Here is a 121,896-nt window from a genome sequence, read left to right as displayed (position 1 = left end):
AGGAGAAGACTGAGAAATCACATAAGCCAAAACTCGACTTGGCTCGAAAATATCCAATATGACAAACTGGTTGGCCAAGGCCTGAGCATCCAAGGCTAAAGGCCTCTTTGCTACCGGTAAGTATGCTAATCTGCCCAAACTCTCCGCCTTACGACTCAAGGCATCGACCACCACATTAGCCTTTCCAGGGTGATAGAGAATGGTGATGTCATAATCCTTAAGCAACTCCAACCACCTCCGCTGCATCAAATTAAGATCATTTTGTTTAAACAGATGTTGTAGACTCCGGTGATCGGTATAAACCTCACAATGGTACAAATAATGCCACCAAATCTTCAAGGCATGAACAATAGATGCTAATTCAAGGTCGTGGACTAGATAATTCTTCTCATGTACCATTAACTGTCTGGATGCATAGGTAATCACCATATCGTCTTGCATCAGCACTACGCCGAGACCAATACGCGACACATTACAATACACAGTATAAGACCCTAAACCTGTTGGCAACACCAATACTGGGGTTGTAGTCAAAGCCATCTTGAGCTTCTAAAAGCTCTCTTCACACTCATCCGACCACCTGAACAGAGCACCTTTTTGGGTCAATTTATTCATAGGCGATACAATAAAGGAGAAACGTCCACAAAACATCGATAATAACCGGCCAAACCGAGAAAACTCTGAATCTTCGTAGATAAAGATGGCCTGGGCCAACTCTGAACTGCCTCTATCTTCTTCGGATCCACCTTAATTCCTTCACTAGACACTATGTGTCCCAAGAATGCTACCGAACTAAGCCAGAACCCACACTTAGAGAATTTGGCATATAGTCTCTCCTCTCTCAACCTCTGTAATACAATACCCAAGTGATGTACATGCTCCTTCTGGCTACGTGAGTACACCAGGATATCATCAATAAATACCACGACAAATGAATCAAGATAAGGTTGGAATACACTATTCATCAAGTGCATAAATGTTGCTGGGGCGTTGGTCAGCCTAAAAGACATCACAAGAAATTCATAGTGACCATAACGGGTCCTGAATGCCGTCTTTAGAATATTCGAATCCCGAATTTTCAACTAGTGATACCCTGATCTCAAATCAATTTTGGAGAATACCCTCGCTCCCTGAAGTTGGTCAAATAAATCATCAATACGTGGCAAAGGATATTTGTTCTTGATTGTAACTTTGTTCAGTTGTCTATAATCAATGCACATCTGTATAGTACTATCTTTCTTTTTCACAAACAAAATCGATGCACCCCAAAGTGACACTAGGCCTAATAAACCCCTTATCAAGGAGTTCCTAAAGTTGCTCTTTCAATTATTTCAATTCAGCTGGTGCCATACGATATTGAGGAATAGAAATGGGCTGAGTGCCCAGCACCAAGTCAATACCGAAATCAATATCCCTGTCGGGTGGCATACCCGGCAAGTCTGCAGTAAATACATCCGAAAAGTCTCGCACGAGCGGTACTGAATCAATAGTAGGAGTCTTCGTATCAACATCTCTCATAAAGGCCAAATATGACAAACACCCATTCCAAACCATATGTTGGGTCTTCAAATAGGAAATTACCCTGCTTGGAACATAATCTAGCGAACCTTTCCTTTTGACCTTTGTCAACCCTGGCATTGCTAATGTCATGGTTTTTGTGTGACAGTCCAAAATAGCATAACATGGAGACAACTAATCCATACTAAGGATTACAACGAAATCAACCATACTGAGCAATAAAAGATCAACTCTAGTCTCCAGCCTCCCAATAGTTACCACACAAGACCGATACACACGGTCCACAGTAATAATATCGCCCACCGACGTAGATACACGAACAAGTGAAATAAGGATTCACGATGCATATTCAGATAATAAGCAAAATATGATGATACATACGAATAAGTGGAACCAGGGTCAAATAATATAGAAGCCTCCATGTGGCACACTAAAACAGTACGTGTGATCACTACATCTGAAGCAACATCATCTGGCCTGGCAGGAAAAGCATATAATCGGGCCTAACCGCCACCTGGTCGACCTCCCCCTCTTGGGCGACTGCTAGCTGACTGAGCACCACCCCGAGCTGGCTGGGCGGGTGGCAAAGTAACTGGTGCTGAAGTTGTAGTCTGACACCTCTGCTGCACTGGACCTCCTGGGGGACGAGGACACTACCTCCACATATGCCCAAACTCCCCACACTCAAAGCAACTCCCCTGTACTGGTGGTGGTGCGGACTGAATCGGGCCCCCAGAACCAGAATAACTGCTAGAAGCACCCGGTGCAAATGGACCCTGAACTGAAGGGGCACGGGACGAACTTTAGGATGGAAGGGCACCGAGAGATGGCTGACCCTGATGAGAACTGTATGAACCATGATTGGATGATGCATCATGGTGAAATGGACGACCCGTCTGGGCGTGCCTGTAAGGACGACCCCTGCCGCGGTAAAACTAACCCCTGAAGGAACACCACTGAAATCACCTGGTCCACGAGGCCTCTTGGCCTCCCTCTCACCACACTCCTAACTATGGACTACCTCTATCTGCCAAGCAATGTCAATTACCTCATCAAAAGTAGCACCAGATACCATCTCCCTAGTCATAAGTAACCGCAGCTGATATGTGAGGCCATCAATGAACCTCCTAATCCTCTCCCTATCAGTGGGAACCAACCAACCTGCATGACGAGCCAACTCAGAAAACCTCATCTCATACTGGGTCACAGACATGCCATCTTGCCGAAGTTGCTCAAACTGTCTGTGTAGCTCCTCCCTACGAAACTGCGACACGAACTTCTCCAAAAAGAGATAGAGAACTCCTGCCATGTAAGTGGTACTGCACCGACCGGCCTGCGCCTCTCATAAGCCTACCAACATCTGAAGGCAGCCCCAGAAAACTAAAAAGTAGTGAACGAGACCCCACTGGTCTCCAAAATACCCGATGTCTGAAGCATCCGCTGGCACTGATCTAGAAAACCATGAGCATCCTCTGTCTCAGCACCGCTAAATGATGGAGGTCGAAGTCTCCCAAATCTCTAAAGTCTCTTCTGCTCATCATGTGCTATAACGGGGACTATAGGGGCCTAAGCAGCTGCAACTGGCTGGGCTGGAAGTGCCTCCGATATCTGAAGTCCCTACACTACCTGATCTGGAGTACGGGCAACATGGGTATGAGTACCTCCCCTGGCCTGAGAAAATCTCACAAATACTAGATATAATACACTCCCAAAATCCGGTGTCACTAAGTACATGAGCATCTATATATTACAAGTCTGAAAAGTACGGTCTATAATAGTCTGAGACCAAATATAATAAACAAGGAGATACGGAAGCAGAGACAAGGTCTGCGAAACACGGCAGCTACCTCTGAATCTCCGAAAAATTAACTGTACAAAAGAATCAACACCTATTGTGTCCGAGATTACCTGGATCTGCACACGAAGTACATGGTGTAGTATGAGTACAACCAACTCAGTAAGTAACAATAATAAATAAGAACTGAAAGTAGTGACGAGTTTCACGGCTAAGTCCAAATACAGTAATTTTCAACACAAAAAGGGTAGGCATGCTCTCAAGTTCAACATTTGAAATTCCACAGTAATTTCATATCAACTTTGACTGAAACAGAAGATAATGTCTTTCAGAAATTTCCAAAACAATGATATATGACAGCTGAAATGCAGCAATAATGAAATCAATGCATCCTCTCAGAGTAACAGTCACCCAGTCCTCCCATTCACTCCAACCTCACAGTCACTCTTTCCTCACAGTCACTCATTCCTCTCAGTCACTCAGCACTCGGCATTCGGCACTCGCACTCAGTAGGTACCTACGCTCAATGGGGGTGTGTACAGACTCCGAAGGGGCTCCTTCACCACAAGCGTTATATCAAGCCAATCATGGCATAATCAATGAAATATGTTGCGACGTGCAGCTCGATCCCATAAATATCCTCACAATTAGGCCCACGACCTCACTCAGTCATCAACCTCTCCAGTCTCTCGGGCTCTCAGAAATCATGATAAGCAACCCAAACATCAATGATATGATGCATCAATAATGAAAAATAGAGACTAAGAAGAAATGTGCAAATAAAATTGTGAGTGAGTGCAAAATAATAATTTAGCAAATAATTCCATAAATACACGACCTTTGTTTGGTCCCAATAGTGTAAACACATAGTTTAAATATGATTTATAGTTCGATTTCTCTAAAATGTGAAAATATACGGATATCAACAGATTATTCAACTACACGGTTCTATAAAATTGACCAAGTCACAGTTCCTACGGTACACGCTAACACGCCCATCACCTAGTATGTGGGTCACCTCAAATCCAATCACATAACACATAATCTGGGGTTTCATACCCTCAGGACCAAATTTAGAATTGTTACTTACCTCAAAGCATGTAATTCTTTATTCTGCAATGCCCTTGCCTCGCGAATCGGCCTCCAAACGCCTCGAATTCAGCCACAAATAATCTGATTCAATCAATAAAATTATAGGAATTAATTCCATATGAAAATACAAATTTTCCATCAAAAACCGAAATTTCACCCAAAATTCGCTCGTAGGTCCCACATCTCGGAACCCGACAAAAGTTACAAAATCCGAAAGTTCATTCAGCTATGAGTCCACTCATACAAATTTTATCAAATTCTGACATCAACTCGACCCTCAAATCTTCAAATTAAACCAAGAGGGTTTTCTAAATTTTTCAACTTAATTTACCGATTAAATGTTAAAAACAACAATGGATTCGGGTAATTTGACCAATACTGAGTTAAGAACATTTACCCCCCTTATTTTTCTTGAAAATCTCCCAAATATCGCCTCTTCCCGGGCTTCAATCCGTCAAAAATGAAAAATGGGACAAACTCCCATTTTCAGAACTTAAACTTTCTGTCCAGACTTTTCTTCTTCGCGAACGCGACAGGTCCCTCGCGTTCGCAAAGCACAAAATTGTGTTGTCCAATATTGCCCTTCGCGAACGCGATACTTTTCGGGAAAACCTTCGCAAACGCGAAGGCAAAAATCCTCACCAGCTATTTTCCCTTTTTCGCGAACGTGATGCCCAATCACGAACGCGATGAACAACCTCGCCTCCCCCCCCCAGCTCCTCTTCGCAAACATGAGACCCCACTCGCAAACACGAAAAGCAAATCTTGCATGCCTCAAGTTTCCTTTCGAGAACGCGAGAACCCACTCGTGAACTCGAAGAAGGAAACCAGACACAGGCATTAGAAAATTCCAGCAGTTGTTTAAGTCCAATCTTTCGATCCGTTAACCATCCGAAACTCACCTGAGGCCCCTGGGACCTCAACCAAATACACCAACAAGTCCTAAAATATCATACGAACTTAGTCGAAACCTCAAATCACATCAAACAATGCTAAAATCACCAATCACACCCCAATTCAAGCTTAACGAAAACTAACGAATTCCAACTTCTACATTCGATGTCGAAACCTATCAATTCAATTCCGATTGACCTCAAATTTTGCACACAAATCATAAATGACATAACAGAGCTATAAAAATTTTCAGAACTAGATTCCGACTCTGATATCAAGAAGTCAACTACCCGGTCAAACTTCCAAACTTAAATTTCTATTTTAGTCATTTCAAGCCTAATTTAACTACGGACTTCTAAATAGTTTTTCGGACACGCTCCTAAGTCCAAAATTACCATACGAAACTATTGAAATCATCAGAACTCTATTGCGGGGTCGTTTACACATAAGTTAACATATGATCACTATTTAACTTAAGCTTTAAACCTTGGAACTAAGTGTTCCATTCCATTCTAAAATCTCACCGGACCCGAACCAATCACCCCGGTGAGTCACATAATAACTGTAAAGCATAAATTGAGAAGTAAATGAATAGCGGGGTTGTAATACTCAAAACGACCGGTCGGATCGTTACAATAAGATTCTTACGCTTTTTTAAAACTTTTCTCTAAAAATGTCACATGCTATGTAACTTTGTTGTATTTCACCTAACAAAGGCAAATCATATGGAGACAAGTCCATTGCATTTGGCAATTGGCATCTTCGCAAATAACCTTATGATGCCTAATTTTATGGTCCCCAATGTTTGGTTAAAGTCGTGATTTAGTCTTGATCTCTTTGATAGTGTCAATTTCCAACTCGAATTATGACAGCAAAAGATGGTGAAGGCAGCAACTTTGTATTTCTCTCTCTATATATATGTATTTTATTCTTTATACATTTTTGAGAGAAAAAGATGATTTTTTCTTTTACTCTCCTAAACATATACAGTATGTGGATTCCACGTGTAGTTTCGGTTATCTAGTTTTGGAATAATACAAGGCGGCTGAACGATATTGGTGGCCGGCTCAACGATATTGGTGGCCTAAGGACAAAGCTCAATAAGAGGCCTTAAATTTATTTAATAAAATTTATTTTTTTTTATTTTTCTTTTTTTAAGATAATATACCGACCATCTTGTGCGTACATTGATCATTTATTCATTCATTTATCTGCTAGCTTTCACCATTGCAAAATATTTGATACCTCTACTTACTAAGGCTTAGATATATTTTTATAAGAAATATATATTGATGATTAAGATAATATTTTTATAAATTCTCATAATCTAATAATTTCAATTTGTACCACTAAATAGATGTCAGTATAATTTCATACATATTTAAAATAGTTCAAGTATATTTCGAAGTGACAAATGGCTTGATCCACTCTTTACAAGAAATAATCAACTCCAAAGAATATTACAAGAAACTTCATTTTTTATTTATCAAATAGTCATCAAATTATTTATTTTTATATATTGTATATTTATTATCCAGACATCACTAGTGAAATTATTTATTTTTATATATTGTAAATTTATTATAAAACTCAAGTTATTTATCTGAATAACCTCTATTACATTCCTAGAAAAAGAAGGGTGTTGTCGTGCCATTTTTGAGTGTAAAATCACGAAGGGTGATGCTGTGCCATTTTCAAAGAGTGTAAAAGCATGAAGGGTGATGTCGTGCCAAAAGAGGCTTCCCCTAGAATCAGCACTGGTATAATATATCAAAATAATATATGATTAACCTTTTAATCACCACTTTGACTTTATTCCTACTATAACTAGTATATGGAAGCCAAAATATATTTAAACTCTTGCATACAGACAAAAGATAGTCATATGACTTTTTGTCTCATGTAAAACATGTGGGACTCCCATGTTCATCGACAAAAGGAGACAAATTAAATGTCTTGGACAATTTATTAGACTCGACCTATTTCAGAATATTCTTGATACATCTTTTGTAGACAAAATCTTCGACTAGTGATAAGAAACTCATACAATATATATGTGTAAGCATAAATGGCCTTAATTCATACATTTACCGGACAGTTTGTCAATAACTTCGCTAGTGTGGGCTTGATCACATTGTCGGTCCCAAGCCCGAAAAAAGAAATAGGACTACGGTAGGCTGACAGTCAGCGTAAAACTTATCAATTCTGATGAATCCTTACGGTGATCGTATATATATATTGTCCAAGCATATTACTCCCAAATTTTTCAGCGTAGGAAAAAAATACTTATAATATAAGATAACAAATTGACCTTTGAGAAAAGTAGATGATGATCAAGGTGAGAATACTTTGTCTCCACAGCGACACCTCCAAACTTGGGGATAATATTGCTCATTCTCATCACCGTCTTCTTCTTCAATTAATACTTGAATGGGCATGCATTGGTAGCATTTTGATTGACAAGCCACTGGAATTGATCCATCAACTTTAATCACCTCTTCCTCTTTAGTCATCTTGAGCAAAACATAATTTAAGTCCATGAGTATGTGGAAAATTAATATGATAAGCATTAATTAGTAATTTATAATAGAAATAGTAACTAATCTCTTATAGCAAGTTAAAATATATTGGTAATATATGTCAAGATTACGAGCTATGAGTGAGTTTTGCTTCTCATCCAATGGAGGATTCAGAACTTTCTAGAATATGCAGCTCGAAGGAGAGAGAGAGAGAGAGAGAGAGAGAGAGAGAGAGAGAGAGAGAGAGAATAGGGAGCCTCTGATTTGAGAAATGAAACTCTACTAACTATTATTGAGCATTGTACACTTATACACATAAGCGACCAAAAAGAGAGCAAAATGTAATAGCTAAGCTAACACACCTAAGCTAACAGTTGGAACTCCACTAACTAATTAACTGTCTAGTGCTCTGTTGACTCAGCAAAGATATACAAGTATAAATATAATCTCCATCCCCCCACCCCCCCTTAAGTTAGAGGTTAGGCAATCACAACCAACTTGCCAAGAACAGAAGAATGTTTCACCCCAGTGAAAGCTTTAATGAGGACATTTGCAAGTTGCTCTCTAGTACCAATGTCATGCAAAGAAATAAGGCCCTCCTAAAGCTTGGTGCGCACAAAGTGGCAATCCACTTCAATGTGCTTTGTTCGCTCATGAAACACAGGGCTTCTAGCAATGTGTAGGACAGACTGGTTGTCACAATGCAAAGGTATGGGCAAGAAGACTGGAATAGTGAGCTCATCAAATAACCTGTATAACCAGACTAGTTCACCAACCACCTTCCTAAGTGCTTTGTACTCTGCTTCTGTTGAGGATAGGGAGATGGTTTCTTGTTTATTAGACTTCCAACTCACAGGGCTGCCACCTAGGAGAATAATGTAGCCAGACACTAACCTCCTAGAATCAGGGCAAGCTGCCCAGTCAGAGTCACAATAAGCAGTAATGGAAAGATCAACTGCATTGCTGAAATATAAACCCAAGGTAGGATCTTTCTTGAGGTACCTCAACATGTGGTAAGCTGCATGTAGATAGGGTTCCGTGGGGTCTTACATAGATTGACTCAAATGTTGAACCCCATATGCTATATCTAATCTAGTATTGGTAAGGAAAATTAACTTTCCAACTAATTTTCTATAGAATATTGGATCAGACAAGGGAGAACCTTCCTTAACCTTCAGTTTCACTGTTGGATCAAGAGGAGAGGTTAGACTGGTTGAATGTAGACAGTCATACTCCTTCAGTAGATCCAAAACGAACTTTCTCTATGAGATCATGATGCCATCTTCCTTATAGATAACCTCCAGTCCTAGGAGATAGTGTAATTGCCCCAAATCTTTAATTCTGAATCTCTCATGTAAGAAAGCTTTAAGCTGATCAATTTCCTCGGAATCAGTCCCTGTGAGTAGGACATCATCAACATAAATTGCTACAAAAACAGTGGAGGATCCCTGTTTTTTGTAGAACAGGGAATAATCATGCAAGGAATGTGTGTATCCCCTTGAGTACAGGGCCTCAGTCAACTTATCATACCATTGCCTACTAGCCTATTTCAACCTATAGAGGAACTTGTTCAGCCTACAGACTAAATCCGGTGACTGCAACTCCAATCCTGGTGAGGCCTTCATGTAGACTTCTTCATGCAAATCTCCATGAAAGAATACATTATTTACACTCAATTGGTAAACCTGCAATCCTTTCTTAGCTGCAATGGCAACCAGGGACCTCACAGTGGTCATATTGACTACATGAGAAAAGGTCTCTATGTAATCTATGCCATCTTGTTGTGTGTACCCTTTCACAACTAGCCTGGCTTTGTATCTTTCTATGCTACCATCAGCTTTATGTTTTACCTTATACACCCACTTACACCCAATAGCATGCTTTCCCTTAGGCAAAGGAACCAAATCCCAGGTATTATTGGCATACAAAGCTTCAAATTCTTGAGTCATAACACTTTGCCAAGCAGGATACATGGTTGCCTCTTCATATGAACTTGGTTCTCTATCATGACAAATGTTTCTTACAATATGCTAACTATTAGGGTGTAAATCATCAGGAACAATGTGATTATTTTGTGAAAACAAAGCATGAAGGGAAAAGATAGAATTACACTTCAAATTGGGTAGACTATATATATAGTCATTCAAGTGACAAGGGATCTTAGGCTCCCTGCTAGATCTTTTCTGGCCTAAGGACTCTATGGTAGAAGGATGAAACTGAGTAATTGGAGGTGATATGGAGTGATAGAAAAGCTCAGCAGGAGCTTGTGACTCAGAATAACAAGGTGTATTGGAGGAAGAGATGGGTGACACATCAGAATGAGAAGGTGTGGTATTAGAGGAAGAAATGGATGACATAATTGTGTCCCCTTGGTCAGTTAAAGGATATGTTGAAGGGATAACAGTGTGGTCAGATAGATGGTCTACAGTAGGAAAAATGGGGGTAAATTCTGCACATATAAAGTATGGGTGAAAGGAAAAATAGATTCATGAAACAAGACATCCCTAGAGATAAATATTCTCATAGTGGCTAGACTCAATACTTTGGAACCTCTAAAGGGATACCTCACAAATACATGTGGAGTAGCCCTTGGCTCAAATTTGTCCCTGGGTGGTTTAGGCACAGTAGGGTAGGACAAACAACCAAAACTTTTCAAGTGAGAGTAGGTAGGTTTCATGTCATACAATAGTTCAAAAGGACATTTATTCTTGGGGTGTATAAGGACATGTTTTTTTGGTGATTTATACCCATTGATTGGAAGAAAGAAGAAGCCTTATTTTTAGTAAATTCTAGGCCATTATCAGTCCTCACACACTGGATGTTGGTTTGGAACTAATTTTCTACCATGTTCACAAATGTTTTTATGACCTGAAGTGCATTGCTCTTGCAGCTCAGAAGGTGTGTCCAGGTTGACCTACTGTAGTCATCTACTAAGGTGAGGAAATACTTAAAGTTATTGTGAGTAGACACATGATAGGGACCTCGTAGATCAACATGAAGAAGTTCAAAGATTTTGGTAGTACTGCTTGTTTTCTGAGGGAAGGGAAGCCTGGACTGTCTGGCCATGGGACAAATAGAACAAATAAAAGGTTGTTTGGAAGAGAAAGATGCATGTATAGTGGATATGCCTCTCATCTTATTAAAGGGTACATGACCGAGTCTATAATGCCACAATAGATCCACACTATCTCTGAGGGAAGAAGAAGAAAGTAGAGTAGAAACAATGTCTTTATTATTGCATTTGGAATTATTTACAGTAGGATGGTGGGGATGGGATAGACAGTGCATTGTATTCATATCACCAGCATGACTAGAAAAATAAGGAAATACATATTTTGAAACTGAAGTGAGACTACCTATCTTTAGACATTAAGAACAGAGAAAATATAGTCCATCATATATCTTACCAATCTCCAGAGGCCTCTTCAATGAAGGGGTCTGCAGTAGACAGGAAATGTTAGAAAAAGATGCAATACGCTTGAGATGTACTGCTAGTGAACTGATGGAAACGAGGTTAAATTTGAAAAATAATATAAACAGAACTTTGTGTAAGGTGATTTTGGGGGCCCGAAGTACATCTCCAATTTGAGTTACTTTAACTTTGTAACAATTTGGAAGTTTAACAAGCAGGGGATATGGAAGACTTATGATATTTCATAGATAAGTGTTATTAAAAGTCATATGGTGTGAAGCTCTTGAATCTAATATCCACAAGTCAGCTTTTGCATTGAAACACTTGCACGATGGATTATCAAAATCAATGGAAGAAGTACAAGCTATCATACCTGCAAAATTCACAGAAGCTCCACCAGAAACGCTTGCATTGTTTTTCCCTGTATTCCCAACTTGAAAATGTTGCAGCAGACTGAGAATCTATTCATACTATTTCTTTGAAAGGCTCATATTCTGGTTGTCTCCCTGATGATCTGATTCTTCTCCTTTTGCTGATTGTATATCTGATGGCATTCCCTGCACATTTATAACAGTGTTAGCCACAGTTCTCTTCCCCTTATTGAACCTCATGTTATTGTTGTTGTTATACCCATGTGAATTTTGTTTGTACTATTGTGGACCCTAGCCAAAACCTTGAGGGTATCCATGAAGCTTGTAACATCTATCTTTGGTATGTCCTGGTTGTTTACAGTGGTCACAAAATGGTCTATGTCTGTTGTTTGCAGTTTGATTCCCACCAGATGAGTAGTTTGTCTTGAAGGTTCTTCATCTCAAGTTGACATTCAACGTAGTAGAGTCAAAATTCAATTGGTTTCTGGGCTTGAATTCTCTCTGCTTCTCCTCCTGTATCAGTAAAGCAAAAACTTGTGCCATGGAAGGCAATGGATTCATCATGAGTATGCTCCCTCGAACAACTATGTAGACCTCGTTAAGTCACATTAGGAACTGTATCAATCTTTTATCATACTCTTTCTTGTGCATACTTTTCTTTGATCCACAAGTGCATACATAGCTACAATGAGTTTTGGCACTCAGTGTATTCAACTCTTTTTAGAGTTTCTTCATCCGTGTGTAGTAACATGTGATGTCAACTAATTCCTCACTCAAATCATTAATCTCTTTCTGGATTTGGTACAACTTAGCTCTATTCGTCTGATCATATCGATTCTCCAATTCCTCCCACAACTCGACGAAATTATTTACATACTCAACACTATCTGCGATATCATTTGCCAAGCAGTTCAGAATCCATGAAGTAACTATGTCGTCACACCTCTCCCACTGGCAAAAACTTGGAGATGTCATATCGAGCCTTTTACACTCTCCGTTGATAAAACCTAGTTTATTTTTCACTGAGAGATCTCAACACTCCTCTTCTCCAGGAGCGATAACCAACTCCATCGAAATGAACGGGTACTAATGTAGAGCCCTGACTATCAGAATGATGAATGTAAAGAGGATTAGTCGCATCAATTACCGTTTGTGTGGTGGCCGTCGTTGTCACTTCGTTAGTGCTTTCAATTCATGCTCATTGCCCAGGAACATGGACACTTAAAAGGATTTAACGAGTGTAATGCAAGTCAACTTGCTAGAAGCTGTTAGCTTTATTATTGAGAAGAAATAGTCAAGAGCTTCATGTGTAAGCTGATATATGCTTGTTATCTGTCATGAATATATTGTGTGGATTCCATAGGGAGGAAAAGCAGAAAAACAAAAACAAAGTAGGTCTCTTAAGATGACACATTTGCTCGCTGCTTAGTTTCTAAGAAGATTAGCATCACAACTTGTGCACTACAACTAAATTAGGGGTGTCAAATGGGTGGGTTGAGTCAATTTTGGGCGGGTCAAAATGGATTGAGTCAATAATTTGACCCGTCCAAAAGTTACTTGGGCTAAGATGAGCTGATTCAAGATGGGCTCAAATTTGGGTCATAACCCAACCCGTCGCCCGTCTCTTATCAAGCTTTACTTAATACTAGGGCTGCTTATCGGGCGGATTGGGCGGTTAATTACTCTTAACGGTTTGGCTTAACGGTTATCGGCTTTTAAATGTATTAATCTGCTAGCCACCCGATAAGATATCGGTCGGATTGGTATCGATTTAACTCTTATCGGGCGGTTTATCGGCCTAATTAAATCTATATTGCGTGCATTAATTGTTTGTTGACCGCCTAGCATACAAATTCATAATAGGAAATTACGCATTGAGTCCCGACAAACATGTATGCTAACGCCTACATAAGAATGATGTAGTGTGTCATGTGTTGTAGAGTGAAAAAAGTAGAACACATTGTAGGCTAGATTACATCCCAAAGCAGACTACATATGAGTTCAGACATACATGTATGTTAACGCCTACCATTAAATCCCAAAGCAGACTACATTACATGAGTCCAGACATACATATGTCTGATAAGGCCTAGCATACAAATTCAGAATAGGAAATTCCAGTCTATATTCAAAGTGAGTCCAGGATACATATTTCAAAATGATTAATCCATAAGTGAGCAGAATACACAGAAATGTTTGGCCTGCAGCTAACGCCTAACAAAGCTTGAATTTATGCAGCTTCAAAGTTCAAACAACAACTTCAAATTCCTAACTTAAACTCTCAACCAGGCATTTCACGCTATATCATTAACCATACAAACAACACCGAGCAAAAGGCAGTTATGTATAGAAATATGGATGGATTATAAGTAGTAAATAATTTACAGGAAACGCAGATGCGCTATTTCCCCAGAACATAATTCAAGACAGTACTATCGTCAATATTGTGGAATAAAAGTTGTGGCAACAACACTATTGTTCTTCTATTAAACATAGACAGCAGGCATTAGTTTTAAAAAACAAAAGTAAAGGTGAACCATAGACAACAACTTAAACAATCTTATAGTAGGGTGGGAGAATAAGCTAAGCAAATAGCCGGAAGAAGTGGAAGAGTTTTTGATATTTAATATATATATGGATAAAAATAAATTTTATATATATATATATATATATTCTTAACGGGTTAACGGATTATCCGTTAAGAAAATTGAATAATCCGCCCCCAAATCGATAAGCCGTTAATAAAAGAAATTCAATCTGTTCCCCATCCGTTAAACCGTTAACCCGATACCAATAAGCCATTAAGCTTCGGTTTCGGTTCGGTTTTCGGTTTCGGTTCGGTTTTGAACACCCCTACTTAATACGTTATTTTCTTATGAATTATATATTTACTAAATAAGACTTTTTTTCTTTTGTTATAGTCATATATAACATATCAAAAAAAAAATTCTAAGATATTTTGACAAAGTTACTCATGGATCAATTTAGACTAAAAATCAGGTCAACTTTAAATAGGTTGAGATGAGTTGAGTTAAGATGGGTTGGGTTCAATAAATAGTCAGATCAATAACCAACCCAACCTTGGGCGGGTCATTTAGGCTTGGGCCAAATTTGACAGCCCTAAACTACGTTGTAACTTCTTACGATTTGGCGGTTTCTTGAGAAACATATATTAACATTAAGTTAAACAAATCAATTCTTGCATATTAGGTTTCCTAAAGATACAAAACGAGCTTATTCTCCTTTGTTTGAACTAAAACTTGACCATATAAAGCTTTCCATCTATACAATTTTCTCAGTAATACAGTTAAATGTGGCATTACTAAATAGCATACCACAACAGTATAAATCGCAATTTGTGTAGCTGATCAAGTTCTTTTTTTGGAGTCAGAATAACCAATTGTTGAGATAAAAGTAAATACTATTCATTGGCAAAGAAAATAAAAATGAAAATTATACAAATAATTGGAAAATACTATGCACTCGATCAGTAGAATTTATTTCGGTATTGAAAATAATAATTAAAACTATTAAAGCGCAGAGCTTGAATATCATAGTCCGGTCTTAATAGAAGAAAAAGTAGTGGGCAAATTACAAAGTATAATAACAATATAGCATGCAACGGTGAAGAATAAGTAGCTGGAATAGCTCAGTTGGTTAGAGCGTGTGGCTGTTAACCACAAGGTCGGAGGTTCAAGCCCTCCTTCTAGCGTTTTTGCTTTGTTCTCCTACCTACATCTTTGCAATTTCATTTTCATATGAATTATGTTTCAATTCCCTCCAGTGACCAGTTTTCTAAATAACTACAAGTTTTTCACATATTTGGTAATGATCAACTGTTTTCTCTTGATTGTCTTCAAATTCATTAAGAAATTTTGAATGGTAATTCACTGCTAATACCGCATTTGTGAGTTAAATTATTTTATATTCAGGTTAAGTAAAATGTGAGATAGTCTTCCTTATGTTCTTATTTTTAATAATTAAACAATTTGACATAAAATGATTAAAATCATTTTACTTGGTATGTGATTAGTAGAATTTTTTGTAGAGTTTATAAAATCATGTCCAATTTTACATTGATCATTCGATGTTTTTAACTTCTTCCTTTTCAAAAGATGTTTTTAAACTTCGCAATTCAATTTATTTGGGACTAATGTAGTAACAGTAGATTTTGGTCTAAGGATGTACAAGCAAATGGTTCATGTTCCAAGTACATGGATATGAAGGACCCAAAATAAATAAATAAGGAAAAAAATAAGACTCTTCAACTGTTTTGACTACCTCACATATCGCCTGGTCCGTAAGTATTTATTCTGCAAAGAATCCTACAAATTCGGATGAATTTTTGACAAACAAGGAACTCAATTTGACTTGAAAATTTGTCTTTTTTGAGTCATTTTAATTTTGGGTATCCAATTTTCTCTCTTTTATCCGCATGATCTTAGGAAAAACACCCTTTTCTATTAATCTCCATCCTTATAATTTCAAGAATTTATTGTAATTCCACCTGATAAAATTATGGCGAATTTGAAATCTGGGGTTCTTGTAAAATTACTTGAAGATATGAAAATTGGTAATGAAAATGCCACGTTAGAAGATCAAAATAAGCCAGCATTGTTACAAATCAGAAGCATAATCCCTGTCCTTGAAGAAGGTAATTTATTGCCCAATAGGGGATTTTGCCTCAAGATTTCAGATGCATCACACGCAATTTATGTCACATTGCCCCAAGACCAAAATGAGCTAATTTTAGGCAACAATTTAAAACTAGGACAATTCATTTATGTACATAAATTGGAGGATGCACAACCATTTCCATTGCTCAAAGATTTAACGCCTCTCCCTGGTAGGCGTCCGTGTGATGGAACCCCTGAAGATACTGGCTCGGTTCCAAATTTTGAGAAGATTCTTGATTCATCCAATTATGATTTTATTGTTGAAAAGGGTGTCATTTCTGAAGAAAAGATTATGGAAATATCATCAAATTTAAGAAGATTATCTTTAGAGTCATCTGATGATATAGAGGAAGTGAAGAAGAAAAGTGATGTTCTTGAGAATAGTACTGCTAAAGGCAAGTTTAGGTCATTGAGTGCTTCAAAAACTCGTCCAGGAAATAAAAGATTTGATGTTGAGAGAAGAAATTCTGATGTTCTGGGGTTAGTTAGTAGGAGTAGGAGAATGTCTGTTGACAATGATAGTGATACGGATAGCACGGTATCTTCAGTTTCATCATCCATCTGGAATTCTAAGAGGAAAAGTTGGAATGAGTTAAAAAAATTGGGTGCTGATGAGATTTTTGATTCTTCAGTTGTCAAACACAATATCAGACCACCACGTTGTCGTAGTGCAACTGTGAGTTCCCTCTAACTTTCTATAGTTAGTTTCCTCAATGTTTCATTTTTTCTGATGTGATAAAGAGTTTGATAAATGCATAATGAGATGTTCAGAAAGGTACTACTTAGCAGATAAATGTAAATAATAACATTTTCTTAGCTACAGAAGTAGGCCACGAGGTAGCATGGTCTGTTCTTATCTGTTTTAAAGCTTAAGTAGTTTTGAAGCTGGCGTGTCCAAGGATTGATAAATTTTCAGAAGTTATCAGCCATCAAGGAAATATCTTTCTTTTGGTTGATTGAGCCAAAATGTTACATCTGGTATAACAATTGCTTAATTTGTATTGATGTTTGACTATTGTCTGAGTAGCTGGAATAGCTAGTGATTTAGACTTTGGAAAGATATACATGTTAGTTGTAGTATAAAGCTGCCAAGTCCACTTTCAGCTGGAGTAATTGATAGGGGATATCATGTTATCGTGGCCTCTAAGATTTTGATTCTTATTTATTCAAAGTGATTAGTCTTTCTCTAAAACTTTAGTCATCATTTTGGTTAATTATCAGATTCTGAACTATTTTAGCCTGCGTTTCAGTTTTATATTAGGTCCTTTCCGAGGTAATTCTTAATATCTTATGTTGACAGGTTTCACCTGTTCGTTCTGTCAAATACGACAGCTCAGATGACAATTCAAGTTCAATATCAAGAAGAAGGCTTGTTGGTTCTGCAAAGAAAATAGTCAAGAGTTCAACTAAGAACAAGAATTCTTTGTCAAAGGTAAACTCTGAACAAGCCTTCCATCCAATTAAACGTTTAGTATATGACAGACAAGGCGCAGAAAGTGGGATTTCATGGGATTCACTGCCCTCAAGTTTGGTGAACCTTGGCAAGGTACTGAGTTCAATTGTAGTTAATCGGCATAACTTGAATGACCAATTGAGCAATTCATAGTAATAACTATGCCTGCTATTTTCTCTTGCATTTCAGGAGGTAATAAAGCAAAGAGACATTGCTCTCTTTGCAGCTGCAGATGCTTTGCAAGAAGCTTGTGCAGCTGAGAGGTTGCTCAATTCATTAAGGTAATTACTTTTTGTATTCAATCCTCCTTTCTGCTAAATGAGTCTCACAATTATAGATAGCTTTCGTCTTTAAAGTAATACATTAAATTTCCTTATTGGTCGTAAGGACAATGCAGTATGGTCTGTCTTGCATGTAACTCAGAATGTGCCAATATGAAATGAACTCAAATGAAGTTAGATAACTTTCATAGTATATATTCATTGTCCTCAAATTCGAATTTCCTAATTGCCTTATCTAAATCAGTTTGCCAGTGATATAAGGACTATCTTGGCAGCTGTCGTCTGACTATGTAAAGTTTTAAAGCATATGATAGAGATCATGGAAAGACTCTCAGCATACACCACATACATATCAATCAACTAGGGGAAAAAATGAAAGATTCAAATTGTTGCCCTTCTTATTCATGAACTGAAATGTGCATCAGCATCAGCTAGCAGTCTACACCGAGTTACCAGTTCCAATGACATGATATTGTTTTTCTATTTTGAATTTACTGTTATATGTACATTTCTTTTGTTACTCTCCTTTATTTTCTTCTCTGTTATATAGTTCTGTTGCATTATGGATCGGAAGTATAGAAGCTAACACTTCTTCTTTTCTCCAGCAAATTCTCGGAGTTTCATTTACCTGAAGAAGATGATCTACAACGTCATGTTGATATGTTTTTGGATCTTCAAGATGATATGGCTCAGACAAGACTAATAACGAAATCACTGACAAATATAAGTCCACTTGGACTAAAAGAAACAGATTCAAGTAGCACAATTTCAGATAATGAAGCATTGACTATTGCGGTGCAAAGAAAGAAAAATGCAGCTGCATGGATAAAATCTGTTGTGGCTTTAGATCTTTCACCATGCTCCACTTCCCTCAATCAAATTCCTAACACTATGACCGTCGTCAATACATTGAAGAAGTCAAGTACATCGAATCACAGTGCAAAACAAAAAGGCGCAAACATCATGAAAACTGACAATAGAAACACTGATGACATTTCTTTTGTATTGGCATCTAACAGTGACACACATTCTGAATGGACCAGTGGTAGCACTATCCCTGCAGCTACTCGCCTAGCTTCTGCATTGCAGGACGAGTGTAGAAAAATGTTTTTGTGTTTCATAGAGAAGTACATTAATGAACTTGAAAGAAAAATGTCTCTTATGGTATCAGATAACCAAGTAGCAGCAATGATGTATAAGGTCAAGAGAGTAAATGACTGGTTAGATGTGATCATCAACAAGGAAGGAAATCCTCAAAAAGATGCGAGCAAAGAAGGTTCGAACTTAGATGAAACAGAAATTGAAGCATGTAATAGGGTGAGGAACAAAATATATGGTATCTTACTGAAGAATGTGGAGAGGACTGCTATGGCTTTTGAAAGCAGCAATGCAACGTTACATCGTTGACAACTGAGTTTTCAACTGTTAGCTCGTATTAAACTTGAAGAGTACATTGAAGCCAATCAGAATTGCTCTCTAAGTAGTGTACAAGTGCATATCATTCTCCCTTGTAGAGAATAAATGTAATAACTCTTTCTTTTATAGCAATGCCCAAGCTTAAGTTATTCCCGCGCCTCAACACTCTGCACATTACGTTTATGTAAACTAATTTTAGTGTACGTGCGTTGCATGTGTGCATTGCGTTAATAAATATAAAATATATACTGCTTAAAATCGATGATGAATACGGACTACTGGAATATCTTATAGAAGTATTTGGCTCCGTCTTCTTCTGGATTGATTTTAATTTGTTCCATCATTGAGTAGTTCACATACAAAAGAAAAAGAATTTCCATTGCAATAAGGAAAGTATTAGAAATTCTCATATTTTTACTTGGAGATACGCTTAAGCAGTCATACAAGATCTTCTTCAAGTCTCCAATTTAATTGAAGATACCTTATACTCGACGGATTCTTTAGGTCTCTAAATTTGGAACGAAATCAAGGGAATAAGAACTTTCTTTAACAAATCCAAGCGTAATTAGTGTAGAATTATCATGAGAGAATTTAGCTTATTTTGCTAATACTGTAAAAAAAAATATTTATAATTATAATTTTATCCAACATGAATTACACTTACGAAGGGTAAAAAAGGCGAACGACATTTCGCTAAGGGCTTTCGTGCTTTTAATATAAGAGATTTTTACCTATATGTACTACATTAGAAACGTATTTACCCTCATTGTTTAGGTTTTAACTTAATTATAAGTTGATATACAATTTACTAATTATATACAAATTAGTATTAATGAGTATCCCATTATATTAGGAATTGAATAGGGAATTCCCCGTTCGCTCTCTCTCTCTCTCTCTCTCTCTCTCTCTCTCTCATTCTCTACCAGTATTCTTATATTAATATCTTCATGTGGATTAACTGAAGAAATGATACTAATGCTAAGTGAAAAAAAAAATAGAAGATTAGTATCTAGCAAAGTTCTTGTTTCAGATCCTATGAAAACGAGGAAGTAAATAAGAAATAAATTAGCTTTGATGAAGAGAATCATTTTAGTTATCATTCTTTTAGCTTTTTGGAATCAATAAACAAAATAGTATTAATTAGAAGCGAGTAGATTGAATTGAATACTATGTTAATTCATTAAAAACTCCATTGACAACCATTAAAAAGGTTTAAAGCTTTGAATTCGAAAATGAAATGATTTTATTTTTTGTTTGGATTGGGTGTTGTTGCAAATGATTGGGAATATCCGTTGGAGTTTATATCTCAAATTTGAGACAATTTGGTGAAGATTCGAGGTGATTTTGGTTGAAATTTCAGATTGAAACTCGAAAAAAAAGATATGAACAAATTGTATATATTTTGTATGTCGAGTGTAGAAACGGTATACAAAATATCTACAACTTACATAATTGTATATAAGTTGTATATAAGTTGTATGTAAATTGTAGTTTTTGACCAAATTCTATACAAAAAAATATGTATTTATGTTATAGATAAATTGTAGATTTTGACCAAATTTGATATATTTTGTAAAAAAATTTTTGTTACTTCCTATAAATATGAAAACTTAGACAAAATCGGGTAAATAAGTTTATAATCTTGTATATATACGAAAAAAGTCCCTTAATATAATATAGATAGATCTCCATGTAAATGTTCTTGGATAACTCTAGTTTCTCCTTTTATTGTGATGCCAAATAGTACTTCTAACTTCTTTTATTGTTAATATAGCATAAATAACCCTATCATGTCTCAAACAAATTCTTACTAGCTACTAGGCGATCTTAGGGGCGGCCCAGTTGGCAGCATAAGAAGAGATGATCTTGGCATAAAATTTCGCATGATTAATATGTTTGTGACTATATTACTAATGTAATCTTTCTAATATTTATACAATAGTCGACTACTGGTATAAAACTCGGTATAATTAAGGTAGTGTTTGATTTTTTATATTAAATAGATCTATATATTATTCTATGTATAATAGAATGCGGAATAAGAATATGTGAACTAACAAAACTAAATAAGATTTTAAAGGAGAAAAAAAAGGTTTATAAAGTAGATAATCCTTACCGAACAATGTAACAATCCTTTTGAGTATCTTTATATGTGGCAAATTATCAGAAACATGGTCCATATTTTTACATGTTTTTTTTAAAATAAAAAAAAATTGTTTCGTGTTTAAATTAGACAACCACTTTCATTCGTCCACTATCTATTCTTAAATTTTTAACCAACACTATCTATTTTTATTAGTATTAAATAGTAAACTGACATTTTGTTCACGTGGAAGATGTTGGTTGGTTGAGCTTCGTCATAGACTCCACAACCATTAATCACGTGAGAATGGGATATTGGGATACTTATTAAGTTGGTCAACTACCATTTTACTATTTGCATCAAATTTCTAATGCCAAATAGTTTCCTAAAACCATTAGAAAATGAGAAATAAAGACCATTTTTAAGACCATAACATTTAAATGAACATTTTGATATATTATGCAAATATTTAATTTAAAATCACAAGATTTAAAATTTCTTTTCATTTCTTTAATTTTGTTCTTAGTCAAACTAAGACCAAAAAATAAAATGAATGGAGTAATAAATTTTGTTGTGCATGTTAGACAAAGGTTGAAGAAAATCTAATTGACAGTTAACTTCACAAAAAAACTAAACAAATTAAAATAACTATATATCATTTTAAAACTATATTACAAAATATTAAAAATTAGACAAAAATCTTATCCTAAGACTAAAATATTCCCAAACACAAGAGGAACTGGGATTTACCATCATACTCAACACAAACAAGTCACAACTAAAAAACAAAACAAGAAAGAAAGCCTGAAATTTCCTCCATTAACACACATTTCTCTTATACCCTCTCTCGTTCTTGGATTACCAAGAAAAGAAAATGGGGGTTTCTAAAACTTGGAAAGCTACAAACTTTCTAGGGTTTCTATGGCTGAACTTATTATTCCAATCAGTAGTGGGTCGTTTCGTGGTGGAGAAAAACAGCTTAAGGGTTGTTTCACCTGATGATATTAAAGGCACTTACGATAGTGCAATTGGCAACTTTGGGATTCCACAATATGGAGGTAGTCTTCCCGGTACTGTGGTTTATCCAAAGGGAAACCAAAAGGGTTGTCGAAACTTTGATGATTCTGGGATTTCTTTTAAGTCAAAATCTGGTGCTATGCCCACCTTTGTTCTCGTCGATCGTGGAGGTATGCAGCCAACTTCCTTAGCTCTTTCTAGAAGATTCTTCTAAATTGTACTTCCTCGACACAATTTATTCTTTCCTTTGAGTATGTCCCAAAAAATAATAGTACCCCCTTTCTATATTTAGAAATAATTCAACTTTAAATTTTCTATCTTAATCTTACTAAGATGATTTATAGCAACAATAGTATCTATGGCTTGTTTTAAACCACAAGTTTCAAAAGTGTTTCGTTTCTTAACTATATCCAATCAAATATTATCACATAATATGGGACAGGAGGGAGTATCAATTTTACTTGGTCGTTGTTATAAAAAAAAGACAATTTATTGAGTATTAGAATGAACAGGTGTAAATTGAGTAGAATGGATATTGAGGATTCATATTTTCGGCCAATTAGTTTGATATTGAGGTGTGGTTGTAGTTTGTTGTTGTTATTGTTTACTTTGTCCTTGTCACTGCCTTGATGTCTCAGTTTATTTTTGTTATTTTGGGGAATTTTCTAATTGTGATTGTTTGGACTGTATTAGTGGTATTTGGTTTAGGTTAATGATACAGAGTATCTTAGTTCTTGAAGTATCCGATTGCTTTTCTTCCGACTGTTTCTAAGTGTCATATCATGTGTAGTACTTCTGTCGGTTTTCCCTAATAGTCGCTGATAAATTTGAATGCTTTATTGTTTTCAGTTGGCTTGCATTGCATAGGCTACCATCATTGTTGATTTTGAGTCCCTCAACTCTTTCTAGTCAAACTTTCTGTTCTTTTTTCTTTCTTTCTTTTCTATTATAATTTTAATTTCAAATTTTGGAAATGAAAATTTGGATCCCAGAAGGAGTCATAGTTCACTAATACTTTGAGCAGTAATTGGGGATTGAAATGTTAAGTCAACGTACTCTTTTATATCGAGAAAGAGGTCATCTGTAAAATTATCACGAGTTATGGGGAGTTACTGTTTTTCTTGTTGGCAGATTGCTTCTTCGCTCTGAAGGTCTGGAATGCCCAAAATGCGGGCGCCGCTGCAGTTCTAGTTGCAGATGATGTTGATGAAAGGCTGATAACCATGGACACACCTGAAGCGGATGGTTCTTCTGCAAAATACATTGAGAACATAACAATACCATCTGCCCTCATTGAGAAAAGCTTTGCAGAGAAGTTGAAGAAAGCTGTGAATGCAGGAGAAATGGTTAATGTGAATCTTGATTGGAGAGAAGCTGTGCCCCACCCAGATGACCGTGTGGAGTATGAGCTGTGGACAAGTAGCAATGATGAATGTGGGTTCAAATGTGACATGTTGATGAAATATGTCAAAGATTTTAAAGGTGCAGCACAAATTCTTGAGAAAGGTGGATACACTCAATTCACACCCCATTATATTACTTGGTATTGCCCTCAGGCATTCACTGTAAGCAAGCAGTGCAAGTCTCAATGTATCAACCATGGAAGATATTGTGCTCCTGATCCTGAACAAGATTTCAGCACTGGATATGAAGGGAAGGACGTTGTTATTGAGAACTTGAGGCAGCTGTGTGTTTTTAAAGTGGCCAATGAGACAAAGAAGCCATGGGTGTGGTGGGATTATGTGACTGATTTTCAGATTCGATGTCCCATGAAGGAGAAAAAATATAACAAGGAATGTGCTGATGCTGTTATTAAGTCTTTAGGTAATAAATGCTGCCTCTTAACACCGTCCAATTATCATATATGAATAGATTAATGTCAATTTTTCTCTCCGCAGGTCTTGATTTAAGAAAGATTGAGAAGTGTATGGGAGACCCTAATGCTGACGAGGACAACCCTGTTCTGAAAGAAGAGCAAGATGCTCAAGCAAGTTTCTTTGTCTTTCTTTAAAAGTTTAAAAACAATTTAAATGGGTGCAAGCGCTTACAAAAGTAGAACTCCTATGCAGGTTGGTAAAGGAACAAGAGGTGATGTCACCATATTACCTACTCTTGTTGTCAACAATCGACAATATCGAGGTTAGTCCATGCACTTACTCTCGTATTCAATTGAGAACTTTATTTTTCTTTCTTAATGCTTGTTCTTGCAGGAAAATTGGAGAAAGGGGCTGTTTTAAAGGCTATTTGTGCTGGTTTTGAGGAGACTACTGAGCCTGCAGTTTGTTTGAGCGATGGTGAGTGCACTTCATTTTTAAAGCTAAATTTCAGTAAGATGTTTAATCATAACATAGAATGACTTTCTTTTATAACAGACGTGGAGACAAATGAGTGTCGGGATAATAATGGTGGCTGCTGGCAAGACAAGGCTGCTAATATCACTGCCTGCAAGGTTCTTGCATTGACTTGTGGAATTCTACAACAGTTTTTGTATCAAAATTTTTGTAATCTTCCCTGTTTTCTGTCTCATTGATCCTCTTAGTTTGTATGAGCAGGATACATTTCGTGGTAGAGTTTGTGAATGCCCCGTGGTTGATGGTGTGCAGTTTAAGGGAGATGGTTATAGCTCTTGTACAGGTAAACTAACACATTTGGTCCATTTTAATTGAAATGACTGTTTTCACTAATTCAGTTGTCAAGCAGAAAGTTTTTTTTTTCTTTTCTTTTTTCTTGTTAGATGAGTTTTTTCTTAACTAACCCCAGATAGAAAATTCAACTGGATAACATAAGTTCAAGAAAACCTTTTAATAAAATTCTTCATGTATTTTCAATGGGTTTTACAATTATCAGCAAAACTTGTTATGCTAATCATGGAAAATCCAAGTGCTTTAAATTCAAGACTAGCGATTACTTTAAGTGTATGCCTGTATGTTATTAGATCATAAAAACAAGTAGGTACATATTAGATTTTTTTTTTTTTGGTGTATGCAAGAGTATGTTGGTTTTCTCTTTTTTCTTTCTTCTTATGTATACTTACATATTTTTTAAAAATGAAGATGCCCTTAGTTGAGTTGTATTGTTTGTCATCAAAGAGCTTTTATCATGTAAAAGGTAGTAGAACAGATCATGGCAGCTGAAAAGTGTGATCTAATAAGTCTAGCTCTCAGAAGTTGAATACAGTTCAACTCTGATTCTTATCTGTCTGATATCCTTTATCACTCTATTACTTAAAAAATGTAGCTGTTTTTTGTCTTATTGCTGCTTCTTTCCTCAGTCTTTTGTATTTCTTTTTAATTTGCACGTGCAATTTTGCTGTCTCTTGAAATTATGTTGTGACTTCAATAATCTAATTCCACTATCTGCAGCAAGTGGACCTGGGCGATGCAAACTCAACAATGGAGGCTGTTGGCATGACACTCGAGATGGTCATACTTACTCTGCTTGTGTGGTTGGTCAACCATCTCTTGAATTTCAATTTCTTATATTTATCTCCACGTTCCATTTTCAAATTGGTCCAGATTTGAATGCTGAACATGTTCTAACAGGATAACGAGGAGGGGAAATGCTCTTGTCCTCCAGGATTTAAAGGTGATGGTTTTAAAAGTTGCGAAGGTAAGCGATTTTACTTGATCATGATGAAGTCATTATATTAGGAAAATTATCTTTTATTCTTAGAAGATAAATTATACACACTACCTTCCTCAAACCCCACTTGTGGGATTATACTGGGATAGTTGTTGTTGTTGTCATAGAAGACAAATTAAACTAGTAGTGACCCTCCCCAGCAAGGAATGTGCTGGATTACTGGTAGGGGGATAGATATCAAGGGAAATTTATGGAGGATAAGCTATTCAAAATTCTCAAATGAGCAAAGTAAAACAGTGGAATTTTCAGATTACTCATCAGTGATGTTATTGCAAAATTTTTGGTAGAGGAGTTATGCGGAAAAAAAGAAGCTAATAAAACAAAAGAAACTTCTTGAGTATGTTTCGAACATTGAATGGTATGAACTTTTTTGCATATGCTCACTGAGATAGTCTTAACTTGTAGAGCTTCTTTTCTCTTTATGGAACTGCCGTTTTAACCTCTATCATTATGTCATTTGTTTTCACTTCATAGATGTTGATGAATGTAAAGATAAGAAAGCATGTCAATGCCCAGAATGCAGCTGCAAGAATACATGGGGCAGTTATGAGTGCAGTTGTAGTGGGGACCTACTGTACATTAGAGACCATGATACCTGCATAAGTAAGTTCACATAGTCCAGACTTCATTCCAAATATCCCTGATTATGCATCCACAATAACTGGTTATGGCAACTTTAATTTGCAGGCAAGAGAGCTAGAGAAGTCAAATCGGCATGGGCCGCAGTTTGGGCCATTTTGATTGGATTGGCTATGGCTGGTGGTGGTGCATATCTTGTATACAAATACAGATTAAGGGTAAGTTTAGAACTCGTTCGGACAAAGCTTCTAGGGAATCTAATTTCTTTCGAACCCCCTATATTATTTATATGCGGTCCTAACCTTGCTACTCTTACTTCCACTAGCAAGAGAACTTCTGCTCGACTGCTCGTATATACAGTTAATTGGTGATAGTAATTCTTTAGGGTATTTGACCTTTTCAGTGAACCTCAGGGTAAAGTTAATAAATGATTTTTTACATCTGAAGTTTTAGTTGTTAGTGAACTGGTAATTGATTGATTAGAGCATTCTACCGATAATTTGTTCAAATTAAATGGGTTAGCCCTTGTCCGAGAATTAGCCTTTCCTTTTTATTCCTTAACCAGCTTTAAGAAAGAGTAACAGCCATGTGATTGATTAGGTTAGCTGAAGTTTAGGCTAGTAATTCTTAGTTAGGAAAGAAATATTTACCTTATTATATCACATTCTACCTGGTTTTCTATTTGCTTGACACTCAACACCCCCCCCCCCCAACCCCCTACTTGTTATTGTATGTATCCATAATGGGTTCGTGTTGGTGAAAACAAAAGGCTAATTGAAGAAAGTTGTTTATTTGTACACGTACAGTTATGGTGATAATTGGTGAATCAATCACTTTCTTAGCTTAATTACTAATACTGGAAGAGCAAAAACATAATAGTGCATGCTTCCACTTGCGTTTTCAACTAATACACTTGTTTCTGGACATTGCTTGTTTGTAATGTATACACACTAATATCTCCTTTGCTATTACCTTCCCAGTCATACATGGATTCAGAGATCAGGGCTATTATGGCACAATATATGCCGCTAGACAGCCAAAACGAAGTCCCAAATCATGTCAGTGATGAACGTGCTTGAAATAGAGATTAACATGCCACCAGATTTCCAAAATGAAGTCCAAATGTTGCCAAGCCTGGATAGCAGACAGAAAATTATCAGTAATCATTCTTCTGAGAATTTGGTTGAAGTGGCAGATGCAATTGCCTTCACTTTCTAATAAAGAAGCTGAAGGTAAATTCTTACGTCTGTTATATACAATGGATAATAAAGACAGCGTAGGACTTTTTTCTCCTCATTTTATGTATCTTTGAGGGTGTTGTACCGTTTTAGGCATCAGTTTAGGTTCAGGGTGAACAGTTTGTGGTAGGATTTATATAGCTGTCATGTGGAATGAGTTGTATCACCATTATTTAAATTGGTGCATGCAATTATGTAAATTGCCTCCCTTTTCGTCATGAGTTGCATCCCATGTATGAAGAGGGATCAAAATTAATAGTAGTAACCGCGTGTGATCTGTGGAGCAGGGTATACACTAGAACATGACTATGCCTTGCTGCATGAGTATTACTGTAATTTTTAGCTTCTGTTCGAGTATCCTGTATCTAACTTGCTTTAAGTTGTGTTCGTCGTTTGATCTCTGATTGGAAAGCTATAGTGTCACTCAGCCGGGTTTTAGAATCTCAGCTTTATCTTCCTAATAATTTGTTTCCTTTCCATTTTAAAGCTCATAGCGACCGTTGGAACTGAAAATGAACTCTCCCTTGACGACTTGTCTCCTTTCCGTTTTAAAGCATAGGAACTGTGAAGTGTGTTCTTGGCATTGCGACTTAGATTAGGTACAGCGGATATCCTTCTTTATTGTTTTCTTTGGGGGCAAAAAGTAAATCTATTATAGTTCTGTGCAGTGAAGGGTGTGGGTTGAGTAGTTCAGCCCCCTGCCCTACCTTCTTCCCCTTTCCTTTACCGATGGAGGGCATCGGAAAATAGGATAAAATGTATTCGTCTACTTCACTATGGTAAAAATAGGGGTGGCAAACATGCAGGTCGGGTCGGATATGGATGGGTCAAAAAATGGATAAATTATATCTGACCTAGCCCATATTTGATACGGATAAAAGATGGATTAGCCGGTGAATAATATGGATATCTATATTATCCATGGCTTCTTGAATATGATCACTTTTGGGAGAATTCATAGTCTCCTATACTTGAGGAACCCCCAATTTGAGGTTTTACAAACGTAAAAGTTAAATCCATTAGTTATCTATTTTCTAAGTGAATGATATGGTTTTTATTTATATTTGATCCGTCTTTCAAAAGTTCATTATCTAATCTATTTTTTAATGAATAATATGAGTGGTTAATTTTTTTTTTAATCCATTTTGCCATCACTAGGTAAAAGATTGCAAAAATAACGAAACAGAAATCTGTTATTGGGAGGAAAATTATAAAAGCAGTCGTCGGTTTAAAAGCGGTATGTGAATGAAGCATCAGTAAATCGACAGCTAATACAATATAAGAAACCAACAGTTGATATACATAGGAAAAGGTGGCCAAAAAAAAAGGTGAGAAAGTACACATTCGAGCAACAGATAATAACTCAGGTGGAGGGTGTTAGGCAGATTAATCGCGATTCTTTGGCCTACATTTTCTTCAACCACTATTTGTTATCCATTTCCACCCGAAGAAAAAGAAAATTGAAAGAGGATAAAGCAGGTTGCAATGGTCCATTTTAGTACCGAATCTGACACAAGCCTGTGAGTGTCTAGGACAATGAAAATAATTATGATACATCAAAATAGTTTCTCTGTTCATCTATGATCTTTTAAGCTATGTATGTACATATCTACAAGGACAAATGTAGTTAAATGGAGCAAATTTAGAATTCTCTAGGTCCTGAGAATGTTAGTAGATAACCACTGGTTTGGCCAAATGAAAGTCACAAGCATGAAGAAGATTTGCTACTATGAAAGAGGCAGATTTAAGTAGTATCGCTTATGAATTATTTTAGTAACTTTTAGTCTTTTCCAATGTACCCTGAAATAAAGTGGACGTATGATACATATATATATATATATATATATATATATATATATATATATGTATATAATTAATTTTGAGCAAATTGATTTCAAAAATGGTTTCGTGGTGTAGTTGGTTATCACGTCAGTCTAACACACTGAAGGTCTCCGGTTCGAGTCCGGGCGAAGCCAATTCTTTTACTTAAATTTTTGGCCACTTGTTCGTTTTGTTTTTTGGCACATAACTTACGGTTTGGCGCTTAAACCTAACAAACTTATATTTTTCAGAAAACTTAAAATAAGTTCGAATTAAAAACCCTATATAATAGGGCAAGAAACCATCAAATACTCTGTTCAACACCTCCCAAAATAGTAATAGCATAGGAACTTAGAACAATTCTTTCAAATTATATATCGTGTAGACATTCTTTATCGTGACAATGTATATAACTTAAACTCTTTCCTGATAACCCCAACATTATGAGACAATGCTGAAGAAATAGAGAACATCTAAGCCTCCGTCATGTTGTGGTGGCAGCCAGAGAGGAAATTATTACACTTAAATCTTTGATTATTAGAATGATTAGTAGGGCATGGATAAAACAATAATAGCCAAAGTGTTTTAGTTAAATGTTAACTGGACAATTATACAAGTGGCAATAATTTGCCATCCCGTACGTGTATGATAATGCTCTCAATCCACTAATATAGAAATCCACCACAATCCATGCCTTGAGCTTTAGTTTCAATTTATGAATTTGGAGTGCCAATCTTCAGGTCAAGTCCAAGGTCCATTCCATTGTATGCAATGGGAGAATACATCCATAGATCATCAGAGCTCAAGAGCTGCAACATCCAAATAAAAAGAATCAGGATCTAAAGAAAATGAACTAAGAATAAATGTGACAACATTTATTATTATATTATATACAACATTTGAGCTGAAATAAATGAGCTCAATTGAACCTGCAACCTAAATATTTTGTGAAACATATCTTACCTTGATTTGGAGTTGCAAAAATTTGACATACTGGACTGCCTCTTCAAGCATAGTGCTAATATCAACCTATATATTATGATTACCTTGCTAATCAGATTCAAATTTTCACAGCAGAATAATTACATGACCATTAATTGATGCAGTTTCAACGAGTACTACTACTCCACATACCTTTGTTCCGTTAGGGACGAGACTCTGCAAGATCCTCAATCTCTCATTAATTCTCTCTCTTCTTTTCTGTAATAAGAGAAAGAAATAGCCTAATTTAGGTGCTTATATTGGCAGATTGATAAACACTTCCATTACAAGAAAAACACTTATTAGCGACCAACATATAACGTCTGTTGGATAACAATAAAGTAAAATGCAGTTAATGCTTACCCTTGCATACAGACTCTGGGGATCAGTTGCTGAGCCCCTACTGGCTCTGGATTTTCCATTTGAGTTGAGGGGCGCAGAAACTCCTTTTGAGTTATCGCTCGAAGCCAATCCATATAACTCATAATTAGAAACATTAGATTCATCTTCTGAGCAGCAACTAAATGAGCTCTGCCTGTGAAGCACATTACTATTGTTTTCCTTATTTCCAATCTCATCATCAGCAATACTCTTCATATTCTTCTTTGGCTTTACGCTTCTCTTGCTCTTAGGCACCTATATTAGATATCAGAAATATGTTTAGAAAACTAATTAATAACAAGATAAAACATTTCAAGTTCAGATATTGACACTCACATCATGAGCAGGCAACCGGGATCTTTTCTTAGAGCTTTCAGATGAACTGTCCATTTTATGATCTTGTTCGCGAACTTGCATTTGATCATATTCTCTTCCTAGTTGCAAGCCTTTTCCATGAAGATCAGATTCAGGCCTGTTTTCACCTGATTCCATACTTTCATTGCATACTTCTTTGTTCAAAAAGTCAATTGCATCCGCTTCGATTACATTGTTAGGAGGCGGTACCTGATGAGAAGGGTAACTCATTTTATCTTCAACACTAGTCTGTTCCATTGTCATTGAAGTATCATTTGTCAGCAACGTCGCGTGAAAATGGGGAAAATGTATGCCACTATTATCACTACTTCCTTGTGAAAAAACGTACATGCTATTATTAGTCTCGTCTGAAGAATTATACATTGGAACCTGGCTAGTTAATCCTCCTACGTTCATGGTTGATTGATCATGACTTGTCCAAAAATTGGGAAGTCGAACGTTAGAACTGCTAGGTAGCTGATCATTTGGACAGTTACCAAACAACTGTGCCATGAAATCAGCTTCCTCAGTAGAACATGTTCCACTTAAGGAGCTCCATTCCCCTTCAGACAATATGGCTCCCACAGGTTCCATAATTTTGCTGACAACTAGAGGAGTTGGAGATGCTGATTTGGTTAATGCTTTTAAATGGTTGGGATTTGAGGCATATACCATATAGTAGTTATTTATATATAAGCATATTCCCACCCATATAACAACACAAATGTAGGAATGTCTATGTTGACTTTGTTTGGTACTGTATTTCAGTTAGTATCTGGGGACTTGGTACATAGGCGGATCAAGCATTTAAACCTTATGGGTTCAGCCTTTAAGATTTTTATCATTGACTCATTATATTTTTAAAGTTATGAGTTCAAATCTACTATTTGTTGCAATTTTAGTAGATTTTACACACTAATTTATGCTCTGCATAGAAAGTTATGGGTTCAATTGAACACGTCATCTATACGCTACATACGCCCCTGCCTGGTAGCTATACTCCTTCAGTTTTCTTTTATATACAGTGTTTAACAGGGTACGAAATTTGAGGAAACAAAGAAAGGCATTTGGCACAAACCACAAGTACCCTTGGAACTTGCAGTCCTAAGCATGTTATGACATCGTTACAACTATAAGAGAGTGCTGTTAAGAGTCAAATGGAAGTTTAAAGTTATAAAGTTTCGAAATAATAAGATAGTGTCATTCTTTTCGAAATAGACTAAAAAGGAAAGAATGTCATCTGCAACGTACGGAGTAATTAATAATCAGAATAAGCCCCAGCTCATTTAACTAGCAATTATTTGTTCAGAATGGGCCAACTACAACAAAGAGAGACTTGGTTCAAGCAATTATGGACAACATAATAGAACCACTCAGAAGCTTTTAAAAAAACACTTGAACTCCATTTTAAATAATGATTTGGAATATAGTTTCAAATCATTGAGAAAAGGATAAACTGTTACTATCAACAAATTAAACACCAAGTTAGGTGAAGATGGAAATGAAATCTGGTGAAATAGATACTGCAGAATCATATCTGGCATTCTAGAGAACTACGTGCGGGTCTTTTTCATTCGTTTATTAAGCATAATAGAGTTAACTAAATGAAAATGACATCATCGGGAAAAGAAAAAAAAAAGACATAGATCGTGATGCTATCTGGTACGTGACATAAAGTCTTCCAGTTTAGCTCCTGTCTCCTCCAAAGTTCTAAAAGAGTAACCAAAAATGTTTTTAGACACATTATCACACAAAGTTCTAAAAGCGTACCAAATGTTTTTAGACACATTATCATACAAAGTTCTAAAAATTGGGCTTTTGACACTTCGATTAATTTTCTGAGATTAGACCAATAAAAACATATCTCAATCCGATAATTTAGTAAACCTAAGATACTGCAGGTCACATCTAAAAATATCCAGTATTCTGGACAAGTTAGCATATTTTGCTAACCTCATTTTTTTAGAACTTTAGACAACTTGGATCTAGTGCAGAAATTCAACAAAAGCAATTAGCTTCTATTTGGTTACAAAGAAAAAACTAAGTAAAGCAGACAAGAAGGAAACACGCTGGAAAGAGTATCATTACAAGCAGAAATTCCAGTTTACTTAGTGTCCAACCAACCGTGATGACTCTCAGTAACAAGAAATTAGTTTTACTTTATCACCCTTTTTGGGATTTTTGTCGAACGGTCAATTCCTATACAAAAGAGAACCCAAGGTGATTTACTAGAATTCCATATTAGGAGAGTGACTTACCAGTTACCTCTACGTCTTTGCAATTTGCATGTAGTTATATTTCAACCACCTCAAGGTGATTTTATTTACACATATATAATGTACTAGTAAGAAAAATCTTTCTTGCAACAGCTTATAACCTGAAGTCAATAGTTTAATGAATTTAATAAGCTGCAGCAACGTTGTTGGTGCAGATTAGGGACTGACCTAATTCTATGTCTGCTTACGTTTGCAAACACTCCCTCCATCTCATATTAATAATCATGGTTACTAAAAATAGTTGTCTCAAATTATTTATCATTTTAGAAGTTCAAGACAAAATTGATTATTTTTTTCTTTTTTACCCTTAGTAATAATTGTTCTTGAAAATAGAGATAATAACACATAAATAAAATAAATATTCAATGAAGAGAGATTATATCTTAAGACATAAATAAGGGTTGAATAATCTAATCTCTTTCCTAATTAATATTTCTTAAGGGGCGTGTAAAAGAGAAATACGACATATGGGACGGAAGGAGTAATAAACAATATAGCTTGCTAACTGGTGGACCTAGCTTTTTCCTGATTAGGAATGTGACTTTATTTATTTATTTTTGGTTGATGGATTTAAGTTATAATTGTTGGCGGAGTAAAGAATGTTTAGTAAGAAAGTAGCTAATCGGATTATGAGTTGTCATTATCTCGCTAATGATAAATAATCATAATTAAAATTATATCAACTATATCTGTTATGAATTTTAAAAAAGAAAGACGCCAGAACAGTCTTAATCGAATTCTATCCAGAGGGCATTAGATGTGTGCGTGTGTATATGTGCGTGTGTGTTTTTTTTGTTTTTTTTTTTTTGTGTGTGTGAGAGAGAGAGAGGGGGGGAGAGAGAGAGAGAGAGGTGTGTATTTGTGTGTTGAAGTTTAAATGTATGCATTACTAATATATGTTGTCTTAACTCTTGGGATGCACCAATCTGAAATTAAGATGGAAACTGAATCATGGCTCTTCAACAAAAAAAATGATTAGAACTTATACCGAGAATCAAAGGATCATTAATGTAAAGTATTTTTTGAACAGCGTCCACTAATGACTTATTTGGGACTTCAACCCCAGAGATTCCCGGCGGTGTTAACGCTTCAACACGCGTCGAACCACCAGTCCTACACGTAGACCTTTTCCACCACTAATTTTGAACTTTTTTTTCCTAACACGGTGCTCAAAGAATCTCACGTTCATGCAAGGGCCGCACCTTAAGGGTGTGATATATATAGAGGGAAGTACCGCACCTCAAGAGTGTGATATAGATAGTTTATCCTAACGCAATCATTATTGACTATTTTATGTCTCGAACCCTAGAATCATAGATCACACGGAGATAATTTTACACTTTACGTTCCTCCAAAGTTCCTATTTTGAACATTTTCGAATATTACATTTCTAAAATGACTGCCGCGTGCCGGCCGTTGCACGATCTACTTAAATATTTCTTCACACCCATCATACTAATAAAAAAACATGCATAATACATTTATGAGCCAGTAGTATTCCCTTTTTTATTGATTAAATGAAAAGTTCACCCACACGAGTTTAACTGATTAAACTATTATGAATTTCTCTGGATTGAAGGGAAGTGGAAAAACGGAAAGAATTAGAGAGTTTTGTATCTTTTAGGGACCTTATACGACCAACCAGTAACGAGCTCAAAACACAACATGAAATTGATGATCATTAGTCAAAAATAATATAGTTTAATTATCGTCTTCGTAGGAATTGAATTTAAATAATGCTCTAATAATTCTTGGTTTAACGGTTATTCAGGATGATCAAAATTTGATTAAAATGATTACGAACTATGATTAACTACTAAAGTAAAGCAATTGACAATTAACTACAAAGAACTAGAGATTAGCAAAGTCGGTTTTTATCGATTTGAGAAATAAGGGTCATGGCAGAATAGGTGCATGATAGCTAGTTGGGATCCAACTCTAGTTTAATTCACTCTAATGTTCTAATGATTCTCACGAATTCACTCGAAGATTGGTTCAAACGTGTAGTCAAGATTCCTCTCTTGATTAAATCTTAAACTCTACGAGGTGATCTAATATAAGCACTGTGAAAATATGCAAGCATGTGTTAATGGATTAGTTTTCAGGAAAACGTCTCTCGAATATTCTCCTAACTTGATTTAATCAACAATTCAATAAGCTCTTTCAATTACTTAAGAGAACCAATGAATTAAATAAAATAAAGTAATGCAAAGATAATCACGAAAATATTCCTCTTTCGGTTATATAGACCGGTGAATAAAGTTGCAACAATTCAAAGCTCCATAAACGAATTCAAGCAAAGAACTAGAGTTAAAATCCACAAATATCAGTCAAAATACCATATCTGTCAAACCTTAAGGAAAACTACTCCATAAATCATGGAGTAAGCCATCACAAATATAATTAAAGAATAAGAAAATATCAATCTAACATTTCAATCCAAACTCCCGTATTGAATTGATGGAAAGATGATGAAATCTTGTGTCTTGTAGCCTACAATGCTCTCCCAAAACTTCCAAGGTCAAAAGTCCTCTAAAGATCATATTTTTGATGTATTTATACTATGTAGGAATGGGCCCGGACGAAACTATCCTTTTTCAAGCCGAAGTGGAAAAAGTTAGGCGAGAAAATACACTACCGCGGGGCACCAGGCGGCGTATTAGTGGGAAAGTTCAGAGGCCTATTTTTTTCACTCAGTAAATTTTACACTAGCTCTCCGCGCCCCGCTATGCATGGCGCGGCGCGGTAGTGTAGTTTTCTTAGAGTAATTTTTGTTTTTTCACTTTTTAACATCCAGACTTGGTCCTCGACCCCGAGTATAAACTATGACTAAAATACGGGATTCTAACCTACCATCAACCGGTCCATATGGGACATTATTTAGACTTCTATGTGGAAGGAACTTTGAGTAATTTGCATCTCTTTTCTAAAAATAAATACGAAATAAATACATTAGATTATCGTTATCGTTATAACGTCTAAATCGCCTCTACCATTGCATTGGTTCGAAAATATGCCTAAGTAATTTTTCACACAATGAATCCATTGGTTAATTAATTATCACATCTTCACAAGTAAGTTTTACCTCTTAACTCTAAGATCTCAAAGTTTGTGTGCACGTAATTGTTTGATTAAGATACAAACTTTTGAAGTAATTAAAGCATGTTCCGGTTAGCGTGAAGTACGAAAAAAATCTATCATTATTTGAAATTCGTTTTGTTAGTCAGAATATATGCTCGAAAATAAAAACTGTTTTTCTCTATCAACAAGAAGAATTTATACAAAAAATGCAGAGAATACAACCAACAAAATCAAATTGAGTGGTGGTCTGCACGTCTGCAAATATGTCCATGGTTCGTTGTTTTGTTTCTTTAACCTAGTGCATTATTTCTTCCTTTTTTTTAAAAAGAAATTAGAGGGAAATTTTTTAAAACCCAACGAGTATGATTTTTTCGAAGTGAGCTGGAGATTTTGAGTACCCTTTTTCCGTGTTATGCACATTGAATAAACCAAAGGCTCCAAATGGTCAGAATAGAAATCAATCAACTTGCATGAATAAGCGTACAATAATTGTATTTATTAATCTTGGAATATGATTTATTTTCTTTATCTTGAGAATACATTTGAAAGCCTTAGTCGCTGGAAGAAGGTTTTGTTGGAAGATAAGAGACCAATAAGGGCAAAGATAAAATACCACTACTAAGAGACCAGTAGAATTTTAAAAATAATTTGAATAAAACCATTACTACACTCCACAATCATTATCGTTTTTTTTTTCAAAAAAGGAGTATTTTCACTTGTTTTCTCGTTGCTCTAGACCTCTGTATAGATATTCTGGGGTTTTAATTCCATGTTTATGTTTTTAACCACGAATTATAGTTGTATAATTGTATTTATTAGTCTGTTAAGATCAATTTGTCCTGAATAAATGAGATGGACGCATGGATGATTATTGATTATATTACTGAATTGTTCAAAACAAGGTTGGTAACCAGCATATAACAGTCATCATTCATCTGAATTTTAGAAAGAAAAACGAATAACCAGCAAAAGATTGGTAATATTAGAACGTAAGTATGATAGAATTGGTTCTATAAATTAATTGATATTCACCTCTGCCATTTTGGTTCTACTAAATAAAGTACATAAAAAGCCATGTCGTTGTACTCTTAGGGATTGTTTGGTGGGTAGGATAAGCAATAAATTGTAAAATTATTTTATGTCTGGTACAATCTTTTTGATTCGGGGATTAGCCATCTTGAAATTATTTATACCACAATTGTTCAAATAGAAGATATATAATTTATTAAGAATACACCAGTAATAAAAACAAGAAAACCACTGTAATCTCAAAAGTCATTGGAACTTCGAGTAGACTTTTCAAAGATGTGTTAGAACAGACCTGGTGAGGAGGATGTTGAGAAATACTGGTTTAAACTTTTGCTCATTCTTTAATAATAAGATATGGTCAATTTCCAACCTTATAATGATTGAGTTCTTCAACCACATAATTTTATTGGTCTTAACAAATATAGAACTTGGAGACATAAGATTTTGCTACATAAAAGGGTCGTTCTCGTTCATGTCTCATGCGACGAGGCTACCCTAAATTTTTTCAGAGTTTCTTTTTGGTCTCTTTTACCTTTTGAGAGGTGCAACTTTGAAAGAATGAGAGATAGATGATTCAGAAATTTTCTCTGTATATTTTATTTATTGTGTACTGCCTATTTATACATATAAAATTGATGTAAAGAGAAAATGCAGAAATAAATCTACTCTAGCCATTTGTACAATTGCAATCCCTATGTATAACTAATTTTGATTCTTTTATTTCCTACTATGTATAAACATGTGCAATTCACGTGTAGGAAGCTTCCTACTTATTTCCTGTATATTCAAATCATCGACTCTTGATCAACTTTTCTGATGGTTGTGATGCTCAAACGTGTCAATACCAAATAGTAAGATTAAAACATACAAGTGAGGACATTGACATCTTATAATCCGAAAAACCTAGGGCTTTTATCTGAAACCTTTCTTCCCCTTCTTCAATTCGTCAACAACAAATAAATCTTCTTCTGCTGAATTATCACGGGGCTTCTTCTTCTCATCATTCAAATTTAATTTACTTATATATATATATATATATATATATATATATATATATATATATATATATATATATATATATATATATATATATATATATTATTTATATTCATTCTTGGGTGAAGTAGGAAGAAAGAATATAATATAAAGAAAAGGAGAAAAGACTAGTTTGGTTTGGGAGATGGAGAAATGCCAAATGCGGCGAGATGTAGAAACATTATCTTTATTTAATCTTTATTGTAATTACGCGTTTTCTCATGCATCATATTAATACTCTTCCACCATATATATAAAATAAATTTGAGTTCATTAGGAGGACCGACTTACTCAAGTAAGAACATGTAGTATTTTCACCCAAAGGAAAAACAAAAGAGGTAAATATTTTTCACAAAGAAAAGGAGTTTGCTCAAGTTAAGTCAAGTCATATTTGCAAGTCATAACTTAACTTTTAAAAATATGATAAATATTTTTAGAAAAATGGTGAGCCGGCCGCGACTCACAAAGTGGTAGGCTGACTATTTTAAGGCTCATCAAAATGGTAAGTTGATCCAGCCCGACCCATCAAATGCCAAAGACCGTGTGGGCTGGGTGGGCCATATTGACGAAATTCAAAAATAGCCAAATTTACAAGTGGTAATTGAAAATCAGTTTATCCGATTCCTATTGTTGAGGCCACCCGTCACTACAAGTTAATCATAAATCAGTTTAGGACACGATAATATCCAACCCAGTCAGTTCTTTAATTTCTTTTTCACAGCATTAGTTGAAGCTATTTTTACGATTTGTTAAATTATAAATTAAAGACAGTTTCTATTTCGAAAATTATAGAGCTTTGAAAAACTACCCATTTTGTCAGCCTAGAACTACAAATATTAGCTCAACTCATAAAATGCTACCAATATTAACCCAAATAGCTATGCATATGCTTCTTCCTCTCTTTTGTCTACCTTCTCTTCTCTCCTTTTTCCCCATCACATCAACGTGAAATGGGTGTTTACATTCAGGTAATAGCCGAAGATTTTCACTGGCTACAAACTTTTTCTAGCAAACAATGCCTTCAAGCCCTTTCTCAGCTTTTTCGCCTTTAAGATACCCAAATCGGAGAACTGGCAAAAATTCAATTACCAAATGAAGAAGAAAACTGAATCTCTAATTCATTTGTTTCCACCAATTATCAAACTTCACCACCAATCAGTCACGGGGGTGAGACTATCGTCAAAATTCTAGCATTGATGCGTGATGTCTATCTTGGACAATATTTTCTCACTTGAAATCACTTCGGCAAAGTCAAAGGACTGGTTTATAATGAAACTTTATAAAAGATTAAAAATATGAAACTTCACAAAAGTTTAAAAATATAAAGCTTAACAAAAGTTTTTAAATGGTTAAGAAGAAACTCTGTGATGAGAAAAAGGTTTCCTATCGTTCTTTAAAAAATTTGAAGTAGAAGATGTGATGTAAGAAAAATGAGATTTGTATCCCCTATATATTTCTCGTGTATTATTTGTGTATCTCAAATGTATGTATTGTGTATCCATAAATACCTTTGTGCGAGATACATGTGTCCCAAAGAATATTTTTAACTCGATTTCTGTATACGGTCGAAATAGATTTCGGCCTTAGCACGTCCGATCGAGTTCGAACGATAATCTATCGAAGTAAGATCCCGAAGGTGGAACAAACTAACCTCGAACCCGGGGAGGCCGATCCGTGTCAAGTTCGATATCATTATCAAGCTCGAATCGAAATCGAACCATGAGGCAGAGTAGATCTATCATGCTCATAATCCAGAGACCAACCAACATTGACCTCGAATCAATTCGAGGGCTCGAGCCAGGATCGGGCTCGAACCAAGATCAAGAGCTCGAGTCGAAATCAAGCTCAAACCAAAATCGAGGGTTCTAAGCAAGATCGAGCTCGCAGAAAAAAGCCGTTGCAATCCCACTAGAGAAAATCTTGGCAGAAATTGTGAAAAAACTGGCTTATCATGAGTCTTCCACTGAATGTTTATTTTATTATGCTTAGAGCCAAATCCCTCCACTATAAAAGGGCTTGATTACCATTTCTGTAAAACAAGTTTTTCTTAGGGCTTACATTGTAATAAAAGCGTTATATTCTTCTATAGTAAAGAATCGTTCTTTCAGATTTCTTAGATTGATTCTATTTGTTGAATCCTAAGATTCATTGTTCCTCACAACCTTATCTATTTCGCATTCTCTGCAATCTATATTTACATTTCTATTTATCCTTACATTTTGTGTTAAGTTACGCTACATATCCTCGGAACTACGTATAAATTCAACTCTATCTATTTTTCGGGTAAATAGTTTGGCGCCCACCGTGGGGCCGAGGATAATAGTGGTTATTTGATACAAATCTGAAAAAACATGCCATTGTGCTTTGCGCTTATTTCCGAAAACATCTTGAATTTCGGATCAGCTACGAATAACCACCAATCAAATGGCTTCACCGATCGATAACGAAGTCGGCCTTCAAGATGAAACCAACAACTTGGCACCCGGGGCCGGAAGGCCAATTAACGATGGCACCGAGGCTCGAATCGAAGTACCCGAAATTCGAGCCGAAATACCATTGGATGTCAATTCACAAATAGCTTTGGAGGCGAATCAACGTTCCGAACTAGAAAGAAGCATTCAGGGCGGTACTCGATCCGTAGCCCGAGATACCCAAAACGCGGGAAAAATCGGGGCCAGCTTATGTATGATCTTCGAGATGCTACAAACCCAACAAGTAGCGATAGCTCAGCTACAGAGCCAAACTCGCGCACAAAGCAGGCCGGATTCCAATCCACTTCGAGAAGTCACCCCCAGAACAGAGTCCGCCATAGTGAAATCTAACGAGCAAGAATCGGGGACTACTCTCGGAATTACTAAATTGCTCGAGGAACTCACAAAACGAGTCGAAGCCAACGACAAGAGGGTGGAAACATACAATGCCAGGGTCGATCAAATTCCGGGGGCTCCACCAATGATAAAGGGGCTTGATTCGAAAAAAATCATACAAAAGCCTTTTCCATCGAGTGCGGCGCCGAAGCCAATCCCCAAAAAATTCCGTATGCTCGAAATTCCCAAGTATAACAGTACGATCGATCCTAACGAACATGTCACCTCTTACACATGTGCCATAAAAGGCAACGATTTGGAGGACGGTGAGATCGAATCTGTGTTGTTGAAAAAAGTTCGGGGAGACCCTCTCGAAGGGAGTGATGATCTGGTACCACAATTTACCGCCGAATTCCATCGATTCTTTTGCCATGTTAGCAGATTTATTCGTAAAGGCACATGTTGGTGCCATAAAGGTTGCAACAAGGAAATCAGACCTCTTAAAAGTAAAGCAAAGGGAGAATGAAATGCTGAGGGAATTCGTATCCCGATTTCAAATGGAACGCATGGAATTACCCCCGGTCACAGATGATTGGGCCGTACAAGATTTCACACAAGGGTTGAACGAGCTAAGTTCGACAGCATCACATCGGCTGAAACAAAATTTGATCGAGTATCCAGTGATAACTTGGGCAGATGTACACAACCGATACCAATCCAAAATTAGGGTCGAGGATGATCAGTTGAGAGCTCCGTACGGACCCATTCATCAGAACAGGACAATTACTAAAAACCAAAAGGAGATCGACAGAGAACAAAGGTTGAACAGAGACCGATATCAACCGTACATCGCAGATCAGGTGAACAATGGTTCAGCATGCAATGCAGTTCGGAACAATCGAAGGATTGATCGAGGGCATAATTCTCGGGGGCTTATGAGTAAGAGCGGCTTCGATAAATATGCTAATCCTATAGAAGCACCTCGATTATGAGAATATAACTTCAGCGTTGGTGCATCCGCTATCGTGTCAGCCATCAGACGCATCAAAGATACTAAATGGCCACAGAACGGAAGATTGCAAGCAACTAAGAGAGGAAATAGCTCGCTTATTTAACAAAGGGCACCTTCGGGAATTTCTGAGTGATAGGGCGAAGAACCATTTTAAAAACAGGGATTTCAGCAAGCAAAACGAGCAAGAAGAACCGCAGCACGTCATCCACATGATCATCGGCGGCATCGATACCCCTAAGGGACCAATGCTTAAACGCACTAAAATATCGATGGTGAGGGAAAAGCGATCTCGGACTCAAGATTACGCACCCATGGGGACTTTGTCCTTTGATGATTAAGATGCAGAAGGGGTCATCCAACCTCATAACGACGCAGCTGTAATATCCGTACTCATGAATAAGACTAAAATTAAGCGTGTGTTAATCGATCCAGGTAGCTCGGCCAACATCATCCGATTGAAAGTAGTAGAGCAGCTCGGCCTACAAGATCAGATCGTACCTGCAACTCTGGTTCTAAACGGGTTCAATATGGCATGTGAAACCACCAAAGGTGAGATAATCCTACCAATAAATGTGGTCGGAACCATCCAGGAAACAAAGTTTCACGTGAACGAAGGTGATATGAGATACAACGCCCTTTTCGGAAGGCCATGGATCCACAACATGAGAGCTGTACCTTCGACCCTACACCAGGCCCTCAAATTCCCGACATCGAGAGGTGTCAAAATGGTGTACGGACAACAACCAGCCGCAAAGGAAATGTTCGTCGTCGACGAAGCTAAACTAGTATCCTCACTTTTGCCGATAAAAGGATCGGGCCCGGAAGGAGAACGGGACACCAAATAGCAATCACAAAAATATGCTTCAACCCAGCCAGACAACCAGAAAATCGAAGAGGATGATGATCAAAGGGTCCCTCGATCTTTCGTGATTCCCGATGACTCCGACGCCACCAAATCAACAATCGAGGAGCTAGAGCAAGTCATATTAATCGAGCACTGGCCCGAGCGAAAGGTATACTTGGGAACGGGGTTGAGCCCCGAACTCAGGAAGAAACTCATTCAATTTCTTATCGATAACATCGATTGTTTTGCCTGGTCCCATTTAGATATAACAGGGATCCCGCTGGACATAACGACACATCGGCTAAGTTTGGACCCCAGGTTCAGACCGGTGAAGCAAAAGAGAAGACCCCAATCCGAGAGAAAGCACGCATTCATAAAAGATGAGGTAACCAAGCTTCTCAAAGTAGGGTCCATTCGGGAGATGAAATATCCCGAATGGCTAGCCAACGTAGTTGTAGTCCCTAAAAAAGCGAACAAACTTAGAATGTGTGTGGACTATAAGGATTTGAACAAAGCATGCCCCAAAGATTCCTTTCCGCTGCCCAACATCGATCGCATGATCGATGCCACAGCCGGCCACGAGATCCTCACTTTTCTCGATGCTTATTTCGGGTATAATCAAATCCAGATGAACCCGGAGGACCAGGAAAAGACTTCATTTGTCACGAAATATGGAACGTATTGTTATAATGTGATGCCCTTCGGGCTAAAAAATGTAGTGGCTACTTACCAACGCCTAGTAAATAAAATGTTCGAAGAACAAATAGGAAAATCAATGGAAGTTTATATTGATGACATGCTAGTTAAATCCCTGCGCACAGAGGACCATTTGACCCATTTGCAGGAAACGTTCAAAATTTTGAGGAAATACAACATGAAGCTCAATCCGAAAAAATGTGCTTTCGGGGTCGGTTCAGGCAAGTTCCTCGGCTTCATGGTGTCACATCGGGGAATAAAGATTAACCCCGATAAAATCAAGGCCATCGAAGACATCGTCGTTGTGGACAGCGTGAAGGCCATACAAAGGCTAACGGGTCAGATTGCAGTCTTAGGCCGGTTCATTTCAAGATCATCTGACTGAAGTCACAAATTTTTCTCTCTACTCAAAAATAAGAACGATTTTGCTTGGACCCCGGAGTGCCAACAATCATTAGAGGAACTAAAGCGATATCTATCAAGCCCACCACTACTTCACACTCCAAAAACAGACTAAAAACTTTGTTTGTACTTGGCAGTATCGAAAGTCTCCGTAAGCGGTGTCCTAGTTCGAGAAGAGCAAGGTACGCAATTTCCCGTTTATTATACGAGTCGAACCTTAGGAGAAGCGAAAACTAGATATCCGCTCCTAGAAAAATTGGCACTTGCACTGATAAGCGCCTCAAGAAAGTTAAGGTCGTACTTTCAATGTCATCCCATATATGTGTTAACCACTTACCCGCTTCGTAATATTTTGCACAAACCCGAGTTATCAGGCAGACTAGCCAAATGGGTCGTCGAACTCAGTGGGTACGATATCGAATATCAACCCCGTACGGCCATCAAGTCTCAAATTTTAGCAGACTTTGTGGCCGATTTCATGCCAACCCTCGTACCCTAAGTCGAAAAAGAACTCCTGTTGAAATCAGGTACATCATCGGGGGTATGGATCCTTTTTACGGACGGGGCTTCGAACGAGAAAGGGTCCGAGAGGGCATAGTTTTGAAACCACCCACGGGTAACACTATTAGGCAATCTATTAAAACTATCAGGTTGACTAACAACGAGGCCGAGTATGAATCCATGATTGCAGGTCTCGAGCTAGTTAGAAACATGGGAGCAGAAGTCATTGAAGCCAATTGCGACTCCTTGCCGGTGGTGAGTCAAGTAAACAAAACCTTCGAAGTTCGAGAAGGTAAGATGCAAAGGTATTTAGATAAACTGCTTGTCACTTTGCACCATTTTAAACAATGGACTTTACGACATGTACCACGTGAACAGAATAATGAGGCCGATGCGCTTGCGAATTTGGGGTCGTCGGTCAAGGTAGATGACTCGAGCTCGGGGAATGTTGTTCAACTTTCGAGATCGACAATCGAAGAAGGTCACGCCGAAATAAATTCTACAAGCTTAACCTAGGATTGGAGAAACAAGTATATTGAATACTTGAAGAGCGAAAAACTCCCATCGGACCCTAAAGATTCCAGAACCCTACGGACTAAAGCTGCTCGATTCACATTGGCTTCGCACGGAATGCTGTACCGAAGAACATTCGATGGACCGTTGGCAGTATGCTTGGGTCCAGGAGATACCGATTACGTCCTAAGGGAAGTGCACGAGAGTACTTGCGGGAATCACTCTGGAGCTAATACATTAGTTCGAAAAATAATCAGAGCAGGGTATTATTGGATTGATATGGGCAAAGATGCGAAGGAATTTGTTCGTAAATATGACAAATGTCAAAGGTTTGCACAGATGATCCACCAACCCGGAGAGCAACTCCACTCAGTCCTATCCCCATGGTCGTTCATGAAGTGGGGAATGGATATCGTCGGCCCTCTACCATCGACCCCAGGTAAAGCCAAATTCATTTTATTTATGACTGATTATTTTTCTAAATGGGTTGAAGCGCAGGCGTTCGAGAAAATAAGAGAGAAAGAAGTTATAGACTTTATTTGGGATCATATCATATGCCCCGCCAAAATAGTGTGTGAGAATGGAAAATAATTTGTTGGCAGCAAAGTAACAAGATTCCTCGAAGACCACAAGATAAGAAGGATACTATTGACGCCATACCACCCCAGTGGGGATGGACAGGCCGAATCAACGAACAAAACTGTCATTCAAAACTTAAAGAAGAGGTTGAACGACGCTAAAGGGAAATAGAGAGAAACCCTGCCCGAAGTCCTTTGGGCATATCGGACTACGTCAAAATCCAGTACGGGGGCGACCCCATTCTCCTTAGTATATGGGTCTGAAGCATTGATACTAGTCGAAGTTGGTGAACCCAGTGCCAAATTTCGATTCGAGATGGAAGAATCAAATAACGAGGCTATGAATACCAGCCTCGAACTATCGGACGAAAGACGAGAAGCTGCTCTCGTCCAATTGGCCGCCCAAAAGCAGCGAATCAAAAGATATTATAATCGAAGAACCAAGCTCTGCCATTTCAAGCCTGAGGACTTACTGTTAAGAAAAATTACCATCAATACATGAAATCCGAATGAAGGAAAACTAGGAGCGAATTGGGAAGGACCATATCAGGTGCTCGAGAACATCGGAAAGGGATCATACAGGCTCGGCATTATAAACGGCAAACAGCTATCAAGCAGCTGGAATGTATCACATCTAAAACGGTACTACTGCTAAGGTACGACCTTTCCATATTCGTTTATATTTCAAAACTGACCCCTGCAGAAGTCCGAACAAGAGCTAAGATGGATCTCTCGCTTGAAAATACGTGTTGCACTCTTTTTCCCTTAGACCGGTTTTATCCCAAATGGGTTTTTCGGCAAGGTTTTTAATGAGGCAATCATTGATCGTGCAACATTTACAACAATATCTGAGGCCTCACAAGAGAGTTATTTCACAACAACAGGGTTCCAATAGGAAAAATTGTAAGAGCCAAATGGTCGAAGCGAACCATGCTCATATAGATTGGCCCGAACCCAGGCGTGTAATAACGTGCGAAGAAAGTTCTCTTCTTTATCAGCATCTTATATCCAAGGAAAATTCCTCTATTTTGAGATTTATTATGCAATCAGAATTAAGATAAACTCGACCACTAAGCCTACGGGCTACTTTTATTTCGAGTTCGAGCAAACACTCACTCGACCATTACGCCTACGGGCTACATTACTTCGAGTTCGAATCATTCACTCGACTAAGCCTACGGGCTACTTTTATTTCGAGTTCGAGCAAACACTCACTCGACCATTACGCCTACGGGCTACATTACTTCGAGTTCGAATCATTCACTCGACTAAGCCTACGGGCTACTTTTATTTCGAGTTCGAGCAAACACTCACTCGACCATTACGCCTACGGGCTACATTACTTCGAGTTCGAATCATTCACTCGACTAAGCCTACGGGCTACTTTTATTTCGAGTTCGAGCAAACACTCACTCGACCATTATGCCTACGGGCTACATTACTTTGAGTTCGAATCATTCACTCGACTAAGCCTACGGGCTACTTTTATTTCGAGTTCGAGCAAACACTCACTCGACCATTACGCCTACGGGCTACATTACTTCGAGTTCGAATCATTCACTCGACTAAGCCTACGGGCTACTTTTATTTCGAGTTCGAGCAAACACTCACTCGACCATTGCGCCTACGGGCTACATTACTTCGAGTTCGAATCATTCACTCGACTAAGCCTATGGGCTACTTTTATTTCGAGTTCGAGCAAACACTCACTCGACCATTACGCCTACGGGCTACATTACTTCGAGTTCGAATCATTCAGTCAACTACTAAGCCTACGGGCTACTTTTATTTTGAGTTTGAGCAAGCACTCACTCGACCATTACGCCTACGGGCTATATTTCTTTAAGCTCGAATCATTGACTCAGGGCTACATCGCTCCAAGTTTGAGTAAGCGCTCGCTCGGTTACAGAGGCTACGAAGTCCAAATTTGATTAAGTTGTTTAAATCATTGTGAAAACATTCATAAGGCGTGAATAAAGTCCTCACAAGACAGGAAACAAAAACAGAAGCAAGTCGGCAAAAATAGGGATATATCTATATACAAATTTATCTGCATGGGTGATTACAACATAAAAACTAAGAACTAAACTTCTCGGTCAGGAGCGGTCTCTTCTTTATCAGGCTCCCCCCGTTCTCGGATCTGCTCTTGCTCCCATCATCATCATCATCGTCATCATCATCGCCATCAGAAACCAGAGCTTCAGCATCGGCTTCGAGTTCTTTGGCCCTTTTTATCTCTTCAGCGAGATCGAAACCACGAGCATGTATCTCCTCGAGAGTTTCCCTTCGAGATCGGCACTTAGCAAGTTCGGCGACCCAATGTGCTCGAGTATCGGCGGACTCGGATGCCTCTCTTGCCTAGACTTGGGCAGCTTCAGCATCGGCCCGATAGACGGCCACGAGCACATCCGCATCGGCCTTTGCCTTTTCGGTATCAGATTCGGCCTTGGCAAGTACAGAGGCCAACCGAGCCTCAAGCTCCTCAATTCTTCTTGCTTGAACCAAGCCTTTTTCCTTCATTTTCTGAAGTTGAGTTTCGGACGATGATAACTGGGCTCTAGCAGTCTCTTTTTCTGCAGCAAAGCGATCCATACCTTCTTTCCACCGCAAAGACTCCGTTCTTATCACGTCGACCTCCTCACGAAGCTTCCCGATCATCTCAATTTTTTGCTGTAGCTGTGAGACCGAAATGTTAGCTATCGTTCCGGTATCAAGCCCATAGGCTTTCAAAAGCATCATTACCTGCTCATACAAATCGGTCTGATCTCGATAAGCCTTGGCCAGCTCAGCTCGGAGGTCTTTTATTTCCTTTTCTCTCTGCCCTAAGGAAAGTCTAAGGGAGTTCCTCTCGTCAGTAGCCCATTGTAGGTCGGCCTCGTATCGATGCAGCTCATTTTGGGATCAAGAAGATTGTTCTCGATGAACTGTCGCTGCCTACAAAGAAACAAGAAGCGAAGTTAATGAAAAATGAACATAAAGATAGTACCCGACAAAATAATTTTAAAAGCTCACCTGATTCAAAGCCTGCCGCAATCCGTGAAAAAGATCTGATTCATCACCAGTACCGGCAACGTCCTCAATGCCGGTAAACAGGTCACTAAAGGGATCTTCCGTGAGGCTTGTCTAGATCAAGGGCTCCCAGAGCTTGAGCTTCCCGAATCACCCCTACGGAAAAAGCGGGAAAGGTAACCGAATCCTCGATTGTTGCTACCCCAAATGAATCGCCTGGAGCATTCTCCTCAGTTCGAAAGGGTTCGAGGGCCCCTTCGGTCATATCCCCTGCTCGTTGACTCCAATGAGATGCGTCTTCGATATCCGATAGTTCGGGGACTCTACCCGAATCTTTTTCCGATATATCCTCAGTTCGAGGCGGAGCCTCATGGAGCATCATCGATCTAGCCGCCGATCAGGCATCAGTGGTTCTCTTCATTCGGACCGCCAGCGCGGACTCATCATTTTCTTCTTCTTCATCATCTTCATCCCTTAGACGCAGAACGGATTCCACGGTCAAAGGAATGACATTCTTGTTCAGCTTATGAGCCATCCTCTCCTTCGGTTTTGGATCTTCGGGAACGGAGGCTATTTTTCTTTTATTTTCCTTCACCGGCTTTGGGACAGAGGCCGAAATTTCCTATTTATTGGACAAGGGCCTCAAAACCGCGTCTTTACCTAAACCTGCATATGGAAAACCTTAAAAAAATATTTTGAAAACCACCTCGTTCGGATCATCAAAGAGTACGAGAAATGAGCTTACCATGATTTTTGGCCTCCCACCAACCCTTTGACAAATCACGCCATGAGCGCTCGGCGTACGTGGAGGTCGAAACAAGGGCTCGTACCCAGTTCTTGAGATCGGGAACTACTCCGGGCATCCAGGGAATCGCTACATCACAAAAAGAGGAGTGTTGATGAGAGAATAAATGAAAGAATAAAGTAGAAGTAACAGCAAGATCACACTTACGTTTCATATTCCACCCCTCGGGAAAGGGCATCTTTTCAGTCGGAATCAGGTCCAAAGTCCTTACTCGAACGAACCTGCCCATCCAACCCTGGTCCTGTCCTCGTCAATACTCGAGAACAGAGCCTTGGTAGCCCGACGCTGAAGTTTTATTAACCCTCCTCGAAAAAGTCGAGGACGGTATAATCGGATAAGATGGTCGAGGGTGAACGGCACCCCCTCGATTTTGCTTACGAAATATCGGATCAGGATAACGATCCTCCAAAAAGAAGGGTGGACCTGGCCTAGGGTTATTTGGTATTGACGACAGAAATCAATGATAACGGAATCGAGGGGACCCAACGTGAAAGGATAAGAATACACATTCAAAAACCATCTCACGTGCGAAGTGATATCTTCGTCAGAAGAAGGAATCATTATTTCTTTTTTATCCCAATTGCAATCTTTCTTTAGCTATTGGAGGTGTTTCTCGGATTATTGAACATATATACCTCGATACCGGTTCACATCGACCAGGCACCGATGATCCTTTATCGATCTTGAAATCAGAAGTAAGGATGCACGCCCCAGGAACGCACTCCTCAGGCCGTGGTTCTGCCGGCGTATCATCGGCGGCACACTGTGAAGATGAAGTTTTCTCTTTCGGAGGGATGGTTTGTGACGTTTTCGCTATTTTCGAGTTCAAAAGCAAGGAATAGAGAAAAATGACAAAGATTTGGTAAAATTGAGGAGGGGCTTTTGCAGAAAGAAATCACAGATTTACTGTTAAGTTGGAGAGTACGAAGAAGAACTTGGAAAATTTGGAAGATAGAAGATATAAAAGTGGTAAAAGATAAAAGAAAGGGTTATTTATAGGTTCAAGCGATGGCGGTTCAGTATCAGTGGTGGCCGACCACCGCCTGACATGCATTAAATGCCTTGAAAGACTAAACCGACGGGACAGCCACCAGATGCGTCATGGTCGAACTCGATGGAAACGTCAGGTTATAATCCGATCGAGCCGTTAAAAAAAATATATCGTTTCTTGCCATATTCTTTCTAAGAAACGAGGGGACTATCTGTATACGGTCAAAATAGATTTCGGCCTTAGCACGTCCGATCGAGTTCGAACGATGATCTATCGAAGTAAGATCCCGAAGGTGGAACAAACTAACCTCGAACCTGAGGAGGCCGATCCGTGTCAAGTTCGATATCATTATCAATCTCGAATCGAAATCGAACCATGAGGCAGAGTAGATCTATCATGCTGATAATCCAGAGACCAACCAACATTGACCTCGAATCAATTAGAGGGTTCGAGCCAGGATCGGGCTCGAACTAAGATCAAGAGCTCGAGTCGAAATCAAGCTCAAACCAAAATCGAGGGTTCTAAGCAAGATCGAGCTCGCAGACAAAAGCCGTTGCAATCCCACTAGAGAGAATCTTGGCAGAAATTGTGAAAAAGCTGACTTATCATGGGTCTCCCACTGAATGTTTTATTATGCTTAGAGCCAAATCCCTCCACTATAAAAGGGCTTGGTTACCATTTCTGTAAAACAAGTTTTTCTCAGGGCTTACATTGTAATAAAAGCGCTATATTCTTCTACAGTAAAGAATCGTTCTTTGAGATTTCTTAGATTGATTCTATTTGTTGAATCCTAAGATTCATTGTTCCTGACAACCTTATCTATTTCGCATTCTCTGCAATCTATATTTTCATTTCTATTTATCCTTACATTTTGTGTTAAGTTACGCCACATATCTTCGAAACTACGTATAAATTCAACTCTATCTATTTTTCGGGTAAACAATTTCAACTAGGAATTTTATTTTCAAACCAATCCAAATCACCTTCAATCTTACTCAAAAGTTTGTATACTACCTCGTGTATGTATTTCAACGAATTCCTGTCATAACCACTGAAAAACTCCGTTCTTCCTAGATTTTTCGAATATTGCATATTGGTAATTTTTTGTGGCAAAAAATAGGCAAAAGTTTAAAATGACCAAGTGGAAGTAAACTTTTTTTATTTTTTGGGATGTTCCTATAGTTCTCCCCCCAAGAATCTTCTAAGGCCCAAATAGTAGAGCGATTCTAAGGCCCAAATAATATATAAGATGAGAACTAACAGAAACTTTAAAGCACTAGCACGGAGAAGCAGAGAAGGAACTATCCCGCCATTATTCAGTCATCTCAATTCTTTTAGCATGCGAAGATGCTCTAAAACAAAAGGATCAACAAAAGCTGAGTTCTCCGCGAGGATAAACTTTAGGGTTGTATACCTTAACTAGAGAATTTAATCCATACGATCACTAACACAACCATTTCAAAAAACAATGAGGTTTCATGAATCTGTCAACTAGTTTTGGAAGTCTTAATAGTTAATGGTTGGGAAGCAGAAGAGAAGCGAAGAAACAGAGAAGAAAGCGCTGGCCACTTTGTAATAGAAAGGGGGTTTATGACCAAATTTGATACAAGCATTTTATAAGTAGGGCTAATATTGGTTTTTTTTTTTTTTTGGGCTTTCTTGGGTAAAGATGCCTTGTGAAATGACTGAACCTGCCCAAGGATGGGACCTAATAGCCCAGTTCAAGGGGTAGAGAAAATGAACTATCAGCATCAGCTATAGGCTATAGCTCAAGGGATAGAGAAAGTAATCCAGACAAAAGAAACGAATAATTAAATCCATTTCCGATAATAGGTAAAGTTTACTTCTCTGTTCCCTGCTTCTATAGAATGAAGTAGTGAACTACACAATGCATATTAGTTTTGTATGGCACGTTACTGACATTCTCTGTATTCACAGTTCTCTCTCTTCCCCTTAAGTTGCAAGAGCTCACCCCATCCCAGCACCCCCAGTCCCACCCCATTCGACAGTTTTTTTTTTTTTTCTGGAGGGGAAGTGGCAGTGAGGGTGCTCCTGTCAGCCCTTGAGCAAAATATAACTGCACATATTTCCTAAAGCTTGATGAAAGCTGGCTGTGTATCCAGTGTGTCATATTCGGTTGACTTGTGGTTACAAACAGGCATTATTGACATGATTGAAACTTTGAAAGTTGAACAAGAAAAGAGCATTATACAGTTATCAGGAGTGTAATCTTGAAGTTCAAGTACACCCAAGAAGTGGAAGTTTATTATTGATGCAAGTAATAGAAAAAAAATTCTTAACCTTCAAATAACATGCATGAAGCTTCGCTAAAGAAGTTTTCTCCTGGGACGAGAATGTTCCTATTAATGTGAGAGTCCAGGCCTGCAGAAAAGGCTATCCAAAATACTTTGTCCAAAATATCCAAAACATTATTATTGACATATTTATGTCAGTAACATGATAGAAATGAGTGTCTACCGTTTCTGATAGAAATGATCTCAGGCTTGCATATCATTGTTAATCAGATTCTACATATTCTTCAAATGATTTCATCAATTTCAAAGTCATTAACACAATCTAATTGATAACAATGAGAAGAGGTGATATTATTTCATTTCACTACGTTACTCCCATTTAAATTCCTAAAAACAGAAGTAACCAAAAAACCAAACAAGAAAAAGAAATGGGAGAAGAGAGAGAAAAGGTTATCAACGAGGTACAGGGGAGCTGGGAAGGCATTAGTCATTGTCACAAGACAAGTTCTCTATAAATCACAGGTTACCAAGAATTCTGTGTTCCACCCAAAACAGTGACATGATGACAACAAAGACTGAGAGCGTACAAGCAGCAAAAGAATAAGCAACTCTGTCGGTCCTGTTGATAAGTGATGTATAGCCATAACTCAGGCCACCAAAGACTTTATGGCCATAAACTTACCACTATTCATTATCAGGCAGCTCCTCATCTAGACCACTCTGAGCAATTCTATAGTACAGGATAGCCATGGTTGCCATGCAAGCCCTGCACGTAAGAAAGTAGAGAAGTTTCATGTCTACCAAAAACTAAACTAATGATAATGATAATAATAAACATAACAACCTTTACATTTTCATCTGACAACTAGCTTTGACCTGAATCTATAGGTAAGCTTAGGGTGTTAGCTATGTGTAAGAAGCAGAATTCAACAGAATAAATTTGATCAAGAAAGGGAGCAATAAAATGGGGAAACCAAGAATCAGAGTTAGCATTACATGATTGCTATAATGAGGAGGAGTTTTCTTGGATCCATTCTTGAAGACTTATGATGGCGCTGACGACCTTCAGGGACTTCATCAGTATTTGAAGCATCTTTTCGTGGTGGTGCAGTTACTGGTAGAGTTGGTAAGGAACTCGACCAAAATGGGAGCAATGATCTCAGAAACTTATGACGAAATGAACCTGTTGATAAAAGACATTAGTTTGACAACTACTACACCAGTTGGGTCGGCTACATGAATCTTATATATCTAATCCGCTCTATTCAGGTTCGTCTCATTTTTATACTCAGTAATTTATCTTTCAAGACAGGTGATGCTTTCTTTAAAGCTGACAATTCGCTACATTGCATGCTTACCCTTACACTAACATACAACTCTATCTAAATTAAAAGACTCCTGACAAGTACCAGACTTGATGTAATCGCACCACGACAACTAAACTTAAACCCCAACTAGTTGATATCATTTATATTGATAATGTTCTTTGCTAAGATCTTATGGACTGACAGATTATAGGTCTTCTAAAACAACTTTACTCCGAGCGATTTTAGGTTCAACTGATCCCTTTTAACACATTCAATCACATTGTGGCACAGACGGACGAGTGCATTTGGAGGTACAACTCATTTCTCTTTCAAAGAATTAGTTCGACAATTCTCAAAATCACAACACAACTTGCATGAATATAATTAAAGGTTTCAAATGGAAGGAAATCTTATTGTATTCCCTCCTTTGACAGGAAAAGCACCAAGAAATACAGAGAACAAAAAGGTAGTTAATCATACTTCCCACTTTTCAGAAAAGTCCCAAGAGTTTCAAATTGAGACCATTAAATACAATTTCAGAATACCAAGTGCTATCCACAAGAAAAATGCAAGCAACAAGGGCATAGGAAAAAGTATTAGTTGCAAATTGCAATGGATTTTTTTCTTTCATTTGACTCATGGGAGCTCACGTAGGAAAAATATACACATTATGAAAAGGAAGAGAGCTCACCTCTCTTCGTATACTTTTTCCGGTTTCCATCTTCATCATCAGCAAAGTACGAAATTTCAGAGTTTTGCCTTTCTACTTGCACTGTGGTCTTTCGTGTGGTGGCTCCAGGCTGCGAGGAGTGTCATTGTGAACAAGATGCAAGAAAATCCCAAAACCCAAAATCAAAATCTGAAGTATGTAATACACCACTTGCAACATGAAAAAAAATTGCTTACACCAGAAGGACTTGTGCTTTTCATGAAATTGGACTCGTGATTAGACATAGATGAAGGTGCTGAAGTGGGGCCATCTATCTCCACAATGTCTATGCTTGCGGGTTTGGAAGAACCTGCCGCAATTGCAGCTAATCCTTCGGAATTTCCAGCAGCTGAAACATGCTTCAATGGATCAGAAGCAAAAGCCGGTGGAGGACCTCGAGGCTCTGTTCCTGGCAGAGTCACTGGATGGTTTCCAAACAAATTCTTCTCCAGGCCAGTCTGCAAAGCAGCAAAAGGTCAGTATGGCCTTGACTGCCACTGGATTCACAACTGGTTTGTTTGCTACAAGATAGATTCACTCTCCTTCTTTCCCAACCCCCTCCAGAGAAGTTGAAAGCAAAAACCTGACTAATTTAGAAGAAAATCTTCTTTTTTTAAGATAAAGAATTCAGAAGAAAATCCTATTAGGAACTATGACACCTAACTTGGAAATGAAATAGTTAAAGATTATCCCATAGCAAAGATACCACACGATATAATGAAATTTTCATCTAACAAGTTACAATCAGCTAATGGACAATAAATTCAAGGGTGATCCTTACTACAAACACAATCTGGTTTGCAGAAGATAGAAGGTTCACATGAAAGCAAATGAATATGATGGTACAGAGATATAACAGAATATAATTTGAATTTCCCTACATGAAGAAGTTAGTACTACATATGGTGAAATGTGGAGAGTGTATTCCAGGAAAACCAAGATAAGCTAGAAAGTTCATTTTTCCAATGTTCGGTTGAGGTAAATTGTTAAAGATGTTTTAATCTAACACTGACGTGAGAAAATGACTTATGATATTTATGGGCTAATCAAATACAAGGTCTAAATCCATGCCACTTACATCAAACATTGTTGTTGAAACCCTTTAGTACTCACCACTTACCATCCGCCTACCATATAACCTACCTCTATGCCAACCAAATATTGAAAAATGACCTAAAGTAGTTCTCCGAAGTAAAATATTTTGCATGGTAAACATTTCAAGTCACACAAATGACAAAACACACTGTGTGCGCTCAAGAAAAAATTGATCAAAAAAGGAGATATACTATTTTCGGAAAAGGGCTATATATGTCCCTGTACTATCAAATATTAGTTATATATATCCCTCGTTATACTATTTGCCACTTTTTGCCCCTACCGTTACCCATCTAAACATATTTACCCCTCCATCTAACAGACCCCTGGACCCAGCCTTCCTGTTACACGTGGCTTCATCTTAAGCCCCCACCCATTTTTATTTATGATTCTGTAAAGCCCCATCTTAATATTTGTTACCCAAATTAATACCTCTTAATAACCCACCCCAAGCCCCCATTCTAAAGGTTATTAAACACTTGCCGCCGCCATTGACTCCATGACCACCATCATCTCCACAATGAAATTTCTCTCTTTCCCCTTCACTTCTATTTTCCTCCCTCCAGCAACCTTCTTGCTCTCCCACAATGAAACTTAAGACCTCTCATCACCTTCAACATGGACTATCACCGGAAAATTTGATCGGAAAATTGTAATTTCGCCGGAAATTTTTATTTTTATGTACTCTAATTCCAACTTCTTAGAAAACACAAAATATCAACAACTACTAAACAAATCATAATCGCACTCATTTCATTCCGAAATAAACCCATACCGAAGTGATCAAATCAAAATCTTAAGATTCTTCAAATTCTCCAAGATGAATCTGTGTCTCCATTAATATAATTATTTTTTGTGTTCAACCAGGAGCTATTATAGAAAGGGAAAGAAAATAGAGGTTGGCGTATAAGAACAAGTTGTATAGAACTTTGAACATTTGTAGGATTTAAATAACTTTGTTTTGTTTCTGAAAAATCAAGTAGGCAAGTAGCTAAATAAAGCACCGAGGAGGAAGAGATGATCCATTGAGAAGCTACCATATTTAGTGAGCAAAGCAAGCATATTCTGTGCATTATATATTTTCCCCTGTTGAGCATTGAGTATAAAGAACGGAGTGGAGGAATACAATCAAGGCCTTTAAAATTTAAGACTGGAGCTAATTTGAACCCCAAGTACTGGAGCTAATCTGGACTTCTGGAGATTCAATTACTGGGGTCCTTGGGGTGGGTTATTAAGAGGTATTAATTTGGGTAATAAATATTAAGATGGGGCTTTACAAAATAAAAAATAAAAAAAGGATTGGGGGCTTAAGATAAAGCCACGTGTAACAGTAAGACTGGGGTCGTTAGATGGAGGGGTAAATATGTTTAAATGGGTAACGGTAGGGATATAAAATGTCGAATAGTATAACGAGGGATATATATAACTAATATTTAATAGTACAGGGACATACATAGCCCTTTTCCGTACTATTTTAAAAGAAAAACAAAAAGAGGGCTGAATATAAAGTTAATAACGAGAGGGTATGGATGGAAAAAATTAAACAGACAAGCACAGTTTATACTTCAATTTAATGTGACTTCTTCATAAGACAGTTTTCCTTAACCACTTAAATAATATATGAAGTGCATTTCATCAGCAGGACAGTGCCTGTCTAATCAAAAGCCACCATGCATTTATCACTCTATTATTTGTCAACCCTTATTAAGAGGTTAACATGCTTCAGAAGATAAAACCTATTTGATGCCTGATACTACTCTGTGTCAAATGTTATCAAGACAACTAAATATAGTCGTTATATGCAACTGCTAAACAAACCTCCAAGACCATAAACACAGTAACAAGGAAACATCCTCCGAATTTCAATTGGTGAAGGAGATATAAAATCATGATTTGATTGCTTAACAGCCATCATCTCGGTAAAAAATCACCTTAGCTGTCACAACCTTGCAAACGTGCACTACAACGAGGAGACAATTAGAAGTTGAGAAAGATCCTGAAGGAACCAACTAGATCGAAAGGAGGTGTTTAAGCAGCATTATGAAGGTCTGGGTCAAATCCATTATCAGGTTGTTTGATGCATTTATATAGTCCACAATAAGGCATAAGCTACTTCCATGTGAATTGTGATTTTCTTCAGCTCAAAGAAGCACAAACACAAAATGATAAACATTCATTACTAGAATCATTTACAAAGTTTGGCATAGTTAAAGAGGAGATTGAAGTATGCATGGGCCAAGATCCTATTCTTCATTTACATGATAATCCAATTAACATCTTATAATATTCTCAAATCAAGCAACAAAGAGAAGCACTTCCATAGTCATGATAAAGCAAAATATCCAATAAATAAATGACTCAAAGTGGAAAAAGGCACTTGCTTGCAACTGACAACACACTACCTGCATAATAGCGTCTTTCAACTTTGTATGAAGGCGTGATCCTGAATCTTTAACACTTTTAGGAGGCCATATCTGCATTAACAAAGCATCTCCTGGACATGAATCGTGATTGAGAAACTAATATAGCTAAATTAAGCTTAACATAATACACCAGAGCACGTGACTAAGAAAAAAAGATAATGCATCAGAGCAAATCAAAAGTTCAAAACACCACTAAGCATTGATGCCAATATATCCAAAGTGGACATTTCTAATGATCTCAAAATGGTTGTTTTTTAACAAATTTATTTCTACTTATCAATAAAATAATAATCTTTTTTTTATAACCAAGAAATCCCCGAGGACCAAAGGCACAAGGTTCAAAACTTGGTAGATAATGGGCCTGCCTCTCTACCCTTCTCCACTTAAATATCAGGCTTTTTTCTACGGCAGAATTCAAACCCATGACGTGCGTCTATCCCACACATCACAAGTTGCGCTTTTACCACTAGACCAAAGCCCTACGGGCCCTGGATCCAGCCATTTCTTCTAGAGAACTTTCTTGACAATCAATTTCTTATGCACAAGATCAACATAAAATAAATTGAACGATAATTGTGGATAGCAGACAGTACCGAAGTTGAACATGAAGGACACACATAGCCAGCTGGAGCAGTGTGGGGGGGAAACGATTTTATATGTGAAACCAAGCAATTTGTATGTATTACATCTGCAAAAGCAACCACATGAGTAACTTATACTGTAAGAAAAGTTATCAACTTATTAAGGGAAGATATTTTATATATCGCAATGGATTAGCAAGATTACATACGCAAGCAACCCAACCGAGTAGTCCCAGCATCAGTTTCCTCTTCAAGCACCGAGTGACAACTGCAGCATTTTGGAGGCCAATCATACTCTCCATCTATGACCCACTCTGAATAGGTGCGGATCTGAAATTGGGATTTCTTAAAGGAAATACAAAATGATGGAAGACAGAAGAAAGCAAGCGGACCTCCAACAGCCCAACAAGAATGTTATAGAAAATAAAAATTGAATTGAAACAATGCAGGAAGGTAGATAGCATAACCCAGATTCCGAGGAAGAAGTAAGAACATAAAAGTCATCAGGTCTCGGAAACATTAGTGCACAATACCTGACTACTACAAAAAAGTGAACAACTATATCTTGATCTCATGAACTTTGCTAGTGGATCAAGTGAAAAGATCAACATCGCCAATTACATCATAAAGTCAGATTGACTACTCAATCAGCAAATTAGTACTGGCTTTGATCAAAATCGTTAAAACTTAATGAGACGATTGATTGCATTAGATCCTTCTGACCCCTTCAAGCTAATTTCCCAAACAGCTTATTTCATGATATAGCTGGTCATTGAAGATTAACCAAACATATATGCTATCAAATAAAAAGGATCTCGCATTTAATGATTCCAGAGTTTCAGTCAACTTCCTTTTAGGATCGAAAATTGAAAGATATGGTTGTCTTATGTATACAGATATCAGTGTAATCATCTGAACAAAGGTTCCATCACTCATCCTACTATCAGATCACCAATAAATACAATTCACACGTATACAAATGGAAATACAGATGTAAGCTTGGCACAAGTAACTGTAAGCAATTGGCTTCCAATACTAAAGCAACTTAATATGGTCAAAGACGATAGTAAAAATAGGAAAATACAATACCACGCATATACGATGCTCGGGAAAGCATATGCATTCTCCACAAACAGGGACTTTGTGCACAAAACAGTACAGCTTAGTTGCCTGCAAGCCAACACATTGACAAATCAATTAATCATACAACACGACTCAAAGTCCTCAATGGCCATGAAGCATGCAATTATCAGTAAATTACACGTTTTTACCGCCCTCGTTGATAAATCTAACCAATCCAGATACAAATTAACAAAAATACAAGCTGAAATTCAGTAAAATGAACAATGTACAATGGAAATAACAATTATAAGCATCCGATCCGAATCAATTTTTTTAGAACACACTTTTGTCTGAATTTCATCGAGTGCTAATATTTTCCGCACAATTACAAATTGTTTGATCATCTTAACGAGTAACTCGTCTATCGCAAGAGAGAGAGAGAGATGGAAAACTAATACCTTTCGACATTTGCAAACCACCATCGCATTGGCTAAAGTAGCAGAGATATAGATGAGTTGAAGATCGCGGATTTGATAAAGAATGAATTATTAGGGTTTAGAATTCGGAGAAATCGAATTCACAAATCAAAAGACAAAATTCAGAGACTCGGACTCAAGCGTGTGTAGCGGAAATAACTTCAGATTTATGTTTAGTTTAGAAAGGTTCACAGATCCGTTTGATGTTTGGGAGTTGTGATTGGTTTGATGACGCTGGAGCTGGCTACTGGATCTGTGCAGTGGGGGCTTGGTGTTGGGCTTTCTTATGGTACCCCAAGACTATTTGACGGGCTTTTTTCAACACAAAGTTTGGGCTGATTTACAGTAATAGCCAACCTTTGCGGCTTTGTATTTAGAAGTTGGCCACTTTCAAACTAAAGATTTTTGCTCTAAAGTTTAAAATTTAAAACTAATATTCATACTCATTAGTCTAATTCATATATTGTTTCTATTGTATACACTAAATCTATATCCACTTTTTATAAAATATATTTTTATATTAATCCAGCACATTTAATTGTTCAATTAATAATATGTCATAATTTTAATATAGTGCAACTACTTTGATGATTGTTTCTACTCCCCTATTAATTAGGGAAATTTTCGAAAACCACTATTGTTTAGTGGCTATTAACTTCCAATAGCTACCGTATACGTAATTACTTCCTATAACTATAATTTACTTGTTACGCGATTGTATTCGCGCTACTATATTTCTCCTAAAAATAGAGAGTCCAGTTGTGCGACTGTATTCGTTGTATTTGCGCTACTTTATTCATGAATACAGTAGCGGAATTCGCCTAAAATAGGAAAATCCAACTGTTTAATAGCGGAAAGAGAATCAATTAGCGTGTATCACTCCTCATTTAACTTAACAAAAATCAATTATACATAAAATTCGTTGCTACATGACTGTATTTGTTGTATTCGCACTAATGTATTCATGAATACAGTAATAAGGGAGTCCAGTTGCGCGACTATATTCGTTGTATTCGCGCAACTGTATTCATGAATACAATAGTGGAATTCGCCTAAAAAATATGCAAGTCTGCTTGTTTAATAGTGGAAAGAGGATCAATTAGCGTGTATCACTCCTAATTTAACTCAACAAAATCAATTCTACATAAATTTCATTGCTACTGTGTTGTATTCCATGTATTCACACGATTGTATTTATAAATACATTGAGGTAATCAAGAAATAAGGTATATATCGTTCTATTCAATTCGATTGTATACATTGTATTCAATTTACATATATCTATTATTCACTGTTATACATTGTATTCAATTCACCGTATTCAATTCAACTATATTCAAACACCAATATGTCACAAAACGCAGTGATATTCGGTTGTGTTTAAAAAATACAAACCTTCGGAATACATAAATATAGGTGAAAAACTAATGTATTTATATAAAAATATAACGCATTTGAGTGTATTTGTACATAACAATATATTTGTATCATTGTATGTGACTAAAATAGCAAGAAAGAGAGGAAAGTTCGTCGAAAATGGCTTTTTCCGCCAAAGCAAAATACTGTACATATACATTGTATTAAAACTAAAAAACGAAGACGAACAAAAATCCGACCTTCAAATCTTCTGAGGCGTAGATGTGGCCAGATCTGTTCGCCTAAGAGGACGAGTCACTAGTGGATGATGACATTGACGATTATGATGCCAATGATCAAAATTTAGTGCTTTAGTGGGTATACCTCGTGTAACCCTTTTTGGAGTTGTTGAACCAGCCATTGAAGACGGATTTTGAAGTCTCTTCCTCAAAACATAACAATGGTGAATATTTTTTTAAAAAAAAAAGTGAAGAGAAAAAGAAGAATGGCAGAGTAATTTGGCGTGAACCAGCCAAAAGCTTTTATCAATTACCATGAACTTTTGGAACAAAAACGTTGAGGATCAATTATGAAAAAATTGTTCCTACAATCTTGTTGTGTGAGAGAGAGATCGTAAAAAGAGAAAGAAGAAAATTCTTGTTGTGATTTGAGAGAACGTGTGTTAACTGCAAGAAAGAGAGAAAAAACATAAATAGTGTATTTCACGCCTGTGTATGTGAGCACCTAATTTTTGCCCTAATATGAAATTACTCTTAAAAAATAATCCAAAAATAATTTTAATTATTTTATGAACTTCAGAAGTTTTTCTTTATTTGTTTTATATTTATTCGCATTGTTTATGCATGTTAGGAATATCGTAAATCATAAAAATCATAAAAATATTCAAATCTTAATTTCATAGCATTTTAGTTTTTGAATTGCATTTTTAGGATTTAATTACATTGTTAAATGTATTATTTAAATATATAAAAACCAAAAAATGCATTCTTAGGCTAGTTAATTAATTAGGTCATTAGTTAATCAGTAAGTGAAATATATAAATAGTTTAGCCACACAAATTGGTCTAGTCAAGCCCATCCCTTTAGAAGCCCAATTTTCATGACCCACCTGGCCCAACTGGATCCCTCCTCTCTTTAAAACACCCATTTTCCCAAACCCTAAAAAAGGAGGAGAAGAGAAGAGACTTCGAAATTCGTAAGAAAAAAAATTGAAACAAAAGCTTCAACATGGATTAAGAGGATTTTCGGTTTAGCTGGGTTGAGGATTGCTCCGTTTCGGCTGCTGCTTCTTTCACGCTTGCTTCTGAATTCCATCAGCTCTATCGTGACCTTTATTTGGCTATTGACATTTGTTAGATTGGTTCCTGTGCGTTAGGTATGAACTGAAATTCCACTTTTTTAAAAAAATTCCAGATCTGTTCTAATATAAAAACGTGTTTGTCCTCGGATGTATCTGCTGCTTCCTTCATCTCTGAAAGTCGGTGCTTATGAAGAGCTCAACAATGGCGGATCTAGGGCTTACTTTTGACACTTCTCTGAAGTATTTTTTTTAATTATTATAATTGTTTGGATTTATTGACTCTTGACTTAGTTTTAGCATAAGAAATAAACTGCTCGTGAAATCAATAGAACTTATTTACAGATTGGGTCTGACTTTTGAATATAAACAGTTTGTTCAATTTGAGCTTCAATATCTTTTAGCATCACATTTTCGAAAGAGAAGGTGTAATTGATTGAGATTAAAATCAATACATCATTGGTAGATGTGGAGAAGTATAGTGAAAGAACACTAGTCGAGATCGGGTAGTTAGTGTAAAGTGATGTAAAACGGTCATATTGTTTTAGTTGATTATTGAATAAGCTATGTAAATTCAATTCTAATTTAGTCCTGTATTCCTTTGTTTCAAGTTCATTATGGCTGTATTTGAAAGTTAATGCATGATGCATGTTCAATGCTTTAAACGAATGTGAGCAGATTAATCGAATTGAATGTACTTAATTCTACAACTATTCATAATAGCTAAATCATACATGCAGCATTTCTCTTTTCCATAATCTTTGCTACTTTTCACAATCATCTCAAACCTTAGGAAAATAACAAATTATGAACATTCGTAGCTTGTTTTAGGCGCGATTAATAATAAACCCTCGTGACTATGGGTACGGTTTCTGTGGCATAATTATGATACATAATTCACCAATTCGAGTATGCATTTCACGTGACTCGACTATAACTTCGAATAATAAAAATAGGCATGTTATAAATCGCGGGTGCATTTCATGTGGCGCGATTTGCGACGTGTGTCAAAACGACAAGCGCACAACATCGTGACTTATTTCAAATAAATTTCATAAATATTAAAAGTGGTTTAGAAAATAAAAATGCACACTAGGTTTTAAAAACATGTATTAAATCAGATAATTATGCCAATTATTAATAGTTGAGTGACCGTGCTAAAACCATGGAACTCGGGAGTGCCTCACACCTTCTCCCGGGTTAACAGAATTCCTTACCCGGTCTTCTGTGTTCGCAGACCATAAATAGAGTCAAACTTCCTCGATTTGGGATTTAAAATAAACCGGTGACTTGGGACACCATAACTTATTCCAAGTGGCGACTCTGAAATAAATAAATAATCCTATTTCGAATATTGTCACTTTAATTGAAAAAACTCCCATATCCCGTTCGAAAAAAAGGAGGTGTGACAGCTCTGGCGACTCTGCTGGGGATCGAACCCAGAATCTCTGGTTTCGAAGACCTCCTTTTTCCCGAACGAGATATGGGAGTTTTTTCAATTAAAGTGACAATATTCGAAATGGGATTATTTATTTATTTCAGAGTCGCCACTTGGAATAAGTTATGGTGTCCCAAGTCACCGGTTTACTTTAAATCCCAAATCGAGGAAGTTTGACTCTATTTATGGTCTGTGAACACAGAAAATCGGGTAAGGAATTTTATTAACCCGGAAGAAGGTGTGAGGCACTCCCGAGTTTCGTGGTTTTAGCACGGTCGCTCAACTATTAATAATTGGCCTAATTATCTGATTTAATACATGTTTTTAAAACCTAGTGTGCATTTTTATTTTCTAAACCACTTTTAATATTTATGAAATTTATTTGAAACAAGTCATGATGTCGTGCGCTTGTCGTTTTGACACACGTCGCAAACCGCGCCACATGAAATGCACCCGCGATTTACAATATGCCTATTTTTATTATTCGAAGTTATAGTCGAGTCACGTGAAACGCACACTCGAATTGGTGAATTATGTATCATGACTATGCCACGGGAACCGTACCCATAGTCACGAGGGTTTATTATTAATCGCGCCTAAAACAAGTTACGAATGTTCATAATTTATTATTTTCCTAAGGTTTGAGATGATTGTGAAAAGTAGCAAAGATTATGGAAAAGAGAAATGATGCATGTATGATTCAGCTATTATGAACAGTTGTAGAGTTAAGTACATTCAATTCGATTAATCTGCTCACATACGTTTAAAGCATTGAACTGGCATCATGCATTAACTTTCAAATACAGCCACAATGAACTTGAAACAAAGGAAATCAAGACTAAATTAGAATTGAATTTACATAGCTTATTCAATAATCAACTAAAACAATATGACCGCTTTACATCACTTTACATTAACTACCCGATCTCGACTAGTGTTCTTTCACTCTACTTCTCCACATCTACCAATGATGTATTGATTTTAATCTCAATCAATTACACCTTCTCTTTCGAAAATGTGATGCTAAAAGATATTGAAGCTCAAATTGAACAAACTGTTTATATTCAAAAGTCAGACCCAATCTGTAAATAAGTTCTATTGATTTCATGAGCAGTTTATTTCTTATGCTAAAACTAAGTCAAGAGTCAATAAATCCAAACAATTATAATAATTAAAAAAAAAATATTTCAGAGAAGATCCATGACTTCACAGTAGACTAGCTGTCATTTTTTAAGTCTAAACTAAAATTGAAGTCAATAAATCCAAACAAATAGCAGATACATCCGAGGACAAATACGTTTTTATATTAGAACAGATCTGAAAATTTAAAAAAAAATGGAATTTCAGTACATACCTAACGCACAGGAACCAATCTAACAAATATCAATAGCCAAATAAAGGTCACGATAGAGCTGATGGAATTCAGAAGCAAGCGTGAAAGAAGCAGCAGCCGAAACGGAGCAATCCTCAACCCAGCTAAACCGAAAATCCTCTTAATCCATGTTGAAGCTTTTGTTTCAATTTTTTTCTTACGAATTTCGAAGTCTCTTCTCTTCTCCTCCTTTTTTAGGGTTTGGGAAAATGGGTATTTTAAAGAGAGGGGGGATCCAGTTGGGCCAGGTGGGTCATGAAAATTGGGCTTCTAAAGGGATGGGCTTGACTAGACCAATTTGTGTGGCTAAACTATTTATATATTTTACTTACTGATTAACTAATGACCTAATTAATTAACTAGCCTAAGAATACATTTTTTGGTTTTTATATATTTAAATAATATATTTAACAATGTAATTAAATCCTAAAAATATAATTCAAAAACTAAAATGCTATGAAATTAAGATTTGAATATTTTTATGATTTACGATATTCCTAACATGCATAAACAATGCGAATAAATGCAAAACAAATAAAGAAAAGCTTCTGAAGTTCATAAAATAATTAAAATTATTTTTGGATTGTTTTTTAGGAGTAATTTCATATTAGGGCAAAAATTAGGTGCTCACAGCTGCCCCTCTTTGCTCGAGAACATGAAGAGTTTTTGGGCAAAGATAAAGTGAGCAATTATGAGCAATTTTTGCCTCGTTTGACACTCCATGGGAAGCATTTTGAAAATGTTTGACCGAACCGTGCTTCAGAGGTTGCCTACATATCCTTGGCTTTAAAGGAATCAGGTCAGTGTAGTTCTGGAAGTTTAGGTAGCTGGGAGTACCGAGAAGCTGTGATTTCACTGTTGTTGCTGCTGTTTACTACTTGCTGAGCTTCTTTTTACACCAAAGTCAAAAATGAAAAAGACTAACTAAGCCTATCAGCTACGAGTTACAAGATTCCTATCTATGAGTCCTCTGAAGCTTGATCTTGAGTCTTGAAGGGTTCTTCATGCGGACTTTTGATTTGAACCTTGATGCTTGCTAACTGCAGGTGCTAGTTCTTTCTTCTTCAGCTTTTCGGATCAAGACAGTACATGCAAAGCTTGCGACTTCAATCATATCTTGAGCAGCCCATATCTTTTCATCTGCTTCTGCATTTTGGATTCACTTCTTTTTTTTTTGGATTGAGACTTCTTCCTTTGGTCATCTCGGACTGTCAGCTCGCATTCTTGAGGCGAGCTTCTGCCACTTCTAACTTGAATTGAATTCTTAAATGACTTCCCTTATTCTCCAAGTGGGCGCCTGATGACTTAAAACTCGAAATAAATTCCCTCATTCTCCAGGTGGGCGCCTGCTAACTTAAAAACTTGAAATAAATTCCCTCATTCTCCAGGTGGGCGTCTATGCTGACTTAAAACAGAAATGAATTCCCTCATTCTCCAAGTGGGCGCCTGTTGCTAACTTAAAACTTGAAATTAATTCCCTCGTTCTCCAGGTGGGCGCCTGCTGACTTAAAACTTGAAATTAATTCCCTCGTTCTCCAGGTGGGCGCCTGCTAACTTAAAACTTGAAAATAATTCCCTCGTTCTCCAGGTGAGCGCCTGCAACTACAACAAAACGGAAACAACAAAAGAAACTTTTTCTGCCCCAGTTTACACTAGGAAGATTTGTGAGTTATTAGCAGAACTATAAATTACCTATGCTATTGAGGAAGGATGCAATGATGAGAGCAAAATTGAAGACTCGACTAGGATGTGCGTCTCCTAAAGAAATAAAAATCTGGAAAAAAAAATCAAACTAGGAAGTACGTTTCCTAAATTTGAGATTGAGCTTGCGAAAAACTATAAACTAAGCTTGACTAAACTAAAAACTGACCCTATTCTCCAGGCGGGACCCCTGATTTCAAGAAAACTAAATATTGATAACTTAAGAAAACTAAAAATTGACCTTTTTTTTTCCAGACTTCCTTTTTTTTTTAAACTTATTATCCTAGGAGAAAATTCATCAGACTAGGTCTCTTTTTTTTTTGGTATCTTAGGAGAAAGATTTATCAAACTAAGATTTCTATCCTAGGAGAAAGTTCATCAGACTAGGTTTTCTATCTTAGGAGAAAGATTCATCAGACTAAGACGTTATCCTAGGAGAAAGTTCATCAGACTAGGTCTTTTTGTTATCTTAGGAGAAAGATTGATCAGACTAAGTTTTCGATCTTAGGATAAAGATTCATCAGACTAAAATTTCGATCCTAGGAGAAAATTCATCAGACTAGGTCTCTTTTTTATTATCTTAGGAGAAAGATTCATCAGACTAAGACGTTTATCCTAGGAGAAACTTCATCAGACTAGGTTTTCTATCTTAGGAGAAAGATTCATCAGACTAAGATATTTTTATCCTAGGAGAAAGATTCATCAGACTAGGTTTTCTATCTTAGGAGAAAGATTCATCAGACTAAGATATTTTTATCCTAGGAGAAAGATTCATCAGACTAGGTTTTTTTTTATTATCTTAGAAGAAAGATTCATCAGACTAAGACGTTTATCCTAGGAGAAACTTCATTAGACTAGGTTTTCTATCTTAGGAGAAAGATTCATCAGACTAAGATTTTTATTGGGAGAAAATCCATCAGACTAAGAAAGATTCATCAGACTAAGATTTTTATTGGGAGAAAATCCATCAGACTAAGAAAGATTCATCAGACTAAGATTTTTATTGGGAGAAAATCCATCAGACTAGGACTTTTTATCCTAGGAGGAAAAATGAGAAGAGAAATGGCAACATTTTATGCACACTAGGAAGACAGATAAAGGCAAAGATTTGAGAAACTTCCCTTTGTTGGCTCTTCTCTTCTTCTTTTTGTTCTTTCTTTTCTTTTTTTTCTTTTTGTTTTTGAACCAACTTCCTTGCACTGCTTTGTTCTTGTTTCAAACAAAGAAAATTTTGTCAGTTTTAAAAGTGGTGGTCGGTTTGTGGCCTTGAGTCTTAGGCGGCTTGGCTTTTGCTCAATCAGCTTGAGTCAGTTTCAAGAGACTTTTTGCTCTGCATCAATCCTGATTGTTTCACACCCAGTACCATTTGTATTTGTGGCTCAATCAGCCTTATCCCAACTGGAGATCTTTGCTTAGGTGACCTTTTCTATGTCTTGAATGTCTTTCTGCTTTTTGAGCAATTTGTCTGTCAGAGAGAATCACAACTGGTAAGTGTCTTTTGCATGATGTGCATACTTCAAGCTCTTGTTCAATACTACAGAGAGCCCGAGCCCCTAATTAACCTCGAGGTTATCTTTGCTTGCTTTAGCCAAGTAGGCTGACAAGGGTATTTTGGGGGGAAGCCTTTGCATGAATCCTCAAGGCATGTTGACTGTAACACCCGACTGTGCTTGCCAAATTTACTTTGTGCAACTGAAAAGCTGGTAGCAGATTTTGAAATATTTTCTTGCTTGTTTTGACAAGGACTGACTCAAAGTGAAGGGACACAATGGTGCGAAGAAACAGTATTAACAAGAAATGCCCCTGTCGGAAGGACAGAAGGAAGAGTTTTTTTTATATTTTTATTTTTTAAATTTTGCGGTAACTAGCCTTAATGATCATGACATGCATTTTGGACTTAACGGCCTGATCTATCAAACTGATCCAATCTTCCCTTTTACCATTCTTATGACCTTTGAAGTCGGGCTTGTTCGTGCCAATCCTTTGCATCAGCTTCACGACTCACTATCGACTAATGATGCCCCGAGGGGCTTTCACCAATAAGTCTCTCTTCTTTATTCATCTCTGCTTACCGTCGCCTTACAGTGCCTGTGAGGGTTTTCACTAGTAAGACTCTCTCATTTTTCTTCTCTTTTTCTTTTTCTTTTGCTTTCTTGTGTGAGCAACTTGACAGTGTTCTATGTCACGTGACAACCGTTGCTCATTGCATGCTTCTCTTGACATTCTTGAAGGCATATCGGGAGGTCTTTATTTGGAAGAATTTTGGATAGGGTTGGAAAAGAGGGACGTCATGAAGGCTCAAAGTAGACTCAAAATAAGGGGTTATAGACTTACAACTCTTGGAATCGACTCTTTCAAAAGTGAAATAAAATCATTGCCCCAGTTTCAGATATTGGGGATTTTTGGATTTTTTTTTTTGAATTCTTATTTGGTTGGACCGAACCGTGTAAGGCTGCATACGTATCCTTTTTAAAGGAATCAGGTCTAACGTAGTTCAAACCTCTGAACTAACTATTTTTTTTCATTTTTCTTTCTTTTTTTTTCTTTCTTTTTTCTCATTTTTTCCTTCTTTCTTCTCTTTTTTTTTGTTTTCAAAACAAACTGTCCCAGCTTCTATTTTCGGTGGGCATGGACTTTCGAATATTTTTTTTTTTTTACTTGTACTTTCCAAGAGTTGCCCCAGTTTATACTCTTTGGGCATGGACTTTTTTTTTCATTTCATTATTATTATTATTATTATTATTTGGACTTTTAACTCTAAACTTGATTTCAAAAGAGGGTGGTCGAAGAAAATAACACGGGCTAAAAAGGGGTAACAAAGGGTGTAAAGTATTTAGGTAGCACAAAAAGGGCCTCCCAGCCTCGAGAACGCCAAACATATTATCTTTTGCGGTCACAACATTGATGACCATGTTTGTTTTCTTGGTTTGTCATGGTCGAAAGACACTTTCCATCCCTTAATGTCAAACTTTCCAACAAACTTCAATTGATTCTTTCCCAAACCCGATCTTCACAATGATTTGAAGGTAAAACTTACTCGAGCTTAATTCCAAAGTGTTTCGACTCTTTGTTCATCCTAAAAAATATCTTCTTCTTTTTTTCGGTTATCCGATTCAAGATTAAATCAATTTTCTAAGATCTGGCCAAAAGTTCCGCATGCATGTCATGTCACTAGAACTAGCGGCGAAAGAACTAAGCATAGAATGAAACAAGGACAAACTGTATTTCATTGAATAACGGATAGAAGGATTTGACAATAAGACAAACAAACTGAAATCCGAGTTACGACCCTAAAGTAACCCGGCTAATAAAAATAGCAACAAAACGGACAAATAAGACTCACACAAACAAAATAGAGGGATAGAAAGGTTTGACTCAATAAAACAAATAAAATCTGGATCACACCCTGGAATAACCCAGATAATAAAAAAAATATCAAAACAAGCTACCAAGATTCCTTCCTAGTGAGGAGGGAATGACTTTTCAATTGCTAAGCTTGACATTTAGCCACAAATTTGCTCATCAGAATCACCATGGCCTTCTCCAATTTCAGTCGGCAAGTTTTCGAGAGGATTCTCATACTCCATGTCACCACACATCATCCCCACAAAGTGTGCATCATCATGTGCATGTAAAGGATTCTGCGTGATATTCTGGGTGCCATTATCTTGGATCACTATCAGTTTTTCCTGGATCATCCTTTCTATTTCTCTTTTCAAATCCCGACAACTTTCAACATTGTGCCCCTGGGCATTGGAATGGTATTCACACCTTTTAGAAGGGTCAAAGTTTCTTGCACGTGGGTCCACATGATTTGGAGGAATAGGTGCAATCATGTCATAATGCTTTAATTTCTCAAACACACTTGCATAGGACTCTCCTATTGGTGTAAAATTATCTTTCAACCTTTGTTCCCCTCTATACCCCTGGCTCCGTTGTGGGTTATAGGGCATTTGAAAATTTTGTGGAGACTGGTGGAGATTTTGCGGTGCTGATGCTCGCTTTTTGGGGTGTCTTGGTGGCTGGACAACATACTGAAATGGAGCAATAGAGTATTGTGGGTTCTGAGATGGATAGTAGTGCTCAGGGGAATCATCGGAAACCTGATGAGGCTGCTCATACCTTCGAGATGTTCTCCTAGGACCTCTTCTCGACCTTATTGTCATCATAGTTTCTTCATCCTTCTCATTCGTGTCACTAAAATTATCAGATTCAATCTTTACAGCCTGAGTTGCAGCTTTGAGAACTGCTTGACTTATAATTTTGCCTGTCTTAAGGCCATTCTCAACCATTTCCCCAATTTTGATTGCTTCCAAGAAGGATTTGCCAACTGCGGACATCATGTTTTGAAAATAATCTGGCTCTTGAGCCTGAAGGAAGACAATGATTAGCTCGTGGTCATCCATGGGTGGCTTAACTCTAGCTGCTTGCTCTCTCCATTTAATGGCATATTCCCTGAAGCTTTCAGTCGATTTCTTCTTCAAGTTAGAAAGGGAATTGCGGTCTGGAGCGATGTCGATATTGTACTGGAATTGTCTGACGAAGGCCTGGGCCATGTCATCCCAGACATGCCAGTGAGAGGTGTCTTGATCAATAAACCATTCAGAGGCCACCCCTGTCAAGCTTTCCCCAAAATAAGCCATTAGCAATTCTTCATTTCTTCCCGCACCTCTTAGCTGATTGCAATACCTTTTCAAGTGAGCTATGGGGTCGCCGTGTCCATCATACTTTCAAATTTGGGGATCTTGAAACCAAGTGGCAAACGAACATCGGGGAACATACATAGATCCTTGAAGGCAACATTCTTCTTACCTGCCAACCCTTGCATATTTTTCAATTGCTGTTCTAAGCTTTTCATTCTTTGGGTCATTTCTTCCTGTGCCATCTTACGGGCAGGATTCTCAATCTTTGCAGGAAGATCAAATAGGTACGAGTGGTACTCAGGAGAATGGTATTGTTCTTGTTGGGTAGCAAATTGTGACTCGTGAGTTTTCTTTTGCACCACCGTCGGTTGTGGGATGGTGAAGACGGGTATAACAGTAGTGGTTGTCTGATTGGTTGTCAATGGCACACTTTGGGAGCGCGCAACAGAAGTTTCAGTTGTAGTCATACAGTTGGGATAAAGACTGAACCCAGGTGGATAGGATTGATCGGGCAATGAGACTGGAATGGTAGTAGTCGAAATGGATGTGAACTCTGGAAAACCATGAATAGAAAAAGGCGGTCCTTGGCCATTGGCCCATGCTTGACACATTTCAGTCATTTGCTGCTTCAGTACTCTATTTTCCTCAACCACAGTAGACTCCTGTAGAACCATTTGACCCTGAGTCTCTTGAGCACTTGTAGCAGCTTCGATGCCAGTTGTCAATGGCATTTTTCCTTTGGATATTGTGTTGCCAACTTACCACAAACCGACCACCTCAAACTTTTTCTATGATTCAAAACAAGAGACACGTTAGAATGGACTCAGTCGGTCCTTATTATCATTATCATTTTTATTTTTATTTTTCATTTTTTTTTGGTCGATCGAACCTGATGTGGGTTGCCTACTTATCATGTGAGAACATGAATCAGACCATGCGTAGTTCGGGAAGATCAAGAATAAAGAAAATAAACTAACTATTTTTTTTCTAAATTCCGAAAGAAAGACTTGTAAAGAAGAAAGAAAATATTTTTGGATTTCGATTTCTTTTTGTTTTTTTTTAATTTTTGAAAAGAAAGACTTCTAAAGAAGAAAGAAAATATTTTTTTTTTGAATTTTGATTTTTAAATTTTTTTTTTCGGAATTTCGAAAGAAAAGCTTCTAAAAACAAAGAAAGGAAATATTTTTGGATTTATGGACTTTTATTTTGAATTTATGAAAGAAATACTTCTAAAGAAAGAAAAAAAAATATTTTTGAATCTTGAATTTTCTTTTCAATTTTCGAAAGAAGAATGAAAATATTTTTGTATATTGTTTTTTAAAAATTGGGGGCTAAAAGAATGGCTTTCTAAAGAAGGAAGTAAAGGAAAATATTTTTCGATTTTTTTTTGAAAATTGTGGTCTAAAAGAAAGACTTTCTAAAGAGGAGATAAAGAAAAATATTTTTTGGATTTTTTGAAAATTGTGGGCCAGAACCGATGAGGTTTGCCTACATATCTCACATCCGGTGAGAATCAGGCCCGCGTAGTTCGGTCAGTTTTGACGGAACAAGGGAAACAATGACTTTTGAAAGAATTGGCATATTTTCTCTCTTTTTTTCAAAATTTTCGCAGAGTTTCGAAATGTTTCAAATACCTACCTCACTCTTATTTTTTTTCTTGATTTTCTTTCCTTATTCTAAAAGCCGGTCAACATACAAGCCGAAGAAAATGAAAACACAAGTAGCACGTAAAATGCATCAGGACGGTCTTTTAATTTTTGGGTACACTTGTCCTAGACGGACCCAACCCCTGTGTTGAGTCCCTAAGGTCAAATGCACGTGATGCAAACAAACGTTCCTACTAGGGATCCAGCATGAGGCTATGTTATTCTAAGTTTGAATCCTGAAGTGTGTTGTTCTAGACCTGGCTCACCCGAGCGGACAACTCGAGCCGGGGGGGGCAACGTACCGGTAACCAAAAGGCCATCCGGCAACGTACCGATAACCAAAAGGCCATTCGGCTTTGTAACTGATCCAATCCTCGTTCTAAATTAGGATATGACACTAACAGAAAAGAAGTCACGCCAGCGTGCACTTTCCAGAAGATTTAGAAGACTCAGAGAGGAGAATGGTTTCGTGACAGTTTATATACAGTCCAAACAATATTAAAGTAGTAAAAATAGGCATTTAGCACATTAGGCTCAAACACGTCAAAAATCAGATAATAAGTAAAAGCCAAGTATAACAGTCATCTAAGCTCGAATTCTGAACCCTGAACCAGAGATTCTGGGTTCGATCCCCAGCAGAGTCGCCAGAGCTGTCATACCTCATTTTTCCCGAACGGGATATGGAAGTTTTTTCAATTAAAGTGACAATATTCGAAATGAGATTATTTATTTATTTCAGAGTCGCCACTTGGAATAAGTTATGGTGTCCCAAGTCACCGGTTTATTTTAAATCCCAAATCGAGGAAGTTTGACTCTATTTATGGTTTGCGAACACAGAAGACCGGGTAAGAAATTCTGTTAACCCGGGAGAAGGTGCGAGGCACTCCCGAGTTCCGTGGTTTTAGCACGGTCGCTCAACTATTAATAATTAGCCTAATTATCTGATTTAATACATGTTTTAAAACCTAGTGTGCATTTTTATTTTCTAAACTCCTTTTAATATTTATGAAATTTATTTGAAACAAGTCACGATGTCGTGCGCTTGTCGTTTTGACACACGTCGCAAAGCGCGCCACATGAAATGCACCCGCGATTTATAATATGTCTATTTTTTTTATTTGAAGTTATAGTCGAGTCACGTGAAACGCACACTCGAATTGGTGAATTATGTATCATGATTATGCCACGGGAACCGTACCCATAGTCACAAGGGTTTATTATTAATCGCGCGTAAAACAAGCTACGAATGTTCATAATTTATTATTTTCCTAAGGTTTGAGATGATTGAGAAAAGTAGCAAAGATTATGGAAAAGAGAAATGCTGCATGTATGATTCAGCTTATTATGAACAGTTGTAGAATTAAGTACATTCAATTCGATTAATCTGCTCACATTCGTTTAAAGCATTGAACAGGCATCATGCATTAACTTTCAAATACAGCCACAATGAACATGAAACAAAGGAATACAGGACTAAATTAGAATTGAATTTACATAGCTTATTCAATAATCACTTTACATTAACTTTCAAATACAGCCACAATGAACTTGAAACAAAGGAATACAGGACTAAATTAGAATTGAATTTACATAGCTTATTCAATAATCAACTAAAACAATATGACCGCTTTACATCACTTTACACTAACTATCCGATCTCGACTAGTGTTCTTTCACTCTACTTCTCCACATCTACCAATGATGTATTGATTTTAATCTCAATCAATTACACCTTCTCTTTCGAAAATGTGATGCTAAAAGATATTGAAGCTCAAATTGAACAAACTGTTTATATTCAAAAGTCAGACCCAATCTGTAAATAAGTTCTATTGATTTCACGAGCAGTTTATTTCTTATGCTAAAACTAAGTCAAGAGTCAATAAATCCAAACAATTATAATAATTAAAAAAAATACTTCAGAGAAGTGTCAAAAGTAAGCCCTAGATCCGCCATTGTTGAGCTCTTCATAAGCACCGACTTCAATAAATCCAAACAAATAGCAGATACATCCGAGGACAAACACGTTTTTATATTAGAACAGATCTGGAATTTTTTTAAAAAAGTGGAATTTCAGTACATACCTAACGCACAGGAACCAATCTAACAAATGTCAATAGCCAAATAAAGGTCACGATAGAGCTGATGGAATTCAGAAGCAAGCGTGAAAGAAGCAGCAGCCGAAACGGAGCAATCCTCAACCCAGCTAAACCGAAAATCCTCTTAATCCATGTTGAAGCTTTTGTTTCAATTTTTTTCTTACGAATTTCGAAGTCTCTTCTCTTCTCCTCCTTTTTTAGGGTTTGGAAAAATGGGTGTTTTAAAGAGAGGGGGGATCCAGTTGGGCCAGGTGGGTCATGAAAATTGGGCTTCTAAAGGGATGGGCTTGACTTGACCAATTTGTGTGGCTAAACTATTTATATATTTCACTTACTGATTAACTAATGACCTAATTAATTAACTAGCCTAAGAATGCAGTTTTTGGTTTTTATATATTTAAATAATACATTTAACAATGTAATTAAATCCTAAAAATGCAATTCAAAAACTAAAATGCTATGAAATTAAGATTTGAATATTTTTATGATTTTTATGATTTACGATATTCTAACATGCATAAACAATGCGAATAAATGCAAAACAAATAAAGAAAAACTTCTGAAGTTCATAAAATAATTAAAATTATTTTTGAATTATTTTTTAGGAGTAATTTCATATTAGGGCAAAAATTAGGTGCTCACAGTGTATACAATAAATACCTATTTTGCTATAAAATATAAAAGGTAGTTATAGATAATAATAATAATAATAATAATATTTAAAATAATTTTAATTTATAATAAATAGGGTGTAATAATTTGCTAATTAATTATGATAAGCAAGAAGAAAATTGTTAAAAATGGCTAATAATTAAAATAAAAATAAAAATCGTGTTTAAACAAAATGACAAGACAATCCATTTGTCTTCTACTCGTTTCAAACATTCACTCAAATCAATCTTATCAAGTCTATCACAATCTTTTGATAAAAAAATGGGCATGTTTGGGGGGGGGGGGACGGTAAAGAAAATATTTTAAAAGCGTAAATTATTATTTATAGTCCAACGAAATTCATCTTAAATTACAAAAACACCGGTGATGATCCTCAATTATGCTGAGATTAGTTAAGATATGATTATTAGAATTACATTGCCTGAAATTGAATGCTAATGGCTTCATTTTTGTTTTCAACCCAGTAAATTCATAGTCATTATTGTCAAGTACGTTTTTCATATTTTTCATTGAATACGCGATATTAATTTAAACAAGAATTAACCTAAATTGTCATACACATGATTGTTTAAACTAAAAATAGTCAGTGGATGAGTAATATATGTATGATTCATATATAATACGTGTATATTCGTATAATTAGTGTATAATCTATGTATACCGGCTAAAAAAAAAAACAGTAAATTCGGCCGATTATTTATGTAAAGATCCCTAATTTAAAAGCAAATAGAAACAATGTTTCAATCCGATTATTCCATAACTATTTCCATATCCTGAATTAAGAAAAAAACATACTTGCCATAAAGTTTGAAGATATACGCTGAGAAGGCATCAATTACATCTCTTTTTATTGTTATCATTTTTTTTTTCCTTTTTACATATAATTCTGGCAATTAGTTTCAGGCTTTAGTCGAGAGAGAATGGCTCCAAAATTCCATACACTAAAACACTTCAGTAGCTTATGAAATGACTGACTTATTATTAATATAATATGACATTTGTCAAACCTCATTTTTTTCGGGACAGGAAGTTTTTCCAATTAAAGTGATCTTAATCGAAATGAGATTATTTTAGTTTAGAGTCGCCACTTGGAATAATTGATGGTGTCCCAAGTCATCGGTTTATTTTAAATCCCAAATCGAGGAAATTTGGCTGTGTTTTAAGGTCCGTGAAAACCAGAAGACTAGGTAAGGAATTTTGTTAACCCGAGAGAAGGTGTGAGGCACTTCTGAATTCCGTGATTTTAGCACGGCCGCTCAATTATTAATAATTGGCCTAATTATCTGATTTATTACATGTTTTTAGAAGCCTTTATGTGTTAATGCTTCTATACCGTTTTTAATTATTTTAAACAATTATGAAATTTATTTAAATAAGTCGCGATGTCGCGCACTCGCTTGTTTTTGTACATATTGCGAATCGCGTCACGTGAAACGCACCCGCGATCTACAACATGTTAATTTTTATTATTTGAAGTTGGGATCAAGTCGCGTGAAACACGCACTTGAGTTTAGAATTATGTATCATGACTATGCCACGGAAAACCGTACCCATAGTCACGATGATTTATTATTAATTGCGCCTAAAGCAAGCTACGGGGTTCGAATATTATTTATTATCCTAAGATTTAAGATTAGTGAAGCTATGAATTATGAAATCAATTGTGAAAAATGATCAGCTTCTGCTCTTAATTATTCTGGCCCAGATAACTTAAAATTGATCACAACACAATTGGTTTTTTAAAGCCAATTAATGAGTATACCCAGTTACTAGTTCATCAAACTACTCCACTATCCATTAGTCAATTGCAGTCGTACATGTTTTATTAAGCAAAATCCAACTACCGGACCCAATCATTTTTTTTTTTTTTTTAAGTCCAAACCTCATTTTTTAATTTCAACTAGCAGACATGAATTTTATCTCCAAACTTTAAATATTCACTACATACCCAAAAATTATTTTTTCATCAATCTCCGTGTTAATCGAACAAGAAAGTAACAAAATTTAATAAAGCTAATGAGACCTAACAATTGATACAGAAAAAAAAAAATATTTCAATCTTCATGAAGCTAAATAAGATCAAATTATATATTCAAGCATAATATCTTAACAAAATAATGATGGGAGAAATGGACCTTCACAAGATTGTTTTGAAGCTCGGATAATGGACAAGGATGCAAATAGAGCCTCGACCAAAATCGACAAACGGAGCTCGAACTCGACGACTCAACTTTGGAGTTGTTGTTTTATGTACAAAAGGGGATTGTTTTGCTGGGTTTTCGGCTCATTTTTTGTCGTACTTTTTAGCTTGGTTTCCAGTTGGTTTCGAGGTTAGAGTTTGGTGATGGATTACTGGATTTTTTGAAAGAAAACCGAAGAAAGAATAACACGAATAGAAATTTCCTTAGCGTAAAATAAATAAAAATATTTATCTCAATTCCCTTCTCCCTATTTTTTTCTCCTTCTCCCTCCCTCTATTTTTTTTTCCTTTCTCTCCTATTTATAGAAAAATTTTCGGAAATTTTCAGATTGTTTTTTTTTAAATATTTTTTATATTTTTTAATTAAAAAGAATTTCAACTTCCCATTTTTCTTCTTTAAAAAAAAAAATTAACTCTCCGCTTTCCTTTACTTTTATTTTTTAATTTTTTACTTTTATTATAGTTAAATTCCCACATGTTTTACTTTTTTTCTATTTTTTATTTCTCACTTATTTTACCTTTTTTTTAAATTTTCATTTACATTTACTTCTTTTTTTTTTTAAAAATTCAGCTACCTTTACTTTTATTTTTTAATTCCAACTTTCTTTTACTTTTCATTTTTTAAATTTCCACATTCTTTTACTTTTTTTTTTTAATTTTTCACTTTCTTTTACTCTTTTATTAAACAATTTTCACCTAATTTTACTTTTATTTTTTTAATTATATATATTTCTACTTTTCCTATTTTTTTTATTTCCATCCGAATTTTTGTAAAATATATATATATATATATATATATATATATATATATTTTTTTTTATTTTGAAATTTATTTTATTTTAAAATAATGATAAAAATAATACTAATTGACCTTTTAAATTATTATTAATTTTTATCCTATATATAAAAAAAGTGTAACAAAGCTAAAAAATATATATTAAAATTTTGAAAATATTTACATAGTAGAATGTGATAAAAATTCAAATACAGTAAAAAATTAGGTGATCACAACATTTCGTCGACATCTTTTATTTGAGTTTATTTTCAAAATTGCAGGTTAGAATTGCATTTCCAAAGCCTTCAAGTTCAAGCAGCTTGTTTGAGTAATTTTCAATGACCAACTAATAACACAATTAAGTAGGCGTTTGGACATAAAAATTGTGGAATTCTTTTGAAAAAGGTTGTATTTGGAGTTAAATTAAAAAATATTATTTAAAATCTTAAATTGTGTTTTGGACATGTATTTTCCTTGAAAAGAATATTCTATTTTTGTAAGTGGAGAAAAAATAAATCCGAAAATTTTGAAAAGTAGTCAAAATCACTTTTTGATTTTTTTAAAATTCATTTTCGAAAAATCTAAAAAAATATAAATTTCCATGGACAAACACAAACAACAACAACAACAATAAAAAATCCAATAGAGTCGCAGAGTGGGGTCTGAGGAGGGCGAGGTAGAGAGGCTGTTTCCAAAAGACCCTCGACTCGAGAGGATGAAAAAGAATAATAGAAAGAAGCAACAATCAACACAAATGCCAAAAAAATGATACCAACAACGTAAGAACCAGAAAAATAGATGGAAGAAAGCAATAGCAACAAACAGTAACAACGACAAGATACTAGGAAACCGAAACGGAAAATAGTAAGAAACCAACCATAATATCGGCAATCTAAGAACAAGATACTAACAGACTAGTCCTAATAAACCCGGTATAGATTAGAAAAATACTTGACTAACTAGTGCCCTTTATTCTAATTCTTGACCTCTACACCTTTCTATCACGTATTATGCCTTCGATAATCTAAAGTCGCGCCATATACTGCATGATCAACTCTCTCTAATACATTTTTGGCCACCCTATGTCTCTTCTCATATGTGCCAAAGTCAACCGTTTACGCCTCTTCATGGACAAACGCGTATTTAAAAAGAAATCTCAAAAAAAAAAAATTGTGGACAAACGGGACCTAAATCTTTTGGTTTGAGTACTTCACTACCTCTGATCCTCTCCGAAGTACCAGTAGTCCAGTAAAATGGAAAAGATGTTAGGCCCTACCCCGCTTTTTAATCTCTACAAAATTCTTTTGCCAAAATTTAGAACCCCAAAACAATCAGTACTCCTCACTCCCAATTTGGCCCCAATTTGAATTCAAAATCTGGAAGCATTCATGTGACTTTTTCATTTTTTCAAAAACTCTCTCTCTTCTCTCCCTCCACTCTCTGTGAAACCCTAGACACACACTCCATACGCTCTCGCAACCTCTACCTCTCTCTTAAATCAGCAAACGACAGCGATCTCATGACGGCGGTGCCGCAGTCTGCCGGAAGAGAGCTCGCAAGCCCACCCAAGGACGGCATATCCAACCTCCGATTCTCCAATCACAGTGATCACCTTCTTGTTTCGTCTTGGGATAAGGTTATTCACTCTCCCAATTTATGCATCCCTAAGCTCATTTGACATAAATATCGAGCAATTCATTCGGTTTCTATTTTTATCTACTTATTTTTTTGGTTATTAGATCCTAGTTTGTTATAGTGTGATTTTTTAAGTTTAGTTGCTTTGCGTTTTGTTAGACGGTTCGTTTGTACGATGCAAGTGCGAATGCGTTGAGAGGAGAGTTCATGCACGGAGGTCCAGTTCTCGATTGTTGCTTCCACGATGATTCTTCTGGATTCAGTGCTAGTGCTGATAATACCGTTAGAAGGTAATTTGATGTTGTGTTTTTTTTATTTAACCTAGTGTGTGGATTCGGTGCATAGCTGAATTATCCTGGTTAGACAAATTGGAATATTATTCTATTGCTTTTTTTTTTAATTCAATGTTCTATGCTAATTTTTAGGTTCTCTGGTTGGTGAAAATATTTAGGAGATGAAAAACTGTGATAACATTCGAAATTAGATGATGAATATGACGTTTTCAGTTTCAAGTAGCTTTCTGATGATAATTATCATCATTTTATGCAGAGGTCGTAAATGGATATCGTAGTTTGAGAATTAGTTATTGTACACATATATTAATGTTATTTCTTATTTGCTAGTATTTTGACATTGACCAGTTGAAAATGTTTTCCCCTTCTCTAGGCTTGTGTTCAACTATGGAAGAGAGGATATCTTGGGAAGGCATGACGCACCAGTTCGCTGCATTGAATACTCATATGCAACCGGTCAGCTTAGATACTCATGGCACTTTTAGAATTTGTGATTGGATGTCTAAGTTACTTCTTGTTGCTTATGTTTCTCCAAGTCGGTTCTTATACTTCAGAACCTGTTGAATATTATGTTCTACGTTGTAAAGCTACGAAAATAGAACTGCAAAACATTATTTACTTTCTTTGTGAATTTCTTAAGCATTTCATTTGCTCGGACTCTTTTTTGTGCCATGTTGTATTTCAGCTGAAATGTCAAACCTTTTATACGTGATGATCCATTTGTGGCTTTGTAAAAGTTCCTGTAAAATATCATCAACGCTCATACTAATGCAGTCTCTCTTAGTTTTCTTGAGCCGAGGGTCTTTCGGAAACAGCCTATCTACCCTCCGGGGTAGGGGTAAGGTCTGCGTACACTCTACCCTCCCCAGACCCCACTTGCGGGAACTCACTGGGTTGTTGTTGTTGTTGTTGCTCATACTAATGCATATTTTACGTCTCTCACTGTTGTGGTCAAATGTCAATCTTATTATTCTCATGCATTACTAATATGGTCCAAACCATGAATCTTAGTCCATGATGACTATGTGAATCCTATAAAATGTTGATTGGAACTCTCGAAGTGTTCTATTATTTCAACTCACAGTCAGTACACTTTCAAATCCAATAGAATTATGTGACTTTCTTCTGTGGTGCAGGACAAGTGATAACTGGCAGCTGGGACAAAACCTTGAAATGCTGGGATCCCAGAGGTGCAAGTGGACAGGAACGTACTCTTGTTGGAACGTATACACAACCAGAGCGTGTTTACTCTCTTTCCCTTGTTGGGAACCGTTTAGTAGTAGCAACTGCTGGAAGACATGTGAATGTCTATGACTTGCGGAACATGTCTCAACCTGAACAACGGAGGGAATCTTCCTTGAAATATCAAACTAGATGTGTGCGATGTTATCCCAACGGAACAGGTTTATTTCTTAATCTCTATTTTCTGCTCCCTTGTGGAACTCTAGTGGTTCAATATTGGACTTTGGCCAACTTCTGCATATTTTGACTCAATTATCAATTAACACAACTCAAAATTTCTCAAAATTTTCAAGTAATGCCTTGATGTCAAGGACCTTTTTTGAATTAAAATAAGTGAAAGGAAAAATAGAAACCCATTGAATCCGTTTCATAAGCTGTATTTCGTAGAATAACAGAAAGGTACACTGAACATCTTCAATTCAAGGTGACTAATTAAGGTCTTCTGTCTGTTGTGTAAGATTTTCAAAGTCAAATTAATTAACAGGCACTGGATGTATCAATTATTGTGTTTTCTTGGATCTTAGTAGTCAATAAAAATACTATAGCTCTGTGAGGCTTCAACTGTAAATCACTCATTTATACTCGCAGTTTAGAAATATCTGGCGTTCTTTGTGAATGAGCTAATCTGATTCAGTCAACTAAAAACCTGGAGAATCCTAAATTTGAAATTTATCATGGAAAACATATTTACATCATTCTCTGTATGTAAAGCGTAATGATGCATAAATATTCTCTTAAGTCTTCCACAATGAATAATATTGAATATTTGAAGCATTAGGTTCAGCTTAAGATTTGTGCTATCGTTGATTTTCTAATATGTGCATTGCCTAGCTGCTCTCACTGTAAGAGGAATTTGCAGGCTATGCTCTAAGTTCTGTTGAAGGTCGGGTTGCCATGGAATTTTTTGATCTCTCTGAGGCCGGTCAGTCCAAGAAGTATGTACTTCTTCTAACAATCTTTATCCGTATTGTTATTCTTTTCAAGAGATTGCTATTTTAGTTTTCTTGGTTTTTCTTGGCACTTACCAACATTCCTAAAACTGTGTAGTTGCATATTCTAGTGGCACTTTATACCTAAAAAATAGAATTAAAAAAAAGGTGTTAATATAGAAGAGAGAATTTTTACCACAGAGATCCATTCTACGATCAAGGAAAGTTGAATGGGAAATAACACCTTCACGTGTTGTTACTTTTGTTGTGTTGTTTCTTCTTCTAAGATATGAATTTTTATGTGGCCATCCATTACCTTAACAAAAAAATGAATTTTTATGTGCCCACTTGTATGTTCAAAGGTTGACGAGATTCGGACATCCAGTCCCCCTGAAATTGGAAATAAAAATGGTGAACCATGCCCCAGTCTTTACAAACAGAGATCCATTCTGCAGTAAAGGGAAATGAACAGGAAATAAAAACCTTCATGTGTTGTTGCTTTTACTGCATTGCTTTCTTCTTCTAAGATATGAATTTTTATGTGGCCATTTGTATGCTCAAAAGGTTGAGTGACGAGACACAGAATAAAAATGGTGAACCATGCTACAGATTAGTTTTTACACTAATCTTTTTCCAGAACCTGTGGATATGAGGTGATTTTGCAGTGTGCTAGGTGGATAATTTATCACTGTTTGGTATTTACTCATATCTAATGATCTTCTGTGCAGATATGCATTTAAATGTCACCGGAAAACTGAAGCTGGAAGGGACATAGTCTACCCTGTAAATGCAATTGCGTTTCACCCTATGTGAGTTCCAACTTTGCCTCAACTTTATTTATTCCTGCGGAAATAATTGGAATCATTTCATATTCAGCAAAATGCATTTTAATAATATTTTGGGATATATTGACGATACCTTCATAGACAGTGGAGCATTATATGTGTGTATACTTTCTCCGATGGATCAAGCTTCTTAATGAAAGTAGAGATGAAATTGTTTTTATTGGCATGCTTGACACTGAACAATGGCTAATGCTTCTTATGATACATCTCATCTGAACCATCACTGCCTTCAATTATGAAATTTCTGAATGAACAGTCTACCTAAAATATCTGAACCTTTAAAATTAATCTGTGTACTGGATTAGTTAACTAAGTACTTTAGCAATGCTTGTTGTTACTACTAACTTCTCATGTTTTATCTGGTAATATCAAATTTACTTCCTGTTTTGTGAAAATAAATTTCCTTGAGTTTGCTTGTTGGTTCACCAACATTTTGATGAGTGATACATGTTTTTGATTCGCGCTGTTGACTTGATCATAATATTCTTGGGTAACAACCCTTTGCATGTAATCTGCAGCTATGGTACTTTCGCCACTGGGGGTTGTGATGGTTATGTTAATGTCTGGGATGGTAATAACAAAAAGAGGCTATATCAGGTAAATATTTGTTAACATGCTTTTGATCTGTATCACTCTGTATCTGACTAACTGATATGCTGATTGTCTTTACTGGTCCAACTGCAGTACCCTAAATATCCTTCAAGCATTGCAGCATTGTCATTTAGCAGAGATGGTAGACTCCTGGCTGTAGCATCAAGTTATACATTTGAAGAGGGAGAAAAGCCGTAAGGATGGACTCATCTTATCAGGCTCTTTTATTGTGGAAGTTTTAACTCTTTACTCCATATTTCACTTAGCCATTAAGACTTAACTGCGATTTACCCTTGCAGCCATGAGCCAGATGCCATAATTGTCCGCAGCGTAAATGAAGTTGAAGTGAAGCCAAAGCCAAAGGTTTTGCCGAATCCTACCTCATGAAAACTATTTCAGAAGCTCCTCGATCCTCTCGAGTCGACTAGTTTATCTTACTTTGGAAAACAAAAAAACTCTTATGTACTTAATATTTCAATTTGACTTCCAGGACTCATTTCTCGTAGCTGGAAATTCTGGAGAACAGTGATAAATTTGTAATTATCCAGTTAGCAATTGTACCTTTTTCGATGACTCCGTAGTCTCATTTGCTGACCTGCTTGTGTTGATCCTAAATCTGGAAATGGAGCAATAGGCGTAATGGCCTTTGTTTCTACTGGTGGTTTAGTTTATTTTTAAACTGCTCTGGGTTCAAATAGTCCAGGAATGGGAACAGATTTTGACTATCAACCTATATTTGTTACACAAATTGCTGTGCGCTTAGCTTTTATTTTTGAGAAACATCTATATCAGTATTGAATGCCAGTTCAGAGAATACATTTTTGCCACGCTATAAAATCAAAGGACTACAGTGGGAAAGAGCAGGTCAATGCTGCGTGTAACTTTAAGAGTCCATAAACCTAGATGTTGGAAGTGCCATCCAGTGGAAACCTTGAATTATCTGAGAAATATGTTGCCAAGAAACTTATTAAGTCGTTAAGTTTGTGCTTGTCCTTTACAAAAACCTATGCAAATTGTGTGTCACTGCTGCCCACCTTCATCCTATTTGTCACTTTTATTGCTATAGATCCACAGTACTCTCGAGCCCCATAACTGGGATAAAACGACTTATTTGTGATCAAGAGCGGTATACATTCATTATATGCTGTTCCACTATTTGTATATTCTAGTACAAACTGCATTCTGGACATTGCTTTTCATAAAGCGTTGTATACATTCATAGTAAGTGATCTAACCAGTGCAGCCCATCTGCATTCCGGACATTGCTTTTCATAAACCTGTGTACAGTATCTGAAAATTTCTATTATCTTCAAGCTCAAGCCAGGTTGCTTAGAGATTTTTCTTTAGATTTTCGATACATCCAAAGCTCGGACTAACAGCCCTTCATTCTTAAATTATATTGGAAAAGCTGTTTTTATATATATTCCTAGGCATGATCACTACTACCCTTTCAGTCACCAAAACCCAGACGAAGCTGCTTAAGCACCTGGTCCCGCAGCTCTCCTCGACCCTCGTAGCTCTAGACTGCGCAAGTATCTCGTCAATACTGATCACCAATATCATTGTGAGAAACATGAAGGAAGAGAATGCAAGATGTAAAAGAGCTAAAATATAGAAACTGTATACGGTCGAAATCGAGTTTGCCCTTCATATGACTAATCGAGACTGGAACATGATAGACCAAGGTTCGGCCTCGTGTTGAATCTAGCCATAATGCGAAGTTGGGTCTCCGAGCTCGTGATCCAGAGACCGATCAAGATCAAGATCGAGACCGGTCACGATCGAGATCGGCCAAGATCGAGATCGAGCAAGTTATAGACCGATCAAGATCGAGATCGGCCAAAATTGAGGAGAGCTTATCGAGCCAAAAAAACAAAAAACCGGAATATCCGCAATTGGGCGAGAATCTCGGCGGAAATCCTGGCGCATATTAAGGAGAGACCAATTAATTAATCTATCATGAGATTCCTTACTGTATCTAGAAATTATATTAAGAATAAGACTTCCCTACTATATAAAGGGGGGTCTGATTATTTGTAAGAGGGATTCAGATTCATAGAATACAAAGCAATATACTGTCTTTTCTTCTAGTTTTGATATTTAGTCACTTTGTTCTTGTATCAGTTACTCTCCATTCAGCTGGAGGGTGATCAAACTTGAGGGTCTAGGCTAATTAATTCATTCAGTTGACATTTATTTCTTTTACAGTTAATTTCGATATTCATTTATATATTTTCTCAATTTGCACCAAGTTATGCTACTTATCCTTAGAACCGCGTATAAATTCAATTGTTATCCGTTTTTCGGGTAAACAGTTTAGCGCCCACCGTGAGGCTAAGGATAATAGTGGTTATTTGATACAAATCTCTGTAAAATACACTATTTTACACTTTCTCTTGGAAGTATCTTTGATTTCAGGCTAAAAATGACTAACTCTCAATTAATACCCCTACATATCGACAACGAATCTGGCTATCAAGGGGAGAATAACAACGGAACGCCCGGGGATGAAAGGCCACCCCGTTGAAACTCGGGTCGTGGATCCGATTGACGTTAATTCGCATGTGGCCATCGAAGCGAACCAATATTTCGGTCCCGAAAACAGCATCCATGGTGGAACCCGATCTATAGTTTGAAATACCCAAAATATTGGAGAAGACGGGATCAACCTGCATATGATCTTCGAAATGCTGCAAGCTCAACGGGTAGCGATAGCTCAGTTGCAGAGCCAAACCAGACACCGAGTAGGGCTGAGCCCGGTCCACCCCAAGAAGTTACCCACAGAACGAGGTCAGCTGTGGTAAGGTCAAATGAACAAGAATCGGAGACTAACCCCGAAATTATAAAGATGCTCGAGGAACTGACAAAGCGGATAGAATCAGGGGAAAAGAGGATCGATCAAACGACAAGAAAATGGAAACTTATAAATCCAGGGTTGATCAGATCCCGGGGGCACCACCAATATTAAAGGGTTTGGATTCCAAAACGTTCGTATAAAAGCCTTTCCCCCCAAGCGCAGCTCCCAAACCGATCCCCAAAAAGTTTCGCATTCCCGAGATTCCTAAGTATAATGGAATGACCGACCCCAACGAGCATGTCACCTCTTACACGTGTGCCATTAAAGGGAATGATCTAGAGGACGATGATATCGAATCCGTATTACTAAAGATATTCGGGGAAACCCTATCAAAGGGAGCAATGATATGGTATCATAATTTACCACCTAACTCTATCGATTCTTTTGCCATGCTTGCAGATTATTTTGTAAAAGCACACGCCAGAGCCATAAAGGTTGAGATTAGGAAGTCAGACCTTTTCAAGGTAAAGCAAAAAAAGAACGAGATGATAAGAGAGTTTGTATCTCGTTTCCAAATGGAACGAATGGATCTACCACCGGTTATAGACTATTGGGCCGTTCAAGCTTTCACCCAAGGACTAAATGAACGAAGCTCAGTGGCTTCAAAGCAGTTGAAGAAGAACTTGATTGAGTACCCGGCTGTTACCTGGGCCGATATACATAATCGATATCAATCAAAGATTAGAGTCGAAGATGACTAGCTGGGGGCTCCTTCTGGATTCGTTACCAAAAGGGACATCGATCGAGAACCGAGGTTGAACAGGGATCGATACTAGCCGTATAATAGAGATCGTAGGAGCAACGGACTCGGGCGTAACTCCGTACGAGGTGAGAGGAGAAGTGATCGAGGCCAAGGCGCTCGAGGGCTGATGAGTAAGAATGGTTTCGACAGGCATACCAGACCTAAGGAAGCACCGTGATTGTCAGAATATAACTTCAATATTGATGCATCCGCCATCGTATCGACTATCGGACGCATCAAAGATACTAAATAGCCTCGAACTCTGCAGACCGATCAAACCTAGAGAAATCTCAATCAAGTATGCAAGTATCATGGCACCCATGGACATAGAACAGAAGATTGCAGGCAGTTGAGAGAAGAAGTAGCCCGGTTATTTAATGAAGGGCACCTTAGGGAGTTTTTAAGTGATCGGGCCAAGAATCACTTCAAAAAAAGAGAGTTCAATAGACAAAACGAGTAAGAGGAACCACAACACATTATTCACATGATTATCGGAGGGATCGATGTTCCCCAAGGGCCAGTGTTTAAATGCACTAAGGTGTCGATCGTAATGGAGAAGCGATCTCGGGTTCAGGATTACATACCGAAAGGAACCTTGTCTTTCATCGACGAAGACGTAGAAGGAATCATGCAGCCCCATAACGATGCACTGGTAATATCTGTACTCACGAATAAGACTCAAATTAAGCGTGTGTTAATTGATCCGGGTAGTTCGGCCAACATCATTCGATCGATGGTCGTAGAGCAACTCGATGTACAGGACCAGGTTGTGCCCGCGACCCTAGTACTAAACGGATTTAACATGGCATGTGAAACTACTAAGGGCAAGATAACTTTGCCTGTAAACGTGGCAGGGACCATCCAAGAAACGAAGTTCCACATAATCGAGGGCGACATGAGGTATAACGCCCTGTTCGAGACACCATGGATCCACAACATGAGAGCAGTACCCTCGACCCTTCACCAGGTTCTAAAATTCCCAATACCAGAGGGAATCAAAACAATCTACAGGGAGCAACCCACCACAAAGGAAATGTTTATCATCGACGAAGTGATTCCGATATCATCACTCTCATCGACAAAAGGGTCAAATTTGAAGGGAAAACAGGAGACCAAATAGCAATCACAAACGCCAGCCTCGACCCAACTAGAGAAGCATGAGTCTGAAGAAGATGATGATTATAGGGTCCCTCGATCCTTCATAGTCCCCAATGATTCCGACGCTACCAAATCAACGGTCGAAAAACTGGAGCAAATCATACTAATCGACCATCTGCCCGAATGAAAGGTATACCTGGGCACGGGGTTAAATCCCGAGCTCAGGAAAAAGCTTATTCAATTTCTTATAGCTAACATGGATTGTTTTGCTTGGTCCCATTTTGACATAACAGGGATCCCACCAGAAATCACCATCCATAGAATAAGCTTGGATCCGAAGTTCTATCCGATGAAGCAAAAAAGAAGACCCCAGTCCGAGGTCAAACATGATTTCGTCAAAGACGAGGTAACCAAGCTTCTTAAAATTTGGTCCATCCGTGAAGTAAAATACCCCGAATGGTTAGCAAACGTACTAGTAGTCCCTAAAAAAAGGAAACAAATTTAGAATGTGTGTAGATTACAAGGATCTAAATAAAGCATGCCCCAAGGATTCTTTTCCTTTGCCTAATATCAATCGCATGATCGATGCCACAGTCAATCACGAGATCCTCAGTTTTCTCGATGCCTATTCAGGGTACAATCAAATACAAATGAGCCCGGATGATCAAGAAAAGACCTCGTTCATCACTAAGTATGGTACCTACTGCTACAATGTAATGCCATTTGGATTAAAAAATGCCGGTGCCACTTATCAACGCCTAGTAAATCGGATGTTCGAAGAACAAGTAGGGAAATCTATAGAAGTTTACATTGATGACATGCTAGTTAAGTCCCTGCAAGCAGAGGACTATTTAAAGCACTTGCAGGAAATTCTCAGTATATTGAAGAAGTACAACATGAAGCTAAACCCGGAAAAATATGCATTAGGGGTTAGGTCAGGCAAATATCTCGGGTTCATGGTATCTAACCGAGGAATCGAGATTAATCCCAACAAGATCAAAGCTATCGATGGCATCACGGTGGTAGACAACGTAAAGGCCGTGCAGAGATTAACCGGGCGCATAGACACCCTGGGGCGATTCATTTCGAGGTCCTCCGATAAAGGCCACCAATTTTTCTCGTTGCTAAAGAAGAAAAATAATTTCACATGGACCTCATAATGCCAGCAGGCCTTGGAAGAGCTTAAACGGTACTTATCGAGCCCGCTGCTGCTTCACACACCAAAGGCAGACGAACAACTTTACTTATTTTTTACAGTATCGGAGGTAGCGGTAAGGGGAGTCTTAGTCTGGGAAGAACGAGGTATGCAATTTCCCATTTATTATGTCAGTTGGACCTTAGGTGAGGCCGAAACTAGACATCTCCACCTAGAAAAATTGGCACTCGCTTTGATAAGCGCCTCTAGGAAACTAAAACCATACTTTCAATGTCACCCCATATGTGTTGTAACAACTTATCCACTTCGAAATATTTTGCATAAACCCGAGCTTTCGGGACGGTTGGCCAAATGGACCATTAAAATCAGTAGGTATGATATCGAATATCGACCCCGAACAACAATTAAGTCTCAAATTTTGGAAGACTTCGTAGCTGACTTCACACCGACCCTAGTACCCGAGGTCGAAAGAGAACTATTGATAAATTCGGGTACGTTCTCAGGAATCTGGACCCTCTTCACGGACGGTGCTTCGAACGCGAAAGGGTCCGGGCTCGGCATCGTACTAAAATCACCCACATGTAACGTGGTTAGACAATCTAATAGAACTGTGAAATTGACTAACAATGAGGCCCAATATGAGGCTATGATTGCAGGTCTCGAACTAGCCAAAGGCTTGGGAGCGAAGGTGATCGAGGCCAAATGTGATTCCCTCCTCGTAGTGAATCAGGTTAACAAAACCTTTGAAGTTAGAGAAGATCGAATGCAAAGATACCTAGATAAGTTACAAGTAACTTTGCACCGATTTAAGGAGTGGACTTTGCAACATGTGCCTCGAGATAAGAATAGTGAGGCCGATGCTCTCGAAAACTTAGGGTCATCAATCGAGGACAACGAGCTCAATTCAGGGGTCGTCGTGCAACTCATGAGATCAGTAGTCGAAGAAGGTCACGCCGAGATAAATTCCACGAGCTTGACCTGGGATTGGAGAAATAAGTACATAGAGTATTTGAAAACCGGAAAGCTTCCCTCAGATCCGAAAGAATCTAGGGCCCTACACATGAAAGCAGCACGATTCACTTTGACCGAAGATGGAACCTTGTTTAGAAGAATGTTCAATGGCCCATTAGCGAGATACCGAGTACGTTCTAAGGAAAGTTCACGAAAGCACTTGCGGAAATCACTCCGATGCTGAATCATTGGTTCAAAAGGTAATCAGAGCTGGCTATTACTAGATCGGCATGGAAAAATATACGAAAGAGTTTGTTCGAAAATGTTACGAATGTCAAAAGCATGCACCAATGATTCACCAACCCGGGGAACTACTCCATTCGGTCCTGTCACCATGGCCATTCATGAAGTGGGGAATGGACATCGTCGGCCCCCTTCCATTGGCACTGGGTAAAGCTCAATTTATTTTGTTTATGACTGACTATTTTTCTAAGTGGGTTGAAGCGCATGCTTTTGAGAAAGTTAGGGAGAAGGAAGTCATCGACTTCATTTGGGTTCACATCATAAGTCGATTCGGGATGCTATCCAAAATTGTGTGTGATAACGGGAAACAGTTCATCAGCAGCAAAGTAAATAAATTTCTCGAAGATCATGAGATCAAAAGAATCCTATCAACACCTTATCATCCTAGCGATAACGGGCAAGCCGAATCAACTAACAAAACCATCATCCAAAACCTTAGGAAGAGGTTAACCGACGCCAAAGGAAAGTGGAAAGAAATTCTACCCAAAGTTCTTTGCACAACCTCGAAATCCAGTACCGGGTCTACCACATTCTTATTATTTTAAGGCGTTGAAGCTCTAATACCGGTCGAAGTTGGAGAGACGAGTATCTGGTTCTGATATGCAACAAAGGAATCAAATAACGAGGCCATAAATACGAGCCTAGAACTATTGGACGAAAGGTGTGAAACCGCCCTCATTCAATTAGCTGCCCAAAAGCAACGAATCGAGAGATACTACAATCGAAGAACTAGTCTTCGATATTTTAATGTCAGGAACTTAGTGCTAAGAAAAGTCACCCTCAACACTCGAAATCCTAATGAAGGAAAATTGAGTCCGAATTGGGAAGGACCCTACCAAATTCTCGAGGTCACCGGAAAAGGGTCTTACAAGCTCGGAACAATGAATTGGGAACAACTACCAAGCAATTGGAACATATCTCGCCTGAAACAGTACTACTGCTAAGGTACACTTTTTTTTTATTCCTTTTCTATTTTTAGATTAACATATGCAGGTAGTCGACAAGAAACGACGACAGACTTTTTAGCAAACGACACGAAGTCCTTAGGTCTGAAAGCACGTGCTGCACTTTTTTTCCCCAGACAGAGTTTTTGTCCCAAATGGGTTTTTTCGGCAAGATTTTTAACGAGGCAATGATGAATCATACTAACTTAGAATCAAGCCCAATTATGAATCGGCATCGGAGGTCCATTCGACATTATCCGATGTTCCTTTACAATCAACCCCGAATACTGGGGTGGGGGGCTACCCTTGGATATGCGTTATCTTCGAATATCAACTCTACCCTCGGATATGCGTTATCTTCGAATATCAACTCTAGAAAGGAAACTACTTCATAAAGGGAAGATCTCGATAAATAAGATTTATTGTAAGGGTCAAATAGTCAAATCGAACCGTGCCCGTATAGATTGTTCGAACCCTGTTTCGATCAAGAATAAAGAGAAGTATGTTCCTTACAAACATCTTATGCTTTAAAATTAGCAGAATTTCTTTTATCTTCCTTCTTTGCAAAGAGCTACGTACTTTCGAATATAAACAAGCCCAAGGGCAATACTTAACCGGAATATGAACAATCTCTCCCTCACTCGGGGACTGCTATCTAACTCAAACAGCCCAAGTCATTGGGCATTGGGAGCAAAAGACCTAATAGGCAATGCCCCGATTTCTATAAATCATGGCCACCCCACTCGGGAACTACTATCTCGGGTAAGCCCAGATAAAATGGGAAAACAAGCCCAATGGGTAACTCCCGAACTAAAAGGCTACGACCAATTTAACACAGCTCAGAGACGTCCGAAATCCGTAACAAAAATAGTCTTTCAAAAAATAAAAAAAAATTCTTTCACAATCAGTTCTAAAAGGCTACCCTCGGCAAAATCTCAGACTTAAGTTATTTTCTGGAAAAATTTTGATAAACATCGAACCCCGATAACTCCTAAACCCAGAAAGGAAATAAAGTCAAGGTTTATTCGAACCCTCGAATACAACCTTATTTTATGCTAAGGCATTTTCGACCTTTGTAAATAAAAAAAAGCAAAGGAAAAATACGAGAGCCGAAAGGGCAAGAAAAGCCTTATATTTATATACAATAGTTTTTTACAAAGGCCAAATCGGCCTAAATTTACAACGACCAAAAAATGGCCTCAAGAAAGAAAAAATAAAAAGTCCTAAGAGGTTTGGTCTTCATCGGGGGTCGCATCTTCGTCCTCAGAATCTTCTCTGTCTTCGGATTCGATCGAACTCTCGGAGTCTTCCTCATGGAAGGCTAGCTTCTGGGCCATTGCTTCCTCTACTCTGGCTTTTTTGATCTCAGCCATGATATCAAAGTGCTGGGCCTGAATCCCTTCGAGCCTGCGATTTCGCATGTTCGACCATGCCCTTGGCCTGGTTGACTTCGACATCGACCCTAAACTAGGCCACTTTAGCATCAGCTCTTTTGTTAGCCTCAGCCACCTCGGATCTGGCCACTTCAAGTTCATCGGCCAAGCTTGCCTTATGAGACACGGCTAAATCCAACCGATGCTGAAGCTCCTTGATCTTCTTGACCTGCACCGAGGTTTTCTCTTTCGCAGCTTGGAGCTAGGCCTCGGCTGACTCTAGTTGAGCTTGGACAATCTCCTTTTTCGAGGCTAGAATGTCCATGTTCTTTTTAAATTCTTCCGCATCGAACTGTATTACATCCACCTGCGTTTGGAGCCGTCCGATTTGTTCGAACCTCTGTCGGGCCTGTAGAATCAGATCATTAGTAGTTATCTCTAATTCATCTTCACTATCGTGAAGCACTCGAAATACCTGCTCAGCCATCTCGGCATGCTCATCCTGAGCCGTTGCCAAATCTGCCCGAAGCTTCTCACTAAGAAGTTTGTAGGTGTTACTCTTCTCAGCGAGGTTCCGGACCTCAGCCTCATGCTCCTCCCAGATTCGGAGGAAAGCCTCGTGATGCAACACCGAAGCCTGCAAACAAGGAAGAAGATGTTAGAATAAACTACAACACTAGGTATAAAAGAAACAGTAGAGATACCCTCGAAGTTACCCGATTCAGAGCATGTTAGGCCTCGTTGAAAAGGCAAGCGACTTCTACCGCGTTCATCACGACTTGATCCTCTTCGGTCACCAAGGACCTAAGGTAACTAGCAATCCCCACGGGGGGAGACAAAACTCGGGCATCCTCCGGGAGGGAGAGCACTATTTTCCGCCTACGATCGAGATTAACACTCGGGGCCGGGAATCAGTCCACCAGTTTTGGGCTCGATAAAGACCCGATAGCGCCCGACGATGATGCTTTATTCGGTATTGGTAATCCACTGAGCCCAATAATATCCTCCGAGGCAGCGGACTCGAGCCCATCCAGAAAGCCATGGATATCAGTCGACCCCTTAATACCCTCGTAAGATCGACTTTCCAACATGTTAGCCTCACGGATCATAACATTCAAATTCTGAGGGGATCCAGTAATGTCGACTATCCCGAGCTCGTCCTTCGAGATATCTTCTGCTGCCCAAGAAGCCTTGCCCCCAGTCTCTCCTTCGACCATCTCAACTCGGGATGGAATGACCTCAACTTTTCCTTGTTCAAGAATTATGGCCAGAGCGCCCTTATGAGCCTCCGCCGATTCGGAGGGTTGTTGTATCACAACATTAGCCCGCATACAGGCTACCTCCTCTTCTCCTTCTTCGGGCTCATCCCTTAATCGGCGGATCAAGTTCGAAGGCATAATACCGTAGCCTCTCTTGGGCTTGCGAGATTTCTTCGTTGGTTTTTTCTTTTCCGAGACCGCAGAACTTGGAGCCCATTTTCTCTTCTTCTCTTTGACCTGCTTCGGAGCGGGGACTTCTTCGTCACCGGATGGGGGCCTCATGGCAACGTCCTTCCCAAGGCCTACAAAGTAAAAAAGGGGAGTCAGCAAGAGAAGAAGATCAAATAACCGTTCTAAGAAGGAAACTTACTATGACTGCGGGCCTCCCATCGGCCCTTTGATAATTCTATCCAAGCACGCTCGGAGTACGGTCTCTGCACCACCAGACCTTCAACCCATTGTTTAAGTTCTGAAATCGGTTTCGATATCTTGGCCACAGTTGTAACAAACATAGAAATAATAGATAAATAAAATAAAAAGTAGAGCCACAAAATTAGACGTTCAAAGGGGAATACTACTCACGATTCATATTCCAGTTCTCAGGAAACGACATGTCATCAACAGGGATCAGGTCCAAAGTTTTGATTCGAACAGATTGGCCAATCCAACCTCGGTCGTGAGTTTCGTCTATGCTCGAGAATGGGGCTTCAGTGGCTCGGCGAGCAAGCTTGATTAGCCCTCCTCGATAGAGTCGGGGATTGTAAATTCGCATAAGGTGATCGAGGGTGAAAAGACACCCCTTGATTTTGTTTGAGAAGAATCGGAGGAGAATCACTATTCTCCAAAAAGAAGGATGGATCTGGCCGAGGGTCACGTCGTATCTCTTGCAAAAGGCGACGATGACAGGGTCTAAGGGACCCAACGTAAAAGGATAAGTATAAACACTTAAGAACCCCTCCACGTGGGTGATAATTGACTCTTCAAGCAATGGGACTACCATGTGCTTTTCACCCCAGTTGCATTGCCTTTTTACTTTGTCGAGGATTTTCTCGGTGATTGTACATTGGTACCTCGAGATCGGCTCACATCGGCCCAGTACCGAAGAGGTTTTTTCGACCTTAAAGTCTATGACAGTTGAGCACCCTACTGAAATGAATTCTTCAGGGTGAGGCTCCGCCGCATCCTCGCCACTAGCGGGTCGTGATAAAGAAGCGACCTCTTTTTGCGGCACTATTTTGGAGGTTTTCGCCATTGATGAACAAGGGAAAAGAGAATTAAGGTTGTATGCGTTGTGAAAATTATGAAGCAAAGGGATTTTCTGAAGAAGCTGCAAGAGCAGTGTCACAACCCAAAATCCATAAGGGTCGTGATGGCGCCGGATACCATTGTCAGGGAAGCCAATCATAATTACTTAATTGGGTTATCATTTTATTATTTTTGAAATCATATTTTCCTTCGATTTAAATAGTAAAGAATGCAATTTGCAGTGTAAATAATAATATTCTTAACACTTTCAATACATAACAACCCATAATCACCCCAAAATCCGGTGTCACAAGTGCATGAGCATTAACTAGGAATATAAAATAAAATACAACAGCTGTCCGGAATACAAATTGGACAGGAAAAATATAAATACTCTGAAGGAGACTCTGCTGGCTGCGGGTCGACAAATGGAATGTAGCTCACTAGGTCCCCGCATGTATTCACGCCTCTGCTCTCACATGGCCTCTAGACATATATGTACCTGCACGAAAATGTGCAGCAAGTGTAGTATGAGTACGTAAGCAACGTGTACCCAGTAAGTATCTAGCCTAACCCCAGAGAAGTAGCGACAAGGGGTCGACATCGACACTCACTAGTGGTCCAACAACATAAGGTACAGTAAAGAGGTAGCAAATATGAGGCAGAGTAAGTAAGTGAAATAGACAAATATAGATCACGCAGTACAAATCCCCTCTCATTACGAGGAACTCAAGCTCTTCATTAGAAATCCCCTCCTTAACCGGAGCATATATATAGGTATAGTGATACTCATCAAGTGGCTACCATAATTCAAATCCGAAATTTACAGATACACTGGCTTCTTGCCAAGTATTTACGCACGATTTCATGGGAATGTGATATAGGAAATGCCTAGGCGTACGGTCCGATCTAACATAATAATAAAACTGTGCACTGCCGGGGGTCGAACGACCCGAACCATATGATAAATTAATTAACCTGCCGAGGCGAACGGCCCGCTCCCATAAGAGTGTGGTACATAAATTCTGCCGAGGCGAACGACCCAGTCCCATAAGAAGTGAAATACAAATTCCTGCCGAGGCGAACGGCCTGATCCCATAAGAATAAGAAGCTTTGACGGGTCCATGACCTCACTCACGAATAAACGTGAGAGTTGTAATTTCTTTAACAAAAACCTTTCAATGAAGTATATATATCGCGAAAACATGCTGTAAGAGGAGCAAAATTATTCGGTGACTAATCATGAACTCGTGAAGTTTCTATAATAACGAGTTTAGCCTCAAGTAGTAATGTAAAATAGAGTAATTTAATAGGTGAGAGACTACTCAAATAATACAGCTATAGCATGATGTGAACCTAAGCCTACCCGGACAATAACATGAATGTAGCTACGTACGGACTCTCGTCACCTTGCGCGTACGTAGCCCCCACAACAAGTATCACACATCAATATACAATACCTAGGGGTAACTTTTCCCTCATAGAGTTAGACAGGAGACTTACCTCGCTCCGAAATTCCATTACCGGCTCCAAAGCCCTCTAACACCTCAAACCGATGTCCGTCGCTCCAAAACTAGTCAATTAAGATGCAACCCAATCAAAATGTACTCTTATACTCATAATTAATCAATTTATAATAATTTCCTACTCCGCTCGAAAATTTGATAAAGCGAACCCTCGGGCCCACGTGCCCGGATTCCGAAAATTTTCGAAGACAAACACTACCCATAGCACTACGAATTGAAATATATAATTTATTCTCAATTTTGTGCCCAAATTCGTGATCAAAATCCAAGAATACCAATTTCTAGGTTTTTCTTCAAAATCCCATATTTTCATAAATTTTCATGGGTAAATCCTTATATAATCCAAGTATTTAACTTGAAATAGGTGGGAATCACTTATCTTGACATAGATGACGAAAATCTCCCTTCCAAGAGCTCCAAAAATCGCCGAACCAAATGAAAAATGGGTGAAATGAACCCAACTCTCGTTTTAAAGAAAACACAGCCCAACCACGATTTCCGCTTCTGTGGTTCATCAGCCACTCTTGCGTCTCCGCACCTGCAGAAATTCCATCGCAGGTGCATTTCAAGCTCGGCCCAACAACCCCCGCATCAGCGCCCCATGAAGCGCATCTGCGATCCTCAAGCGCATTTGTGCACGCGCACCTACACGTTTGTGCCCGCTTCTGTGACCCCAGGACTTTTGGCAAACTTCGTTTCTGCGCTTGCCTTGCCGCTTCTGTGGCGTCGCACCTGCGGCCCTTTTTCCGCAGGTGCGATTGCACTAGTACTCAGGCCCTTCATCAACACAACAAAACTCCAAGTTGATCCGTTGACCACCCGAAACCACCTCGAGGCCCTCCAAACCTTAACCAAATATACCAACACGTCCCAAAACACATTACGAACTTAGTCGAGGCCTCAAATCGCACCAAACAACATCGAAACTACGAATCACCCTTCAATTCAGACTTAATGAATTTTGAAATTTCAAACTTCTTCAATCGATGCCGAAACCTATCAAATCACGTCCGATTGACTTCAAACTTTGCACACAAGTCATAATTAACATTACAGACCTACTCCAACTTCCGAAATCAGAATCCGACCCCGATATCAAAAAGTCCACTTAGGTCAAACTTCTCAAAAACTTTCAAAGTTCCATCTTTCGCCAAATGACCCCGACATAACCTACGAACCTCCAAATCCACATCTGGACGCGCTCCCAATACCAGAATCACCATTGAGAGCTATTCCCAGACTCAGAATCCCGAACGGACATCGATAGCATTGAAATGCACTTCAACCCAAATTTAGGAAATTCTTCCAAAAATGTCAACTTCTATAATAGGCGCCGAAACGCTCCCAGGTCATCCAAAACCTGCTCCGGGCGTACGCCTAAGTCCAAAATTATCATATTAACCTGTTGGAACCTTCAAATCCCGATTCAGAAGTCGTCTACTCAAAAATCACACTTTAGTCAATTCCTCCAACTTAAGGCTTCCGAAATTAGGATTTTTCTTTCCAAATCAATTCCGAACTTCCCGAAATTAAATTCCGACCACGCGTATAAGTCATAATACCCGAAGTGAAGCTACTCAAGGTCTCAAACTTCTGAATGATGCGCTAGGTCTCAAAACGATCGGTCGGGTAGTTACATTCTCTCCCACTTAAATATACGTTCGTCCTCGAACGTGCTAAGAACTACTCTGGAGTTTGTCCGAAATCATTGTTTAACACCTCGTGCACCTACCCGTGCTACCACAACCCAGTTGAGCATAGTTGCTCGAGCAAACCTGAAAATCCTTCCTTTTATCTAGTCAAATAAGCCTTAGAGCCAAATTCCAACATCTGAAATTCTCTACCAGGTCTGTTTCCAACATACGAACACCTTATTAATCACTACACGATGCACCAATACATGTTTGCATACCTTCGCGGAATCCACACCATGCACCGCATAATTCACATGACCATAATAACATCCCTTGATAACAACAACTGAAATCCCACGAATCCGATGCTCACAACATACCTCTTGACCCATATAAGTCCTGTTCCAACTCTTGCAATTTATGGAGTCTCTCCTCCCGACAAGAACCACCTGTCGAATCATAATTTATGGAGTCTCTCCTCCCGACAAGAACCATTACCTCATCCTGGACTGAATAACAATATTTACTCTTTAATATGCTTCATATAAATCTGATCGCACTGATCCCAGGTCCAATAATCTCGTCTCACCCAGTACAAGCTGCTCAGGCAATAAGCCACCACAGACACCGCCAAAAATCTCGTATGATGCCACAATGTGCCAACAAGCTACAGACTCGAATGCGATACATAAGGAAAAACGAACTCGAACTACTCAACCCACGCAACTAATTAAACAACCGAAAGGATGTTATGAACCTTCCTCAGGAAATGAGAAGAAAAACACGCAATAATAGAGATGGGAGACTATACTCAATAACACACCGTTGCGGCGTGCAACCCGATCCAATCATGATACCCGCGGCGGCGTGCCACCCGATCCAAACAACATATCCATGGCGGTGTGCCACCCGATCCAGCCATATACCCTTGGCGGCGTGCCACCCGATCCACACATAATAATCTAAAGAAAACACACATCGAGCCGTAACGCTTATACTCATGTAATGCCCGAATATCAACCATAAACATGCCAAGTGCATAATACAAATCCTGGGGAGACGGGTAGTGTCACGCGCTACAAAACTCAAGCACAACTAAGGTGCGATATATGATCTGCATCTCGAGAGCCATCCTGCTCACATAATACCACAAACCATACGGGACCTCAATACGAGTGCAAATAATCAAACCACCTTATAACCCACCTGGTATAATATAGATTACACGGAATACCTGACGACAGAAATAACATCCAAGGCCCGAAGACCCTTCCGAAAATAATGCTATGCTGAGATAAGCACATCCGGCCTGATATAGAGCCCACATTCATATTTAGATCCATCCACAGACCTCAAACCGATTCTGATCATACCATGCTTGGCTAAATAGCCCCTTAACGACCCACAATGACCTATTCACAACATATAAGAACAACCATCAAATCCGGAACAAACTTCTACATCCCACAACCAAATAAACCGAGCGCCCTTCAGGCATAAATTCTCACATTAGCGATAGTACCACAATATCCATACTTGGTTTTAAATCTTTAACCAATCAAGTGACTATATGTCACTCTTATACAATCTTCTCATGGGATACACTCCCACGACCCTCCGTATCAGGTAACAAGTCTGCACATCCGCACCACCGGTCATACTAATGCTGTAAAGCAAATCAAGAAGCTGCAAATCAGCACACAAAGCCCCTTACACAGGACACTGATCTCAGGTGATGCTAAGGAAAATACCAGCTTACTCTAAACATCTGAATTCTTCCCTGCTTATCCGAGCTCGTGACATTCTTGTCGACATCAACTGCAACCTTGATCCTCAACTTCCAATCCCCATGCCGTTCACTGCACCTAACATACCAATATGCAAGAGTACAAGAATTTCATCATAACTCCCGAACCACCAATAGGGTACACATTTCATCATATAGAAACTTTTCACTTAACTTATTTCAGGAGAACCTTTGCCACACGTGACTGATTTCCCAAACCGCAGAAAATACAACCTCATGTCGTGATCTAAACTGCCATAACTCTTCCGAAAATCCCTGTACATAACAAAGCCATACGAATCGAATACCTCTCAAATCAACCAAGTTGTGGTGGCGTTCAAGCCCAAGTATACACCACAAACTACATGTATAACTTCACACTGGAGAAACTGGCTACAGCCATAACCATGTTGATTAAACCATTACCAACCGAGACACTTCTTCTAATTTACTCGGGACTTGCCCTCGAAATAATGATAGCTCAATTCAAAACATCAAGAACCCAAATCCGCATTCATCCTGAGTGACCTTATTTCAGGAGACCACGTTATCTCCAAAACCCAAGAACCATCTCATATCCTCCTTATGCGCATATTCGCATCTTCAACTGGTACACCCATTCTGAAAATTCTTCCATGAATCCAAAGTTATTTTCTCCCATTCCTCAAATGCCACACCGCAGACCGACGATAACGTAGTGCACTCCAAGCCACCTTTCATAATCCACTGCAAAAGCTCAAATATTTAACCATACTACTGGCTCAAAATCCTTAGGCACCGCACTTTAATTTTTTTTTGAACCCACTAGAACAATTGTTGAGAGTCACCCACTCTCACTTGTTCCCGAATATAATCAAACTCCAAGGCTCTACTAGCACATGAACACCCTCTCGAAGAAGCAACCGATTGAATTCCTTTCCTTTTACATCACATCCATACGAAGCATAGTCTCTGAGTCTACCCAAGACCTAGACATGACTCGATAAGTCCAAAGATAGCACACATTCCCCAAATACTTTACTCAAGTTACCACTGATGTTTTCTTTTCTTAGTCGTAATAATCCATCAATATACCGATAACCAGAAACCACACAAGTTGACAACTACGCAATCCAATCATAGCCGGTGGGGCTCTCCCACTTAACTTGAAGCTACAATTACATAACCCTGGGACCTGCCAAAGTTCCTCCTCCCCATTGACATCAGCTAAAAGTCTAACAACGCATTCCAAATGCGAGGTCATGTTGCATCCAAATAAAATCCATGGTCCTAGTCACTGCCCATCATGGTTCCCAAATTGCTCTAAGCTTCCCTCAAGGCGTGTGGCTATCCTACCACGTAACCCATATGCTACTCTTCCACTCTCCCACTTTGGTCAAACCCTCATCCTTTAAACAATACTCGACTTCTGTTTTCTTACACTTAGCCTTCTAGAGGTTTAACCACTGCAAGACACCTCCCACATGTCCTTCCTCATCTTTCGCTTCCCAGTTGTTTCCTTAAATAAAAATCAATCTTAGTAACGCTTGAGCTGTTAAATTGCCACCAACCCCAAGCCTCCTAGAAGATCATCCTTCTCGAGCCATCAACATTAGAAATACCCTTCGATTCCGAAACCACTATACTCCGTTATCTCTGACAACCGCATCTCAAGAGTCATTTCACAACACCCTGCCCTGAAGGCAATTTGAAGAAGACCATAACTTCGGCGAGCTTAACACGTTCAATCAAGGACGACGACACCACATCACAGATGAAAATTCCACCACGCTTAAAATACCAAATCTCGTTACTCCATCAACCCAAACACTCATAGTCCGATTGCCACCCCGCTGGAAAATAAAACACCGAGCCTCTGAATCATGCACTGAGTAAAACCTCCTTTCAAGTTATTCGCTGCCTCGACGCATAGGCAAGCATCCTACCATTACACAAATACTGTGTGATAGCAATACACGAATTTTCATAACAATCAATGCCAAATCTCAAAACCATAGGAAATACTGATGCTGAGCTGAAACGACATGACGGCCTTCCGCAAGGCGATGGTAATAGCCCAATCAAATACGCAGGGAGAAACATCCTGCACCACATCTGTAGTACCATCATAATTCCTCGATTCCCAATCTATAACAAGCGCTTCACGTCACATAAGATTGAATAGGAAAGAAATAAAGGTACAAGCCTCAAAAGAATCAATTCGCACGATGAGGAATCAAGAAGGGAAGTGCTCCTAACAGCCTTGTAGCCTCTCGAAGATAAGTACAGATGTCTCCGTACCGATCCGCAAGACTCTACTATACTCGCTTATGACTCGTGAGACCTAAGCGCACCTAGCGCTCTGATACCATGCTGTCACGACCCAAAATCCATAAGGGTCGTGATGGCACCGGACACCACTGTCAGGCAAACCAACAATAATTACTTAATTGGGTTCTCATTTTATTATTTTTGAAATTATATTTTCCTTCGATTTAAATAGTAAAGAATGGAATTTACAGTGTAAATAATAATATTTTTAACACTTTCAATACAGAACAACCCATAATCATCCCAAAAACAGGTGTCACAAGCGCATGATCATTAACTAGGAATATAAAATAAAATACAACAGCTGTCCGGAATACAAATTGGACAGGAAAAATGTAAATACTCTGAAGGAGACTCTGCTGGCTGCGGGTCGACAAATGGAATACAGCTCACTTAGGTCTCCACATGTATACATGCCTCTGCTCTCACATGGCCTCTAGACATATATGAACCTGCATGAAAATGTGCAACAAGTGTAGTATGAGTACGTAAGCAACGTGTACCCAGTAAGTATCTAGCCTAACCCCAGAGAAGTAGTGACTAGGGGTCGACATCGACACTCACTAGTGGTCCAACAACATAAGGTACAGTAAAGAGGTAGCAAATATGAGGCAGAGTAAGTAAGTGAAATAGACAAATATAGATCACGTGGTACAAATCCCCTCTCTTTACAAGGAACTCAAGCTCTTCATTAGAAATTCCCTCCTTAACCGGAGCATATATATAGGTATAGTGATACTCATCAAGTGGCTACCATAATTCAAATCCGGAATTTATAGATACACTGGCTTCTTGCCAAGTATTTACGCATGATTTCATGGGAATGTGATATAGGAAATACCGAGGCGTACGGTCCGATCCAACATAATAATAAAACTGTGCACTGCCGAGGGCCGAACGACCCGAACCATATGATAAATCAATTAATCTACTGAGGCAAACGGCCCGCTCCCATAAGAGTGTGGTACATAAATCCTACCGAGGCGAACGACCCGATCCCATAAGAAGTGAAATACAAATTTCTGCCGAGGCGAACGAACCGATCCCATAAGAAAAAGAAGCTTTGACGGGCCCTTGACCCCACTCAAGAATAAACGCGTGAGTTGTAATTCCTTTAACAAAAACCTTTCAATGAAGTATATATATCACGGAAACATGCCGTAAGAGGAGCAGAATTATTCGGTGACTAATCATGAACTCGTGAAGTCTCTACAATAACGAGTCTAGCCTCAAGTAGTAATGTAAAACAAAGGAATTTAATAGGCGAGAGACTGCTCAAATAATACAGCTATAGCATGATGTGAACCTAAGCCTACCTGGACAATAACATGAATGTAGCTACGTACGGGTTCTTGTCACCTCGCGCGTATGTATCCCCCACAACAAGTAGCACACATCAATATACAACACCTAGGGGCAATTTCTCCCTCACAGAGTTAGACAGGAGACTTACCTCGCTCCGAAATTCCATCACTGGCTCCAAAGCCCTCTAACACCTCAAATCGATGCCCGTCGCTCCAAAACTAGTCAATTAAGATGCAACCCAATCAAAATGTACTCTAATACTATTAATCAATTTATAACAGTTTCCAACTCCGCTCGAAAAATCGATGAAGCAAACCCTCGGGTCCACGTGCCCGGATTCCAAAACTTTTTGAAGACAAACTCTACCCATAGCACTACGAACTCAAATATATAATTTATTCTCAATTTCATGCCCAAATTCGTGATCAAAATCAAAGAATACCAATTTCTAGGTGTTTCTTCAAAGTCCCAAATTTCCACAAATTTTCGAGTCTAAATCCTTATATAATCCAAGTATTTAACTTGCAATCGGTGGGAATCACTTACCTTGACATAGATGACGAAAACCTCCCTTCCAAGAGCTCCAAAAATCGCCGAACCAAATGAAAAATGGGTGAAATGAACCCAACTCTTGTTTTAAAGAAAACACTGCCAACCACGATTTCCACTCCTGCGGTTCATCAGTCGCTCCTGCGTCTCCTCACCTGCGAAAATTCCATCGCATGCGCGGTTCAAGCTCGGCCCAACAACCCCCGCATCTGTGCCCCATGCAGCGCATCTGCGCTTCCGCTTCTGCGATCCTGAAGCGCACCTGCGCGTTTGTGCCCGCTTCTGCGACCCCAGGCCTTTTGTCCAACTTTGCTTCTGCGCTTGCCTTGCCGCTTCTGCGGCGTCGTACCTGCGGCCCTTTTTCCGCAGGTGCGATTACACCAGAACTCAGGCCCTTCAACACCACAACAAAACTCCAAGTTGATCTGTTGACCACTCAAAACCACTCCGAGGCCCTCCGGACCTTAACCAAATATGCCAACATGTCCCAAAATACATTACGAACTTAGTCGAGTCCTCAAATCGCGCCAAACAACATCGAAACTACGAATCACCCTTCAATTCAGACTTAATGAACTTTGAAATTTCAAACTTCTACAATCGATGACAAAACCTATCAAATCACGTCCGATTGACTTCAAACTTTGCACACAAGTCATAATTGACATTACAAACCTACTCCAACTTCCGGAATCGAAATCCGACCCCGATATCAAAAAGTCCACTTCCGATCAAACTTCTCAAAAACCTTCAAAGTTCGAACTTTCGCCAAATGACCCCGAAATGACCTACGGACCTCCAAATCCACATCTAGACGCGTTCCCAATACCAGAATCACCATACTGAGCTATTCCCAGACTGAGAATCCCAAACGGACATCGATAGCATTGAAATGCACTTCAACCCAAATTTAGGAAATTCTTCCAAAAATGTCAACTTCCATTATAGGCGCCGAAATGCTCCCGGGTCATCCAAAAGCTGATCCGGGCGTACGCCTAAGTCCAAAATCATCATACGAACCTGTTGGAACCTTCAAATCCCGATTTCGAAGTCGTCTACTCAAAAGTCACACTTTAGTCAATTCCTCCAACTTAAGGCTTCCGAAATTAGAATTATTCTTTCCAAATCAACTCTGAACTTCCCTAAATTAAATTCCGACTACGCGTACAAGTCATAATACCCGAGCTAAACCTACTCAAGATCTCAACCCGCTGAATGACGCGCTAGGGCTCAAAACGACCGGACGGGTCGTTATAAGTAGAGAAGAAGCTTTGAGTGAAAAGTTTGAATGAGTATGAAAGTTTGAATACTTATAGCTTGGTAATGACGGTTCAGAACTGGTAGTGACCAACCAACGACTGGCAAACATTTAATGACTTGGTAACTGGACCGACGAGATATTTGTTACATACGTCATAATCGGGCTCGTCGCTGACGTCGTCACCCGCCGAGTCAGAGTTCGAAAATTCATATCTTTTCTCGTCATCTTCTTTTCGAGAAACGATGGGACTATCTGTATACGGTCGAAACCGAGTTTGCCCTTCATATGACTAATCGCGAATGGAACACGATATACCAAGGTTCGACCTCGTGTAGAATCGAGTCATAATGCGAAGTTGGGTCCCCAAGCTCGTGATCCAGAGACCGATCAAGATCGAGATCGAGCAAGATCGAGATCGGTCACGATCGAGATCGGCCAAGATCGAGATCGGCTAAAATTGAGGAGAGCTTACCGAGCCAAAAAATAGAAAACCGGAATATCTGCAATTGGGCGAGAATCTCGGCGGAAATCCTGGCGCATATTAAGGAGAGACCAATTAATTAATCTATCATGAGATTCCTTACTGTATCTAGAAATTATATTAAGAATAAGACTTCCCTACTATATAAAGGGGGGTCTGATTATTTGTAAGAGGGATTCAGATTCATAGAATACAAAGCAATATACTGTCTTTTCTTCTAGTTTTGATGTTTAGTCACTTTGTTCTTGTATCAGTTACTTTCCATTCAGCTGGAGGGTGATCAAACTTGAGGGCCTAGGCTAATTAATTTATTCGGTTGGCATTCATTTCTTTTACAGTTAATTTCGATATTCGTTTATATATTTTCTCAATTTGTACCAAGTTATACTAAGTATCCTTAGAACCGCGTATAAATTCAATTGTTATCCGTTTTTCGGGTAAACAAAAACATACTCGTTTCTCAAATGCGATCACTCTTTCTTTGTTGCTGTTGATTTCAAAGTATTCTTTTTTTTCAGGGGTGATTGATGAGGACTAAGGCTGAGGCTTTGCTGGGATATTAGAAACTTATGATTTGTGCTTATCAAAATGAAATGGGACCTTGATTTAATGTGAGACTCAAAAGTAGCCCAAGTAGATGCTACCACAGAAGGTAAGCTTCCACTACTGTTGACCCAAAATTTTGAGAAAAAATTACAAGAAAATATACGTGACTTCACACCATAATAAAAAATGGCCCATATTTTTTAAGTTTTATCTAATCTAGTCCATATTTTACATATTTTGAAAGTACTAGCAAATTCAAAATCTGTGTTCTTACAACCATTGCTTCTAAAAGTTATGGAGTTAAGTTTGTTTTCTCACAACCATTGCTTTCACTCTCTCTTATTTTCATATCTTTTACATATGCTTTAAGGGGCCGTGTATTTTCTGCTCCCCCTCCCCTGTGTCATCTGGTTGCAATATAAAAAAATTGAAGAGTAGAAATCCACCATTAAAGGCCATTCAAAGCTTTACTTTCGAAAATAGAATTTTTTGAGTTTGTTAGTTGTTTGGATTGGGTGTTGTTTCAATTGATTGAAAATATCAAAATGAGTTCAAAATTTAAATTTGAAGTGGTCTGGAGTAGATTTGAGTAAGAATTGAGTTAAATTTCAGTAAAGTCGCAAGGAAGAAGACGTAATTAGTTTTTTGTATAATTATGTATAATCTTGTATAATAGTGTATATGAGTGTATAAACACATCTTATACAATATTATAAACTTTTATACACCTTTATACAAGCGTCTGTAGACGAACTTCTTCCAGAATTTTCAGTTACAATTCTTGTTCAAACCAAGTCCAAATCTCCATTAAATGACTTCAAATTTTACAACCTTCTTATAGTATTTCTAACAAGTCTAAATAACACCCACTCCAAATTTCTCACAAAATCAAATTCGAAATTTAAACCCACATATTTAAGCTTATTAAAAATCTAATTTTTACCACCCAAATGGATTTGATTTGTTGAACTAATATTTGAGTTACAGTTACTGATTTAAAAATTAATTTAAAAGGTCGAGCAATCTTTTTTAAAAATTAAATAATAATTTCGAGAACCTATTGGAGTTGGATGTTGAATCTTAGCATATTATTTTTGGGCTAGTTGGTTATAAATTGAAATGCGGGCTATAAAATTAAAAAGTAGGGAGCCCAGTTGTTATTATGTGAAATTTTCCCAAATTTTGAGCCCCATGGTAAATTTACGAATTTAGATAAAAATGAGCCGCAATTCTAGATTGATTTGGTGGCCTTGCACACTTGCTACCAATACCCTTGGGCTTATTCTTGTTGTTTTAATAAGGTATTTTTTCGTTTCTATACACTATTTGAAATTTTATTACGAAAAATATTCAAGCTTTTGTATTTACCCGACCTAAACAAGTTTTAGCTATAAAATATATAAAATCTACCTTAAAAGACTCCCAACCAATTATTAGTGCCTTCAATCAAAAGATTTAGTTATACCTTTTTTCTCTCCAGATCGAACTTATATTTAGGGATTTCTGTTTGCTAATTGTTTCGGTCTTAAATACAATATTTATTTCCTAGCCAACTGACTTGCTAAACAGTTGTCCTGAAGCCCACTTGCCAATATAAGCAGCAGATACTCTCCGATTGTGTAAAATATAACAGGCTTCCTTGTGCTCTCATTAGTTGTACCAGATGAACACACATCAGATAAGCAGTAGATCACATGATGAATGAACTCTATTATTCAAGATTAACCCCATGGGCAAAAGATCAAACGTAAACAGGAAGAAATTAAGAAGCCAATGGAGATTTTACATCCATCATCATAATTCACAAAGAAGTGAATATAGGTCCAGAAACATTGGTAAGGTTCAGAAGAAAGCATACTAATAATACCCACCAAACGAAATATTTGAATTTTTGTTTTCTTTTATTGGCCATTTTGTTTATATATAAGGGAACTTCACTTAACTATTTCCAGACAAGGTGCTTAATAAATTTTAAACCACAACCTTACTCATCTTTAATTTTTACCATATCATAGGAAGGGAAGATACATAAGAAAGAGCACAACATACTTTGGAATTAGAAGAGTGCAGCAGAAGACTTACCTCAAACGCAATAGCATTCAAAAGCTATTAACCTGTCCAAATAACACCATTTTATCTAAAAGTTTGCATGAATTAACACTTTGCAATTTTTTAATGAAGCCTGGAGTAAGCTACAATTGGAGTGACATCAGTCATCTGATATTGCTTTTTGTTTTCAGAAAATGCTATGCCATCGCTAGGAAATACAATTTTTATACAATATGTCTTTTATATATTTTGCATTTGATTCATACATAATAAAAATAAATTTCATACAACTAATTATATATTATACAACTTATTTATAACTTATCTACAACTTTCATACATTATTTTTACCCAGTTATATACAACTACAATATCATACAACTTAAATACAATTTTTATACAATATGTCTTTGTATATATTTTGTATCTGATTTGTATATATTTTGTATGTGCTGTGTGCTTCTTCCTCTCTAAAATTCCAATCAAAACTTATTCTATTAATACAATTTTGATACATATCAATAACTTTATGTAAAAAGATTATATTGGTAACTTAAATATAAATTTTATACAACGATTCATACATTATACAACTATTGTTCAACTTTCATACAACATTCAAATAAAAAAAATATATAACTACAACAGAATACAATTATACTACAACTATACTACAATTTCGTAAGTATATTGTATGTCATTTCTTCTTCTTCTTCTTCTTCTTCTTCTTCTTCTTCTTCTTCTTCTTCTTCTTCTTCTTCTTCTTCTTCTTCTTCTTCGAGTTTCAATATGAAATTCAGCCAAAATCAAGTCTAATCTTCATCAAACGCCCTCCAAATTGAGATATAAACTCCAAACAATATTTTCAATTATTTGCAACAACACGCAATCCAAACAAATAATAGTTTTTGAAAACCCAAATTCAAATTCAAAGTTTCAAAGCTTTTTAATGGCTGTCAATGGTGGAGAGTCAAACACCTTCAAACTTTATAGATTGACAATATCAATTTGAATACCAATTGTGCAACATGAAAGGAAATTGCTAAGTTAAAACGATTGAAATCCATTGATGAATTCCATTAAAACTCTATACAACAAGAAAGCATAAAAAATCAGAGAACATCAAATGAAGAAAAATTAAAAAAGAAAAAGAGAAGGAGAGTAGAGAGACGAAGTCGGAGAGAGAGACGAAGAGAGAGAGGGAAAGTATAAAGGGATAAGGAAATAATTAATATTCCTTATTCAATTCATAATATAAAGGGATACTCATTTAAAACTTATTTGTATATAATTGGTAAATTGTATATGACCATGTAATTAAATTGAAACTTGAGTAGGGAGGGTAATAAGGTTTCAAATAGTGTATAGGAAGGTAAAAATCCATTTTAATAATATAGTATAGAAGGAAGACACTGCCATAAGCACCTCCATATTTCGCTGAGTAGAATTCGACAATGGGTTTGAGTCGGTGATTGTAAAACTTCCTTTTATCGATCTTGATTCACGTATAAATTCCGGAACTATGGACCTAGCTGAAGCGGAGAGCCCCGAAGTCCCACGGGTATCATAGAATTACGTTAGGTACCATATGAATAGGCCCGAGAAAACCCCTGTATAGCTTCTTCGATTTCTCGATAAAGAGCAAGATGACCAACAATGGTTCGAATGTATATAAAAAGAATTTATTCTTTTAGACTTCTTACTATTAGATAGTATCCATAAATCTCATAAAAAGTACCTAAAGATTCATAGTGAATTTCGATGGGAGTTTCTCTTGAAGCAATAACGCGTTGATCTAGTCGCCACCGGAATCTAATCCAAATAAAATAGATACAAAAAAGTATAAATGGGAGAATAAATTAAGTGAAAAATAAAACTACAATTTGCTTAGATTTATTTAATCCATAATGGATTCAATCAAGTTAAGTGAGATAAGAAAACTTGATTTCTTTTTTAGTTTTAGTAGAGTTCCAATGAAAAATGGAAAACCACCCAATTGAAGGAAATGCCCGAATTTTATATTTCGAGGATCAATAAAATAAGAGGTTTTGTCGTTATAGAACGCGGAATTCAATGGAAGCAATGATAAAAAAATACAAATAGAAAAGGAAAGGGAGAAAATACAAAAAAATAGAAGAGAAAAGTCATACAAAGTTATATGCAAATGACTACCCCTTTTTTGTATTTCCTTAATTTATTTCCTTAATTGAATTTCGATTGATTAGGACAAAGTTCCTTAAAAATCTCCGTCTTCTTTAAAATATCCTGAACAGTTCCTGTAGGTTGATCCCCTTTTTCTAGGAAATATAAAATAGCAGGAGCATTTAAATAAGTTTGATTCTTTATCGGATCATAAAAACCCACTATCCGAAGATCTTTTCCTTCTCTTCTGGATCGAACATCAATTGCAACGATTCGATAGACGGCTCATTGGGATAGATGTGTATAAACAACACCCCCTAGAAACGTATAAGAAGCTTTCTCCTCGTACGTCTCAAGAAAAATGATTGATTCAAGGTTTTGTCTTTGTATGAAATTCTATCTAAGAAATGACAACTAGGTCCATAAAATGATCAAATCAATTAAAGATGTAAGTCTTCTTTTTATTCTTTCTTCCTGAAAATGAAAAACAAACCATTCGTACTCTCATAACTCAAGTTGGCTAACTTTCAAACAGTTCAAAGGAAAATCTTTCGGCAATTTCATTTATTGAGCGGTCTTTCCTCCTTTTATGTTTGTCTCGTTTAAAATGGATTTGGATTCTTTTGTCTGATCCAGTTATTAAGACAATAAAAAATGTGTTTCCTTGTTCTGGGATTCTTTATCTTTGTTTTATTATAAATTATTGGGTTTAGACATTACTTTGGTGCTTTTTAATCCTTTCAAAATTGCAGCAACATGTCCTTTTTGCGATTTCTATGAAAGAATCCTATAGACGATGGATTCCCACGTGAAACACTTTGGATCAGAATTCAATGCATTCCTTCTTAAATTTACCGGTATGATGATATCTTAATCTAAGAAAAGAAGCCGACACAATAGGCATTGCGATGCGAAGAGCTTTACTTGGAGAAATAGAAGGAACATGTATCACACGTGTAAAATCTGAGAAAGTCCCACATGAATATTCTACCATAATGGGCATTCAAGAATCGGTACATGAAATTTTAATGAATTTGAAAGAAATTGTATTAATAAGTAATCTGTATGGAACTTCTGATGCGTCTATTTGTGTCAAGGGTCCTGGATATGTAACTACTCAAGGTAACATCTTGCCGCCTTATGTAGAAATCGTTGATAATACACAATATATAGCCAGTTTAACGGAACCAATTGATTTTTGTATGGGATTACAAATAGAGAAAAATTATGGATATTTTATAAAACGCCACATAACTTTCAAGATGGAAGTTATCCTATAGATGTTGTATTCATGTCTGTTCGAAACGCGAATCATATTATTCATTATTATGGGAATGGGAATGAAAAACAAGAGATACTTTTTCTCGAAATATGGACAAACGGAAGTTTAACTCCGAAAGAAGCACTTCATGAAGCATCCCGAAATTTAATTGATTTATTTATTTCCTTTTTACATATGGAGGAAGACAACTTATATTTACAGGACAATCAACACACGGTTCCTTTATCCCCTTTTACCTTTCATGATAAATTGGCTAAACTCATAAAAAGAAATAGCATTGAAATCGATTTTTATTGACCAATCATAATTGCCTTCGAGGATCTATAATTGCCTCAAAATATCCAATATATATACATTGTTGGACCTTTTGAATAACAGCCAAGAAGATCTTATGAAAATTAAACATTTTCGTAGCGAAGATGTAAAACAGATATTGGGCATTTTAGAAAAATATTTCGTAATTGATTTAGCAAAAAATAAGTTTTAAATCTATTGGACTTACTTAGTGAAAATAGATTGAAAATCTTTAGCACAATTAATATATCATATATTCGAAATAAATTTAGAATTAAATTGAATAGATGTATCTAGGGAGAATTCTCTTTGAAGAAACTATTCCCTAGATACACATGTCGTGTTATTTCACAATTGAATCAATTTAAAAATTTTAAAAAGACCTAAAGTTAGGGATTTATCAATAGGTAATGTTGCACCAATGCCCAACCAAAGGGCGACTACGGTACCAATTAAAAAGACAGTCGTCGCTACTGGACGGCGAAATGGATTTTGAAATTTATTAACATTCTCTAAAAAAGGTACTGTTAATAATCCCGTAGGTACTGAAACCATTAAAAGAACCCCCAATAATTTAATGGGCACTGTACGAAGTATTTAAAATACAGGAAAGAAATACCATTCAGGTAATATTTCCAAAGGGGTTGCAAATGGATCTGCCAGTTCACCAGTCATTGATGGTTCTAAAATGGCTAAGCCTACATTACATGCAATAGTATCTAGAATTACTACTAGAAAAATATATAAAAGATCATTGGGCCATGCGGGCTCTCCATAATAATTATGACCCATACCTTTATCTAATTTAGCTCTTAATACAGGATCATTCAAGTCAGATTTTTTTGTTATTGGGATAGGTAAATTCTTATAGATCCATCCCCCGAGGGAACTGGACATGATAATTTTTAATCATCCAGCTCGAGCAAGAATAAAAAGAACCAAATAAATCCATATATCCATATAAAATATATATATATATGGTACATGTATTTACACATACACATATATGATATAGGAATGGTTCAATGTAAGAAAGAATTGACTAAATTCTTTTTTACGGAGTTGCAACTATCCATTACAAAATAAAGAATTCTGTCCTTACAAGTAAATATTCAAGACCCAAGTAAGCTTACAAATCAGATCATGATATAATCAAGTACTTTCTGGGTCGTCTCAGACCTTCTAATTGGTATTTATCTCCAAAATATTTGGAGATACACATACAAGGTTTGCTTGTTACTAATATAGTCTAGCCTCTCTTCTTCTTTAGATCTCTTGTTTCACTTCGATAATAGTATTAATCGTGTCAATGCAGAGGAAATGAATACATTTACATACTATTTAATCTTATAAGTGAACTCGATAAAACAGAATCAAGATTCCGTTTTATCTAGTTCACTTATACTGGATCTTACGGAGCCTGCTCATGTACAACATGATTCGGACCTGATCATAGAAAAGATTCTCTTTAAGCAAACCAACCTATCCTCTGTATAGGGCTTACACGATGATTGGAACAAAGACACATTTGGTTGTGAATTCTCATGTGGTAGGCATATATCTACATAGACCAATCAATAGTTCAATTCACACACTCCCATAATCTATTTTCTCTTCACAAAATTCCCTTCAATCCCCCCGTTTAGTTGACATGAATAGTTAAAGGAAAATATCCAAATCCATGTATTATTATTTTTAATAATCCATATTTGTAGCAATGAAATACTTTATATTCCTCCACCAAGTGATAAATGATTGATTACAAATATTTAGGATCTATTTTTCTTTGCTCTATAAAGGCCAGAAATACCTTGTTTATGTATCATTGGAAAGTAAATTAACATAAATATGGCAGTAAGAAGCGGCAATACAAAAATGTGTAAACTATAAAAACGAGTCAAAGTAGATTGTCCCACACTAGCGCTTCCGTGTAATAATTCGACCAAGGATGATCCTATTACAGGAATAGCGTCAGGGACACCTGTTACTATTTTCATTGCCCAATAACCAACTTGGTCCCAAGGTAAGGAATAACCAGTTATGCCAAAAGATGCAGTTAATACAGCCAGAATAACACCTGTAACCCAAGTCAATTCGCGAGGTTTTTTAAATCCGCCGGTGAGATACACACGAAATATATGTAGGATCACATTATGACCATCATACTTGTCGACCATCGATGAACTGATCGGATTAACCAACCAAAGTTGGCTCCAGTCATTATGTATTGAACAGAAGAAAAAGCCTCAGTAACGGTCGGACGATAGTAAAAAGTCATAGCAAACCAGTAGCTACTTGTACTAAAAAATAAGTAAGCATAATTCCCCCTAAACAATAAAATATATTGACGTGGGGAGGAATGTATTTACTAGTTATATCATTCGCAATTGCTTGAATCTCGAGATGTTCTTCAAATCAATCATATACTTTATTGAGATAGGCGAAACTCCCCCATTTAGAACCGTATATGAGACTTTCATCTCGTACAGCTCAAGCAAAAATACCCAAATACTAGTGCAAAATACAAAAACACCCAAATACCCATCTTCTCTGAAAAATCCGAAAGCTCTTCTTTGTGGCGATAATACCAAAATATCAAGTTGGCGCAGTCATCTTTATCTTTATTTTGATACTTATGGGCCTCTTGAATTCTCTTTTTCCCTATTTCTTTCTAGAATTTATTTTTCTGGGATAGGAATTCTCTTGTTAAGGCCCTATGAATCGATTAAAACCTCATATTCATACTAGGACCACGATGATTCAATAAAAAAACCTAACCTAAATCAAATCAAGGATTCCCTGAGTAAGAATCCTCGGATCATCACTTATTCCCTGAATAAATAGAATGACTAAATTCAAAGAAAGGTTTTGCTTTTGGTCAAAATATAAATAGGGGTTGAAAGAAAAGAATCTTTTTATTTAGAAATTAGAATTCTTTGTTTGAAATTTTTTTGGAGCCCGGACACGAGATCTAAATATTAAGTATGAATCATAGTTTAAATATTTCTTAATCTATTTCGTATTCCAAATATTAGAATAAATATCTGACGAAGTAGAACCATTTCTATCAAGATGACAGACCCATTCTCTGTACTATCAATAGGATCAATTATAACAAGTCACACACTCATACTTCGAAAATACAGAAATAAAGAAATTCAACGATCGAACTACCAAAAGAAAATAGAATGGACAAGAAATCGGAGCTCTAAATGATTTATTTTGGACACAAAAGAAAGAACTTTGCGGTTTTTATAGATCTAATTCATTAAAATTCCATCCAATAAAATGAAAGAATTATAAATCTCCAAAATAATAGATAGAAATACCGCAAATAAGGCCATTAAGACACCCATCAAAGGAGTAGTTCCCCACCCAGGAACTACTTTACCATATTCCGAATTCAATGATTTTAATAAATCTCCTATTGCAGTTCGTCTTGGACAAGATCTAGAACTGTTTCCAACAGTTTGTGTAGCTATAAATCCTATTATATTCGTTGAGATCTCTTGACTTTATATACCATTCCATTGTAAACGATCCTATCATAGATCCATTGAGGTCTTGAAATTATATAAATATGATAAGAATGGAAACAACAACCCTAGTCGCCATCTTTATATCTGGTTTACTTGTAAGTTTTACTGGGTAAGCCTTATATACCGCTTTTGGACAACCTTCTCAACAACTAAGAGATCCATTCGAGGAACATGGAGATTAGTTGAAGTACTAAGCCTCCTGATACCGGGAGGCTCAGTTTTTCAACTGAGATAATGAAAAATTATTTTACCTTTTTAGTTCTTTTTTGTTGGAACTTTAGGCGGTTCTCGAAAAAAGATAGCGAAAAAATTATCCCTAGAGTGGAGACTAAGAGGAATGTATAAACCAATGCTTCCATAGATTCGATCGTGGTTTACAACTATAGCTTTCATACCTGTTTGTTTCTTTTTATTTTCTTTTTTTATCATCTTCCGGATAAAGAACGAACAAGAGTAAAAATAAAGTTGATTCAAATAAAGATTTCTCTGGTACCCTATATCAATAAAAGTAAAAGAAAGATACCAAAGCAATGTTGTATCAGGCTGCCTGTCTTTTTGTAGTTGGATCTCCAAGTTTTTGGAATGCTCAAAATTCGACTTGAGCATTTAAATCTGGGTCAATACCAGCAAAAACATCTCTGAACAAGGTTCTAGCACCATGCCAAATGTGTCCGAAGAAGAAGAGCAAAGAAAACGAAGCATGCCCAAAAGTAAACCAACCCCTTGGACTGCTACGAAAAATACCATCGGATTTCAAAGTAGCACGATCTAATTCAAAATTTTCACACAATTGAACACGTCTAGCATATTTTTTCACAGTAGCAAGATCAATATAACTGACGCCGTTGAGTTCATCGTCGTAGAACTCAACAGTTACACCTACTTGTTCAACATTATACTTCGATTCCGCCCTTCTAAAAGGAATATTGGCTCTAACAATTCCATCGCCATCTACCAAAACGACCGAAAATGTTTCAAAAAAAGTGGGCATACGACGTACAAAAAGTTCACGCCCTTCTTTATCTCTAAAGACAGGGTGTCCTAACCATCCAACCGCTATTCCATCACCGTTATCCATTGATCCCGCTCTGAATAATCCCCCTTTTACCGGATTATTGCCGATGTAATCATAAAAAGCTAATTTTTCAGGAATTTTAGACCAGGCTTCTGATAAACTTTGATTTTCTGCTAGCCCAGCACTAATTCTTTGATATATTTCTTGCTGGAAGTACCCCTGATCCCATTGGTAATGGGTGGGCCCAAACAATTCAATCGGGGTAGTTGCCGAACCATACCACATAGTTCCGGCAACAATAAAAGCTACAAAAAAGACAGCAACAATACTATTGGAAAGGACGGTTTCGATATTTTCCATACGCAACCCTTTGTATAGACGTTGTGGTAGACGGACGCTAAGATGGAATAAGCCCGCTAATATGCCCAATGTTCCTGCTGCAATATGATGAGAGGCTATTCCTACTGGAACAAAAGGATCAAAACCTTCCACGCCCCACGCTAGATTTACAGGTTGTACTTTTTCCGTTAGTCTATAAGGGTCGGACACCCATATTCCGGGACCATACAAGCATGTTACATGAAATGCACCAAATCCAAAGCAAGCCACCCCTAAGAGAAATAAATGAATTCCAAAGATTTTTGGTAAATCCAAAGAGGGTTTTCCTGTACGTTCATCACAAAATATTTCTAGATCCCAATACACCCAATGCCAGATAGCTGCCAAAAAGCACAAATCAGAAAACACAATATGTGCTCCAGCTACACTTTCATAACTCCAAATACCCGAATTCGTTACAGCCCCCCTGTGATACTCCAACCACCCCATGAATTGGTTATTCCTAAACGAGTCATGAAGGGTATAACAAACATAACCTGTCTCCACATTGGATCAAGAACATGATCAGAAGGATAAAAAACTGCTAATTCATATAGAGCCATCGAACCGGCTCAATCAACAATCAGAGTTGTATGCATTATATGAACAGAAAGCAACCAACCGAGATCTGTAACGACCCGGCTAGTCGTTTTAAGTATTACAACACCGTTTCCCAATTTACTTCTCAAATTGTACTTTACAGTTGTGGTGTAAATTGCCGGGGGCAATTAGTTCGGGTCCAGTGAGGTTTTGGAATGAATTGGAACACTTAGTTCCAAGGTTTAAAACTAAAGTTAAAATAGTGACCGGATGCGGACTAATATGTAAACAACCTCGGATTTAAATTTTGATGATTCCAATAGCTCCGTATGGTAATTTTGGACTTAGGAGCGTGTCCGAAAAATTATTTGAAGGTTCGTAGTGGAATTTGGCTTGAGTTGCCGAAAGTTGAATTTTTGGAAAGTATGACCGGGGGTTGACTTATTGATATCGGGGTCGGAATCAGATTCTGGAAATTAAAATAGGTCCGTAATGTGAAATGTGACTTATGTGCAAAATTTGGGGTCAATCGGACATGATTTAATGTGTTTCGGCGCAAGTTATAGAATTTGAACTTTCAAAGTTTAATGATTTCGAATTGAGATGTAATTCGTCATTTCGATGTTGTTAGGTGTGATTTGAGACCTCGAGTAGGTCCGTGTTATGTTATGGGACTTGTTGATATAATTAGTTGAGGTCCCGGGGGCCTCGAATGAGTTTCGGACGGTTAACGGATCAAATTTGGACTTAAGGAAATGCTGGAACTGCTGCCTACTGGTGTGATCGCACCTGCGAAGATTTTGATCGCAGGTGCGAATCCGCATGTGCGTGAAATAAGCCGCAGAAGCGGCCAAGAATGGTACTGGGCAGTGCTCGCAGGTGCGAGGAATTTTTCGCATCTGCGAGGCCGCAGGTACGAAGGTGTTGCGCAGATGCGGACTGGGGCTGGCCTGGGGCGAACGCAGGTGCGAAGGGTTTGCGCATCTGCGAGCCCGCAGATGCGAGAAGGGGGCCGCAGATGCGAGGTTTTGAAAGGTTGGCATTATACGCAGGCGCGCAATTTGTTCCGCAGATGCGGATGCGCAGGTGCGAGCCCAGGCACCGCAGGTGCGGAAATGCCTGGGCAGTGTTTAAAACGAGGGTTCCGAGATATTTTCTCATTTTGGACATTTTTGGAGCTCGATTTGGGCGATTTTGGAGAAAATATTTTCCACACAACTTGGGGTAAGTGTTCTTAACTCCCTTTTAATTATATTCCATGAATTAATCTTCATTTTTGGCGTAAGATTATTGAATCTTCAAGAGAAATAGAAGGAAATTTCTATAATGTCATAAAACGAAGTTTTCAAGTTTGAATACCGATTTGGAGTCGGATTTGAGTGAAATTAGTATGGTTGAACTTGTAATTGGATGGGTTGTCTTATTTTGTGAGATTCGTCGGATTTCGAGATATGGGCCCCACATGTGATTTTTGGGGCGTAATTTCGGATTTTATGGAAAATATTAGCGTTTTGATATGAAATTAATTCTTATAAATTGTGTGGACTGAATCAAATTAATTATGATAGAT

The 121,896-nt window shown here is 37.6% G+C and overlaps 5 protein-coding genes and 2 non-coding genes across 8 annotated transcripts; 5 read left to right on the top strand and 2 right to left on the bottom strand.

Moving 5' to 3' along the window:
* Window positions 1-15,239: 15,239 nt before the first annotated feature.
* Window positions 15,240-15,313, top strand: TRNAN-GUU (transfer RNA asparagine (anticodon GUU)). The gene has a single exon. It is a non-coding gene; the product is annotated as a tRNA-Asn (tRNA).
* A 684-nt stretch (window positions 15,314-15,997) lies between these two features.
* LOC107786835 (uncharacterized) lies at window positions 15,998-19,576 on the top strand. The gene is made up of 4 exons (XM_016608337.2): window positions 15,998-16,953; window positions 17,578-17,823; window positions 17,920-18,011; window positions 18,617-19,576. Exons 1-4 carry the CDS (start codon window positions 16,120-16,122, stop codon window positions 19,416-19,418), a joined length of 1,974 nt encoding a protein of 657 aa, XP_016463823.1. The 5' UTR covers window positions 15,998-16,119; the 3' UTR covers window positions 19,419-19,576.
* Window positions 19,577-22,178: 2,602 nt separating this feature from the next.
* LOC107786836 (vacuolar-sorting receptor 3-like) lies at window positions 22,179-28,397 on the top strand. The gene is made up of 12 exons (XM_016608339.2): window positions 22,179-22,697; window positions 23,659-24,351; window positions 24,426-24,514; window positions 24,597-24,666; window positions 24,738-24,821; window positions 24,900-24,976; window positions 25,080-25,161; window positions 25,890-25,972; window positions 26,070-26,136; window positions 26,644-26,772; window positions 26,857-26,966; window positions 27,729-28,397. Exons 1-12 carry the CDS (start codon window positions 22,385-22,387, stop codon window positions 27,825-27,827), a joined length of 1,896 nt encoding a protein of 631 aa, XP_016463825.1. The 5' UTR covers window positions 22,179-22,384; the 3' UTR covers window positions 27,828-28,397.
* A 1,491-nt stretch (window positions 28,398-29,888) lies between these two features.
* On the top strand, window positions 29,889-29,962 carry TRNAV-AAC (transfer RNA valine (anticodon AAC)). The gene has a single exon. It is a non-coding gene; the product is annotated as a tRNA-Val (tRNA).
* A 372-nt stretch (window positions 29,963-30,334) lies between these two features.
* On the bottom strand, window positions 30,335-32,198 carry LOC107786834 (transcription factor bHLH84-like). The gene is made up of 5 exons (XM_016608336.2): window positions 31,506-32,198; window positions 31,152-31,424; window positions 30,942-31,007; window positions 30,771-30,836; window positions 30,335-30,616 (listed from the first exon to the last, which is right to left on the bottom strand). The coding sequence occupies exons 1-5, from the start codon at window positions 32,196-32,198 to the stop codon at window positions 30,521-30,523; spliced, it is 1,194 nt and encodes a 397-aa protein (XP_016463822.2). The 3' UTR covers window positions 30,335-30,520.
* A 21,384-nt stretch (window positions 32,199-53,582) lies between these two features.
* Window positions 53,583-61,208, bottom strand: LOC107822759 (uncharacterized). 2 transcript variants are annotated; one of them, XM_016649327.2, is made up of 9 exons: window positions 60,993-61,208; window positions 60,562-60,642; window positions 59,682-59,802; window positions 59,485-59,579; window positions 58,871-58,942; window positions 55,571-55,831; window positions 55,356-55,464; window positions 54,354-54,540; window positions 53,583-54,123 (listed from the first exon to the last, which is right to left on the bottom strand). In XM_016649327.2, exons 1-9 carry the CDS (start codon window positions 61,014-61,016, stop codon window positions 54,042-54,044), a joined length of 1,032 nt encoding a protein of 343 aa, XP_016504813.1. In that variant the 5' UTR covers window positions 61,017-61,208; the 3' UTR covers window positions 53,583-54,041. The 2 variants fall into 2 exon arrangements, with proteins under 2 accessions (XP_016504813.1, XP_075094296.1); XM_075238195.1 differs by lacking the exon at window positions 53,583-54,123 and adding an exon at window positions 54,130-54,239.
* Window positions 61,209-81,446: 20,238 nt separating this feature from the next.
* Window positions 81,447-86,334, top strand: LOC107807022 (mitotic checkpoint protein BUB3.1). The gene is made up of 9 exons (XM_016631300.2): window positions 81,447-81,862; window positions 82,021-82,151; window positions 82,528-82,610; window positions 83,291-83,557; window positions 84,256-84,331; window positions 85,054-85,134; window positions 85,689-85,767; window positions 85,855-85,955; window positions 86,061-86,334. The coding sequence occupies exons 1-9, from the start codon at window positions 81,746-81,748 to the stop codon at window positions 86,146-86,148; spliced, it is 1,023 nt and encodes a 340-aa protein (XP_016486786.2). The 5' UTR covers window positions 81,447-81,745; the 3' UTR covers window positions 86,149-86,334.
* The last annotated feature ends 35,562 nt before the right edge of the window (window positions 86,335-121,896 follow it).

The sequence above is a fragment of the Nicotiana tabacum genome, chromosome 19 (genome assembly GCF_000715075.1).
Source record: "Nicotiana tabacum cultivar K326 chromosome 19, ASM71507v2, whole genome shotgun sequence".
NCBI classification, from domain to species: Eukaryota; Viridiplantae; Streptophyta; class Magnoliopsida; order Solanales; family Solanaceae; genus Nicotiana; species Nicotiana tabacum.
This window is presented reverse-complemented; position numbering and strand designations above follow the sequence as displayed.

What these genes read in the sequence shown, in the direction of transcription:
- LOC107786835 (XM_016608337.2), top strand. Translation starts at nt 16,120, where the DNA reads ATGGCGAATTTGAAATCTGGGGTTCTTGTAAAATTACTTGAAGATATG. An exon ending in CACGTTGTCGTAGTGCAACT is followed by an intron (nt 16,954 to 17,577) that starts GTGAGTTCCCTC and finishes TTATGTTGACAG; the next exon opens with GTTTCACCTGTTCGTTCTGT. An exon ending in GTTTGGTGAACCTTGGCAAG is followed by an intron (nt 17,824 to 17,919) that starts GTACTGAGTTCA and finishes CTTGCATTTCAG; the next exon opens with GAGGTAATAAAGCAAAGAGA.
- LOC107786836 (XM_016608339.2), top strand. Translation starts at nt 22,385, where the DNA reads ATGGGGGTTTCTAAAACTTGGAAAGCTACAAACTTTCTAGGGTTTCTA. An exon ending in TGCTGTTATTAAGTCTTTAG is followed by an intron (nt 24,352 to 24,425) that starts GTAATAAATGCT and finishes TTCTCTCCGCAG; the next exon opens with GTCTTGATTTAAGAAAGATT. An exon ending in AAGAAGAGCAAGATGCTCAA is followed by an intron (nt 24,515 to 24,596) that starts GCAAGTTTCTTT and finishes ACTCCTATGCAG; the next exon opens with GTTGGTAAAGGAACAAGAGG.
- LOC107786834 (XM_016608336.2), bottom strand. Translation starts at nt 32,198, where the DNA reads ATGGTATATGCCTCAAATCCCAACCATTTAAAAGCATTAACCAAATCA. An exon ending in CCCGGTTGCCTGCTCATGAT is followed by an intron (nt 31,425 to 31,505) that starts GTGAGTGTCAAT and finishes TATCTAATATAG; the next exon opens with GTGCCTAAGAGCAAGAGAAG. An exon ending in TTTTGCAACTCCAAATCAAG is followed by an intron (nt 30,617 to 30,770) that starts GTAAGATATGTT and finishes TGGATGTTGCAG; the next exon opens with CTCTTGAGCTCTGATGATCT.
- LOC107822759 (XM_016649327.2), bottom strand. Translation starts at nt 61,016, where the DNA reads ATGGTGGTTTGCAAATGTCGAAAG. An exon ending in AAAGCACAAGTCCTTCTGGT is followed by an intron (nt 55,465 to 55,570) that starts GTAAGCAATTTT and finishes CACTCCTCGCAG; the next exon opens with CCTGGAGCCACCACACGAAA. An exon ending in GAAAAAGTATACGAAGAGAG is followed by an intron (nt 54,541 to 55,355) that starts GTGAGCTCTCTT and finishes TTTTATCAACAG; the next exon opens with GTTCATTTCGTCATAAGTTT.
- LOC107807022 (XM_016631300.2), top strand. Translation starts at nt 81,746, where the DNA reads ATGACGGCGGTGCCGCAGTCTGCCGGAAGAGAGCTCGCAAGCCCACCC. An exon ending in TTGTTTCGTCTTGGGATAAG is followed by an intron (nt 81,863 to 82,020) that starts GTTATTCACTCT and finishes GCGTTTTGTTAG; the next exon opens with ACGGTTCGTTTGTACGATGC. An exon ending in ATGTTATCCCAACGGAACAG is followed by an intron (nt 83,558 to 84,255) that starts GTTTATTTCTTA and finishes AGGAATTTGCAG; the next exon opens with GCTATGCTCTAAGTTCTGTT.